General features: G+C 42.7%; 7 protein-coding genes and 2 pseudogenes across 9 annotated transcripts in view; 2 read left to right on the top strand and 7 right to left on the bottom strand.

The window, feature by feature from the left end:
• wwox (WW domain containing oxidoreductase) overlaps nt 1–28581 on the bottom strand; it is a gene marked incomplete at its 3' end in the record, with an annotated part of 100793 nt that extends 72212 nt beyond the window's left edge. Inside the window, exons 1-5 of the mRNA XM_084169255.1 lie at nt 28393–28581; nt 28077–28141; nt 27125–27182; nt 24114–24283; nt 9727–9833 (exon numbers count right to left, since the gene is read on the bottom strand). Of these exons, the coding sequence (XP_084025381.1) occupies nt 9727–9833; nt 24114–24283; nt 27125–27182; nt 28077–28141; nt 28393–28499 (507 nt within the window). The 5' untranslated portion in view covers nt 28500–28581. The remainder of the gene's footprint in view (nt 1–9726; nt 9834–24113; nt 24284–27124; nt 27183–28076; nt 28142–28392) is intronic.
• Nucleotides 28582–48584: 20003 nt separating this feature from the next.
• On the top strand, nt 48585–70587 carry nfat5a (nuclear factor of activated T cells 5a). Its single transcript, XM_084168410.1, has 12 exons — nt 48585–48827; nt 55134–55265; nt 57194–57863; nt 61900–62083; nt 62205–62395; nt 62510–62682; nt 62917–63051; nt 63171–63223; nt 63314–63446; nt 63572–63753; nt 63966–66042; nt 66170–70587. The coding sequence occupies exons 1-12, from the start codon at nt 48755–48757 to the stop codon at nt 66685–66687; spliced, it is 4521 nt and encodes a 1506-aa protein (XP_084024536.1). The 5' UTR covers nt 48585–48754; the 3' UTR covers nt 66688–70587.
• On the bottom strand, nt 69049–94948 carry LOC311135304 (NACHT, LRR and PYD domains-containing protein 12-like). The gene is given in 20 exon segments (XM_084169254.1): nt 69049–70922; nt 71777–71950; nt 72833–73006; nt 74538–74711; nt 74993–75149; nt 76820–76827; nt 77786–77956; nt 78301–78477; nt 78679–78852; nt 78998–79165; nt 79590–79794; nt 79969–80144; nt 81985–82158; nt 82533–82707; nt 82937–83081; nt 83324–84789; nt 84792–85037; nt 85216–85438; nt 85534–85618; nt 94780–94948. Coding segments are annotated over 18 exon segments (4020 nt in total). The 5' UTR covers nt 85253–85438; nt 85534–85618; nt 94780–94948; the 3' UTR covers nt 69049–70903.
• A 2465-nt stretch (nt 94949–97413) lies between these two features.
• Nucleotides 97414–101167, bottom strand: nudt7 (nudix (nucleoside diphosphate linked moiety X)-type motif 7). The gene is made up of 3 exons (XM_084168425.1): nt 100756–101167; nt 98367–98525; nt 97414–97942 (listed from the first exon to the last, which is right to left on the bottom strand). Exons 1-3 carry the CDS (start codon nt 100909–100911, stop codon nt 97592–97594), a joined length of 666 nt encoding a protein of 221 aa, XP_084024551.1. The 5' UTR covers nt 100912–101167; the 3' UTR covers nt 97414–97591.
• Nucleotides 101168–103322: 2155 nt separating this feature from the next.
• hprt1l (hypoxanthine phosphoribosyltransferase 1, like) lies at nt 103323–110300 on the bottom strand (the record flags this gene model as incomplete). The annotated part of the gene is made up of 9 exons (XM_084169253.1): nt 103323–103896; nt 104564–104640; nt 107233–107279; nt 107970–108052; nt 108351–108368; nt 108544–108609; nt 108973–109156; nt 109765–109871; nt 110286–110300. 9 exons carry the CDS (start codon nt 110298–110300, stop codon nt 103849–103851), a joined length of 645 nt encoding a protein of 214 aa, XP_084025379.1. The 3' UTR covers nt 103323–103848.
• A 1409-nt stretch (nt 110301–111709) lies between these two features.
• LOC311134673 (26S proteasome non-ATPase regulatory subunit 7-like) lies at nt 111710–116050 on the bottom strand. The gene is made up of 8 exons (XM_084168421.1): nt 115858–116050; nt 114181–114272; nt 113922–114014; nt 113712–113809; nt 113484–113564; nt 113086–113177; nt 112747–112945; nt 111710–112490 (listed from the first exon to the last, which is right to left on the bottom strand). Exons 1-8 carry the CDS (start codon nt 115929–115931, stop codon nt 112242–112244), a joined length of 978 nt encoding a protein of 325 aa, XP_084024547.1. The 5' UTR covers nt 115932–116050; the 3' UTR covers nt 111710–112241.
• Nucleotides 116051–119846: 3796 nt separating this feature from the next.
• On the top strand, nt 119847–121903 carry LOC311134682 (dynein light chain roadblock-type 2). Its single transcript, XM_084168435.1, has 4 exons — nt 119847–119951; nt 120993–121068; nt 121242–121409; nt 121633–121903. The coding sequence occupies exons 1-4, from the start codon at nt 119949–119951 to the stop codon at nt 121674–121676; spliced, it is 291 nt and encodes a 96-aa protein (XP_084024561.1). The 5' UTR covers nt 119847–119948; the 3' UTR covers nt 121677–121903.
• Nucleotides 121904–129024: 7121 nt separating this feature from the next.
• On the bottom strand, nt 129025–129795 carry LOC311135302 (stonustoxin subunit beta-like; annotated as a pseudogene). Its single transcript has 2 exons — nt 129786–129795; nt 129025–129549 (listed from the first exon to the last, which is right to left on the bottom strand). The product of its transcript is annotated as a stonustoxin subunit beta-like (transcript).
• A 2097-nt stretch (nt 129796–131892) lies between these two features.
• LOC311135300 (E3 ubiquitin-protein ligase TRIM47-like) lies at nt 131893–137178 on the bottom strand (annotated as a pseudogene). The gene is made up of 4 exons: nt 136599–137178; nt 132505–132600; nt 132161–132391; nt 131893–132046 (listed from the first exon to the last, which is right to left on the bottom strand). The product of its transcript is annotated as an E3 ubiquitin-protein ligase TRIM47-like (transcript).
• Nucleotides 137179–144179: the final 7001 nt, after the last annotated feature.

Genomic DNA, 144179 nt, shown 5'->3' with positions numbered 1-144179 from the left:
ATAAGCAGGGGCCAGCGCAGCAACGCTTTGGTTGTCAACCAGCAGCTTAACCTGCTTTACTGTGAGTGCAATATCAGATGTCTGTTTCAGGGGCACAGTGATATGGAGCTGTATACTGTATAGTTCACAGGAGATGGGTGGACAGTGCATCAACAAGTCAAGGTGCAGGGTGCAGACATAAATCACAGCTGCATTGCAGAATACTAAAGTGCAAAAACTGATTGACTGTTAGGCTATCGTGGCCTTCATCAGAATACTGTACGATCAAAACATCACAAAGAGAAAGAAAATTCCACAAATCCTGTCTTCCAGGAATCAGGGGTGTGTGTGTGTGTTTGTAGGCATAGCAGATAGGAGTGATTCCATTAGTAGGATATGACCCCTGACCTCTGACCTTGTTCTTCCTAACAGCCTGTCTGTCCTGACCCCTGGTATTATCCCTCCGTCACCTGACTATTATACCACTGTCAGGAGATAACCCCATAACCCAGCACTCATCATACAGCTACCACTACACTGGGCTTATGATCATGTAGCCCATTCTGAGTAGACAGAGAGAGAAAGGAAAAAATTGAAAGAAAGAGAGTTTGGGGAGGAAGAGAGAGAGAGAATGGGGAAAGAGAGGGAGAGAGGGAGAGAGAGAGAGAGAGAGAGAGAGAGAGAGAGAGAGAGAGAGAGACTCCTTTTGTAATCTGGATGGCAGGCCAGGTAGGCAGGTTGTGAGGGGTCAGGGGTCAGGTGCTATCAGGACAGCAACTCAGTGCCTGGCAGCTCTGACGGAACTCTGCCTGCTGCCACCAGGAAGTAGATACCATGACCTTTTCAATAGAAGACCCCAAAATTCATCCTCTTTATCACAACGACCTTAGCGTGGGAGCATGGGAAAATGAGGAGAAACATCAATCATTGGACAGATTAATCCTCCTCACCATTCTTCTGCTCCATCTATTAATAATGATGCCAGAGGGGAGAATTTGCTCCCAAGATTTATTCTGATATCGTGACTTTTATTAATTAACCTGCAATAGGGGCCTTCCTTTTAGAGAGAAAAATGGACGACGACAGCTTTTTTTTTTTTTATGCAAATTCTCAGCTCATTGACTGCTCGTTTAGCCTGCAAATTCAAGTACTCATTGACCTATTCTAAAAAGACGTTGTGAATGAGGGTTTACGTGCATATTAAATACAACATGTGATGGAATATGTCAACACTGTAGCACACTGGCAATGGTTCACCATGAATAAATGACTGTCCATTTACAGTGGGAAAAAAAGTATTTAGTCAGCCACCAATTGTGCAAGTTCTCCCACTTAAAAAGATGAGAGAGGCCTGTAATTTTCATCATAGGTACACATCAACTATGACAGACAAAATGAGAAAAAAAAATCCAGAAAATCACATTGTAGGATTTTTAATGAATTTATTTGCAAATTACGGTGGAAAATAAGTATTTGGTCAATAACAAAAGTTTCTTAATACTTTGATATATACCCTTTGTTGGCAATGACACAGGTCAAACATTTTCTGTAAGTCTTCACAAGGTTTTCACACACTGTTGCTGGTATTTTGGCCCATTCCTCCATGCAGATCTCCTCTAGAGCAGTGATGTTTTGGGGCTGTCGCTGGGCAACACAGACTTTCAACTCCCTCCAAAGATTTTCTATGGGGTTGAGATCTGGAGACTGGCTAGGCCACTCCAGGACCTTGAAATGCTTCTTACGAAGCCACTCCTTCGTTGCCCGGGTGGTGTGTTTGGGATCATTGTCATGCTGAAAGACCCAGCCACGTTTCATCTTCAATGCCCTTGCTGATGGAAGGAGGTTTTCACTCAAAATCTCACGATACATGGCCCCATTCATTCTTTCCTTTACACGGATCAGTCGTCCTGGTCCCTTTGCAGAAAAACAGCCCCAAAGCATGATGTTTCCACCCCCATGCTTCACAGTAGGTATGGTGTTCTTTGGATGCAACTCAGCATTCTTTGTCCTCCAAACACGACGAGTTGAGTTTTTACCAAAAAGTTCTATTTTGGTTTCATCTGACCATATGACATTCTCCCAATCCTCTTCTGGATCATCCAAATGCACTCTAGCAAACTTCAGACGGGCCTGGACATGTACTGGCTTAAGCAGGGGGACACATCTGGCACTGCAGGATTTGAGTCCTTGGCGGCGTAGTGTGTTACTGATGGTAGGCTTTGTTACTTTGGTCCCAGCTCTCTGCAGGTCATTCACTAGGTCCCCCCGTGTGGTTCTGGGATTTTTGCTCACCGTTCTTGTGATCATTTTGACCCCACGGGGTGAGATCTTGCATGGAGCCCCAGATCGAGGGAGATTATCAGTGGTCTTGTATGTCTTCCATTTCCTAATAATTGCTCCCACAGTTGATTTCTTCAAACCAAGCTGCTTACCTATTGCAGATTCAGTCTTCCCAGCCTGGTGCAGGTCTACAATTTTGTTTCTGGTGTCCTTTGACAGCTCTTTGGTCTTGGCCATAGTGGAGTTTGGAGTGTGACTGTTTGAGGTTGTGGACAGGTGTCTTTTAGACTGATAACAAGTTCAAACAGGTGCCATTAATACAGGTAACGAGTGGAGGACAGAGGAGCCTCTTAAAGAAGAAGTTACAGGTCTGTGAGAGCCAGAAATCTTGCTTGTTTGTAGGTGACCAAATACTTATTTTCCACCATAATTTGCAAATAAATTCATTAAAAATCCTACAATGTGATTTTCTGGAAAAAAAATTCTCAATTTGTCTGTCATAGTTGACGTGTACCTATGATGAAAAATACAGGCCTCTCTCATCTTTTTAAGTGGGAGAACTTGCACAGTTGGTGGCTGACTAAATACTTTTTTTCCCCACTGTACACTTACGATCTAATGACAATTAAACATTTAAAGGAATAATCCACCCAAAACCAATAATTCCTATGATTTACAGTGTTAAATAACTCTAATATATGAGAGAAACATTTTTTGGTAAACAAATGTTTCATTCTGTCGTTATATTAAGATTGTGAGCAACGTGTGAAAATGGTTGTGGAAATCTGTTGCAGTTAAATCAATTACAAAACCCGCAATCCAGTGTTCTCTCTGGTAAAGCTGTCTAGCTAGCTAGCAAACGTAGCTACACACAATAATACCAAAGTCAATATCAGCATGTGAAGTAGCTAGCTAGCTGTAAAATCAAAGAAACAAACTGCACTATTAATTTAGGAGTTACAATCTCACCACGTTCAACCTGGTAAAGATTTCTAGCGCAAAGCTGTATGAGTCAGGTTGCAAGGGCCATGCGAGCCTGCAAGCAGGGAGACGAGAGGAGAAACCGCTTTGCATCATGGTAGTTCAAGGAAGAAAGGATATTAATCTGATGGCTCACTGTGTACTTTGAGGACATTTGAACAAAATATATACTTTGTCATGGCGATATAGACGGAAGGATGTGGTGTAGACACGTACAGTTGAAGTCTGAAGTTTACATACACTTAGGTTGGAGTCATTAAACTCATTTTTTCAACCACTCCACAAATTTCTTGTTAACAAACTATAGTTTTGGCAAGTCGGACTTTGTACATGACACAAGTAATTTTTCCAACAATTATTTACAGACAGATTATTTCACTTATAATTCACTGTATCACAATTCCAGTGGGTCAGAAGTTTACATACACTAAGGTGACTCTGCCTTTAAACAGCTTGGAAAATTCCAGAAAATTATGTCATGGCTTTAGAAGCTTCTGATAGGCTAATTGAAATGATTTGAGTCAATTGGAGGTGTACCTGTGGATGTATTTCAAGGCCTACCTTCAAACGCAGTGCCTCTTTGCTTGACATCATAGGAAAATTAAAATAAATCAGCCAAGACCTCAGAATTTTTTTTTTAGACCTCCTCAAGTCTGATTCATCCTTGGGAGCAATTTCCAAATGCCTGAAGGTACCACGTTCATCTGTACAAACAATAGTACGCAAGTATAAACACCATGGGACCACGCAGCCATCATACCGCTCAGGAAGGAGACGCATTCTGTCTCTAGAGATGAACGTACATTGGTGTGAAAAGTGCAAATCAATCCCAGAACAACAGCAAATGACATTGTGAAGATGCTGAAGGAAACAGGTACAAAAGTATCTATATCCACAGTAAAAAGGAGTCCTATATCGACATAACCTGAAAGGCCGCTCAGCAAGGAAGAAGCCACTGCTCCAAAACCACCATAAAAAAGCCAGACTACGGTTTGCAACTGCACATGGGGACAAAGATCGTACTTTTTGGAGAAATGTCCTCTGGTCTGAAGAAACAAAAATAGAACTGTTTGGCCATAATGACCATCGTTATGTTTGGAGGAAAAAGGGGGTTGCTTGCAAGCCGAAGAACACCATCCCAACCGTGAAGCACAGGGGTGGCAGCATCATGCTGTGGGGGTGCTTTGCTGCAGGAGGGACTGGTGCACTTCACAAAATAGATGGCATCATGAGGAAGGAAAATTATGTGGATATATTGAAGCAACATCTCAAGACATCAGTCAGGAAGTTAAAGCTTGGTCGCAAATGGGTCTTCCAAATGTACAATGACCCCAAGCATACTTCCAAAGTTGTGACAAAATGGCTTAAGGACAACAAAGTCAAGACATTGGAGTGGCTATCATAAAGCCCTGACCTCAATCCTATAGAAAATTTGTGGGCAGAACTGAAAAAGCGTGTGGGAGCAAGGAGGCCTACAAACCTGACTCAGTTACACCAGCTGTGTCAGGAGGAATGGGCCAAAATTCACCCAACTCATTGTGGGAAGCTTGTGGAAGGCTACCCAAAACTTTTGACCCAAGTTAAACAATTTAAAGGCAATGCTACCAAATACTAATTGAGTGTATGTAAACTTCTGACCCACTGGGAATGTGATGAAACAAATAAAAGCTGAAATAAATCATTCTCTCTACTATTATTCTGACATTTCACATACTTAAAATAAAGTGGTGATCCTAACTCACCTAAAACAGGGAATTTTTACTTGGATTAAATGTCAGGAATTGTGAAAAACTGAGTTTAAATGTATTTGGCTAATACATTATTTGGCTAAACTTCCGACTTCAACTGTATGCCCATACCATCTATTGGATTATTTGGCAATCTCTAGTGCAGTTATTTGTTTTAAAACCGTTATGAAATGTGATAAATGTTTGTTTTGCGTCCCTCACGACGCCAGGACAGCGGAGTCACTCACCACCTTCCGGAGACATTTGAAACCCCACCTCTTTAAGGAATACCTGGGATAGGATAAAGTAATCCTTCTACCCCCCCGCCCCCCGCCTTAAAAAAAAAAAAAAATTGTAAAGCGGTTAACCCACTGGCTATAGGGTGAATGCACCAATTTGTAAGTCGCTCTGGATAAGAGCGTCTGCTAAATGACGTAAATGTAAAATGTAAATGTTATCCCCTATCTCCAGTGACAATGACATAGCACGTCACATTTAATTTCTAGGGTGGATTATCTCTTTAAAGAAATGTAGCACCTATTTCTCAATGCCAGAAACGCTATAATAGTAACTTAGAGTACCCAAAGAAAATATTCCCAAAATACACACTCTTAAATCAATTGTTATAATATTGTAATATTGCTCTACAAGTTGAGTTTGATGTTTTCTCCAAATCAGCACTAACTTCAGAAACAATCCCACAACACCCTGCGGTCAGGATCACAAACTTATTTTGTACTTATATTTGTATATTGGTTTTTGCGGAGTGTTTTTCATATAAGCCATTTTGGGTTTCCAACCTCACCTGCACACTGTTTTTAACAGCTTTTTATCTGTACCGTTTTGTCTTTCACTTGTTTTCTTTGGTGCGAATAAATAAAACCTAAAACCTATTAAATAACCTTGTAAAAAGTGGGATAAATTTGTAAGAATAAAGCGGGCGAATTGGGTGTCTACTCGTCAATATTCAGCAAGAAGTTGCTGTCCCTACCATCAACGTGGTTTCTAAAGCATCTCAACAGACCGCAGCACCAGTAGAGACTGAGCATTATCAAGGCTTCAGTGAGCATGGAAGTGAACCAGGTAAGTGAAAGAGCTAGCTTGCTACCTCTATGCTAATGTTAGCTAGCAATAGAGCTACCGCATTTAGCTCACGTCTTCCATCTAAATAATACTGATCAAACTAACCAAATGTAAACATATCACAGCCAATAAACTCTGTAACTGTTTTAAAATCACCATTGGCCTCATAGTAAAATTCCTGAGCGGTTTCCTTCCTCTCCGACAACTGAGTTAGGAAGGACGCCTGTATCTTTGTAGTGACTGGGTGTATTGATACACCATCTAAAGTGAAATTAATAACTTCAGCATGCTCAAAGGGATATTCAATGTCTGTTTTTTTGTGTGTTTTTTTTTACCCATCTACCAATAGGTGCCCTTCTTTGCGAGGCATAGGAAAACCTCCCTGGTCTTTGTGGTTGAATCTGTGTTTGAAATTCACTGCTCGACTGCTCGGTAGTCATTAAAAAATCATGTTAAACACTATTATTGCACAGTGAGTCCATGCAACTTATTTGACTTGTTAAGTCAATTTTTACTCCTGAACTTATTTAGGCTTGCCCTAACAAAGGGGTTGAATACTTATTGGCTCAAGAGATTTCAGCTTTTCATTTTGTATTAATTTGTAAAAATTGTGAAAAACATAATTCCACTTTGATATTATGGGTATTGTGTGTAGGCCAGTGACAAAATAATCTCAATTTAATCAATTTTCAATTCAGGCTTTAACACAACAAAATGTGGAAAAAGTCAAGGAGTGTGAATACTTTCTGAAGGCACTGTATCTTCGAGATGCCCTAGCCCATAGCAGATGTCAGAAAACAATTCTGCTGGAATTCCGAGGAGCCCTCCACACACACAGTTTTTGCCGCAGTCGTAAGTGACCTCCATCGCGGCCAAACCTACTCTTTCGCATAGGCTTGTACTATCTATAGTATGACAGCACCAGCAGTTAGCTACCAACAGCTGGCAGACATGAAAACTGAGGATGAATCAAAAACATTGTAGGTACTCCACAATACTAACCTAATTGACAGAGTGAAAATAAGTAATCCTGTAGAGAACAAATATATTCCAAAACATGCATCCTATTTGCAACAAGGCACTAATGTAATACTGCAAAAAATGTGGCAAAGTAATTCACTTTTATTCTGAATACAAAGTGTTATGTTTGGGGCAAATCCAAATCAACACATTAATGAGTACCACTCCTCATATTTGCAAACAAGTGGTGGCTGCATCATGTTATGGGTATGCTTGTAATCATTAAGGACAATCAAGTTGTGGAAAGCTCTTAGAGACTTACCCAGAAGGACTCACAGTTGTAATCGCTGCCAAAGGTGCTTCTACAAACTATTGATTCAGGGGTGTGAATACTTATGTAAATTAGATATTTCTGTATTTCATTATTATTTTTTATCTAAAAATTCTAAAAACATGTTTTCACTTTGTCATAATGGGGTATTGTGTTGAATTCAGGCTGTAACACAACAAAATGTGGAATAAGTCAAGGGGTATGAATACTTTCTGAAGGCACTGTATTCCCTACACTGGACTGAAGGCAGATTTTAGGAACGGAATATGGAATATGTTGGGCCTGTGCATTGTGGGGGCTGCACATTGCGGTAATTCAATCTGTGGCTCCGGGGGAGTTTTCTAAACGGCCTGTTGAGTGCAGGCTACACTGAAATGCAACGCTCCGGCCATGGATCCGATCGCGGATCTGGTGGCATTTCTGAGACTCCCCGGAGCCGGGCTAGATTTTGGATTTTGCTTAATGGGACAGTGTTTTAGTTTTTTTGTCTTTGGATCAATGTTGTCACAGTTGATTCTTGTTGAAGAGGCAGCAGCTAACGTTAGCTTGATATAGCTAGTTCTCTTCCTCCGTTTCTGAATGAATTTGTGGCAAAAAAATATATATCTGGCAAAATAAGTTAGATAGATTTTGTTTGTGTACTGCCATATGTCGATAACATTGCTAAGTTTGTCACTGGTATGGGCTAGTAAATATCCTAAACCTAGCCAGCTAGACAGTGATAGCCGCAAGCTAAAACCGGGGAGAGAGGGTGGAGAGAATTCACTTTCTGTTTAATTTGCTGCTCGTTCGCTAACTCAAATACCTTTTTTTCCACATGTAATTGATGAAATTAGATTTTTATTCTATTGTGTCAATATGTTGTGAATATTGTAGAAAAATCTCACAGCCGTTTCCATACAAAAAATGAAGTGCCACTTGAACACCAGCTTAGCATGTACACTAGGCTACAGGCAATGCGTTCCTCCACAGTGTAGTCATAGAAATGACGATCTTGCGTTCGGTAGTTTCCGGTAATCTTCGTGGTTTTTATATGTGGGGAGCATAAATTGTACAATTGTAAACTAACAAATAATTTTTCAAGTAAGAAAAAGTTCATATACAGCACCTACACAAATATCTGATATGGTCCATTATCTGCTACCTGGACTTTTACAACAAATTCATTTAAGAAAAAACAGTTTGTTCAATTAGAGATCTGGGTTGAGTTTAAAACTGCAGGTCTGTTATCATTCACATCCTGCTATCTATCAGTCTTTATCTCTCTCCACTCAGCACTCCCTCTCTTCTCAGTTTCTCCCACTACGCTCTCTCTCATTCCCTCTCTTACTCTGTCTATCTCACTTTCTGCAATGAGTTCTCTCTATCTCCCTCCCCTCTCTCCCTCCCCTCTCTCCCTGTAATCAACCCAGTACTAATGGCTTATTCTTTCTGCTCCAGCAGCCACATCCCACTTGTTTATTTTCCCCCATTCGTAAATCTGGGGGCACTAAAATATTACCGTTATAATCTCAGGTAATTATCACACTCTCTCTCTCCATTCCTCCCTCTCTCTCAATTAATTCCTCCCTCTCTCCTTCCCTCTCTTACCCTCACCTCTATATGAAACAGCCATCCCATTGCAGAGTTCTCTGTAAGTCTCACTGATGTGGGATTCAAGTGTTTCCAGTTTGTGTGTACAGTATAGGTTAAAGACATGCTCCGAAACTTTGGCAACTACTAAGTATTTTTAAACCTCCCACTTTGGGCTGGATATGTCAATACATAGTTCATACATGCATAATCTATGAGCAGAATTACTCTTTTACCTCAACTAGCCACTAAATCCCTAGTTTGAAAGCAACTATTTTTCTGGAAACTGGGCTGCGCCATTTTCCCTACATTCCCACCCGTGGGCCAGCCCCCTACCAATTCGAGTTCAACCAATGAGCTTCAGCCCCTTGCCATATGAGTGACAGCTAGCAAGAGGCATATCATGCACACACAGCAGAGCAAGAGAGAAATGAGGAGGTGCATATATCTGCACCAGTGGAGGCTGGTGGGAGGAGCTATAGGAGGGCGGGCTCATTGTAATGGCTGGAATGGAATAAATGGAACGGAGTCAAACATTTGGTTTCCATATGTTTGATGTGTTTGATACCGTTCCATGTATTCCATTGCAGCCATTACAATGAACCCCTCATCCTATAGCTCCTCCTCCCACCAGCCTCCATTGATTTGCACATATGAGACATAATAATTTTCAGGGCCACTTTTGGCTCAGGAGCGTTACTTTCAGAACTACTGGCTAAAAAGTATACAAAATTACCAAAGAATCTCTTTAATAAAGCTCCAGCAGTGTGTACTGTCTGTGTAGGTTAATAAAGCTCCAGCAGTGTGACTCACCCACTCCTGCTGTATGAGGCGGACAGCCTTGATGGCCTTGGAGAGATTCCTACAGGCCAGGATCACATGGGCCCCATGCAGGGCAAACGACTTGGCTGTCTCAAAACCTACACACAGAGAGGGGGAGAGAGACAGGGATGGGGAGAGAGGGGGAGAGAGACAGGGATGGGGAGAGAGAGAGAGAGAGAGAGAGAGAGAGAGAGAGAGAGAGAGAGAGAGAGAGAGAGAGAGAGAGAGAGGGCATGGAAGAGGGGAGCAACAGAGGGGGTGGAGGGAGAGAAGATAGAGACAGAGAGAGGAGGGAGACAGAAAGAGTAATGCTTTAAAGATGAGTTATTTTGGGAGATAATTTGGAGATACTCAGGGCAGTTGACTGTGAAGGGGAAGAAGATGAGTTAGAATCCATATCTATGTTTCATATAATTTCTATCACTGAGGAGGAAGCCAAAGGGTCTACTAGGGGAAGTTAATCATGTCTCTGTGAAGTGATGAAACTGATTGAATTAATGTGGTTCAAGACCTTACCCGCTAGTCTCTGATACAGTTATAGGAAACTAACCACAAGCCATTTTAGAAGGTATCACTATTCACTGACTCTACTGAGAGAAACATGGAGATTCATATTGGTTGGAGTGATAAAGCGGTACCAGTTATGATAGCAATAATAATAATGATGTTGATGATTAGGTTAACTATTGAAGTTGTAGAGAAGACAACTAGAAAATCTGAACCATTTGACTGACTTGAGAAAAACCTCCATATAAAACCTTGGTGTGATATTCTAGCACTTCAAAGACTGACTGATAAGGACATTTATTACATTAAAAGAGTGGTTCTGATAGGAACTGGATTTATCAGTACAAGACTACTTCACGATTCCATCCAAATCATGTAGTCACGATAAAATGGACCAAAAAAACAGATAGAGACGGAAGTTCATTTCCAAATTGCCAGTCTATGTGGGTCATTTCAACCCAGAGGTAGAATTCATTTATGAGATTAACTTTTCCTTAAATCATATTTTTATTTCCTGTTAAGATTGACCAACTTTCCCATCCGTGGACGTTGATATTAACAGCGTGCTATAAACCATTCAGTATCCACTCAGTGGTACACTATTTCCTTTGACGCTCATTTATACATCTTTAATCAACAGAAACAGACAGACACACACGGCGCACACGCACACACAGACAGACGTAGAGTGGTGAGTGACAGGCAGGTAGGGCAGGTTTATGAACACTAAGTGGTTGTGGCAGAGAGGAGCTGAGAGAAGGAGAGGCAGACAGCCAGTATCACAGCCAGCGTGGATTAAAACCAACCGGTAATTAGATTAGGTCTTAATCTGATTTTCATTAAGTGGAGAACTAGGAGGCCTAATTGTGAGTGGAGCGTTAAAGAGTAATATCTATTAAAACTGTAATTTGGTGTGGGATTGGAAGGTCTCGCTGACAACTGAAGCATGGAATTAAATCATATGACACCTTATTAGGTGTAATGGAAAGAGCGCTGCCACGCGTCCCCTCACAGGGAAAGGACAGGAAAATAATAACAAAATGAAAGAAGAGTGTTGCACCTTGACTCTGAAAAAATTATAAATAAACACTTTTCCAAATGTGTTTAACAGGCATCATCTTACATACCAACTATCACAGAGCCTTGACAGAAACATAAGCATTTTCTCGCTCTCTCAGACTAGTTTTATAGTTGTTCAAATACCCCTACCAGTTCAAATACACGAACTATATTATCACGTAAAATGTGAATGTTTCTCAAACAAAACATCTGATTTAGTCTACGTTATACAATGAACCGGATAGCAACAAACCCAAGGTTCTACTCAAACTTACAAATTATAAACAGCAATCAGAACAGGAGGGCAGACATGCCTGTTACAGCTTAAACAATGATTATTCCATCCTCTCTAAATTGGACAAGAACACTGGCAGCTGGGTAAACAATGCCACCCCACACTCACTTTTTGTGTGTACCAAGCATGAAAGTGAAATTAATCGACACCAGTGTTTTCCATAATGGAGTACAAATTAGAATATGGCAGCAACAACAACATGGGCGACAGAGCCGTGTTTTCTTCATGACAAATAACAAGGGCATGACATTAATTGTGAAATAACGAGAGTGGCGTTGGTTTACAAAGACTCCCCACCCTCAAGCCTGTGTTTCCTGTACGGGAGGTGGTGTGGAGATTAGTTCCTGGTCAGGTGAACAACAAGGGGAGGTTATTTAGCATTCCACCCAGACTGTAGAACATGACAGGAGGTCAGGCTGGGGTGTGTTCTACTCAGGGATAAAGAGAGGCCTACTCAACAGCAAGCGTTTAGATTAAGGAAACACACACACCACACTCATAGGGCTGGTTTCCTGGACCCAGATTAAGACTACTTCAGGATTAAAAAGCATTCTCAATGGAGAATCTGCATTAAAAGTGCTTATAATCCATACTAGACCACTAGCAAATGAGGTCCAGAGAGTTACAGCAATTTTGCTCACTTCGAAGGTTCACAGCATCCATAATTAAAATACTTTATTATTGTACAATCAGAGAGAAATCTCTATAAAGCAGTGGATGGATGTTCTGCATGGTACATTAGGATCCTGGCCATCCTGATATCCCCAATAATGAGTGTGATTTAGTGATTTCACGCTCTGTTTGTCCTGCGAGGCCCAACGCCCCTTTCCGTATTTCCTCCATACACAGGTGTATTGGCTCAGTCTAATGAGATCCTTACCAGTAAACCTGTTTATTTAGGAAATGGAAAAGCATTTTACTACAATGAGCTGTGTTGATTTGGGCAAATAGAGCTAAAATCAGATCATTACAACCCACAACGGTAAACATGTTTATTTGGCAAACAGATAACCTCCCTTCCGACTCTACCGTTATGCTTGTTTACACTGAGCTGCACTGAAGTCGGAAGCACTGGTGGACTTACCATTAGGCAGAAGAGGCAATTGCCTCAGGCCTCACACCAGAGGGGCCTCATGAGCTGGGCATAAAAAAAAATATATATATATATATTTGAAAATAAATCTCCGCTTGAGGTCTCCTCATGCAACGCTTGAAACAAAAAAATAAATAAAAAAATCTCCATCAAAATCTGTCTGTCTAAAATAGAGATATAATATTTTTGCATGGCTGCATCTCAATCTACCGCATCCGCTGATGTCGGCGGTGGAAGGTGGCCGAGCTACAGCAGTATTTGTCAGACCATGAGACATCCCAAAAATATGTCTTCTCACGAAAACATCTGTAGCGTCCGAACAGTTTGGGCTACAAAATAATATGACCCCTCTATGGAAAGATGAGACTTACGAACGATGGTGTTCTCCGTTTCTCTCTATGACCCCCACAAGTGTCACTAGACTCATCTGAAGGTACCGGGACGAGAAATGAATGGAAGTGAATAGGGCATTTCCACATTAAAAGGTATACGGGTAATTCCACGATAAATTATTATAAAAAGAATTATGAGCTTTCTTACAGTGAGGGAAAAAAGTATTTGATCCCCTGCTGATTTTGTAAATTTTCCCACTGACAAAGAAATGATTAGTCTATAATTTTAATGGTAGGTTTATTTGAACAGTGAGAGACAGAATAACAACAACAAAATCCAGAAAAACGCATGTCAAAAATGTTATAAGTTGATTTGCATTTTAATGAGGGAAATAAGTATTTGACCCCCTCTCAATCAGAAAGATTTCTGGCTCCCAGGTGTCTTTTATACAGGTAAAGAGCTGAGATTAGGAGCACACTGTTAAAGGGAGTGCTCCTAATCTCAGTTTGTTACCTGTATAAAAGACACCTGTCCACAGAAGCAATCAATCAATCAGATTCCAAACTCTCCACCATGGCCAAGACCAAAGAGCTCTCCAAGGATGTCAGGGACAAGATTGTAGACCTACACAAGACTGGAATGGACTACAAGACCATCGCCAAGCAGCTTGGTGAGAAGGTGACAACAGTTGGTGCAATTATTCGCAAATGGCAGAAACACAAAATAACTGTCAATTTCCCTCGGCCTGGGGCTCCATGCAAGATCTTACCTCGTGGAGTTGCAATGATCATGAGAACGGTGAGGAATCAGCCCAGAACTACACGGGAGGATCTTGTTAATGATCTCAAGGCAGCTGGGACCATAGTCACCAAGAAAACAATTGGTAACACACTACGCCGTGAAGGACTGAAATCCTGCAGCGCCCGCAAGGTCCCCCTGCTCAAGAAAGCACATATACAGGCCTGTCTGAAGTTTGCCAATGAACATCTGAATGATTCATAGGAGAACTGGGTGAAAGTGTTGTGGTCAGATGAGACCAAAATCGAGCTCTTTGGCATCAACTCAACTCACCGTGTTTGGTGGAGGAGGAATGCTGCCTATGACCCCAAGAACACCATCCCCACCGTCAAACATGGAGGTGGAAACATTATGCTTTGGGGGTGTTTTTCTGCTAAGGGGACAGGACAACTTTACTGCATCAAAGGGACGATGGACGGGGCCATGTACCGTCAAATCTTGGGTGAGAACCTCCTTCCCTCAGCCAGGGCATTGAAATGGATCGTGGATGGGTATTCCAGCATGACAACCCAAAACACACGGCCAACTCAACAAAGGAGTGGCTCAAGAAGAAGCACATTAAGGTCCTGGAGTGGCCTAGCCAGTCTCCAGACCTTAATCCCATAGAAAATCTGTGGAGGGAGCTGACGGTTCGAGTTGCCAAACGTCAGCCTCGAAACCTTAATGACTTGGAGAAGATCTGCAAAGAGGAGTGGGACAAAATCCCTCTTGAGATGTGTGCAAACCTTGTGGCCAACTACAAGAAACGTCTGACCTCTGTGATTGCCAACAAGGGTTTTGCCACCAAGTACTAAGTCATGTTTTGCAGAGGGGTCAAATACTTATTTCCCTCATTAAAATGCAAATCAATTGATAATGTTTTTGACATGCATTTTTCTGGATTTTTTTGTTGTTATTCTGTCTCTCACTGTTCAAATAAACCTACCATTAAAATTATAGACTGATCATGTCTTTGTCAGTGGGCAAACGTACACAATCAGCAGGGGATCAAATACTTTTTTCCCTCACTGTATATCTCTCACATATAGGACAAACACTTCAAAACGTACTTCCTTTTGATTAAATCTTTGACTATCTGTTTTTCTATGGGCTAATAGCGATAAGGCCAAATTCAATGTTTCATCAAATATATATATATATTGTTATACCTAAAATTCCAAATCAAATAGCTAAATTATCCTTGGTATGACCATCTTAAAACAATTCCATATGTTAGCTTAGTAGAAACCCGGCCCCGGACCCTTAGACTAGGGGCAGGCACAGACAGATAGAGCTCTACCTGTGGAGAGCACATGCCCCTTTCCTCTTCCAGTGTCCAAAGTGCCCTAAAATGGGGTTTTATACATTCTTTGTCATTGTTGTTCGGAATTCACTGCCAACAAGTTGTCATCAAGTTCACCACCCCCACCCCCACTCCCAACCCGTCCGTTGGTTGGTTGCGCCTGTTGATCTGCCCTGTACGGCGCTCACGCGCGCCCGGTATTCAAACATGTATGGCTTGAGAGATGCGCTCACCAGTCGAGTGTGTGTAGCTAGCTACCGAGTTAAAATATCCACAGTACTGCCACAGCAGCATAACATTTGATTAACACTTGATAACACATGATTTAGCCTACATCATCATCAATATTCGGTCTGGTTGGCTGATACGCGCAGCAGCGAGAGGCAGAAAGCCATAGAGGTAAATCAAATCAAATCAATCACAATCAGTAAAAGAAATCGAGATAGCAGATTTACATCAATCATTAACATCAATGATCAGCTGATCGCCCACCCTCTTTTCCCTATGTCAATCATTTCTTTAGGAGGCACTCTAACTAGCTTCCTCACAATTTATGATGATGATGAGTGTGTTGTTGCAGAAATAAATAGGCCTATGCTCAAAAATGTAAACATTATCTCTACAGAGGCATTTGGTTATGAATTCCGAGATATTAATTATGAAAGTATTTTATTATTTCAAGCAGGGGGTGGCCTTTTTTCATTTTGAGCACCTGCAGAAAGGTCTGTGCAAGGCCCTGACTAGGGGGATACAATACGCATTTCTTTGGTAAAAGTACAGGTGCTGCTGATAATACTGCCATCGTCGTCCAGGCAGAGGACATTTGTAGCCCATGTGTATGTGTAGTCCATGTACTGTGTCTGATGCTGTCTGGACAAAATGATTATGGCATGTCATACTCTTTTTGTCCAGACAGCATCAGATACATGGGCTACATACAGTAAGACATAGGGGCACTGTTTTGCTCGCTCTGATGCTTTCTCCGGTGAGATAGTTTCAGCCAAGTCTGCCCTTGGTCAGAATGGCAATCATGGTTACATTAAGACACCATGAAGCCGGAGCAAGATATGGGTCAGAAAACGTACCTCAATGCAAGGACGGGATATGCCACTGTACTTCAAATTTTACCTTTATCCAAAACTAGCAGTATCTCAAGCTTCTCGATGGAGCAGTGTGGATAAAGGTCAAATTTGGAAAACAGTGGCAAATCCTATCCCTGCATTGAGGTACATTTTCCAACCCATATCTCACGCCGGCTCCACGGTATCTTAATATAACCATGATTGTTTTCCGACCCCACCGCAGTGTAAACAAGCGTAATGGTATGGTCGGTATCTTCTGGTAAATACCCTCCAACTATCTCACGCTCACACTCTCAATCTCTCACTCTATAGAGAACTTCCACCTGATTTAATGAACACACAGCTCTCCCCAATGCCTAACTATTCTCACTGCAGTACCTCCTGTGTGTCTCAACGATGAATACACCTGTTCCTGCTCTATAATATTTTAAGCCCCAAAAAACAGGAGCCTACTCCACGCCTGCAATGAGGAGCACTCTAATTCTCCTCCATTCCAACTGCAGCCCTTCCATTAGTTCCAGGGAGGTGGTGTCACCCCAAAAGTGGGATGTATGGTTTGTAATTACAGCCCAGGGGTGAGTTGTTCCACCTGAGAGGCCTGGAGTGGTTCTATTACCCCTGGCCTGGCCCCTCTTAACCCCCACCTGGCCCACACAATCTCCTGTCCCCTTTCCCCTGTCCCCTTTCCCACTGTCCCCTTCCCCACTGTCCCCTTTCCCCCTGTCCCCTTTCCCACTGTCCCCTTTCCCCCTGTCCCCTTTCCCACTGTCCCCTTTCCCACTGTCCCCTTTCCCACTGTCCCCTTTCCCACTGTCCCCTTTCCCCTGTCCCCTTTCCCACTGTCCCCTGTCCCCTGTCCCCTTTCCCACTGTCCCCTGCCTCACGCTCCACACTGCCTGCCCTCTCCCTCTCTCTCTTACACACACACTGGTCACCTCAGCCTTCACCTTACGTTTACACGCACACGCACACACGCACACACACACACTTCATCATGGCCTCCAATAACAATGGCCACTCCTGTACCTATGGTAACAGGTTACACACACACACACACATATATCACTGGAGGAGGGCTATTTTCATCACTGTCATCCAAATCCACCCTCCCCTTCACGTAGCTTTATCTCCTCATCATCCCCAGACTGTAAACCCGATGAGTCTATAAACTACTTCACTACACACAATAACCCAGTCGCCTTTCATCTGATTCCACTGAGGGGCTTTAAGCACATATATGTATTCCATCCTCTCTCTCTAACCATTCCAGTTAAATTATATTAGAGCTGTAATCATTATCGAACCCTCTTGGCCTACGACGCAATTCCCTGGTATGTTACACCAGTTTGGGACAGCATTGTGAATTTGATCCAAGGTTAATAAAGTTGAATAATTTGACTAACCAACCATAACTGGTTCTCATTACGTAGCCAATAAACATCTTCCTCAGAGAGGACATGAAATTCCTGTTGTAAAACCCTTCCATTTCCTCAGTTAGAATAACACCAGCCACGTCCAAGGAGACAGGGGACTTTACACAAGAGATTGAGACAGGGGACTTTACACAAGAGATTGTCCCACAGTGAAGATGTACACATACACACTCAAGCATGTTTGCACACATACAGTGTATACACAGAGACACACAAGCCCGTTGCGCTGCATGCCACCCTCTCCAGGAGCATCTTCTTATCCTCTACTTCCTCCCAGTCAGTCCCAGTATGAATAATGAATCCCCTCCTTACCAGGCGGTGGGCTTAACACATGGCTGGGCCGCTCTGTAAGGGCTCCTTATTCACAAACACCAGTGGTGCAGTAAATACCAGGGCTTTGCTGCTAATTTAATGGCAGTTATGTTTAACAAATCTGCCTCAATCTAATGATCACTCACAAAGCCTGGCTATGGGCTTAATCTGCACACTGAGCCTCCCTCCTCTCCCCTCCCTCTCTCTCTCTCCGCGACTGGCTGCATCTTTTTAGTGATCTGTCCTTCCAGAGAGAGGAGAGAGCAGGCCTAGCTCATAATCCACACAACACAACACAGGGATCAACACAAACACTGAACAATGACACTGTTTCATGAATAACAAATAACATTCAAAGACCTAAAACACCAAGGGAATGATGTTTAGAGATAGAGATAGGATGATCATATTATACATATTTCAGTCCCTCTTGTTATTCACTAGCTGTCCCTCCTCCCAACTCCTCTCTGCTTCTTACTGTGACATTGATCCTCCACCAGCACAACAACACCATGTGGGATTCAAAGCATGCATTAGAGACAGGAGCATCCCCAGGTCTCTCTCTCTCACATACACACACACACGCTGGACTGGGGATTGGGGAAAGCTGTTTAGGTACAATTCTCTGCATGTTTAGATAAACCAGCAATCTAAAAATGTCCTCTATAAAGTCTTGCAATTTATCTCAAATAGAAATCAAACCATAAATCATGCACACAAAAAGCTATGTCGTCCCAGTGAAATGAAATGTTCTTGAAATCAACTTGATAGAAAATAATAAGAATCCTTTTACAGATGTCTTATTTGTGGAGCCAGTCCTGATGGATATGAATGGGTTGTTGTCTCTACATGCATGTAGTCCTGCTGTAGTGAGACAGAGGGTTGCTAGGTCCATAACTAACCATAACTCACCATACGTCATATTATCAAGTTAATAACATGACACCTCAGAGACCTACACCCCTCCACTGAACACACACAGGCTCTACAGAGTATCTAGTGTACACATGTAACACTGTATATGGATGTAGATATTCAGTACAAATATATGCTTTGCCTCATTCACATGTTCTATTCTCAGTATTGAATATATGGCAGAAAAAGAACCTTTCACGGTGTAGATATTGGATGAGAATAGCCTAAACAGGACATGTTCACAGGTGTGAACATGCAGAGGACAAAGTGTTGACAGTATGAAGAACTAAAAATACAAAGATACTGACGGGCTATCAAGTTTTTAACAGACAGAACCACACACCTCCCCTGGACCATGCAGCACCACTACAAGTATTGCTAACAATATTCTAATGAAGTTAAATAAGTTGTCCTTTGATGCGCCCAGTGACGGTAGCCCTTTAAGGACAAACAGTACAGTGAACCCTTGGCCAGTAAATGTACAGTAACTGTGTAGAGTTATTAGTTGGTTGAATGAAGGCTAGAACAGGAGCTATTAATGGGGATGGATGGTGGGCCTGAGGCAGGGTCACAGTCCCTACAGGATCAATGGTACACACATACAGGTGGACCTGAGGGCTAGAGGAGACTACCTTTACACACACACACAGACACAGAGAGAGAGAGAGAGAGAGAGAGAGCGAGAGAGAGAGAGAGAGAGAGAGAGAGAGAGAGAGAGAGAGAGAGAGAGAGAGAGAGAGAGAGAGAGAGTTTCCACAAAATTAGGTGGAAACTGAGCTGCACTTCCTAACCTCCTGCCAAATGTATGACCATATTAGAGACACATATTTCCCTCAGATTACACAGACCCACAACGAATTCGAAAACAAATCCAATTTTGATAAACACCCATATCTATTGGGTGAAATACCACAGTGTGCCATCACAGCAGCAAGATTTGTGACCTGTTGCCAAAAGAAAAGAGCAACCAATGAAGAACAAACACCATTGTAAATACAACCCATATTTATGTTTATTTCTTTTCCCTTTTGTACTTGAACTATTTGCACATCGTTACAACACTGTATATAGACAAATGTCTTTATTATTTTGGAACTTTTGTGAGTGTAATGTTTACTGTTCATTTTTGTATTGTTTATTTCACTTTTGTTTATTTTCTATTTCACTTGCTTTGGCAATGGAAACATAAGTTTCCCATACCAATAAAGCCCTTTGAATTGAATTGAGAGAGACCAAGGGAGAGAGAAAGAGAGAGACAGAAAGAGAGAGACAGAGAGAGAGAGAGCAAAAGACAGCGAGAAAGAGAAAGAGACTAGATCTTCTGCACAGATTCTGTCAGACTTGGGCCCAGACAGTGAATCTCAGTAAGACAAAAATAATGGAATTCCAAAAAAGGTTCAGTTGCCAGGACAAAAAATACAAATTCTATCTAGACACTGTTGCCCTAGAGCAAACAAAGAATTATACCTACCTCAGCCTAAACATCAACACCACAGGTAACTTCCACAAGGCTGTGAGCGATCTAAGAGAAAAGGCAAGAAGGGCCTTCCATGCCATCAAAAGGAACATAAAACTCGACATCCCAATTAGGATCTGGAAAAGCAACACTTCAATCAGTTATAGAACCCATTGCCTTCTATGGTTGTGAGGTCTAGGGTCCACTCACCAGCCAAGAATTCGCAAAATGGGACAAACACCCAATTGAGACTCTCTCTGCATGCAGAATTCTGCAAGAAAATACTATGTGTAAAACGCAAAACACCAAACAATGCATGCAGAGCAGAATTACAACTATACCCACTAGTTATCAAAATCCAGAAAAGAGCTGTTAAATTCCACACCCACCAAGGAAGCAATACCCACACATTCTACCACAAAGCACTTACCTACAGAGACATTAACCTAGAGAAGAGTCCCTTCAGCCAGCTGGAAAGAATCAACCGAAAAACTGAGCAAATTGGTATACTATCTGGCCCTAAACAGAGAGTGCACAGTGGCAGAATACCTGACCACTGTGACTGTCCCAAAATTAAGAAAATCCTTGACTACGTACAGACTCAGTGAGCATAGCCTTGCTATTGAGAGACGTCACCATAGGCAGACCTGGCTTTCAAGAGAAGACAGGATATGTGCCCACTGTCCACAAAATGAGGTGGAAACTAAGCTGCACTTCCTAACCTCCTGCTAAATGTATGACCACATTAGAGACACATATTTCCCACAGATCACACAGACCCACAAATAATTTTAAAACAAGTCAAACATTGATAAACTCCCATATCTGTTAGGCGAAATACCACAATGTGCAAATCACAGCAGCATGATTTGTGGGCCATTGCCATGACAAAAGGGCAACCAGTGGAGCACAAACAACATTGTAAAATACTACCAATATTTATCTGTTTATTTATCTTCCCCCACTATTCGTACTACAACTACAGTATTTGCACATTGCTAAAACACTGTACATAGCTGATAATATAATGCTTGAAATGTCTTTATCTTTTTGAAACCTTTTTGAGTGTTTAATGTTTACTGTTAATTTCTAAGTTTTTTTATATTGTTAAATTTGTTTCTTCTCACTTTTGTTGACTGTTTATTTCACTTGCTTTAGCAAAGTAAACATATGTTTCCCATGCCAATAAAGCCCCTTTTAAATGAATTGAGAGAGAGAGAGAGAGAGAGAGAGAGAGAGAGAGAGAGAGAGAGAGAGAGAGAGAGAGAGAGAGAGAGAGAGAGAGAGAGAGAGAGAGAGAGAGAGAGAGAGAGAGAGAGAGAGAAGGTGAGATCGGCTAACAGCGACCATTAATTTCCATTACCGCAATTAAAGACCAAATAGGAGTTCTTACTGGTTTTTAAATTACAAAGGAGAGAGGGAGAAAATAAGACTAATGCCGTAAGCTGAGACGCACCACATCCCTGTATCGCCTTCCAGCAATATTACTAGAACCTATTCAGGCCTGTTATCAAAACCATACCGCATTACATTTCATGCATAAATGGCCTCATATATCTCTATTCCCCATGCATTAAGAGCTAAATTAACACAATAAAATGGAAACATGTAATTTAAATAATAGCCAGCTATAGTTAAAAATAAATGTCCTCATATTTCCTGTTAAAACGATTCTGTTGAACAAATGAAAATAGTCTTGACGCTAGGATTGAGACACTATTGATGCAATTTAAATTCCCACTGTGTTTAGTCAATTGGCATAAGCACATTTCACACGTTGACCATGGGGATGTCAAGGGAGCTCGCTACTGGTGGCAATTACTATTGGCATACTGTTCATTATAGCAGGATAATTCATATTCAGTACACTGGGAGACAAGTGGAGGATAAAGGTTATGTAAATGTGTGTTCATTAGGCATTGACACTGCAAAACAAACTTTACACTTTAGACAATATTTGTAATAATATCAATGGGTTTTTTCGTTTATAATTGTGTCTGATACTTTTTGATAATTTTTACTGAAAAACAAGAACCCCATCACAGAGGAAAATACATTAGAAACAGGGTGCAATGCATCACGGTTAATCAGAATCAATAGACCAACAGCAAAACTTAGTTAAAATATCAAAGTGTGTTTTTGATATGTTAAATATTGTGTATCTTAAGAGAAACAAAGGGACTGATGTGCGTAAAGATCGGTGTATTATTCAGATTGCCACATTCCACCTGAAAGAGCTTCTGTGCCCTCTTTCTGAGGAATAGAAACCACCATCTCACTGACTAGAAGAGTGTCTCGGCAAGAGGACTATGTTACAGGTAATAAGCTACATCAGCTTTACCCTGTTGACTAAATATATTTTGTGACAGTAGGCCTATATGTTTTTGCATTTGACTAGTTAATTTTTACCTGTCAAAAGTTGTTTCTCTGGAATGACTTCAACATGATAGCCAGAGTTTTGCCCTTTATTCTATCCTTGTTGTTTTGTTCCTTCTTGAAAATAACCAGGCACAAACTTGACTGTGTTGCAGAACCTCTGGCCCAAAGGAACATATACTAAAAAGTCATTCATGGTGGGAAGCTCGAGTTCAGTCACGGTCTGAAGTCTTAACCATTATAAATCTGAAAACAACAACACTGTTTCACAACCATCTTTAGTGATATACTCACTCCATTTACAAAGCCATAACTTTAGGATAGAGGAATGATTTGAATATGAAGACAATTAACGATTTTATGTTTGTTTAATTTCCCTCGCGCTGTCGTTATCCCCCTGCGACTGTGGATAAATGGCTGCTACTTGTGCCAGAGAGGAAAAGGAAATGCATTTGTTTCCAGGGCCATTATACAGTGAGCCATGCATTTGCCCACCACAAATGGCCATCATTCATTACAGTTAACAATGACATCCAATTCAGCTCAGTTAACCCTTTACACTTGTGGGAATTGGCCTATATGGCTAGGGCTAAATTTAAATGTTTCTTACAGCAGAAAAGCTTATGCATAAGCATAGTAGTAATTGAACGGGAACTGTTTGGAGATTATGGGAAAATGAATAGACCAAAGTTGAGGACACAACAATTCACCTGACACAAGACTGAATCCAAATATTACAGAGTTGATTTTTATGTGCATTTTACATTTACTGTACTTTTCACCGTATTTGTGATAACAAAATCAGAAAATTCTCTGGATACATTCAGTAACATGATAAGAATATTCCTGGAAAATGTGGGATAGGTGCAACATAAGACAAAAAATGACAAGGGTTTGAGTGAGCGGACTAACTGGTGTCTCCAAGTGGCCACACACTTCTCCAAAGTGTGCACAGTTCCTAAGTAATTTCAATGTACTTTTACAACTCAAAGAAGTCTTCAACGATAAGGTGCTTTTTTTAGCTGTGCCATTGAGAAACTAGAGCAAGCACACTTGTAGTTTTCTGTTTGGAACACAGCCCTTCATCCCCACCATCACACAATTACAATTACTATCTGCCGTTTTCAACCCGTATATGGGTACGAGTGAAAAGGGCTCCTGACCTTCAATACAATCATGTTGGGTATTAGTGAATGATTTGTTCAGTCTAAGTGTATCATTTCATAATGTTGATGAATGCCCGGTTTTAAAGGCATACAGTGAGGCTTTGGCTTGCAGGGGGACGACAGAAAAGCACGGTCAGGACTGGACAAAAACAAACTAGGTACAACACCCCCACCCACTGGTGGAATAATGAAGGTGCACTTCTTAACTCTATTGAGGCATAAATAAGTGAATTACACACAGACACGTGCACACACACAGTCCTAAACTCACCGATGCCAGAGTTTCCCCCGGTGATGAGGACCACCCTGTCTGAGAGGTCACGACCCTGCAGGATCTCCAGGGCTGCAGTGTTCCCATCGTAACGCTTCGGCTTCACCAGAACGTCCTCCACAGTAAACGCCTGCCGCGGGTCAAAGTAGGTCTTCCTCTTGTTAATGTGACTGTTAGTGAAGGGGCAGGGAGAGAGGTATTTTTTACCAAATGAAATAAACAAGTTCAGATGAGACAAGAAGACACTAAGTTAGTCCTCTAACTGGGCGGCGGGTAGCTTAGTGGTTAAGAGCGTTGTGCCAGTAACCAAAAGGTCGCTGGTTCTAATCCCCGAGCCGACTAGGTGAAAAATCTGTCGATGCGCCCTTGAGCAAGGCACTTAACCCTAATTGCTCCTGTAAGTCGCTCTTGATAAGAGCATCTGCTAAATGACTAAAATGTAACTAAGCTAAGTGGTTGTGAGGATGCTCCAACATGGTCCCTCTCTACCAGAACAAGGCCTCATGAACAGGCAGCTGGGAATAGATAGGCTGCTCACAGCCATGGGTCTACTCTACAGCAGTGGGGAGAAGATTTCAAATTAAATGTTATTTGTCACCTGCGCCGAATACAACAGGCGTAGACCTTACTGTGAAATGCTTTCTTACAAGCCCTTAACCAACAATGCAGGATTTTTTAAAGAAAATATTTGCACAAAAAAATACAAAAATAAACTAAAGTAAGAAAATAAAAAAAGGTTACAAAATAAGAATAACGAGGCTACATACATGGGGTACCGGTACCGAGTCAATGTGCGGGGTACAGGTTAGTCAAGGTAATATCTACATGTACAGTAAGTTTGGACACACCTACTCATTCAAGGGTTTTTCTTTATTTTTACTATTTTCTACATTGTAGAATAATAGTGAAGACATCAAAACTATGAAATAACACATATGGAATCATGTAGTAACGAAAAAAGTGTTAAACAAATCAACATATATTTTATATTTGAGATTCTTCAAATAGCCACCCTTTGCCTTGATGACAGCTTTGCACACTCTTGGCATTGTCTCAACCAGCTTCATGAGGTAGTCACCTGGAATGCATTTCAATTAACATGTGTGCCTTCTTAAAAGTTAATTTGTGGAATTTCTTTCCTTCTTAATGTGTTTGAGCCAATCAGTTGTGTTGTGAAAAGGTAGGGGTGGTATACAGAAGATAGCCCTATTTGGTAAAAGACCAAGTCCATATTATGGCAAGAACAGCTCAAATAGGCAAAGAGAAACGACAGTCCTTCATTACTTTAAGACTTGAAGGTCAGTCAATACGGAACATTTCAAGAACTTTGAAAGTTTCTTCAAGTGCAGTCGCAAAAACCATCAAGCGCTATGGTGAAACTGGCTCTCATAAGGACCGCCACAGGAATGGAAGACCCAGAGCTACCTCTGCTGCAGAGGATAAGTTCATTAGAGTTACCAGCCTCAGAAATTGCAGCCCAAATAAATGCTTCACAGAGTTCAAGTAACAGACACATCTCAACATCAACTGTTCAGAGGGGACTGTGTGAGTCAGGCCTTCATGGTCGAATTACTGCAAAGAAACCATTACTAAAGGACACCTATAAGAAAAAGAGACCTGCTTGGGCCAAGAAACACGAGCAATGGACATTAGACAGGTGGAAATTTGTCCAAATTGGAGATTTGTGGCTCCAACAGCCGTGTCTTTGTGAGACGTGGTGTGTATGAATGGATGGATGATCTCCGCAGGTGTATTTCCCACAGCAAAGCATGGAGGAGGAGGTGTTTAGTCCCAGGGTCCTTAGTTTAGTGATGAGCTTTGAGGGCACTATGGTGTTGAACGCCGAGCTGTAGTCAACTAACAGCATTCTCACGTAGGGGTTCCTTTTGTCCAGGTGGGAAAGGGCAGTGTGGAGTGCAATGGAGATTGCGTCATCTGTGGATCTGTTGGGGTGGTATGTGAATTGTAGTGGGTCTATGGTTTCTGGGATGATGGTGTTGATGTGAGCCATGACCAGCCTTTCAAAGCACTTCATGGCTACAGACGTGAGTGCTATGGGGCAGTAGTCATTTAGGCAGGTTACCTTGGCATTCTTGGGCACAGGGACTATGGTGGTCTGCTTGAAACATGTAGGTATTACAGACTCAGTCAGGGAGAGGTTGAAAATGTCAGTGAATACACTTGCCAGTTGGTCAGTGCATGCTCTGAGTACGTGTCCTGGTAATCCTTCTGGCCCTGCGGCCTTGTAAATGTTGACCTGTTTAAAGGTCTTACTCACGTTGGCTACAGAGAGCGTGATCACACAGTCGTCCGGAACAGCTGGTGCTCTCATGCATGGATCAGTGTTGCTTGCCTCGAAGCGACCATAGAAGGCATTTAGCTCATCTGGTAGGCTCGCTTCCCTGGGCAGCTCGCAGCTGGGTTTCCCTTTGTAATCCGTAATAGTTTACAAGCCCTGCCACATCCGATGAGCATCAGAGCCGGTGCAGTAGGATTCAATCTAAGTCCTGTATTGATGCTTTGCCTGTTTGATGGTTCGTCGGAGGGCATAGCAGGATTTCTTAAAAGCATCTGGATTAGTGTCCCACTCATTGAAAGCGGCAGCTCTAGCCTTTAGCTCAGTGTGGATGTATTATGTAAAAAAAAAAGTTACAAACAACCCGAAAAAACACACAGCATAGCACAATTGGTTAGGAGCCCGTGAAATGGCAGCCATCCCGTCCTGCACCATTCAATTTCGGTAGCACTTTATGTTACGGAACAGTTTCCACTGCTATTTGCCTGGTATTAAATAGGACATGTAAGTGATATGAATATGTTGTTTATTTGAATGAATCCCAACAAAACAAACAAGTAATTAGTAGGTTATTACTGTGTATTTACTATACCTTGTAATGTTTTGGGAAAAGCCTGGTAAATTGATGTACCGTAAAAATAAAGTGCTACCAGTTTTTCTTTTTACTGCCACCCCTTAACTTGCTGATTCAGGATATCTAGAAAGGAGGACTTACTCCACATAGAAGATCTGTCCTTTGTCATCCATCTCCTGCTCCCATCCATATGGTAGATCTGTGGGGAACAAAACCCTCCAGTTAGACCCCTCAAGCCATATGGTCCTCTGTAGCTCAGCTGGTAGAGCACGGCGCTTGTAACGCCAAGGTAGTGGGTTCGACCCCGGGACCACCCATACACAAAAAAATGTATGCACGCATGACTGTAAGTCGCTTTGGATAAAAGCGTCTGCTAAATGGCATATTATTATTCAGAAACATGATACATACCATTAACTCAATATCTCTGAATGGTCTGGGGTGAATGCACCAATTTGTGAGTCGCTCTGGATAAGAGCGTCTGCTAAATGACGTAAATGTGCCCTTGAGCAAGGCACTTAACCCTAATTGCTCCTGTAAGTCGCTCTGGATAAGAGCGTCTGCTAAATGACCAAAATGTAAAATGTAAATGTCTGTTACTGAGTGCCATCCTAACATAAGGATACATCTACTATAGCAGAATGTGCATAAGTAATGACAATTACACACACAGTTGCAAAAAGGCATATTGAATGGTTGCCTGACGACTCAAACTGAATTATTCCGTTGCTCTATCCTTCACTACATACTCAAGTCTGAGACTGCCATCATTGAAGTTGTTTGTGATGACGTCAAAATGAGGGTGTTGTACAAAACAAAGTAATCAGCGATTGGATCATCTCTAACCAATCAGAGTATCAAAGCCAATGACGGATTTTCTCATCACGGCTCTGGCCCAACCTATCGGTTTCGGGGACCAATCAGACTGGGAGGTACTCAGACTCATTGCTGAGAAGAAACTAATGTCCGTGGGCGTAGCGTTTGGCCGGAGCAAGGAGTTTGGTTAGCCAGGCAAATTGAATGGGGGAAGGTGAGATGTAACGGGTGGGTGGGAAAAGGAGGGATTGGGGTCTGCCTGGAGAGTAACTCTAACCTCCAGCACAGCGTCTCTTCTTCCCCGTTTTGGGATGATCCCACTGAGTCTTCATTTCCTCATGACTGTGGAGAGGGAGAGATTGAGACAGAGAGAGATAACCCATCAAACTAACTTGCAATTACTGACAGCAGCTAGCTGCATTAAAACAAAGCAATGCTCTACACTGCTCTATTTTGTGGCCAATATTGAATAGATGTTATACAGCCAAGGGCTAGTATGTTCAATGACTGGTTTATGGGAAGCATAACACTGCCATAAAATCAAGCGGCAATGGTTGACTATGAGCAATGCGCAATAGTTCATTTTCGCTTACTTCGCATAGTAAACCCATCCATCCTTCGTAGATCTCTCTTCCCATCCTGGGGGCAGCTCATCCTCGCTGTCTGTATCATCCATACCAGCATACTTTAAAGCTGCCATATCCCGTGTTTCTTTATAATTCAGAGATATAACAAAACGACAATCTATATTTTGCAGAAGCGACGGAGCTGTGAAATCAGAAACTCTGTGATTATAATCCACTGAGCTATAGCTATAATCCTGCCTCAGCACTTCCGCAATAATACGGTGACGAGACTCATGTCTGCGAAGTGTTGTTTGGGTAATGAAGTCATGCAGGAGTAAAGTCATTCCGTTCCTCCGTTCAAAGAAGCTACTGTAACATTACGGTTACAAAAAGGGCAACACTCATGTAATTTGTACAATGAATCATGTACGCATACCGTAAATGAACACGTGTATCATACAGTTTAGGGGTAATAAAGTATCAAAATGTACTCATCCAGCACTGCGTCTGCGCACGAGAAGGGGGAGGGGTTTCGAGGGGGCTGAACGGCGTCAGCGTATTAGCAAGGGTCAGTATGCTATTCGGGTCCCTTGGGACGTCCCCACCCTAACCTTAACTCTTACCCTAACCTTAACCCTTACCGTAACTATTTTAAGCGTCAATTTCAATGGGATAGGGACGTCCCAAGGATCCAGGATAGCACGGACGTATTTGCAATTGCGAGTGGGCATCAGAAACAGATTACCGTTCTCCTGGCAGCAGGATGTTATGCTGGAAACACGATCGCGGATTTTCCCCCTTCAAATAAAGTCCCCATACAAAAACATGATACACTTTGGGAATATCGATTTTACACTCTAGTACAATACAACTGTTTATAACAGCATTGCAACCACCAAAAATATGGATAATGTTATGTGCTTTTATTTTTAATATTGTATTATTTATAGCAGCATTTCTTTAGAAAGTTTACACGAAAACTGGTATTTTGAAAGATACTGGTATGTTTAAGGATATATGTAAATAAATACACTTTTAATAAAATACAAATATACAGTACCAGTCAAAAGTTTGGACACACCTACTCTTTCAAGGTTTTTTCTTTATTTTGACTATTTTTTACATTGTAGAATAATAGTGAAGACATCAAAACTTTGAAATAACACATATGGAATCATGTAGAAACCAAAAAAGTGTTAAACAAATCAAAATATATGTCATATTTGAGATTCTTCAAATAGCCACCCTTTGCCTTGATGACAGCTTTGCACACTCTTGGCATTCTCTCAACCAGCTTCACCTGGAATACTTTTCCAACAGTCTTGAAGGAGTTCCCACATACGCTGAGCACTTGTTGGCTACTTTTCCTTCACTCTGCCTTCCGACTCATCCCAAACAATCTCAATTGGGTTGAGGTCGGGGGATTGTGGAGGCCAGGTCATCTGATGCACCACTCCATCACTCTCCTTGATCAAATAGCCCTAACACAGCCTGGAGGTGTGTTGGGTCATTGTCCTGTTGAAAAATAAATGATAGTCCCACTAAGCCCAAACCAGATGTGATGGCGTATCGCTGCCGAATGCTGTGGTAGCCATGCTGGTTAAGTGTGCCTTGAATTCTAAATAAATCACAGACAGTGTCACCAGAAAAGCACATCCACACCATAACACCTCCTCCTCAATGCTTTACAGTGGGAACTACACATGCAGAGATCATCCGTTCACCCATACTGCATCTCACAAAGACATGGCGGTTGGAACCAAAAATCTCAAATTTGGACTCCAGACCAAAGGACACATTTCCACCTGTCTAATGTCCATTGCTCGTGTTTCTTGGCCCAAGCAGGTCTCTTCTTCTTATTGGTGTCCTTTAGTAGTGGTTTCTTTGCAGCAATTCGACCATGAAGGCCTGATTCACACAGTCCCCTCTGAACAGTTGATGTTGAGATGTGTCTGTGACCTGAACTCCGTGAAGCATTTATTTGGGATGCAATTTCTGAGGCTGGTAACTCTAATGAACTTATCCTCTGCAGCAGAGGTAACTCTGGGTCTTCCATTCCTGTGGCGGTCCTCATGAGAGCCAGTTTCATCATAGCGCTTGATGGTTTTTGCGACTGCACTTGAAGAAACGTTAAAAGTTCTTGAAATGTTCCGTATTGACTGACCTTCATGTCTTAAAGTAATGATGGACTGTCGTTTCTCTTTGCTTATTTGAGCTGTTCTTGCCATAATATGGACTTGGTCTTTTACCAAATAGGGCTATCTTCTGTATACCCCCTCGATGTTCAGCGGGGGGCGGAGGGACCTCCTGCACCTCAGACACCAGGAGCGGACCAGCCACCACCGGCCTGAGGAGGGGTTAATATGGTAATCTGGAGGGAGTAGTAACCTATAGGTAACCTCGTTTATTCTCCTCAGGACTTTGAATGGCCCCACAAACCGCGGGCTCAGCTTCCGGCAGGGCAGGCGGAGGGGCAGATTCCAGGTCGAGAGCCAGACCTGATCACCCGGTACAAAGACCGGGGCCTCACTGCAGTGGCGTTCAGCATTGGCCTTCTGGCGACGCACGGCACGTTGGAGGTGGACGTGAGAGTGTTGTCTATGGGCCTCTCCTCTGTGTCGTACAGCCGTGACAGTGCGTCTGACTTCAAGTTCTTCGTAACTGGGATGTAAGATAGTGTAAAATCAAACCGGGTGAAGAATAGGGCCCACCTGGCCTGGCGAGGGTTCAGCCTCCTCGCTGCCCGGATGTACTCCAGGTTATGGACGAGGAAAGGGTGTTTCGCCCCCTCGAGCCAGTGCCTCCACACGGTCAGGGCATGGACAACAGCCAACAGCTCCTGATCACCAACGTCGTAGTTCTGCTCCGCCGGGCTGAGCTGAAGGCCCTGTCAGCCTCAGCAGACCAGCGGAGCTGGGACAGCCCACCCTTCAACAGAGATGTGATGGGAGCTGCAACCTTGCCAAAGCCCCAGATAAACCTCTGATAGTAGTTGGCAAAGCCAATAAAGCGCTGCACCTCCTTAACCGTGGTTGGAGTCGGCCAATTACGCACGGCAAAATGCGATGAAATGTGATCTTGCTCCATCTCCACACCTGAGGTGGTAATGCGGTATCCAAGGAAGGAGACGGACTGTTGGAAAAACAGACACTTTTTTTTTCATGTTCCAACAGTTGGGCCAGCACTTTGCGAACCAGGGACACATGCTCGGCATGTGTAGCAGAATACACCAGAATGTCATCGATGTAGACAACTACACCGTGACCAAGCATGTCCCGAAACACCTCATTCACAAAGGACTGGAAGACGGATGGAGCATTCATCAAACCGTAAGGCATCACCAGGTATTCGTAATGCCCCGTGGTTGTGCTGAATGCTGTCTTCCACTCGTCCCCCTCTCGGACACGTACCAGGTTGTATGCACTCCGGAGATCTAATTTTGTGAAGAAGCGCTCGATCACAGATGGAATGAGGGGTAGAGGATAACTATAACGTGTTGTCCCCTTGTTCAGTGCTCGGTAATCAATGCAAGGGTGCAGACCTCCATCTTTCTTCTTCACAAAAAGAAACTCGAGGAGGCGGGCGAAGTGGAGGGACGTATGAACGCCTGGCGCAGGGACTCGGAGACATATGTCTCCATAGCCTCTGTTTCAGCCTGCGACAGGGGATACAGATGACTCCTGGGAGGCACAGCGTCTACCCGGAGGTTTATCGCGCAATCCCCCGCCCGATGAGGTGTGAATTTGGTCGCCTGCGTTTTGGAAAACGTGTGTGCCAAATCAAGGTATTCGTGGGGGAATGCGCACGGTGGAGGTAGTGTCTGGATTTTCCACTGTGGTTGCACCAACGGAAACACCTAGACACCTACCCTGACACTCTCGCGACCACCCCTCTGCGGCCATGAAAAGGTGGGGTTGTGTAGTGCTAACCAGGGAAGACAGTGTGCAGCACAGGGCGCTGGTGGACCAGCCGATCGCCCACCTCTCTACCCTCGGGCGGGTGATCGGAGACGGCCCGAAAGAGGCGTGCGAACTCCCCGTAGTTGTCCAACGTGGCTCCTCCTTTACTCCAGACCGCGTTGGCCCACTCCAGGGCTTTCCCTGAGAGGCAGGAGACGAGGGCGGACACCTTCTCCCACTCTGATGGGGCTGGGCTGATGTTCGAATAATATAGCTCCAGTTGTAGGAGGAATCCCTGGCAGAGAGCAGCTGTCCCGTCGAAATCCCGTGGTCGGGATATATGGATCCCTCTGGGTGCTGGGGTGTGAGTGGCTGGATCCGGTTGCCCAGCTGGTCCCGACAGATCGGGTCCTCTCCTCTCCAGGCGTTGGACGACCTGGAGAACCCGATCCATCACTTCTCCCAAGCTGGCTCGCATCGTCGAATGCTCCCGGACCAGTGCCACGACTCCAGGCATTGCTCCTCTCCTGCTGTCTCCATGGCGGGTGTGTGATTCTGTGATGGGTGATTTGAAGGAGTCAGGCGCAGGAGGGTTACAGAGTTACGCAGTAAAGCGTCAAAACAGTCCAGTGTGCAAAACAGGCGCACTGGAACCAACAAGGCACACAGGGAAAATAACCTGGCGATACAAAATACAAGGAGCTCCACCGAGCTTCACTATCCTCACAATAAACAATCACACACAAAGACAATGTGGCAGAGGGAACTCTTATACAGGTACTGATGAGGGGATATGAACCAGGTGTGTGTAATAAACAAGACAAAACCAATGGAATGATGAGATGAGGAGCGATAGTGGCTAGAAGGCCGGTGATGACGAACGTCGAAGCCTGCCCAAACAAGGAGAGGAGGCAGCTTCGGAGGAAGTCGTGACAGGTGACTTTGTTCTCATCCATGCTGACCCCTCCAGGTGTCAGTACGAAACCGAGGAAGTTTACCGAGGTTACATGGAAGGTGCTCTTTTCAGTTTTCACATAAAGGTTATGGTCAAGGAGCCATTGAAGAACATTTTGTACATGCTGTATGTGTTCCTTCAGGGAGTGGGAGTAAATCAGGATATCATCAATGTAGACGATGAGAAAGCGGTTGATCATATCCTGGAAAACCTTGTTCATCAAGGATTGGAAGATGGCAGGGGCGTTAGGAAGGCCGTAGGGCATGACCAGGTATTCGTAGTGCCATTGTGCGGTGATAAAGGCTGTCTTCCATTCATCGCCTTCACGTATACGGACAAGGTTATATGCACTTCGCAGGTCGAGTCTTGTATAGATGTTGGCGTGGCCCACATGTTCAAGGGTCGCTGGGATCAGAGGAAGAGGGAAATGGTTCTTGACCGTGACATCATTCAGGGAACGGTAATCAATACATGGACGGAGACCACCGTCCTTTTTTTCAACGAAGAAGAAGCTGGACGCAGCCGGGGAAGAAGAAAGACGAATGAAACCGCTTTCAAGTGTTTCATCAATGTAGTTCTCCGTTGCCTCATTTTCCGGGATAGATAGGGGGTAAACACGGCCCTTTGGTGGGGACACTCCAGGGAGTAAGTCAATAGCACAGTCCCCTGGGCGATGTGGTGGCAGAGTGGAGGCCTTGATTTAGCTGAAGACATTGCTGTACTGGGCATATTCAGATGGTATGGTGGGTAGCACTGCAGAGGCAGAGTCCTCAATGGTGGTGGCTCTGCAGGGTAGGCTGAGACAACTGGTGAAGCAGGTAGACGACCAGGACAGTAGTTCACCTTGTCGCCACGAGATGGAAGGGTTGTGACAACAAAGCCAGGGGTGTCAGAGGATGAGTGGCTGTTTGGGAGATGAGAGTTCCATGAGTTGAATGGTTTCAGTGTGGAAGACTCCAATCTGGAGGGTGACGCTCTGTGTCAGGTGGGTAATGAAGCCTGTGCCCAATGGCTGCCCGTCCAGGGTGTTAATGCTTAAGGGAAGGGTGACAGGTGTTAGATCAATGTCAAGCTCTTGTACAAGCTGGTGATCGATAAAATTACCAGCTGCTCCCGAATCTATCAAGCCCTCTACGTACTTAGTAACCCCCTTCACGGTTATCAATACTGGGATGGAGAATTGCTTCTGGGAGACATTTAAAAATAAGGACACGCCTACCTGCATAGCAACAGAGGGACCCTTCTAATCTCTCCCTGGGGGGCGAACAGGGCAATGGCGGAGTAGATGATCTTTCCCTCCACAGTATAGGGAGCCCTTCACGGGAGAGATGCATGGCCCAACTGCATGGGCTCTGGAAGACTCGGACAGGATGACGGAATCATGGAAAGAGAAGGTTTCAGGTTCCTGGGTAGCAGAGTTCTTCGGTGGTAGGCGATGAGGTGGTCGATGGAGATGGACGAACAAATGTATTGATTTAAATCCTGAAGGTCACCTCTACAGGCCAGCTCCGCCTGAAGTTCCCTGTTGAGCCCTCTTCGGTAGACAGTAAGTAAAGCAGCCTCACTCCATCCACTCTCTGCAGCCATGGTGCGGAACTTGAGGGCATAGTCGGCAGCTGAATTGCGTCCTTGTTGAAGTTCTATGAGAAGGTCTCCTATAGGACGACCGGAAGGAGAGTGATCGAATACCTCTTTGAAGAGGGTGTGGAAATGGGTCTCGGATCCGAGTTCTGTGCTGTTGGCAGTCCATATGGCGGTGGCCCAATCCAGGGCTTTGCCTGTGAGTAGACACAACAAAATCCACTCTGCTCTTGTCGGTGGCGAAGTTAGTGGGGTTGTGCTCAATGTAATTGCTGCATTGCATCAGAAATCCCGGACATTTCCCAGATGAAACGTCATATTTTCCAGGCATGGATATGAATGAAGGAGGGCTATGGGTTACGATACCTGGCATCGGAGGAGTAGGGATAGGCTGGTGGAGAATATTGGCAGATTTCCTTGCTGGGTTAGGCGCCGCTGTAGCTCCGCTGAATCCATTCCGTTTATAGGTGACGTATTCTGTAATGAATACTCAGGGAGAAAAAGGTGTAGATTCACACGCAGAGCGCGCAGGTGTTTATTACGCCTTCGCAGAAGGCAGGAATCGCGGTCACAGGCAGGCAATGGTCATACACAGGTAGGCAAACGGGCAGGTGAATCATAACTAGGACTGAAGGCTATAACGGGTTCTCACAAACGAGCTAGGAAAAGACTTAGTAGAGTCAAAACGAACAATACCTCACAAGGCACAAACAGAATGAACTGAACTAAATAAGGAGCTGGTGAGACCAGGTGAGTAACTAACACAGGTGAAATCAATGAACAAAAAATGAAAGACAGGGCTACGTTCAAGAACACAAGGTGAACTAAGAAAATAAATACAGAACCTTACACACCTGTTAATTGAAATGCATCCCAGGTGACTACCTCATGAAGCTGGTTGAGAGAATGCCAAGAGTATGCAAATTTGACATCAAGGCAAAGGGTGGCGATTTGAAGAATCTCAAATATAAAATATATTTTGATTTGTTTAACACTTCTTTGGTTACTACATGATTCCATATGTGTTATTTCATAGCTCTGATGTCTTCACTATTATTCTACAATGTAAAACATAGTAAAAAATTAAGAAAAACCCTTGAATGAGTAGCTGTGTCCAAACTTTTGACTGGTACTGTATAACATTGGAATTACGGAATAGAGTCTACAAAACATAAATGTATCTAATAAGGACAAACCACCTGGTACCGACAACCTGGATGGTCAAGTGCTGAGGTTGGTATCGGAATACATTGTGTCTCATGTTTGCCACATCTTCAATTTAAGCATTGAAGACGGTGTGTGCCCTCAGACATGGAGGGAGACAAAGGTCATTTCGCTACCCAGGAATAGGAGAGCAGCCTTTAATGGTTCAAACAGGCGACCAATCAGCCTGTTACAAGTGCTTAGCAAACTTTTGGGAAAAAAATTGTTTGATCAAATACTAAGTTATTATTTTATTTTATTTTTTACCCCTTTTTCGTGATATCCAATTGGTAGTTACAATCTTGTCCCATCGCTGCAACTCCCGTACAGACTCGGGAGATGCGAAGGTCAAGAGCCATGCGTCCTCCGAAACACCACCCTGCCAAGCCGCACTGCTTCTTGACACACCGCTCGCTTAACCCGGAAGCCAGCCACACCAATGTGTCGGAGGAAACACTGTACAACTGGCGACCTTGTCAGCGTGCATGCGCCGGGCAGCCACGGGAGTCGCTAGAGCGTGATGGGACAAGGACATCCCGGCTGTCCAAACCCTCCCCTAACCCGGATGACGCTGGGCCAATTGTGTGCCACCTCATGGCGCTCCCGGTCGCAGCCGGCTGCGGCAAAGCCCGGGATCGAACCCGGATCTGTAGTGACACCTCTAGCATTGTGATGCAGTGCCTTTGACCGCTGCGCCACACGGGAGGCCAATACAACGTTTTTTTTACAGAAAACTAATTAACAACAGACTTTCAGCATGCTTATTTTGATTTTTGATTTCACCTTTATTTAACCAGGTAAGCCAGTTGAGAACAAGTTCTCATTTACAACTGCGACCTGGCCAAGATAAAGCAAAGCAGTGCGATAAAAACAACACAGAGTTACATATGGGGTAAACAAAACATAAAGTCAAAAATACAACAGAAAATATATATACAGTGTGTGCGAATGTAGTAAATTAAGGAGGTAAGGCAATAAATAGGCCATAGTGCAAAATAGTTACAATTTCGTATTAACACTGGAATGATGGATGTGCAAAAGATGATGTGCAAATAGAGATGCTGGGGTGCAAATTAGCAAAATAAATAACAATATGGGGATGAGGTAGTTGGGTGGGCTAATTTCAGAATGGCTGTGTACAGGTGCAGTGATCGGTAAGCTGCTCTGACAACTGACGCTTAAAGTTAGTGAGGGAGATAAGAGTCTCCAGCTTCAGAGATTTTTGCACTTCGTTCCAGTCATTGGCAGCAGAGAACTGGAAGGAATGGCGGCCAAAGGAGGTGTTGGCTTTGGGGATGACCAGTGAGATATACCTGCTGGAGCGCAGACTACGGGTGGGTGTTGCTATGGTGACCAGTGAGCAAAGATAAGACAGGGATTTGCCTAGCAGTGATTTGTAGATGACCTGGAGCCAGTGGGTTTGGCGACGAATATGTAGTGAGGGCCAGCCAACAAGAGCGTACAGGTCACAATGGTGGGTAGTATATGGGGCTTTGGTGACAAAACGGATGGCACTGTGATAGACTACATCCAATTTGCTGAGTAGAGTGTTGGAGGCTATTTTGTAAATGACATCACCGAAGTCAAGGATCGGTAGGATAGTCCGTTTTACGAGGGCATGTTTGGCAGCATGAGTGAAGGAGGCTTTGTTGCGAAATAGGAAGCCGATTCTAGATCTAACTTTTGATTGGAGATGCTTAATGTGAGTCTGGAAGGAGAGTTTACAGTCTAACCAGACACCTAGGTATTTGTAGTTGTCCACATACTCTAGGTCAGACCCGCCGAGAGTAGAGATTCTAGTCGGGTGGGCGGGTGCAAGCAGCGTTCGGTTGAAGAGCATGCATTTAGTTTTACTAGTGTTTAAGAGCAGTTGGAGGCTACGGAAGGAGTGTTGTATGGCGTTGAAGCTCGTTTGGAGGTTTGTTAACACAGTGTCCAATGAAGGGCCAGATGTATACAAAATGGTGTTGTCCGCATAGAGGTGGATCCGAGCGTTACCAGCAGCAAGAGCGACATCATTGATATACACAGAGAATAGAGTCGGCCCAAGAATTGAACCCTGTGGTACCCCATAGAGACTGCCAGAGGTCCAGACAACAGGCCCTCCGATTTGACACATTGAACTCTATCTCTAAAAAAAATACTTACTTACTTTTTTTTTTTTTTTATGCTTATAGGGAAGGGCACTCAACATGCTCGGCACTGACACAAATGACTGATGATTGGCTGAAAGAAATTGATAGTAAGAATATTGTGAGAGCTGTTTTGTTAGACTTCAGTGCAGCTTTTGATGTCATTGATCATAACCTATTGCTGAAAAAACGTAGGTGTTATGGATTTGCATCCTCTGCCTTATTATAGATTGAGAGTTACCTATCTAATAGAACATAGAGGGTTTTCGTTAATCAAAGCCTCTCTCATGCAAATTCAATTGAGTGTGGTGTACCGCAGGGCAGTCGGCTAGGGCCATTATTGTTTTCTGTTTTTACAAATGACCTTGAATAAAGCCTGTGTGTCTATGTACGCTGACGACTCAACAGTATACACATCAGCTGCAACAGTAAAATAAATAACTGAGATACTTAACATAGAGCTCCAGTCAGTTTCAGAATAGGTAACTAGCAAAAGGCTGAGTTAGGGTTCTAAAAAACTAAAAGCATAATTTTTGGGACAAATCACTCGCTGAACACTAAACCTCGTTTAGATCTATTATTGAATAATGTGGCTATTGGGCAAGGTGAGGAGACTAAACTGCTGGGTGTAACCCTCGATAGCAAGCTGTCATGGTCAAAACATATAGACTCAACGGTTGCTAAAATGGGAAGAGGTCTGTCCATGATAGGGCGTTGGTCTGCCTTCTTGACATCTTAGTTGACCAGATAGGTCCTAAAGGCCCTAGTTTTGTCGCACCTGGACTACTGCCCAGCTGTGTGGTCATGTGCTGCAAATAAGGACATGTATCGCACTTAGATATACACGGAGGGAAAGTGTAACATGCATGTCAGTCTTTCCTGGCTCAAAGTTCAGGAGAGATTGACTGCATCACTATTGGTCTTTGTGCAAGGTATTGATATGTTAAAGATACCGAACTGTCTGTTCAAGCAGTTGGCACACAGTTCGGACACTCATTGGTACAACACAAGACATGCAACCAGAGGTCTCTTCACAGTCCCCAGGTCCAGAACAGAGGCTGGGAAATGCACAGTATTAAATAGAGCCATGACTACATGGAACTCTCTGCTACCCCAGGTAACACAAGCTAGCAATAAAACCAGTTTCAAAAAACAGATAAAAGAACACCTTACTGCACAAAGGGGACTGTGAAGATACACAGCCATTTTATATATATTGTATTGTAATTTGCACGGTACTATGTATTAGACCTAGATATTGTGTGTATATACTAATATGTAGGCTATGTGTGACATTTTGAGTTGATGTATTTCAGTCCTTGTCTAATAATGTTCTGTACTATGTATCATGTCATGTTTCATGTGGATCCCAGGAAGAGTAGCTGATGCTTTTGCAGCGGTTAATGGGGATCCTAATAAATACCAATAACAAATATTGTGATGGGCAACGGGTTTAATAAAGAGTGCTGGTGATTCCTTATTCCATCCACTCCATTCACTGCAATGCAATACACTGCATATGAATTACATATTGCTTCATAGAGAAAATATTACTCTATGTGCCGATGTAAAAGTGGGGTTGGGACTACTCAGTAGGGTCTGTATAATCAATATATTGTGTCATTCCATGGGGCACTGAGTAATACTGGGTGTTGCTAGCCTTTTACTCCGCCCATTGCATTGGCCACAATCACCCATTAAATATTTGCTTACAGAGGGAAAAAAACTGTTTGATGTGCCGATGTAAAAGTGGGGTTGGGATTACTCAATAAGGTCTGTAGAATCCATTTATGGTGTTATTTCATGGGGGACTGAGGTCTAAATATCCAGTAGCACTGAACACACTCTCAAAAAACATACACATCAGGCAAACTTTTTAGTCAAAATGATAAAAATGAAAATAATGTGATTTATTTACAAGTTAAACGTAAAGAATATCATCCAGGCTATTAGTACACAACCTAACCACGCTTTCAGAACAGCAATGGAGACAATTATTTATAAGTAATAGGCCTATATGTGTTGCTTATCTAACAAAGTTAGCAGTATACAGTAAAAAAAAAAAGAGACAGAGACAAGATTATTTATCAGTTATATTGTGATGATTATATATCAAGGTCAGCAAAGGCATTTTCTGTACAGTTTAAAGTGCATTACAAGAGACAGTTTGCTGTATTGTTCAAGCGTAAAACCTTAACTTCTTTCAAATAAGTAATTTCCCCTCCGGTAACTCATGTAAAACATAGTCTTGGATGTCATTTTGAATAAGCATATTCACACTACACTCTAATAAGACTGCTTTGCAGAACTAGCACACATAAACACCACAACTACTACAATCTGACTGTTTTCTAGAATGGGGCCACCGATGAGAATGTAATGACACCATCTATGCGATGCATTCATAAAGTATTCAGACCCCTTGAGTTTTTCCACATTTTGTTACGTTACAGCCTTATTCTAAAATTGATTAAATTTTTATTTTTTTTCATCAATCTACACACAATACCTCATAATGACAAAGAAAAAACAGGTTTTTAGATTTTTTTAGCAAGTTTATAAAAAATTAAATATCAAATTTACATAAGTATTCAAACCCTTTACTCTGTACTTTGTTGAAGCACCTTTGGCAGCGATTACAGCCTCGAGTCTTCTTGGGTATGACGCTACAAGCTTGGCACACCTGTATTTGGGGAGTTTCTCCCATTCTTCTCTGCAGATCCTCTCAAGCTCTGTCAGGTTGGATGGGGAGCGTCGCTGCACAGTTATTTTCAGGTCTCTCCAGAGATGTTTGATCGGGTTCAAGTCCGGGCTCTGGCTGGGCCACTCAAGGACATTCAGAGACTCGTCCCGAAGCCACTCCTGCGTTGTCTTGGCTGTGTGCTTAGGGTCATTGTCCTGTTGGAAGGTGAACCTTCACCCCAGTCTGAGGTCCTGAGCGCTCTGGAGCAGGTTTTCATCAAGGATCTCTCAGTACTTTGCTCCGTTCATCTTTCCCTCGATCCCGACTAGTCTCCCAGTCCCTGGTGCTGAAAAACATCCCCACAGCATGTTGCTGCCACCACCATGCTTCACTGTAGGGATGGTGCCAGGTTTCCTCCAGACGTGACGCTTGACATTCAGGCCAAAGAGTTCAATCTTGGTTTCATCAGACCAGAGAATCTTGTTTCTCATGGTCTGAGGCCTTTAGGTGCCTTTTGGAAAACTCCAAGCGGGCTGTCATTTGCTTTTTACTGAGGAGTGGCTTCCATCTGGCCACTCTACCATAAAGGCCTGATTGGTGGAGTGCTGCAGAGATGGTTGTCCTTCTGGAAGGTTCTCCCATCTCCACAGAGGAACTCTGGAGCTCTGTCAGAGTGACCATCGGGTTCTTGGTCACCTCCCTGACCAAGGCCCTTCTCCCCCGATTGCTCAGTTTGGCCGGGTGGTCTTGGTGGTTCCAAACATCTTCCATTTAAGAATGATGGAGGCCACTGTGTTCTTGGGACCTTCAATGCTGCAGAAATGTTTTGGTACCCTTCCCCAGATCTGTGCCTCGACACAATCCTGTCTAGGAGCTCTACAGACAATTACTTTGACATCATGGATTGGTTTTTGCTCTGACATGCACTGTCAACTGTGTGACCTTATATAGACAAGTGTGTGCCTTTCCAAATCATGTCCAATCAATTGAATTTACCACAGGTGGACTCCAATCAGGTTAAAGAAACATCTCAAAGATGATCAATGGAAACAGGATGCACCTGAGCTCAATTTCGAGTCTCATAGCAAAGGGTCTGAATACTTATGTAAATAAGTTATTTCTAAAAACATTTCTAAAAACCTGTTTTCGCTTTGTCATTATGGGGTATTGTGTGTAGATTGATGAGGAAAAAATTTAATTTAATACATTTTAGAACAAGGCTGTAACGTAACAAAATATGGACAAAGGGAAGGGGTCTGAATACTTTCAGAATGCACTGTAGATTCTACAGACTCTACTGAGTACTCCTAACCCCACTTTTACATCTGCACAAGATATAGGTTTACTTAATTTGAATTCAAATTATTACTATACTATGCACTGTCTCCAGACAGCACCACTGAATAATTTCCCATTTTGAATCCACCAAAGTCCCGGCCATGACACATATCGCCCTGTCCCCGAGGGTATAATACGCACTGCCGTGCCGGAGAGTGTCACACTCGCTTTATTCAGCCACTGCTGTTTATTGACGCCACCATTCTTCTTATCTTTAAATTAATATTTACTTATTTATTGTCTAAATTGCTCAATTTTGGACGGCCTATGCCTTCAACCGAGCTGCAAAGAAGATACAGTATGTTTGATTTGATTTTAGATTCCATCGACGTCAGTCCGTTTAGTAGCCTGAGTCAGCCAGCTTGCTAGCCACTCTTTGCTAACGGTTCTTCTAGCTAGCTAGCTACCACATTGCGCCTGCAGGAGACCAAGGATTCTGAGGTAATTCTTTTATAATCGCCTTCCCAATCACACTCAAACTGTTTTCTTAAGCTTTGAGTGAGGGTACCAGACAGATTCCTTCTGGGTTTTTCTGGGTTTTAAGGATTTATTCTTCTCAGGCCGAGATGTCGTCCCCTGCTGGGATAAAACAGTGTGTCAAGTGCAAGGCGCACATGTCGGGGAGGGACGGTCACAGAGAATGCGCCTGATGCCTCGGACCAGAGCATGCTGAGGTGGCTCTTACGGACCCCTTCTTCTGTAATCACTGCTCCAGGCTTCCTCAGCCTCCCCTTCACCATCAAGTGGAGCTGGTTTCTATCTCTCCACTACCCAGCTCCTCCCGTATTAGCTCCCCAGGAGCATACGGACAATTGGGCGAGGTGCAGCTCTCCAATACTTGACAGAGCCTTTGCCTCCACCTCTGCCCTTCCCCAACCTGTTGTTTCTTTCGAGGATGCAGCACACCGGGAGCTGAGAGACTTCGATGCCAGCCAGTGGGATGGCTATGGAGATCCTGGCTCAGATGAAGGGGCTCAGAGTGAGGGTGACATAGAGGAGTGGGAGGAGACTCCGGCTGCCCCTCTGATCTCTGACAAGGACCATTACCACAAGGAGTTCATGGAGGTCATGGGCAGGGACGTGACTAAGCTAGGCCTGCCTTGGCCAGGTCCACAGCCAGCCCCTGAAACCATGATGGCAGGAGCTTACTTCTCCCCATCTGTCACTCAGCCACTGGCCCAGATCCCTCCCCCTGTTCCCAGATGTCAGGAATGAGGTAAAGCAATCCTGGGAGAAGCCACAACAGACACGCTCTCGCATTCAGAGCTTCAACTCAAGGTCCAGGATAGGCATGGAGCCCGAGCTGGGTTATCTGTCCATGCCCCCGCTTGAAGAAACAATAGCCTCACATCTCTCAGCAGTTTCCGCTGCAGAGAAGCCGCAGCTGTCATCCAGCCCATGCCGTATTAGCGCTTCCCTGATGGAGAAGTCTTACAAAGCAGCCGGCCAGTCAGCAGCCATGCTGAACGCCATGGCCCTCCTCCAGGCCTACCAGGCCCAGATCCTACAGGACATGGAAGGGCAGGCTACTACAGTGATGTACGTAGAGCTCAGGAAAGCGACAGACTTCAGTCTACACATGACGAGGTGTGCACTCCTGTGTCTCCCACCAGTTTTCCTGCCCCCTGTCCACGCGTTCCTATGAGCGTCATGACCTTAGAGAAAGATTCCATGAGCCCAAGGCCGAACATAAGGCTGGGACAGTTAGGTTTCCCCAAGACACACAATTTAATTCCAGTCATACAGCAGCCTCTGCCTGTGGCTTGACTAAACAGTCAAAATCAAATTTTTCAAACTGCACAGCAGCCTCTGCCTGTAGCCCAGTGACATATTCCCAATCAAATGACAGCCCTGCCCTCTCTAATAGAAAGAGCAGACCTGTCCAGCAGACTGAGTGCGTGGAAACACGCATGCGCAGCTCCCCCTTGGAAGCTGACTGCAATTTAGAAGTGTTACGCATTGCAGTTCGCTCGCAGTCCGCAGGGGTTTACTGGTGTCATGCCCACCAGAGTTTCAGCTCAAGGGGCCCCTATTCTAGAACAGGACATAATCTCCCTTCTAGGAAAAGGAGCTATTCGCTCAGTGAGGGAAGCAGCCAAAAATATGGGTAATTATCTGAAATATTTTCTAGTGCCAAAAAAAGACAGTGGCATGAGACCAATCTTAGATTTGAGGGTGCTGAATGAATCATTACGAAAATGACTTTTTCGCTTGTTAACACACTGCCGTCTATTCAAAGCAATCAGTCAGGCAGATTATTTCACCACCGTGGACCTGAAGGATGCGTTTTTTGGAAAGGCACAGTGTGTTAACAAGCGAAAAAGTCATTTTCGTAATGATTCATTCAATACGGGAGGAGCTGGGTAGTGGAGAGATAGAAACCAGCTCCACTTGATGGTGAAGGGGAGGCTGAGGAAGCCTGGAGCAGTGATTACAGAAGAAGGGGTCCGTAAGAGCCACCTCCGCATGCTCTGGTCCGAGGCATCAGGCGCATTCTCTGTGACCGTCCCTCCCCGACATGTGCGCCTTGCACTTGACACACTGTTTTATCCCAGCAGGGGACGACATCTCGGCCTGAGAAGAATAAATCCTTAAAACCCAGAAAAACCCAGAAGGAATCTGTCTGGTACCCTATTGTGGAAAGGCACAGGACATTTCTCAGGTTCTCATTTCAGAACAAAGAATACGAGTTTTGTGTCCTCCCGTTCAGCCTAAGCTTAAGCCCTCGCTTGGCCCGAGACACACACCTGGATAGTGATAAATCATTTCCTCAATCTAAGTTTTCTGATAAACTGGAAAAAGAGTCTCACTCCTCACCAACAGATGAGCTTCTTAGGCTTGGAACTGAACTCTGTCTATGCGTGAGCATCTAACAGTCACCAGACAGAGGTGCATTCTGACTACAGCCCGCGCATTCCACCGGAGCAGGACTGTCAGTGCTTGCCAGGTTATGGTTGCTGATGGCTGCAGCATCGGCAGTCTTACCACTCGGCCTATTAGGCATGAGACCTCTCCAATGATGGTTTATCAGCCAACGCATTCATCCGAACAGAGACCGTTATCGGCTGATAACCATTATGCAGCAATGTCGCCACACTCTATTCTTCTAGCAAACCCAAGCATGCTCTCAGTGGGGATCCAGCTCCGTCCAGTAGCCTTACGGGTTGTCATAAAGACCGACGCCTCCCTGGGGGGATGGGGCGCAGTTTACAACGGATGCATAACGAACGGTCTGAGGGAAGAACACGAAAATTGTAATATAAATGTTTTGGAGCTGAAAGCGATTCGCCTGGCTCTATTACATTTTGTCCCCAGGATAGAGGGACATCACGTTCTGAATTGTTCCGACAACTCAGCCTCGATCGCATACGTCAATCACCAGTGCAGAGTCCGCTCACTGTCCACACACCAAGTGGCATCACGGATACATCTGTGGGCACACACACACCTGCGCTCACTGTCAGCAGCGCACATTCCAGGCCGGTTGAATCTAGGTGCTGACCTATTGTCGCTGGGTGAGCCTCAGTCTGCGGACTGGCGTATCCACCCACAGGTGAGAGAGGCGATTTGGCGCCAGTTCGGACGAGCCCATGTAGATCTGTTTTCATCTCGAAGTGCAACACACTGCCCTCTTTGGTATTACATTCAGAACGACAACCCAACGTTGGGTCATGATGCCCTGGCCCACCAATGGCCCTGAGCTCATCTATGTACATTTCCTTCAATTCCCCTGCTACAACAAATCTTGGACAGAGTGAGGGAGCACAGGCTGGAGCTGATAGTGGTGTCCCCGTTTTGGCCCTCACAGACATGGTTTGCAGACCTGAGTTCAATGATGTCTGGTTTACAGACCTGAGTTCAATGGTGTCCGGAGCACAGTGGACACTCCCGTTACGCACTGACCTTCTGTCTCAGGCACAAATGGAAGCTGGTGAGGGGTTACCTCTGGCGGTTATAGAGACTATACAGAGTGCTAGGGCTCCTTCAACAAGTTTTCTTTTTACACATACAGGTGGCAAGTGTTTGCGCGCTGGTGTGAGGCGTATAGTGAAGACCCACTGCACTGCAGTATCAAAATCATACTGAGCTTCCTTCAGAGTATGTTTGATTAAGGCCTTTCTCCTTCGACATTGGTCTATTTAGCTGCACGCTGATATAGATGGGAAGCTTGTGGGAAGCTACATTTTGGCCTCTCCGTTTATGAAGGGCTCCTGTCGCCTGCGCCCGCCTACACGTTGTCTATTTCCCAGGTGGGATTTGATCACAGTTCTGGATGCTTTAACTAACCCTCCTTTCAAGCATATAGACACAATATAATTACTATTCCTCTCACGGCCCTACTATTAGCCCTAGCCTCTGCAAAACGGGTAGGTGACCTGGCGGCCCTCTCTGTGCACCAGTCATGCATGGTGTTCTCAGAGCACAAGCGGAGGGTTTCATTGACACTTAACCCTGCTTACTTGCCTAAGATCACTACATCTGGTTTCAAATCTAGGGTTATTGATCTTGCTACGTTCTTCACCCCTCCTTTCCATTCAGAGGAAGAGGAATGTGTTTATGCACTCTTTCCATTCAGAGGAAGAGGAACACCGCTCTGACCAGTTGTTTGTGTGCTTTGGTCTTGAGCACTACTTCGGGGCGTTACATTGGACGATGTATGTGCAGCAGCTTCTTGGGTTACACCTCACATCTGTCAGGTTCTATAGTCTCGACATGACTGCATCTTCGTTGTCACACAGTACTGACTGCAGCCAGATGTTCGTTCCCACAAAACATGTACTGTACACATCCCTTTAGGCCCTACATGCCCACACTATAATCCCTTCTACCAGAGCATAGCTGTAGGAGTAGGTTATTCTTTACAATTGTGTTACCTATTTGTTATTAATTGTATCACATAGCCTGCAGGCTTTGCCTGTCTTATCCCAGTCTTGAGTGTGTTATATATCAGGGGTATTCCCTTTCGACCACTTGACTGTGTCAGGCAGGCTGCGCAGTGGTGCCTGTCCTGGTGACCAGCAAGATTGGTTATATATACGATATAGTATAGTAAAAACTCGAGTTTGAATGAAGTAAAACGAATGGGTTGTACTACAACCCTGGTTTTACTAATAAAGAACAAGAGTTCTTACTAATGCAGCCTTGCTGGCACCCATTACGGGGCTGAATGGGTCATTAGAGTGACACTCTCTGGCAGGCCAGTGTGTATTATTCCCTCAGTATTGCTGTCTGGAGACAATTTATAGAATAGTAAGAACTCTCGTTCTTCATTTGTAAAACCAGGGTTGTAGTTTTTACTATAAGCTAATATGTATTTCATATACAGTTATTTGAGTTGTGGCCTATGCAATGGGTTTAGTAAAAGGCCAGCATCACTCTGTTTTATTCATAAAATAGCCTCTGCTGTCCATAGACTGTATAAAACATAGACGAGCCATTGATTACCTCACTCTCTTGTTTCCTATGAGTGTCAATTCAGCTTGGCACCATCTTGCTACATGGAGGAGTTTTTGGAAACATTGCATGCAGTTTGAGCTACTACTCTAGGAAGTGACGTTGCAGGCTAGCTCAGTGCTGCCCCCTCTCATTGAGTATCTGAAGTTGAAGGCCCACCGATGTACTGCAGGCTGCCATTAGCAACTAAATGATATTTTTTACTTCTGTATGTGATTTTAAAGTTGCACTATGCAGAAATGGCTCCGCCATTTCTTGGTTGTTAAAACTCTAATAGTTCGCCTAATTTCAGTTTATGTGACAAAATAAGCTAATATAGTGCAGATGATCATTGTACTATCTAAACCGCTGTGAAATATATTTTCCATAACCAAAAATAATGTTGTTTCCGCTGTTTGAAGCTGGTGTACAAACCAAAAGTAAAAGATGCAAAAACTAAACTTAATAACGGAAAGCATAGAAATAGTATACATGAATATTGACCATGAAGATCGCCATTTCGCCATTCAATATAATGGGAGATCCTGTTTTCTGGAAACAATGCCTGCAGTACCGCGGTCGGCCTTCAATTTGAAATTGTCAATGCGAGGGGGCAGTCATTCAGCCCTGGCCGAGTCCCCAACACAGTGGAAAGAGAGCCTGTGACATTACTTCCGCTTTTGGACCTTAACAAGGCGACACTCCATCTAAACTACTCCTCCACATTTACTGGATTGGTTGAACAGTGCAGAGGAGAACCTCCCCGACAGTTTTTGTTTTCTCGTCAAGACCAGTATGTTGTAGGATATCACATTTTTTCCCCGATTAATTCCTTATAAGCACAATCAAAATCAACATTGATTAAAATATAATATCTTTTGAATGAGTTATTCACCTTGCACTGTTTTGAAGTGCGGGCTTTTATTTAGAAGGTTTCCTCATTACCATAAGAACGTGACGTCATCGTTAGTGCTGCTGCTAGCAGAGTAGTTCGCGCTAATTAACGGTTGTCTGGGTCCATTAAACTTTTGTTTCTTATCACTTTATTTCCCACAGATGCAATATTTCTTGTTTATACTGTAGTCATATTTTGTTGGTTTATTGCTCTCTAATGTTAGTTGGCTGACTGGCTTCGTTCTGATCCAGGCGAAGATGAGGCGCTGCGATGCCCTCTGATTTTATATCCCTCCTCAGCTCAGATCTCGACCTTAATTCCCCCAAATCCCTTTACTCTAAAGGTAAGACTTCTTTCTATCACTGTTATGCCTTATGGCATCGATGCCTTTGAATCGTTTTTTCATTGTTTTGGACTATGACTGTTAAACGGAAAGATAGGTAGCTAAGTTAGCTAGATAAATAACGTTAGCTGGTTGGCTAGCTAGATAACGTTAGCTAGCTACTGTTAGTTGGCTAGCTAGTAAAGTAGATAGAGAGCTGATGCGTGATAGCTAGTTAGCTAATGTGTGCGTGATGGACAAACTAGTATAGGGACAAACTAGCATATAACGTTAGCTAGCAGCAGGAGGCGTGTTGTGTTATTGTTTTCCCTCGGGGCACTCGTTGTGGTTCGGTCCCATGACTGTGGGCGGCGTGATCTAAACGTTAGTTAATGTTATGTTGAAGTTGTATAGTAACAAACCCCTCCTCGATGTCTTGCTGCATTTGTCACGATGGTTTTGCTAGTTGGCTACATTAGCCAACATGCTCCATTGCCTTGGCTGGCTAAACCAAATACTGAGAATTTGACTAGACCATTTGGCAAGCATTTAGGCGCGTAGCAGGTTAAAAACAGGTCATCTGGTGTGGATAATTTTAAGATGCGTGCGTTGTGTGCTTACAACTGTGTGTGTTTCTGGTTTTACTATCCATTTGTGGACCAGAAGTCCTCACAAGGAGAGTAAAACAGGGGAAATTCGCTGGTCCCCACAAGGGAAAAGGCGACTTTAGGCTTAGGGGTTAGGTTTAGGGTTAGGGAAAATAGGATTTTGAATGGGAATCAATTGTTTTGTCCCCACAAGGATAGTAAAAAAAAAACTAGCGTGTGACAAGCTCACATCTTTTACAGTAAATGGCTAATTGGCAGGCCTTGTCAAAAGTGAAGTAGAAGTTTTAAGGTAGGTTCAGAAATCATACTCTATTCAGAATTATATGGGAAAGGGAAAGGGGGATACCTAGTCAGTTGTACAACTGATTGCATTCAACAGAAATGTGTCTTCCGCATTTAACCCAACCCCTCTGAATCAGAGATATGAAACATGATAGCTAGCTATATTATCGATATTATCTAGCTACCTCATTTTATTGGTTTAAATAACATATAAAATCAAATTTTATTGGCCACATACGCCGAATACAACAGGTGCAGACATTACAGTGAAATGCTTACTTACAGCCCTTAACCAACAGTGCATTTATTTTTAATAAAAAAAGTAAAATAAAACAACAACAAAAAAGTGTTAAGTAAAATAAAATAACAGTAGGGAGGCTATATATACAGGGGAGTACTGGTGCAGAGTCAATGTACGGGGGCACCAGCTAGTTGAGGTAGTTGAAGTAATATGTACATGTGGGTAGAGTTAAAGTGACTATGCATAAATAATTAACAGAGTAGCAGCAGCTTAAAAAGATGGGGTGGGGGGGCAGTGCAAATAGTCCGGGTAGCCATGAATAGCTGTTCAGGAGTCTTATGGCTTGGGGGTAGAAGCTGTTGAGAAGTATTTTGGACCTAGACTTGGCACTCCGGTACCGCTTGCAGTGCAGTAGCAGAGAGAACAGTCTATGACTAGGGTGGCTGGAGTCTTTGACAATTTTGAGGGCCTTCCTCTGACACCGCCTGGTATAGAGGTCCTGGATGGCAGGAAGCTTGGCCCCAGTGATGTACTGGGCCGTACGCACTACCCTCTGTAGTGCCTTGCGGTCGGAGGCCAAGCAGTTGCCATACCAGGTGGTGATGCAACCAGTCAGGATGCTCTCGATGGTGCAGCTGTATAATTTTTTTGAGGATCTGAGGACCCATGCCAAATCTTTTCAGTCTCCTGAGGGGGAATAGGCTTTGTCGTGCCCTCTTCACGACTGTCTTGGTGTGTTTGGACCATGATAGTTAGTTGGTGATGTGGACACCAAGGAACTTGAAGCTCTCAACCTGTTCCACTACAGCCCCGTCGATGAGAGTGGGGGCGTGCTCAGTCCTCTTTTTTTTCCTGTAGTCCACAATCATCTCCTTTGTCTTGGTCACGTTGAGGGAGAGGTTGTTATCCTGGCACCACACGGCCAGGTCTCTGACCTCCTCCCTATAGGCTGTCTCATTGTTGTCGGTGATCAGGCCTACCACTGTTGTGTCGTCGGCAAACTTAATGATAGTGTTGGAGTCGTGCCTGGCCATGCAGTCATGGGTGAACAGGGAGTACAGGAGGGGACTGAGCACGCACCCCTGAGGGGCCCCCGTGTTGAGGATCAGTGTGGCAGATGTGTTGTTACTTAGCCTTACCACCTGGGGGCGGCCCGTCATGAAGTCCAGGATCCAGTTGCAGAGGGAGGTGTTTAGTCCCAGGATCCTTAGCTTAGTGATGAGCTTTGAGGGCACTATGGTGTTGAATGCTGAGCTGTAGTCAATGAATAGCATTCTCACGTAGGTGTTCCTCTTGTCCAGGTGGGAAAGGGCAGTGTGGAGTGCAATAGAGATTGCATCATCTGTGGATCTGTTGGGGCGGTATGCAAATTGGAGTGGGTCTAGGGTTTCTGGGATAATGGTGTTGATGTGAGCCATGACCAGCCTTTCAAAGCACTTCATGGCTACAGACGTCAGTGCTACGGGTCGGTAGTCATTTAGGCAGGTTATCTTAGTGTCCTTGGGCACGGGGACTATGGCGGTCTGCTTGAAACATGTTGGTATTACAGACTCAGTCAGGGACATGTTGAAAATGTCAGTGAAGACACTTGCCAGTTGGTCAGCACATGCTCGGAGTACACGTCCTGGTAATCCGTCTGGCCCTGCGGCCTTGTGAATGTTGACCTGCTTAAAAGTCTTACTCACATCGGCTACGGAGAGCGTGATCACATAGTCATCCGGAACAGCTGGTGCTTTCATGCATGCTTCAGTGTTGCTTGCTTCGAAGCGAGCATAGAAGTGGTTTAGCTCGTCTGGTAGGCTTGTGTCACTGGGAGGCTCGCGGCTGTGCTTCCCTTTGTAGTCTGTAATAGTTTTCAAGCCCTGCCACATCCAACGAGCGTCAGAGCCGGTGTAGTACGATTCAATCTTAGTCCTGTATTGACTCTTTGCCTGTTTGATGGTTCGTCGGAGGGCATAGCGGGATTTCTTATAAGCGTCCGGGTTAGAGTCCCGCTCCTTGAAAGCGGCAGCTCTACCCTTTAGCTCAGTGCGGATGTTTCCTGTAATCCATGGCTTCTGGTTGGGGTATGTACGTACGGTCACTGTGGGGACGACATCATTGATGCACTTATTGATGAAGCCAGTGACTGATGTGGTGTACTCCTCAATGCTATCTGAAGAATCCCGGAACATGTTCCAGTCTGTGCTAGCAAAACAGTCCTGTAGCTCATATAGTCCCCATGTTGAAACAATGTAACCCCTTTCGGTCTGAATAACAAAAGTGAAGGGCATTTTGTTCTTGGTATAATAATAAGGTAAGGTAATAAGATCAATGTGAAGATTGACCTACAAGTCAGTGTCTTAGAAACGTCTAATGTCCAAGCCTAGCTGTATCTTTTGTATCTCTGATTAGGCTACTTGGCCAGCTGATGTGGTGGGTGCTGACTGATGCAAAGCTGCTCCTGTGATAACACTGTGCTATGAACAGGCTTCATTTTCATCTGTCACTGCTCAGCCCACTCCTCCTCTAGTCCAGCTGTGTCCGGAGTGATCAAAGCCTGGGGGGTTCCAGTCAAAATACCTTCTACAGGTGGAAGATATGACTGCCATGCGCTGATAGCGGTGTCAACTCCTCTGCATAACTTTCAAAATATATAATTTTAAAATGGCATTATAGACACTCCGCTGTCTTGGTGCATAAGGTTTGCTAGTGGTTTTGGACCTCTCTCTTATTCATTATTGACTAGTCATCTAGGCATAGATAGGGGCTTGCAGCGAAGCAATGCTACTGTTAGTTTTGAGTTCTGTTTTCTGATGTAGGCCTAACTCAACTCAATGTTTTTTCCCCACAGTCTACAGATGCTCTGTACATGGACTAGCCTACCTGCTGACACAATGGTTCAGACACATCTGTCCAGACCCTGTGTGTGGTACATTAATGAGCCATATTAGTGGCCCTGCCACGCTAACAGGAGCTAGCCATATGGTGCTGCTGTCTAATGTGATGAGGAGTGTGTAGTTTATTTATATGACAGTAATTGGCTAAGGATAATTCATAAATACTTCAAGTGGTTTACTGTAGGTAGATTGGTTACATCTTATATCAGGGCTCCCCAACTGGCGGCCCACCAGCCGACTTTGGCCCGGGGTGGTTTTATTTGACCCCCACAAAATATTATTATAATTATTCTTTATTTATTTTCATTGTTGGACATGACTGTAAAAACAACAGGAAATCAGCTCCGTGTGATTTTAATTTAGGAAATCTGTTCCCAAGTATTCCCACGCATAATAGACGTGATCGTATACAAATGTAAGCAAGGTTTGAAATGATTGTTTTTGTCATATTATATCTGTTTGGGCTTTTTGCGGTCAATTTGCAGTTTACTAATTATTTGTAATTATCCGCTCAAGAAGAAATCAGCCCGCGGCTGAATCTAGTTGAGAATCCCAGTCTTATGTCATCATTAAAAAAAAACACATTTTAGTCATTTAGCAGACGCTCTTATCCAGAGCGACTTACATGAGCAATTAGGGTTACGTGCCTTGCTCAAGGGCACATCGACAGAATTTTCACCTAGTCGGCTCGGGGATTAGAACCAGCGACCTTTCGGTTACTGGCACAACGCTCTTACCCACTAAGCTACCTGCCGCCCACATCATGTGGATAGGCTAGATCTAGGCTATGCTATCCATGACCTAGGCAGCCTATTGTATTTCAATGTCTGGCCTTGTCTTTGCTGTGTGAGTGCAGACTGCAGAGTGGATAGGATCTTTGTCTTTTACTCTGTTAATTTCATAGAACCAGACGTGTGTCTATAAATATTGCATACAAGCTGTAAAGTCTGGCGTGCATGATTACGTGTGAGTTAAATAAGCATGTTAGAAGACGGGGCGTTGCTGGAGGCTGGTGGATTTTTGGTGTCCAGCTTGTGGGCTGGCAGGTGTAACAAAAATATATTTCTGTGTCATCAAAGCAAAGGGCTAGCTTCGAAAAAAACAAAGTCTGACAGTTGGCTTGGCACAGCTTCAAAGCTAGTGTAATGTGAGCAGTGTGTAGCCAGCCGACAGCATAAGTATGTGGTGAGGTAATCGGATTGTAATAGGGGAAGTATGCAGGACTTGGCTGACTTGTAGGCCTAGGCTAATAAAATACAATTGTTACAATCTAGGCATATTGCCGTGCTTCCCCCCGCCCCCACGTTGGCCTATCGCTCTATCAAAATCCGCACAAATCACATTTTCTATATGTTGATTTCTTTCACTTTATGCAAACATAGTGGGGCTTTTGCAAATGTCTAATTTCCATAGCAAATTAGCAGACCCCAGCTAGTATGGAGAACTAGAGGGAGAGAAATACTGTGTTATGGGGGAGCGAGTGAGTTTAGTGCCGAGGCGATGAGTTTTACATCAAGTAGGTATCAGTCGATACTTGTAAAAATGTCCATTCTTTCATGCGTAACTTGTACCTATATTTGTCCTGTGTAGTTGCATTATTTTCTTTAGGTTCTGCAATCTGTAGTTTTTGATAAAATGTAATTCTATGTGACCTCTGTCAAATTGTGCCGTGCAATGACGGGGCTGCTCCTTCTGCGTTAACAAACAACGGCTCCCTTGACGGAGATTGCATAAAAAAAGAATGCAACTACACAGGACAAACATATAGGTACAAGTTACGCATGTACCGATTCAATGTAGTCGGAAGTAGGCTACACTCCGCCAAAACCCATTGCCTCGGCACTCAACTCCAGTTGAGAATTCTTGGCTAAGGTAGGACTAGCCTTTTGATCTGGTCCTACCATTGGTGAATGAAGCAGAACATAAGTGCTGTGCTGTAGGTTTCCCCCCTACAGTGGTTGTAATGACTGTGTGCACAGTGCAGCTCTTTGTGTGGGCTGGCTGTGATGACTTTGTGTGGACTGTCTGTGTGTGTCTCTCTCTAGCAGCAGGGCTGACATCGCAGAGCCAGAGATCTTGTGTCAGTTGGTCTCACGATGCTGCTGGGGTTGACTTATTACTGGCAGATCAGATGACTGCTTGCTAGGCTGCATATGCTGGATGGATACGCTGCATATCCACAGCAGATATCTGTCAGGGTGTCGATGAGCTGTGTTTCTTAGCAACCAGGCGACCTCTCACTCTTACATCAGTAGCGGTAGTTGGTGGGGGTGTTTGGTGCACTATTAAACCCCTTGATTTCTCTCCTCCTCTCCAGAGTCTGTGTATGACCTCCTCCCTAAGGAGCTCCAGCTGCAGCCGTCCTCCTCCTCCAAGACAGACACACCCACCATGAGCCAGAAGAGTGGGGGAGAGGCCAGACCACCCCCTTCTGCATCCCTGGCCTCAGGTAAGCCCCTCACTCTCAACCCACCAGCCTGACCTAGGATCAGATTACTCTCCTCATAACCTCACCTAGATCGTTAGTGGGCAGAACATTAGGCTGACCTTAGATCAGTGTCTAGGGAACAACTCTCCACCCTTCCTGCTGAGTGCCTGTGGGGCAGTGGGTGCTAGTGGTGCTGTATTCTGGGAAATTAAGTCACCTCTGTAGGGCAAATGTAGGCCATGGTTACTGTAGACGGGACAGGTGTGAGAGAGTGGGAATAAATATAGTTTTATGTTAAAATGAATAGTGAATGAGCATGGCCTTGGTCTATATATTCCTAAAGTCACATTAGGCTACAAACTACTGTTGCCTGTAATCTCTCTCTAGTCTATAATCAAAATATAACTGTTTTGTTTTCGTTCGTTTGATTGTTTTATGTTTTCATCTCTCTTACATAGAGAGAAGTAAATTAATTAAACCCATCACTAGAGACTGTATTTACCGTCAGTTTCTATTGCTAGTTTTTATTCTCAGATGGTGGGAAGAGGTGAAAACAGCTGGTTATAATTAGCAAAGCAATTATCATGTCCTTTTAGCACTTCTGAATTAGCACGCCTGTCTGGATCTGAACTGCCTGTCTGCTATAGCCTTTCTGTGATGAAGATAAGATGACACACACGAACACACTAAGTCATGTAGACTAGTATAAAGAAAATATCTCATATCTCAAGAGATCTTGTATTAGGCCTAGATAAGAAAAAAACTATATGTGGTAGTGTCACATCAGTGGTTGGGGTTTTAAAACAGAACGTGAAATGATTTTGAAAACATCAGAGTACTCATACACAAGACTAGTAGACCACTTCCCTTTAGCACAGGAAGCTGACTGAACTTGGTAGTCTAGTGGCTGCTGTCATTGTGCACAGTAAACCAGAAGTATGTATAAGTTGACCTTAACCACTGATACAGGCTCAGATATATTCTTAACCCCCTTATTGGTTAGTTAGGATTGGGGTGTAGGGTAGCCTGTCCCAGATCTATGTGTTTTAGTCAACTCCTCTGACTCGTTGTCATGCCATACATGTGCCAGGCTAGGGTAATCTGATCCTAGATCTGTGGTTAGGGGCAGCTTCTACCTCAAGCTCAGTTTTCCGAGTCTAGCTGGAATCACACTAAAACATCTGCCACAGCTGTACTCAAACACTAAAAATCTACTAAGAGACAACTTAAGTTATCCTCACAACAGTATTTCATTGATTCAATTTGCTGATTGCCAGGAAGTTGAGTCATGACTGATCAGCTCTTGTTGCTCATTGGCTGTCTCATTTGTATTGCAGGAAATTTCCTCCCTCTGAGGCATGGGGTGGCTGCATATAAAATGGCCTGCAGGTCACTGCTCCATAGGTCAGAGCCTTGTTTATTCTGTTGCCATGGCTACGCTCAGTCCTAATCAAATCCTCCAATTGGCATGTTCAGACCATTGTATAGGCCTAATACTGTATGCACAAACTGCTCTAGCCCCCCTCTACATTTAATTTGGCACCGCATCTTTAGTTTGCAAATTTGTCTGTTAAGAGGAAAGTCTGACTGACCAGATCTTGCTGTTTTTGTTTCTGGCAATGTGTATGTAACGATTTTAGAAGCTTGCTTTAGTTTTTTGTAAACAAAGCATGTCCATTTTGTCACGTTGATTTTTAAAGAGCAAGTTTTAGTAGGAATTAAACATTCCAATGGGGGAAACATGTGGCCTATTTGTACCATTCTCAACTTTAAGTTCAGAAAAGTTGACCGCCACCAGAGAGCTCTGGCATGCACAGTGAGGGCATGTAGCCACACAAAAAACATCCTCAAATGAATTTAGATCATGCACAAATTCAGCTGCTTGAATGGGACTGCTAGCCTGCTCTGTATTGACATCTGTACTAATAATGTGATCTTCTACACTCCAGATGCCACCTCCTCCACCTCCAGCCCTTCTCCATCCTCCTCTCAAGACATGGGAGACCCCTGCACCACCAGCCCCAGACCCAGCACAGCCCCCTCTACCTCATCTATGAAACAGCCCCAGTCCCCCCTCCTCCTCCACCATCCCAGCAGTGCCCCTGGAGAGGGTTCAGGAGCCCCAGGGGGATCACAGATGCAGGGTGTGGAGGGAGCTCTGTCTGCCCTTGGAGGTGGAAGCTGCAGTGGGACCAGCTCTGGAACAGGAGACCCAGGAGCAGCAGGGGGGGTGGGAGCCCAGCAGCAGCCCCAGAACACCCCCTCTAAGAGGAGGCCAGTGCTGAGCATCTCCCCCCCTCCGGAGGACCTATTTGATGACAGCAATATGTCCTGCCAGGAGGATCCAGCCCCGGCCGGGCCAGCAGGGCCAGACTCAGAATACAGCAGCAGCATCTGGGCCGACGACTCAGCCTCCAACTTCAGCCTGCTCAGCTCCAGCTCCTACAATGACAACACAGAGGTCCCCCGCAAATCCCGTAAACGCACCCCCCGCCAGCGGCCCGGGCCCAAGCCTTCACCCCCAGAGGACAGCATGGACATGTTTGATGCAGACAGTGCCAAGGCCCCACACTTTGTCCTGTCTCAGCTGGGCCCAGACAAGGCCAGTCCCAAGCCCAAGTAGGTTGAATAGAATGCAAGTCCCAATAGAATGGCAAAAGTCTTACCAGACTTGATACATATCAATCAAACAGGGTTTATTAAACATAGACACAAACAAATACAAGAACATGTTTCAGTTTAATACAATATGCAAGAAAACAAGAAAGATAGATAGATACATACAATACCAGTCAAAAGTTTGGACACCTACTCATTCAAGGGTTTTTCTTTATTTTTACTATTTTCTACATTGTAGAATAATAGTGAAGACATCAAAACTATGAAATAACACATATGGAATCAGGTAGTAACCAAAAAAGTGTTAAACAAATCAAAATATATTTTATATTTCAGATTCTTCAAATAGCCACGCTTTGCCTTGATGAAAAATGTATGCACACATGACTGTAAGTCGCTTTGGATAAAAGCGTCTGCTAAATGGCATTATTATTATGACAGCTTTGCACACTCTTGGCATTCTCTCAACCAGCTTCATTAGGTAGTCACCTGGAATGCATTTCAATTAACAGGTGTGCCTTCTTAAAAGGTAATTTGTGGAATTTATTTCCTTAATGCGTTTGAGCCAATCAGTTGTATTATGACAAGGTAGGAGGGGTATACAGAAGATAGCCCCATTTGGTAAGAGACCTAGTCCATATTATGGCAAGAACAGCTCATATAGGCAAAGAGAAACGACAGTCCATCATTACTTTAAGACATGAAGGTCAGTCAATACAGAAAATGTCAAGAACTTTGAAAGTTTCTTCAAGTGCAGTCGCAAAAACCATCAAGCGCTATGATGAAACTGGCTCTCATGAGGACCGCCACAGGAATGGAAGACACAGAGTTACCTCTGCTGCAGAGGATAAGTTCACTAGAGTTACCAGCCTCTGAAATTGCAGCCCAAATAAATGCTTCAGAGTTCAAGTAACAGACACATCTCAACATCAACTGTTCAGAGGGGACTGTGTGAATCAGGCCTTCATGGTCGAATTGCTGCAAAGAAACCACTACTAAAGGACACCAATAAGAAGAAGAGACCTTCTTGGACCAAGAAACACAAGCAATGGATATTAGACCGGTGGAAATTTGTCCTTTGGTCTGGAGTCCAAATTGGACATTTTTTTATTCAAACTGCTGTGTCTTTGTGAGACGTGGTGTGGGTGAACGGATGATCTCCGCTTGTGTAGTTCCCACCGTAAAGCATGGAGGAGGAAGTGTTATGGTGTGGGGGTGCTTTGGTGGTGACACTGTCTGATTTATTACGAATTCATGGCACACTTAACCAGCATAGCTACCACAGCATTCTGCAGCGATACACCATCTCATCTGGTTTGGGCTTAGTGGGGCTAAAAAAAATGTCAACAGGACAATGACCCAACACACCTCCAAGCTGTGTAAGGGCTATTTTACCAAGAAGGAGAGTAATGGAGTGCTGCATCAGATGACCTGGCCTCCACAAAACTCCGACCTCAACCCAATTGAGATTGTTTGGGATGATTCGGACGGCAGAGTGACGGAAAAGCAGCCATCAAGTGCTCAGCATATGTGGGAACTCCTTCAAGACTGTTGGAAAAGCATTCCAGGTGAAGCTGGTTGAGAGAATGCCATGAGTGTGCAAAGCTGTCATCAAGGCAAAGGGTGGCTATTTGAAGAATCTCAAATAAAATATATTTTGATTTGTTTAACACTTTTTGCGTTACTACTTGATTCCATATGTGTTATTTCATAGTTTAGATGTCTTCACTATTATTCTACAATGTAAAAATAAAGAAAAACCCTTGAATGAGTAGGTGTCCAAACTTTTGACCGGTAGTGTGTATACAAAACAAATATGGGAGATTGGAAATGATGCAGACAATTACATTGATGGAAGCTACAATCTATCTGAAATATTGAAGCTGATCTGCACCCAAAAAAAATTTCATCAATAAATAAGATATAGATTCATCAATAATGGCTGTTGAAGCCGAAAAGGCCTAATAATTGACAACAAATATATAAAGATAACTTTATTCCATTACTCAACAATATGAAAGATCAAATTAAATTGAAAAATCTTCTCATAAATCTTACAGGTAGAATAAACCTCTTTTAGAATGGCATGTCTGCCGAAGTTTTTGAATTAATTTTCGATAATACCAATTATCCCACTGAAGACATTCTTTAAAAAAGTACACTCAGTCATAAGACTTTATATGGGCAAATAAAATTCATAGAATAAAAGGGAAAGTTTTACATCTTCCTAAGTCTGAGGGTGGTTTTAACCTTCCAGACATGGAAATGTATTAACTCGCTACCCAAGGCTTTTACTTGCGACATATAGTTAAAAGAGGAACAATGGGTACATATTGAAGATGTGCATGCTCATCCCCAGAATATTTTTACGTATCTATTTTCAAAGGATAAAGTTAAGAACATTAACAACTTCATAGTTAAGAACAATATAACAATATGGAAGAAAATGTAACTTATTCTACAAGAACCGATATCACTCGCTAAAAACACAACTTTATGGAACAATCCTTGGATAGCTTTTCAGAATTCACCGATTTTAAATTGGTCCACATGGAAAACAAAAGGCATAAAAACCGTAAATGACTTGGCCATTTATTTCCATGACAGAATGTAAAGTAATTTTGGACTGAACAAAAATATAAACGCAACATGTAAAGTGTTGGTCCCATGTTTCATAAGGTGAAATAAAATATCCCAGAAATGTTCCATACTCATAAAGTGTTTCTCATAAACTCATAAAGAAGTTTTTTTTATATACCTGTTAGTGAGTATTTCTCCTTTGCCAAGATAATCCAACCACCAGACAGGGGTGGCATATCAAGAAGCTGATTAAACAGCATGATCATTACACAGGTGTACCTTGTGCTGGGGACAATAAAAGGCCACTAAAATGTGCAGTTTTGTAACACAACACAATGCCACAGATGTTTTGAGGGAGTGTGCAATTGGTATGTTGACTGCAGGAATGTCCACCAGAGTTGTTGCCAGAGAATTGAACGTTCATTTCTTTACCATAAGCTGCCTCCAAGATCATTTTAGAGAGTTTGGCAGTACCTCCAACCAGCCTCACAACCGCAGACCACGTGTAACCACGCCAGCCCAGGACCTCCACATCCGGCTTCTTCACCTGCGGGATCGTCTGAGACCAGCCACCCCGGAGGAGAGCTGATGAAACTGTGGGTTTGCACAAACTGTCAGAAACCATCTCCGAGAAGCTCATCTGCGTGCTCGTCGTCCTCACCAGGGTCTTGACCGGACTGCAGTTCGGCGTCATAGCCGACTTCAGCGGGCAAATGCTCACCTTCGGTGGCCACTGGCATGCTGGAAAAGTGTGCTCTTCACAGATAAATCCTGGTTTATACTGTACCGGGCAGATGGCAGACAGTGTATGGCGTCATGTGGGTGAGTGGTTTGCTGATGTCAACGTTGTGAACAGAGTGCCCCATGGTGGGGTTATGGTATGGGCAGGCATAAGCTACGGACAACGAACGCAATTGCATTTTATCAATGGCAATTTGAATGCACAGAGATACTGTGACGAGATCCTGAGGCCCATTGTCGTGCCATTCATCCACCACCATCACGTCATGTTTCAGCATGATAATGCATGGCTCCATGTCGCATGGATCTGTACACAATAACTGAAAGCTGAAAATGTCCCAGTTCTTTCATGGCCTGCATACTCACCAGACATGTCACCCGTTGAGCATGTTTGGGATGCTCTGGATCGACATGTACGACAGCGTGTTCCAGTTCCCGCCGATATCCAGCAACTTTGCACAGCCATTGAAGAGTGGGACAACATTCCACAGGCCACAATCAACAGCCTGATCAACTCTATGCGAAGGAGATGTGTCGCGCTGCATGAGGCCAATGGTGGTCACACCAGATACCGACTGGTTTTCTGATCCATGCCCCTACTTTTTTTTTTTTTTTTAAAGGTATCTGTGACCAACAGATGTATATCTATATTCCCAGTCATGTGACAGCCATTGATTAGGGTCTAATGAATTTATTTGTGTCGTGTGTTCTCCAGTTCTCTGGAGGCTGGGTGCCTGCTGAAGGGATGTATTCTGTCAGGTCAGTACCCCCAGAAGAGTGAGGGCAAGGAGCTGAAGATCCTGTTGCAGCCAGAGACCCAGCACCGGGCACGCTACCTGACCGAGGGCAGCCGCGGCTCTGTCAAAGACCGCACCCAACAGGGCTTCCCCACGGTCAAGGTGAGACACTTTATTTTTACAACCATTAAATAAGATAGATTAGTCATTAGGTTGATTTGTGTGTGTTAAGCTATGTTGCACTCTCAGCTCTACTCACCATCTTCTCTCCTTCTCTCTCCAGTTGGAGGGCGTCAGTGAGCCGGTGGTGCTGCAGGTGTTTGTGGCCAGTGACACAGGCAGAGTGAAGCCTCATGGGTTCTACCAGGCCTGCAGGGTGACGGGCCGCAACACCAAAGCCTGCAAGGAAGTGGACATCGAGGGAACCACTGTCATAGAGATCCCTCTGGAGCCCAGCAACGCCATGTCACTAGCGTAAGGGACTCATTCATTTAGTTAATGAAAATTGAAGCATTGTTGAAATATCAGTGTGTTACTGTGTGTTTGTGTTTCATCATCTGAACATTTTGTAATGTTGAATCTTGACAGGGTTGACTGTGTGGGGATCCTGAAGCTGCGTAACGCGGACGTGGAGGCTCGTATTGGGGTTGCCGGGTCCAAGAAGAAGAGCACCCGGGCCAGGCTGGCCTTTAGGGTGAACATCCCCCAGCCTGATGGGTCTGTCCTCACCCTGCAGACCACCTCCTCACCCATCCTCTGCAGTGCGTCAACTACCACCCTATTCATACAAACACAAATAACTATTGGGTATCGAGAGTAAAAAGTAAATTTGGATGTATATGTGCTTGTTTGATGTTCATTCAATTCAGTGTGTTCGTGTCGGGCTGGAACAAAAGCTGGCACACCACGTAGCTCCTTAACTGACTTGCCTAGTTAAATAAAGGTAAAATAAAATACAAATACAAATACTCTGCTGTGTTTGTGTCCTTCCCCAGCCCAGCCAGCGGGGGTGCCAGAGATCCTGAAGAAGAGTCTCCACAGCTGTTCAGTGAGAGGAGGAGAGGAGCTCTTCATCATAGGGAAGAACTTTCTCAAAGGAACCAAGGTCATCTTCCAGGAGAACACAGCAGGTACCAGCACTAACATGCCTGTCTTCTTCCTCTCTTTGTGATGTCTGTGATATCTCCTCATTGAGTGGCTTTTGTAAATAAAAAAAGATTGATAAAACATTGATTCCTTTTCTTTCCAGATGATAACTCGTGGCAGGCCGAGGCAGAGATTGACATGGAGCTGTTCCATCAGGTAGCCCATTGATATCAATGTATGAGTAATGCATACGGATCATGAGCTGACTTTGTCCTAATCCTAATGATGTTGCTGTGTTTCCTCTAGAACCATGTGATAGTGAAGGTTCCTCCCTACCACAACCTGTCTGTCTCCTCTCCTGTCTCTGTGGGCGTCTACATCATGACCAACGCCGGGAGGTCACATGACGTACAGCCCTTCACATATACCCCAGACTCAGGTGTGTGCACTGCTAAGAAAGGAGTGATGAACGGCATAGAAGGGTTCACTAAGGCTCCATCTATGGTATACAATGCGTGTGTTTCTCTCTTGTTCAACCTGCGTTTCTGTTCTGTCCCAAACCAGAGCACTCCCTGGACATGTCTGTGAAGACAGAGGGGTCTTCTCTGGCTAAGGCCTGCACCTTCCAGGACCAGATCAAGTCTCTGGCCTCTGACCCTGCCCAGTCTGCTGGTGAACTGGTCAAACGACAGGAGGTCACCCCTATGGAGGTCTCCAGTAATACCCCATCCACAGCACTCTTCAAGGTAGGAGCAATATACCAATCATATTTTACCGATCATATTTAACCAAGGATCCTTGTATGTACATTTATGATCAGATGGTTTTGCTGGGACATCACTCTTTAGTTGTATCAATAAAATAAGACATCTGGATCCAGAGTCATTGGCCAAATTGTAGGGAAGTGTGTAGATTCTACAAAATATTTAATTCCACTCTTTTTGTCTCCTTCCTTTAGCCGTCGTCTGACGCCCTCGTCTCGGTCCAGCAAACCCTGGCGCTGAGCTCCAGCACCCCGCCTAGTGCTGAGTCCTTCCCCAGCCCCATGCCTCTCCAGCATGGGGACGTGGACTTCCCCCAGTCCCCGGTCTTCCCCTCCCTGGAGCCCCTCTGCACCATCCAGAAGCAGGACATCGCCCCCACCACCTCCTTCCCTGTCTCCAGCGACAACACCACCCTCCCCCCCGTCCCCCCAGAGTTACCCCAGCAGTTCCTCCGGGACCCCCAGGAGAGCCTGCCTCAAGATGCCTCCAACCCCAGCAGCGAGGTGGTGTTAGTGGGCATGTCCCAGATGGCGCCCCACTCCCAGCCTCAGCTCCCCCTGTTCCCCCAGGACGGGGTGGCCCAGCTGGAGAGGGCAGTAAGGGAGCTCCAGGCGGGGGGCAGCGACCTGGTACAACAGGTCATGGAGGCAGCAGTGGCTCAGCAGCAGCTCAACTCAGTGTTGTACAGCCCCACGGCCTCCACTGACTCACTGCAGCAACACGTACAGGACACCATGAACAGCCTGAGACTGGGGGGAGCTGAGGGCTCTCTGGCCACACAACAACACATACAGATACAACAACAGCAGCAGCAGATACAACAGCAGTTGCAACAACAGCAGATCCTTGGCAACATGCAGCAACAGCAGTTACAGCAACAGCAAGTCCTTGGCAACATACAGCTACAACAAGAATTATTACTACAGCCACAGGATCAACAACAACTGCAGCAACAGCAGCAACAGATACTGGGTAACCTACAACATCAACAGTTTCAACAGCAGCAGCAGGTACTTGGCAACATACAGCTACAGGATCATCAACAACTTCAGCAGCAACAACAACAAAACCAAGCACTAGGCAACCTACAACAGCACCAGCTACAACAACAGTTACAACAGCAGCTCCAGGCTGAGTTCCTCCAGCCACAGATCCACTCTTCATCTCATCCCCAGCAGCAGCCTGTGTCTCTCCTCCAGCAGGCTGGGGAGCTGCTCACCATCCAGACCTCCAGCTTCCCCCAGCAGCCCCCCTCCCACTCCTCTCCCCCCCAGCAGCTCTTCCAGTCCCCAAGGCCTCTGTCGGAGACCCCCAGCCCCCAGCACCAGGTCCAAGCCGCCCTGCTGCAGAACACTCTGACTGTGCTGACCAGTGGTAGCCTTAGTCAGGAGCAGCAGGCCACAGGGTCCACACTGTTCCTTTCTCCCAACACTCTCTCTAACCAGGGTAGTCAACAGCAGCTAGCATTCCTTTCCTCCATGGAGACTTCTGCCTGTGAGCCCCAGACTGTGTCAGTGTTCCAGCCTCAGACCCAGCAGCAGCAGCAGAGCACCCCCATGGACCAGCAGCAGTCCCCCCAGCAGACACAACTACAGCAAACCCAGCAGCTTCCCATGGCTCAGCAGGGCTCCTTGTTCCAGACTAGCACTCTGCCCCCCAGCCAGCACCCTCAGCCCCAGCCCACCGGCCTCCTTCTCTGCACCGCCTCCCTCAAACCCCAGGCTCTGCCCCCAGCCCTCCTCTTTAGTACCCAGGCCCAGGGCCCCTCCATGGGCAGCAACAGCACCCCTCGCCCCCAGGACGCCCCTGCGTCCCTCTTGTTCTCTCAGCCCACCATGGTGGGGGTCAGGGTAGGGGTGGCCCAGACGGACCCAGCGGAGCCCATGTTCTTCCAGGATCAGAGCTCCTCTGTAGGGGGGACCCCTGCCTCCAGCAATCCCCCTCCGCAGGGTCTGTTCCAGGGGCAGCAGCCCATGCAGGTGGGCTCCAGCTCAGTCAGTGGCCCTCCCAGCCAGCAGGTGGAGCTGTTCCTGCCACAGGGTTCTCTGTCTGGTCTGCAGGGTAGCATGGCCACACAGGAACTAGGAAACCAGGCTGCAGCAGGGGCAACTATCTTTGTAATGCAGAGTGGGTTGGGGGTGGTGGGGCTGCAGAGTACCACATCCTCCCCTGGTAAGAGACCCCCAGAGCAGCTGTTCCAGACGGGAGTGAGCGGGAACGTTGGCCAGCCAGGAGGACAACCCAACCTGTTTGTGTTCGGCCTCCAGAACGGTGAGACTGCTTTACCTGACAGGATCAGTACTCCGCATGGACAATAGTAGAGGAATATTGATTTACTTGATATAATACTGCATTGATACATTTTAAGAGTCTTTGTGTGACATCCTTTTCTCCTCAGATTCCTCCCAGCTGATGACGTCCTCTGGTCCTACAATGTCTGCCCAGAGCCAGTCCCAGAACCCCAACCCTTTGCAGGCCAGCCACATCCAGCCTCTTCTGGACCCAAACATGGCCCAGACCGCCACACCCATGCATACTAATCTTCAGACACCCATGCAAACTGGTTTACAAAACGCCATGAGTAGCTTAGAAAATGCCTTGCAGGCCAACCTACAGACCCCAATGCAGACGAACATACAGACTGCAATGCAGACCAATATACAGACTGCCATAGAAACAACCCCTATGCAGACCAACCTCCAGACCCCCATGCAGACCAACCTCCAGACCCCCATGCAGACCAACCTCCAGACCCCCATGCAAACCAACCTCCAGACCCCCATGCAGACCAACTTCCAGACCCCCATGCAGACCAGTTTACAGACCCCCATGCAGTCCAACATGCAGACGTCCATGAGCACCTCCCAGAACATGGAGAAGATAGAGGACCTGCTGGAGAGCCTACAGGAGCAGTGATCTTTCCTGGGACCACAGATACACTGATGGAGGTTCTAGTGACTTTTGCCCACTCTGGGGCAGGCTGTGTGTTCTGCTTACAATACAACCCCTCTAAGCAACACCGATATGGAGAAAGGGGGTAGAGTGGTGTCTGAGCATGCTATGAACACCCTAAGAACATGAAGACGTTTTAAAGATGTTATCAGATGTACTCGTGTACCCCAGCTCATATTTTTGATGAATGTCAGTACATGCATTCATAGACAGACGGACGGCTGGACAGACGCCGTTATGATGAATTGGTTGAGTGAGTACTCCTCTTGCTGGGTCAGTGGAGAGTAACTCATGTATCCATCAGTCTCACATATGCAGTGGTTATTCTATTTCATACTGTGCTATGTTATTAATGGCCTAACAGGGGTGGGAGGAAGGAGAAAGTGCAGGAGAGGGATACAGAAAGTTAAAGCAAGAGAGAAAGACGGATGGCGGATAGATTGAGATTTAAACGCGAGCGTGAAAGAGAAGGGCAGCCAGATGAAGGCATCTTAACGTGTTCTTGTTTGTGAGTGCACAACTTCAGTCAGATCATACAGCAGTCGGTGTATCTGTCCAACATATCTCATCATATCTCTTCCTTTGGCACTTCCCATTGTCTGCATTTAGTTGCGTATTATTACACAATAGTACACACAGGCTTTCTCCATTGTAATGCTTATAAAGAATTTGCGTATGTTCAACTTGTGTTTGGTGGGGGATTTTAGAATTGGATTTGGAAGCATTTCCAGTATATTGTGAATAGAAGGATGCTTTCTACTGGGGAAAGTGAAGCGTTGTGTGGTTTTATAAACATTAAGCACTTTAAACTGTCTTGTGTGACCAGCCAATCCTTATATCCATCCAGAGGCTCTGGGGTTAGAGCAAACGTGTACTTGTTGACTTACATTTAAAAAATAATTTGTAATGTTTTTTTGGCAAGGTATATACATTAACACATTGTCCATGCATTTATACATTTTCACTATATTTTTGGAGTAATAATTGAGATTTTTCTAAAGATGTTGTGTCTGTTAAGTGTTGAATTCATCGGATGCCTATTTATACTGAGTGAACCAGTCAGTCAATTCAGTCGGATTTCCCATAGTGAGTATACAGTCTTCGTTTTGATGTCTCTTGAGTGTAACTAGCTCCTGTTCGTAGGCTTGCATATCTCTGCCTACACCCCCACAAAACATTTGTATTTTAAGTCGATACATTGTGTGTACACATACATGAGTGGTGTGTGTCATTTTTATGAAGGATTTACAGCATATTGCTATCTGTAGCCTACGATTCTGTGTACTGTAACAATCTGCGTAAGTTAACAGACTGTGTTTTACCTTGTCTTGTGTGTGGTGTGGTTGTAGTTTTTGGTTGGTTTCTGGTTCATGTACTGACAGATGTTGAACTACTACTGTCAGTGTTCAGGGCAGAGCTGTGTGAAATAGACACGCAGTACCTCTCCCATGCAACATCACTAAGGACTCACTGCAACACAAAGGCTCTGTTCCAATAGCCGCACTAGCATACCACTTCCTATGAACCAATGTATTGGGCATGTACGATAGTCTATTGGTATGCTATGCTAGTATGGGCATTGGAACGTGCTTAAAATCTCTTCCTTTGGTTGTGTTTAGACAGGCAGTTCAAATCTGATATTTTTTCCACTAATTGGTCTTTTGACATCAGATATTTTTCAGAGCTGATCTGATTGGTCAAAAGACCAATTAGTGAAAAATCTAAATTGGGCTGCCTGTAAACACAGCCATAGAGCGAGCCATTCTCATGTTATCTATGGTGCTATGTGCAGATGTGATGGACACTTCTAATGCGATGTTTATACTCATATTAACCTTGTGGTTCAGTCTTAATTGTGTTTCTATAGTGTGATGGCTGTGAGCAGGCAGCGTGAGGAGTATCTCTTGTCATATGTTCCGTTCAAAACATCCTAAATGTTTTACTCATTTGTACATTTTTTACTCATTTTAAATCATGCAGCTTTCATGGATATTAACATTGTTTTTGTACAAATATTTTGTAAATTACATTAAGGTACTCTCCCAACAGTTTTCCTCTTCTGTCATTTCCATCCAAATGAATATGCATTTTAAACCATGTTGCTCTACTCTGCTTTAGATGAAAGGTGATACTACTGTTATTCCATATCTAATAAACAGTAGTCTGTTTGACATATTGACATAAACAGATGGAATGAGAACTTTTCAGTTGTTGCACAGATCCCTATATGCTCATGTAAGCATTTTTCATATTTTATCATTCTGTCTTGAGAAAGTAGGACTACTCCATTTTAAAATGTCATTTAGAAAGTTTATTACCCATGAGTCAGATTACATGTTTTTTTTAATAACGAATGTTTGGTTTACATGTATGCAGTACAGTATATAATTGTTAAAACATTGGACGGAACTCCAGTGTACAGTTAGGTGTGTGTGTGTGTGTATACTACCAGATCTCTAACAGTCTACTAGACTCATTCTAGGCTAACCATAAATGGAATACATGAAATGGACACCGTTCCAGCATAGAATTAGTTATATTTATTCCCACAGAAAATGGATACTATTTTGAAAACCACATTTGGTTTCACCTATCCAAAATGTCAGTTTGGCCTAAACACAATAGATGATCACATCTCTGAATACTGATGTCCAAGCCTCTTCTATTTCTATGGGGGACTTTCAAGAGCACATGATATTGTGAAATAGTAATGCCATACAAATAGAGAAAGCCAACCTCCAAGTTTCTCCTCTCTGTGTGATGAAGTAGCTTGACCTCAGAGTGGAGAATATCTGTTGGTACTGCATCTGCCACTGGACCAATTATACTGTTTTTAGAGAAAATATTTGAGGCATATTGACCCTTTAGTACATTGGACTTGTGGAAATACATTATTTTGTGGTTCTAATGTCTGGTTATGTTCCAAGCACTCATTTCGATGTATCTATTGCTTAACTGTTTGAATTCATCACATTCATCTGAAAATACTAGCTGAAATGTTTCACTTTGAGTTGGAAAAATAGCACACACATGGTCTCCATCCACAAATCAGTTGTCATTATCTCATGTGAATATGAATATCCATGTTGTAATGTGAGACAGGGGTTATCAGTTGTAAAGTTCAGTGTGCCTTGACAAACCATCAGTGTAGTACGTTTACCAGATTCCCTTTGTGTCATGAGTCAAGACTGTACATCTCCCTTGTCTAATGTTCTGTCTCTAGATGAACTCTTGACTAATCATTCTTCAGTCTAGACAGTGTCAGTGATCTGCTTTTAGTTCCATGACCACCTAAACCAATGCAGTGTGATTTAATGTTTTAATGTCATCCATCCCTGGTTGCAGTTATGTTGCAATACAAAAAATGTGATCACTTTCACTGTTGAACTGCTGTGCAGCTTAACCCCTAAACTGTATACATGTTTATGTTTGTCCTTATTTCAGGCCTGTTGAGATTCATAGTTTTGAGGTAAAAAAGGGAAACTGTAGGTGGAGATTGTTCTGATCAGATGTTGCAGAAAGCTCTTGTTGGTGTGTGCTTGTCAACATTACTGTTGCTGTGAAGAGCTTGACATGAGATCAAAGGGAGAAGTGATAAGAGACTTCTATTGCCAACAGAGTGAGCTGTGTTTTGGGTTGTCAGTCAGTTTGCTGACGAGTTTCACCTCTGTTTTTCACCTATCAACTGTTCTTTGTTGAGCTTTCGTATCTAAGGCACTGCGTCAGAGAAGTCACCCTCCTTGTTTTGTCATACATATGAAATAATGTATTTTTGTCTCTGGACATTTGTTTATTCTTGTGATTATATTTCTGTAATTCTGCTGCTACATAATGAGTAAATAAAGATTAAGGTCTTTGCTTCAACTGTGTTTTCTTCTGGGTCAATGGTGACTAGATATAAAAATTGTAATCAATGTTTACAAAACTTCAGTTTCTTTTTTAAAATAAAATCCAAGATGTAAGGACATACGTAGGTCTAATAGTTATACATGTTAATGAATTATCTGCACAGCTATACAAAACATTGACAAAATCTTACAAAATAGATACATCAGAAATATATATTTGAACTTTTGAGGGGAATTTCAGTCATATAATTTCCATTGATTCCAACAGGTTCATTTGAGGTTGATCACTGCTGAGGCTCCTGGGTCGTTGTAGCAGAGTTCTAGCGAAGGGTTTAACCCAAGCCAGTGACTCTGCAAAGAGAAAAAGAAATGGTCTGACTTGCTTTTTTATTAGGCTAGTTATTGATAATACATTTTCTTTTTGGGTGACTGATTTTAAAATAGTTATTTTGAACTGCATACAATGTAGAACCTTTTGCAACAAACTGAGCCAACAGACTTAAATATCGTATTTCATAATTTTGTTAGTAGAAAATGTCATGTTGAGGGTTCTTGATCCCTTTTTTATATCTTACAATTGAACGTTTTCTATATTAAGGATTTTATGTAGTTGTAAACAAGTCAGTGGCTTTGTGGTTAGTGTCCACCCTGAGATTGGAGGGTTGGGAGTTTGACCCAGTGCATCTCTGCTTGGCAGTGAGGGGAACGGCACCTCCGTACCTTCAGGCTCTGATCAGTCCCTACACCCAAACGAGGGCATTGCGTTCATCCACCTCTGGCCTGCTGGCTCCCCTTCCTCTGCGGAAGCATAGTTCCCGCTCAGCCCAAAAATTTGGAAAGTGATGATCCCACTGGCTATAGAGTGAATGCACCAATTTGTAAGTCGCTCTGGATAAGAGCGTCTGCTAAATGACGTAAATGTGCCCTTGAGCAAGGCACTTAACCCTAATTGCTCCTGTAAGTCGCTCTGGATAAGAGCGTCTGCTAAATGACTAAAATGTAAATGTAAAAATGAGATAGATTGGGGGTAAGGCCCTGCAATAGACTTGTGTCCTGTCCAGGGGGTGTACTTGTACATCAAACTGCCTCAAGCTAGAGAAACAGGAGATAGGCTCCTGCTCCTATGAGCAGTTCCGGCTCACACAAGCATGTTTTATTTTCACCCAAAAAATTAACTTGGTTGATTAATTAATTACTTTTCTTACGTCTGTTTGGGCAGTCTACATTGTCGATCCTTCAGTAGAGCTGAGAACAATTTCACTCCTGACTCTCCTGGATCATTCCCACTCAGTTCCAGCTGCCACATGCGTGAGGGGGTTGACTTCAGAGCTGAAGCCAGAGAGGCAAAGCCTTCCTCCGTGATTGCACAGTGCCAAAGCCTGTAGAGGAAAAGAGAGAAGCACTTCACTATCACAACTCAATGCAGTTGGAGATTTGTTTAGCTTGGGTGGAGAATAGTCAAGAGTATGCAGCAAATATGATGCATGTTGTTACACAAATTGCTTATGTCAAAACACCACGTTGTTTTACATTCCTAGAGATCTAATTTAAAACACAAAGCATGATATTTAGTGACTGATTAGTCTGCTGTACAAAAGATGATACGGCATCACCCACAACAGAATCAGACTATGTTCATCACCTATTCATAACCATCCTGTTGATAACAGGCTGATGCATACGGAACAGCCTGATATGGCCCTTACAAAAAAAGATTGCAGTTTTGAAACTGCAGTAACTGCAGTCAACTGTGGTATTTTGGACGCAGTAATTGCAGAATAACTGCAGTTATACTGCACTGTAACTGCAGTAAAAAAATATATATTTTGGACGCAGTATTTGCAGCATACTGCAGTTATACTGCACTCTGACTGCAATCTTTTTTCGTAAGGGGGGCTGTGTGTGAAACACTTCATTAAGTAGTTTAATGTTAAGTTGCGACAGTACATTTCTAGAGATACAACTTATAACTGCTTAACTACTGTAAGTATCTCATTTAAAACACAAGGCATGATATTTAGTGACTCAGATAATGTATTTCTTATTTAGTGAGGTAATGAATGTAGATTAGTGATTAATCTGCTATACAAAATATTCTACATGACTCACAACAGGATCAGACTATGTTCATATTGATAAACTGATGTATACAGAACAGCTTGATATAGTTATACAGCTGTATTTGTGTGAAAGTTCAGCAGGTGGTAATAGCACTTCATTAAGCAGATTAACATTATTGATGTTTAGTTGATAATATTCACTTTAGTATCTCCAGCTGACAGAGTGGATCCTCCAGTACAGCAGAGAGCAGCTCCACTCCTGAGTCTCCTGGGTTATTGTAGCTCAGATCCAGCTCTCTCAGGTGGGAGGGGTTAGACCTCAGAGCTGAAGCCAAAGCAGCACAACCTTCCTCCTTAATTTGACAAGAATACAAGCTGTGTATAGAGAGAATGAATATGATATATCAACACAGTATGATTACAATTATGTAGTATATTAGAACTTTAGGGTTATTTCAATTCATATGATCTTGGTTACATTTAATAATGATTATCAACTATGTAATTATCATATTTACATGTACAGTTGAAGTCAAGAGGTTTACATACACCTTAGCCAAATACATTTAAACTCAGTTTTTCACAATTCCTGACATTTAATCCTAGTAAAAAGTCCCTGTCTTAGGTCAGTTAGGATCACCACTTTATTTTAAGAATGTGAAATGTCAGAATAATAGTAGAGAGAATTATTTATTTAAGCTTTTATTTCTTTCATCACATTCCCAGTGGGTCAGAAGTTTACATACACTCAATTAGTATTTGGTAGCATTGCCTTTAAATTGTTTAACTTGGGTCAAACGTTTCGGGTAGCCTTCCACAAGCTTCCCACAATAAGTTTGGTGAATTTTGGCCCATTCCTCCTGACTGAGCTTATGTAACCGAGTCAGGTTTGTAGGCCTCCTTGCTTGCACACGCCTTTTCAGTTCTGCCCACACATTTTCTATAGGATTGAGGTCAGGGCTTTGTGATGACCACTCCAATACCTTGACTTTGTTGTCCTTAAGCCATTTTGCCACAACTTTGGAAGTATGCTTGGGGTCATTGTCCATTTGGAAGACCCATTTGCGACCAAGCTTTAACTTCCTGACTGATGTCTTGAGATGTTGCTTCAATATATCCACATAATTTTCCTTCCTCATGATGCCATCTATTTTGTGAAGTGCACAAGTCCCTCCTGCAGCAAAACACCCCCACAGCATGATGCTGCCACCCCCGTGCTTCACGGTTGGGATGGTGTTCTTCGGCTTGCAAGCCACCCCAGTTTGTACAGATGAACGTGGTACCTTCAGGCATTTGGAAATTGCTCCCAAGGATGAACCAGACTTGTGGAGGTCTACAATTATTTTTCTGAGGTCTTGGCTGATTTCTTTTGATTTTCCCATGATGTCAAGCAAAGAGGAATTGAGTTTGAAGGTAGGCCTTGAAATGCATCCACAGGTACACCTCCAATTGACTCAAATCATTTCAATTAGCCTATCAGAAGCTTCTAAAGCCATGACATAATTTTCTGGAATTTTCCAAGCTGTTTAAAGGCACAGTCAACTTAGTGTATGTAAACTTCTGACCCACTGGAATTGTGATACAGTGAATTATAAGTGAAATAATCTGTCTGTAAACAATTGTTGGAAAAATTACTTGTGTCATGCACAAAGTAGATGTCCTAACCGACTTGCCAAAACTATAGTTTGTTAACAAGAAATTTGTGGAGTGGTTGAAAAACGAGTTTTAATGACTCCAACCTAAGTGTATGTAAACTTCTGACTTCAACTGTAATAAACTGTGAATAACAGTATTCAGTTGTAACGCTTAATTCAGTGCACAAGTCAGTCTATAAAAATCCCCAACAATAATGTTTGCTGTAGAGAAACTGGATCAAAGGTTTATATCTAGTCATCTTAACAGTCACCTTAATTTCTCCAGTTTGCAGCGTGGATCCTCTAGTACAGCAGAGAGCAGCTTCACTCCTGAGTCTATTGGTGTATTCTGGCTGAGGTCTAGCACTTTTATGTGTGAGGGGTTTGACCTCAGAGCTAAAGGCAAAGATGTAGATCCTTCCTCTGTAAGACCACAGTCTGCCAGTCTGCAGATATAAAGAGATGGTATTCTATTTATCAGCTTGAGTCATTGTAGAACACATACTGTACATATTTCATTAATTAATTTGGGGGTGGCATGAGCAGGCAGTGAACACCAAATTATTTTACACATAGTAAATATCAAAACAGGCTTTTACATTAAAAAGAAAAAATGTGCAAAATATCTTTATTATGTAAAGTATGATATCTAGTGAAAAAACATTACTGAGTTTTTGTTTAGACAATATTCAAAACTGAAATGTTTACAATTAGTTTCCATGCTCACTTCAGCGTTGCCAGTTTACAGCATGGATCATCCAGTAGAGCAGAGAGCTGCATCACTCCTGAGTCTCCTGGGTTATTGTTGCTGAGGTCCAGCTCTCTCAGGTGGGAGCCGGGGTTTGACCTCACAGCCTTTCTCTTCAATAGGACATCCTGATAGCCTGTAGATAGAGGAGAAAACCTGTTAACTGACACTGATCATATATTACTAATCAGGTGATATTTTGTTTAAATACAGATTCCAAAATGCTATACACTCAGTGGCCAGTTTATTAGGTCTGGCCCATCTAGTACCGGGGTCGGACACCCCTTTGCCTCCAGAACAGCCTAAATTCTTCTGGGCATGGAAAAGTTGCTTAATTGGTATCAAGGGACATAATGTGTGCCAGGCAAACATTCCCCACACCATTACACCACTGCCACCAGCCTGTACCCTTGCCACCAGGCAGGATGGGGCCATGGACTCATGCTGCTTACGCCAAATCCTGACTCTGCCATCAGCATGACGCAACAGGAACCGTGATTCGTCGGACAAGGTAATGTTTTTCCACCTTTTAGCTGATAGGAGTGGAACCCGGTGTAGTCGTTTGCTCCAATAGCCCATCTGTGACAAAGACCAACGAGTTGTGCGTTCCGAGATGCCGTTCTGCACACCACTGTTGTCCCGGCCCGTTATTTGCCTGTTTGAGGCCCAACTGATAGCTTGCACAATTCTTGCCATTCTCCTTCGACCGCTCATCAACGAGCTGCTTTCGCCCACAGGACTGCCGCTGACTGGATGTTTTCTGTTTGTTGCACCATTCTTGGTAAACCCTAGACACTGTCGTGCGTGAAAAACCGAGGAGGCTGGCCGTTTGAGATACTGGAACCGGCGCGCCTGGCACCGACGATCATACCACGCTCAAAGACGCTTAGGTCAATCGTTTTGCCCATTCTAACGTTCAATCGAACAGTAACTGAATGCCTCGATGCCTGTCTGCCTGCTTTATATAGCAAGCCATGGCCACGTGACTCACTGTCTGTAGGAGCGAACCATTTTCGTGAACGGGGTGGTGTACCTACTGAGTATCTATCCATTTTCAGAAATGTTGGTAAATAGCTTTTATTGTTTGAAGAACTTATGAAAGAGATGCGTGTTATTTCACTATCTAATCATGACATGGGTTTGTTCAATTACAATTATTTGTTTGAAATCCCTTGATGGTTTCATTTCAGAGAGACAAATAATAATGTTTATTTGCAAAACGCTATATATGCGCCTCACTCTCAGAGAAATATAATATAATATGCCATTTAGCAGACGCTTTTATCCAAAGCGACTTACAGTCATGCGTGCATACATTTTTTTGTGTACGTGTGGTCCCGGGGATCGAACCCACTACCTTGGCGTTACAAGCGCCGTGCTCTACCAGCTGAGCTACAGAGGACCACCAAATAAGTAGTACTGTTAGGTTTCACACAGTCAAATTTAACAAATAACTACATTTTTTAAAATAAAGAACTGTAGATGTTATACATTTGTGACATCAACATTTTAAAACATGAATTAATACAGTAACATGAGCTCTGTATGTAAAACATTTACATTTTACATTTAGTCATTTAGCAGATACTCTTATCCAGAGCAACTTACTTTTAGTGTATTCATCTTAAGATACAGTAGCTCGGTGAGACAACCACATATCAGTCAAATATACAGAGTACGAACATTCCATTCCAGCTAAACAATGGATATATAGCATGCTCCCAAAAAAAAACATTTTAATACACACCTCAAATCTATGAATAAAAAATCTGAGAACAGTAATATTTTACACACACTTTATGGTACCCATATTGCTGGAGAAAAAACACAAATGTGAAAAATTGGTGGATATAGCGTTTTGGAAATACACTCTTCAGATGCTAATATCTTAATAGTTATCATCTAATGGTTATTTGATAACTCGACCAAGGGCTCAACATAAAACCCACATGCTTCAATTACCCGTATTGTTCACTCTAAAGATAATTCCTCAGTAGCTGTACAACATAACAATAAAACTATACATATAACAGTAAAACTTTTATTAACTAAACCATATATGGTTCTTGCTGAGCCCATTTAGAATGATGAGAGTAATTAGTATGTTTCATTCAGTGAGTCACGTCATCTATTATTTCATTTGTTGATCTTGAGTTATTTCCACACACTCACCTTAGTTTCTCCAGTTTAAAGAGTGGATCATTTAGTACAGAAAGGAGAGGCTTCAAATCTGAGTCTTCTGGGAATTCCAACTCCAGGTCCAGTTCTCTCAGGTGTGAAGGGTTTGATCAAAGAGCTGAACCCAGATAAGCTAAGTCTTGCTCTGGGACACTACAGCTGCAGATAGAGAAATAAAATATCTTAATTAATTCTGTTTACATTGATCTGCATTATAACATGTATGGGATATAATACCTCACTCTTAGAAAAAAAGGTGCTATCTAGATCCTAAAACAGTTATTCGCTGTCCCCATAGGAGAACCCTTTGAAGAACCCTTGTTGGTTCCAAGTAGAACCGTTTTGGGTTCCGTGTAGAACCCTGTTTCTACCTGGAACCAATAACGGTTTCACCTGGAACCAAAAAGGGTTCTCCTATGACAGCCAAATAACCCTTTTTTCTAAGTGTAGTTATTCTGACAATCTCTGGAAAATAGAACATTGTGTTTAATTTATTTCATTTCTAAGATGTGAGCCTGGCCTTGGTTGCGTTTCAAATAGTCAAAATAGTGTGCTACTACCAATCATTATCATTTAGATAACTTATCACCTCACATCAGTTTCTCCAGTTTACAGTGTGGATCCTCCAGTGCAGCAGAGAGCAGCTTCACTCCAGAGTCTCCTGGGGAACCAATCACATTCAACTCTCTCAGGTGTGAGGGGTTTGACCTCAGAGCTGAGGCCAGATAAGAAAAGGCTTCCCCTTGGTAATCAGAGTAATGGAGTCTGCAGATAAAGAGAGAAGCTCTTCATTCACTACTATAGTAAGATATAACATAATACAGTAACATATAATATCATATAATACATACAATGCCACAACTATTATGCTTGTACTATTACTGCTACATATACTTTTACATTTTTGTCCTTTAGCAGAATGAAAATGTAAAAAATAATAATATGTACCAGTAAAAGCAGAGTACAAGTGTAATAGTTTTGGTGTTGTACAGTATGTTCTACATAGCTGCATGTACTTCTCAAATAAATTCTCTCTCATACGATAGCATTAGTAACAAATGTTTACAATACCATCTGAGGAACAATATGGTCAATATGTCAAAATTCACCTCAGTATCTCCAATTTACAGCGTGGATCTTCTAGTACAGCAGAGAGCTGACTCACTGCTGATGAAGTCATTTCATAATTGTAGCTCAGGTCCAGCTCTCTCAGGTGTGAGGGGTTTGACTTTAGAGCTGAAGCCAGAGAAACACAACCTTCCTCTGTGATACTACAACCTGACAGCCTGCGGAGAGAGAAGCTCTTCTTTACCTCACTGTAAACTGACATACTGGAATTGACCCCAAACCTGATGCACTCACTGTACGGTAAGTCAATCTGGATAAAGCACCTGCTAAAGTGGTGTATATTATTCATCATTAACAACTGCAACTAAAACAAAGGTGGTCCTGGAAATATTCCAAATGTTTATCATATCCACACTCACCTCAGTGTTTCCAACTGACAGAGTGGATCATCCAGCACCACAGAGAGCTCCTTCAATCCTAATTTTACTACTGGATTCCAGTCTAGATCCAGCTCTCTCAGGTGTGAGGGGTTTGACCTCAGAGCTGAAGCCAGAAAAGCACAGTCTTCCTCTGTGACACTACAGTGTGACAGCCTGCAGAGAAAGAGGGATTTCTTTACTATACGTTTAAAATAATGCAGGAATAATTGTCAAAATATCTCAACATGAAAACATCTAAAAGCCTAATATAACGTGACACCGGAACAATGATTATTGTTTTAGTTGTGACAGTATTTACCTAAGTCTCTCCAATTTACAGTCCTCCAGTACAACAGAGAGCAGCTCCACTGTTGAGTCTCCTAAGGTGTTTTTGCTCAGGTCCAGCTCTCTCAGATGTGAGGGGTTTGATCTCAGAGCTGAAGCCAGAAAACCAAAGCCTTCTTCTTTGACAACACACCATGATAGACTGCGGAATAAGACAAAAGTACATATATGAATACAGTAGACTGCTGTATTATTTTACCTATAAATTCAAGTAAGGGACTCATTTTAAAATGTACTGTGTCATAACAATTATCATTATAAAACATAACATTGTGTTTATTTCGACACGTACATATCTTATATTTCAAATGGTGAAAGATGTGACTATTTCATATACATTTTACACAATTTCATGCAGTGTCACATGATCTTTGAAAATTATCACAAACCAATGTCATGATTATAAAATATTGGTTAAGAAAATATTCAGTTATACATATTCAGTTATCCCCAGGTGAAATCTGTCAAATACTGTCAAATAATTGTTTAAAGTATTTAAAGTGCACTTGGTTTATCTTGGAGTTAAGTATTTAAAAGTACAGACCCCTGGCTATCGCCATTCTCACCTTAGTGTCTGCAGTTCACAGTGTGGATCCTCCAGTACAGCAGAGAGCAGCTCCACTCCTGAGTCTCCTGGTTCATTGTCAGTCAGGTCCAGCTCTCTCAGGTGAGAAGGGTTTGACCTTAGAGCTGAAGCTAGAGAAGCACAGCTGTCCTCTGAGATTCTACAGCACGATAGCCTTGAGACAAAATAATATTTCAGTCCAAAACCTTTCAACATAAAATAAGTTTCTAATTTCATTCATATTCAAAAGGCTATTCAATTAACTACGGTACTACAAAAAAGCAAATGTAACAATTTTTCGGACCAAATAAACAGTGGATTAAAAAAACAGAAAGAAAGAAATGTTAGGGGAAAATGTCCCCTTTAAATTCCACATTCACCTAGGAGTGTCTGCAGTTCACAGTGTGGATCCTCCAGTACAGCAGAGAGCTGCATCACTCCTGAGTCTCCTGGGTTATTGTAGCTCAGATCCAGCTCTCTCAGGTGGGAGGGGTTTGATCTCAGAGCTGAGGCCAGAGAAGCACAACCTTTGTCTGTGACATCACAGTTTGACAGCCTACACAGAGAGAACAGATCAATCACTCTCTCACTGTAAACTGAGATGTATAAATGTATTAAATTACCGCAGCAAATTATTCAATATTGTATATTATATTAATAGGTTAGACCATGACAGTAACCAATGTATCATACAGTGTGTCATGTAATCTATTGAAATTATAAATTAAATATATGATCAGCATAAAAACGATGGTTTGAGAATGATATACAGTGGGGAAAAAAAGTATTTAGTCAGCCACCAATTGTGCAAGTTCTCCCACTTAAAAAGATGAGAGAGGCCTGTAATTTTCATCATAGGTACACGTCAACTATGACAGACAAATTGAGAAAGAAAAATGCAGAAAATCACATTGTAGGATTTTTAATGAATTTATTTGCAAATTATGGTGGAAAATAAGTATTTGGTCACCTACAAACAAGCAAGATTTCTGGCTCTCACAGACCTGTAACTTCTTCTTTAAGATGCTCCTCTGTCCTCCACTCGTTACCTGTATTAATGGCACCTGTTTGAACTTGTTATCAGTATAAAAGACACCTGTCCACAACCTCAAACAGTCACACTCCAAACTCCACTATGGCCAAGACCAAAGAGCTGTCAAAGGACACCAGAAACAAAATTGTAGACCTGCACCAGGCTGGGAAGACTGAATCTGCAATAGATAAGCAGCTTGGTTTGAAGAAATAAACTGTGGGAGCAATTATTAGGAAATGGAAGACATACAAGACCACTGATAATCTCGATCTGGGGCTCCACGCAAGATCTCACCCCGTGGGGTCAAAATGATCACAAGAACGGTGAGCAAAAATCCCAGAACCACACGGGGGGACCTAGTGAATGACCTGCAGAGAGCTGGGACCAAAGTAACAAAGCCTACCATCAGTAACACACTACGCCGCCAGGGACTCAAATCCTGCAGTGCCAGACGTGTCCCCCTGCTTAAGCCAGTACATGTCCAGGCCCGTCTGAAGTTTGCTAGAGTGCATTTGGATGATCCAGAAGAGGATTGGGAGAATGTCATATGGTCAGATGAAACCAAAATATAACTTTTTGGTAAAAACTCAACTCGTCGTGTTTGGAGGACAAAGAATGCTGAGTTGCATCCAAAGAACACCATACCTACTGTGAAGCATGGGGGTGGAAACATCATGCTTTGGGGCTGTTTTTCTGCAAAGGGACCAGGACGACTGATCCGTGTAAAGGAAAGAATGAATGGGGCCATGTATCGTGAGATTTTGAGTGAAAACCTCCTTCCATCAGCAAGGGCATTGAAGATGAAACGTGGCTGGGTCTTTCAGCATGACAATGATCCCAAACACACCGCCCGGGCAACGAAGGAGTGGCTTCGTAAGAAGCATTTCAAGGTCCTGGAGTGGCCTAGCCAGTCTCCAGATCTCAACCCCATAGAAAATCTTTGGAGGGAGTTGAAAGTCCGTGTTGCCCAGCGACAGCCCCAAAACATCACTGCTCTAGAGGAGATCTGCATGGAGGAATGGGCCAAAATACCAGCAACAGTGTGTGAAAACCTTGTGAAGACTTACAGAAAACGTTTGACCTGTGTCATTGCCAACAAAGGGTATATAACAAAGTATTGAGAAACTTTTGTTATTGACCAAATACTTATTTTCCACCATAATTTGCAAATAAATTCATTAAAAATCCTACAATTTGATTTTCTGTATATTTTTTTCTCATTTTGTCTGTCATAGTTGACATGTACCTATGATGAAAATTACAGGCCTCTCTCATCTTTTTAAGTGGGAGAACTTGCACAATTGGTGGCTGACTAAATACTTTTTTCCCCCACTGTATATATATTTTTAATATCCACACTGACCTCAGTGTCTCCAGTTCATAGTGTGGATCCTCCAGTACAGCAGAGAGCAGCTCCACTCCTGAGTCTCCTGGGTTATTGTAGCTCAGATCCAGCTCTCTCAGGTGGGAGGGGTTAGACCTCAGAGCTGAGGCCAGAGAAGTGCAGCCTTCCTCTCTGACTCGACAGGCTGACAGGCTACAGAGAGAGAACATATTTTAATTATTTACACTCAATACAATGCCACACACATTAGGTTGTTTGTTTTATTTTTCCATGGCAAATGAGGCCAGTAAAGAGGACTCCTAATTTGTATAGATTCCTTTTGAATAATCTTGACATATTGCAGGTTTATTAAATCTCATGGTTTTCAGAACTTACTATCAGGTGAATTATTACACTTAAGATAAGGTAATGATCATTGTAAGATTTTCATACATACAAAAAACCATTGGAGAATCATTCTTAGTGAAAATAGATTTTGTGAATGCAGGCCCAGAGTTATTTACAAACATGAAGACTATACAGTCCTATGGCCAAGCCATATATAACTCTCAGAGAAATGACCCCACCTTATTGTCTCCAGTTTACAACTTGGATTCTCTAGGACAATAGAGAGCATCTTAACTCCTGAGTCTCCTTGGTTATTGTAGCTCAGATCCAGCTCTCTCAGGTGTGAAGGGTTTGACCTCAGAGCTGAGGCCAGAGAAGCGCAGCCTTCCTCTGTGACTCCACAGACTGACAGGCCTCAAAGAGAGAATCTCTTCCCTCTTTACACTCAATACATTGCCACACTAATTTGATTCCTCTATGGCAAAAGTGGCCAGTGAAAATAACTCCTAACTTGTTTAGATTCCTTTTGAATAACAAATCAGATTTATCACAGACAAAAAAAACAATCATTCTTAGAGGTTTTGTAAATACAGGCCAAGACATCTCTCAGGGAAATGAGCCTACCTCAATGTCTCCAGTTTACATAGTGGATTATCCAGGCCTGTAAAGAGCAGCACCACTCCGGAATCCTGGAGGCCATTGGCACTCAGGTCCAACTTTATCAGACTAGAGGTGCTTGAGCTGAGAGCTGAGGCAAGGGCTCCACATGACGTCACTGTGAGGCTACACTTATTTAACCTGGAAGAATTATTACAAATAGAACTTAAATGGAATACTCAACTCCTTATCTAGTCATTAATCCCCACTAGCTTTGCTATCTCATGAAACTGTGAAATGTTGGTAGAGATGAGTCATTTGAATGAAGGAGCATGACTGGCTTATGTCTGCCTGCGTTACACAGAGACAGTACTTCCAGAGCTGTTTTGGATGCCTTAACCACTGGCAGCAGCCTCAGAAGAGCCTAATCTGCTCCACTAAATTGCTTCAAGTCCAATACACCCAGCTCCTCTGCTGAAGTCAGCAACACAAAGGCCAGAGCTGACCAGTGTGCAGGTGAGAGTTTGGCTCCTGAGACACTTCCTGAGCTCAGGTAGCTCTGAATCTCCTGCACTAGGGATTGGTCATTCATCTCATTTAGACAGTGAAACAGATTGATGCACTTCTCTGAAGAGGCATTCTCTTGGATCTTCTCCTTGATGTAATCAACTGTTTCCTTGTTGACCTCAACTGTTTCCTTGTCAATCTTTGAGCTACCTCCTGTCCATTTCAGTAGGCCTCGAAAGATGGTCTGATTTGATGGCAGTGAGAGGCCAAGAAGGAAGCGGAGGAAAAGATCCAGGTGTCCATTCTCACTCTGTAGGGCCTTATTCACTGCATCCTGGTAGAAGTGAATTGCAGGCATTATTTTGACTCGCCTCTTCAGGTTCTTGGGGATGGACTGCTGATAATGTTTTGTTGTGTTGAAGTCATTGTTGAAAGAGAGAAAACTATAAAAAGCAGCAAGACATTCCTGGATGCTCAGATGCACGAAGCAATAAACCTTCCCTTGATGCAGCCCAAACTCCTCCCTGAAGATCTCGGTGCACACTCCAGAATACACAGATGCCTCTCTGACATCAATGCCACACTCTGTCAGGTCCTCTTCATAGAAGATCAGGTTGCCTGTTTCCAGCTGCTTATACGCCAGTTTTCCCAGTGACAGAATGATCTCTTTATCCCAGTAGGGATCAATGACATTGTCGCCATGATATTTCTGATTCTTCTGTTTTATCTGGAACATTATGAAGTGCATGTAGATTTCTGACAGAGTTTTGGGGATCTCTCCACTCTCTGCTTCAGCCAACAATCTTTGTAGAACAGTGGCTGAAATCCAACAGAACACTGGTATGTGGCACATGATGTGGAGGCTCCTTGATGACTTCAAGTGTGTGATGATTTTGTTGGCCAGGGTCTCATCGCTGATTCTTTTCCTGAAGTACTCCTCCTTCTGTGGGTCATTGAACCCTCGTACCTCTGTCACCTTGTCCACATACTCAGGAGGTATCTGATTGGCTGCCGCTGGTCGGGAGGTTATCCAGAGGAGAGCAGACGGAAGCAGATTCCCCTTGATGAGGTTTGTTAGAAGCACGTCCACTGAGGTTGACTCTGTGACATCAAAACAGCTCTCATTGTTCTGGAAGTCTAGAGGGAGTCGACACTCATCCAAACCGTCAAAGACAAACAAAGCTTTATACTTGTCAGAGCTGGACATTCCTGATTCTTTTGTCTCCATGAAAAAATGATTGAGGAGGTCCATCAAACTGTGTTTTTCTCCCTTCATCAAATTCAGCTCCCGGAAACTAAGAGGAAATATGAAGTGGGTGTCCTGATTTGCTTTTCCTTCAGCCCAGTCCAGAATACATTTTTGCACAGAGACCGTTTTTCCAATGCCAGCACAGTTCTGATAGGTTTGTCTTGTCCAGGTAAGGGTTTGAAGATGTCATTGCATTTGATTGGTATCTCTTGCTCTACTGGTCTCCTGGATGCTGTCTCAATCTGTCTCACCTCATGTTCTTTGTTGACTTCTCCACTTCCACCCTCTGTGATGTAGAGCTCTGTGTAGATCTTATTCAAGAGAGTAGGATTCCCCTGTTTAGCAATTCCTTCAAAGACACACTCATGTTGGCACCTATCATCACGCTCATCTGAATGGAAATGCAAAGATGTTTAAATCACATACTATTGCGGAAGACACACTTCAGTTGAATGCATTCAGTTGTACAACTGACTAGGTATCCCCCTTTCCCTTATTTGTAAATACTGATTGATACGAAAAACCAATAGGACTGTGATCAACAATTGAGTGATTGGCAGAGCTCTTACATTTCTCAAGTGTGTCAGCAAGTTCCTTCTGGTTCATGTTCCTCAGGATATGCAGTGTGATATTCAGAGTCCCTGCTCTGGTACTGCTCTCCTGATGTTCAGTATCCACCACTTCCTGATCTTCCTCCTGACTGTCAAAGCATTCTGGGTAATCTGGAGTCAGAAGCCTCTTCAACCTCTTCAGCTCACTCTTCACAAAAGTGATGATATGTTGCTCAAGCAACTGGAATGAAAGGAATAAAGTTAAAACCTTGAATAAGGTGCAATCTGCAATAGTGTATGTGTAGATCTTCAATGGCAATATCAATTGCAGTATACCTTGAATATAGAGGCGAGATCTGTTAGCTGACTCTGGGTAGACTGATCATTGAGGGTCTCTGACTCTGATCTATCCTGTTGGTCTCTGTGGACATAATGTGAGATAGATGGAGAATAGATGGATCCAGCTCACACCTAAACAGTCTAAAACAGGGTTCCCCAACTGTTCCCAAGTTTTCCACAAAAAAAAAAAAATAAAGTTGAATAAAAGACTAAAAACACCAGAAAAGCAGCTCCAATTGATTTTAATTTTGGAAATCTATTCCAAAGTATTCCCATGCATAATAGAGGAATATGTGATTGTATAAAAATGTAAGCAAGGTTTGAAATGATTATGTTTTAGTCAAATATTATATTGGTTTGGGCTTCTTGCGGTCAATTTGCAGTGTACAAATTATTTGTAATTATCTTCTGGCCCCCTGACCATCCGCTCAAGAAAAGAAAATCGGCCTGCGGCTGAATGTAGTTGATAATCCCTGGTCTAAAATGAATACATTACAATGCAAAAATATTGAAGACTGTAATGAGCTTTTAAAACCAAAAGAGTGCATGTTAATGAGATAAGTTAATATTTTAGTATAGCTAGAGTCTCCTTCTCTGAAGTGTATTGGTCATCCCATGGACCCATCACTCTTCATAGACACACAGCTGGGCAGAGGTGAGTATGGTTTCTCCTGCTGGACCCTGTCAAAATGCACGTTGCTATTTTCTACTCATGTTGAGAACTACAGGGGGGGGAAAACAGGGACCACTAGTTGCTTTACCTTTGTTCTGTAGAGAGGACATCCTCTGAAGTTGATTGGTTGTCCCATGGACCCATCACTCTTCATAGACTCAACAACGTGGTCTCATGGCAATTCATATTATTCTGTACGTAAATCTGTGACACTCCATTTAGTATGATATACTACGTTACATTATGAATGGAATAGCGGTCGTACAATATCATACGAATTATAAGACATATAGTATCATACGTCCAGGCCCGGTCCTGGCTGTTCTGCCGCCCTAAGCAAGACAATAAAATTACCGCCCTCCTCACGGCAGGTGGCCTAGCGGTTAAGAGCATTGGGCCAGTAACTGAAAGGTCGCTGGTTCGAATCCCAGAGCAGGCAATGTGGAAAGATCTGCCCTTGAGCAAGGCAGTTAACCCCCAACAACAACTGCTCCCGGGGCGCCGATGACGTGGACATTGATTAAGGCAGCCCCCCACACCACTCTGATTCAGAAAGGTTGATTTAAATGCGGAAGACACATTTCGGTTGAATGCATTCAGTTGTGCAACTGACTAGATATCCCCTTTCCTATACCCCCGCAAACTAGAATAGTTTCGCGGGGGTATAGAATTATCCCAGTAAGCAAAATAACATGTTTTTCCAGACTTTGAAGTTATTTTCATTTTCAGTTCTGAATGGAAGTTGAAAATACATTTTGAGTAGGGTACATTAGAGTAAAGTAGGGTACAATACAATACTATACTCTACTCTACTGTTGTACTCTACTGTACTGAACTATACTTTACTCTACTGTATTGTCCTGTACTCTGCTGTACTGTGATGTCCAAACTTGTGAAACAGATGTCTATGATTGGTTCAGATTTGGTCCGGTCCGTGAATGTTGAAATCAAGGCCAGTCCAGACCGCAAAAAAAAAAAAAAAAAAAGATGTCAGGACCATAAAAAGACATCCAAAATAGACATCAGCGTCGGTCCGTGCGTTGGGGTGTAGCCTACAGTGTCGGCCCACAATGGAATTTAATTCATGCCCATCCATGTGTTAGGCCTACCGTTTGGAAAACGGCTCTATTTAAGCTCTGAACATCAGCTACCCAACTTTATCAGGGGTTATCCTGAGCCTTTTTGCAATTAGAATCAATGTGTTTACACAGCGGGAAATGCAGAAGTATTTTATTTTTCACTAATCTCGTAAAAAATGTACAGATACAAAATTGAAACCACTGATTATCATGACAATTGAGCCCACGGGGTGAAACTCCTGGACAGCAGTTGTGAGTAACCTGATTTTCCATTCCATATTGTCTATTTTACTTTGACCTGTCCTGTTTGTTAACATGCCATATTCACATCGAAACACATTTTTTATTTGCTTGGGTACCATTTAGGTTAGGCTATTTGATCAGAGAAACGTGCATGATGTAAAAAAGTCTGTCTCATGACATTGTCATAAATTTGATCTCTAGCCTGTGTGCTAGAGAAAAGGCCATATGCTACATTTTTTACATTTTAATCATTTAGCAGACGCTCTTATCCAGAGCGACTTACAGTTAGTGAGTGCATACATTTTCATACTTTTTTCATACTGGCCCCCCGTGGGAAACGAACCCACAACCCTGGCATTGCAAGCGCCATGCTCTACCAACTGAGCTACACAGGGCCCATAGTTGACAGTGTCTATATACAGTGGGGAAAAAAAGTATTTAGTCAGCCACCAATTGTGCAAGTTCTCCCACTTAAAAAGATGAGAGAGGCCTGTAATTTCCATCATAGGTACACGTCAACTATGACAGACAAAATGAGGAAAAGAAATCCAGAAAATCACATTGTTGGATTTTTAATGAATTTATTTGCAAATTATGGTGGAAAATAAGTATTTGGTCAATAACAAAAGTTTCTCAATACTTTGTTATACACCCTTTGTTGGCAATGACACAGGTCAAACGTTTTCTGTAAGTCTTCACAAGGTTTTCACACACTGTTGCTGGTATTTTAGCCCATTCCTCCATGCAGATCTCCTCTAGAGCAGTGATGTTTTGGGGCTGTCGCTGGGCAACACGGACTTTCAACTCCCTCCAAAGATTTTCTATGGGGTTGAGATCTGGAGACTGGCTAGGCCACTCCAGGACCTTGAAATGCTTCTTACGAAGCCACTCTTTCGTTGCCCGGGCGGTGTGTTTGGGATCATTGTCATGCTGAAAGACCCAGCCACGTTTCTTCAATGCCCTTGCTGATGGAAGGAGGTTTTCACTCAAAATCTCACGATACATGGCCCCATTCATTCTTTCCTTTAAACGGATCAGTCGTCCTGGTCCCTTTGCAGAAAAACAGCCCCAAAGCATGATGTTTCCACCCCAATGCTTCACAGTAGGTATGGTGTTCTTTGGATGTAACTCAGCATTCTTTGTCCTCCAAACACGACGAGTTGAGTTTTTACCAAAACGTTCTATTTTGGTTTCATCTGACCATATGACATTCTCCCAATCCTCTTCTGGATCATCCAAATGCACTCTAGCAAACTTCAGACGGGCCTGGACATGTACTGGCTTCAGCAGGGGAACACGTCTGGCACTGCAGGATTTGAGTCCCTGGCGGCATAGTGTGTTACTGATGGTAGGCTTTGTTACTTTGGTCCCAGCTCTCTGCAGGTCATTCACTAGGTCCCCCCGTGTGGTTCTGGGATTTTTGCTCACCGTTCTTGTGATCATTTTGACCCCACGGGGTGAGATCTTGCATGGAGCCCCAGATCGAGGGAGATTATCAGTGGTCTTGTATGTCTTCCATTTCCTAATAATTGCTCCCACAGTTGATTTCTTCAAACCAAGCTGCTTACCTATTCCAGATTCAGTCTTCCCAGCCTGGTGCAGGTCTACAATTTTGTTTCTGGTGTCCTTTGACAGCTCTTTGGTCTTGGCCATAGTGGAGTTTGGAGTGTGACTGTTTGAGGTTGTGGACAGGTGTCTTTTATACTGATAACAAGTTCAAACAGGTGCCATTAATACAGGTAACGAGTGGAGGACAGAGGAGCCTCTTAAAGAAGAAGTTACAGGTCTGTGAGTGCCAGAAATCTTGCTTGTTTGTAGGTGACCAAATACTTATTTTCCACCATAATTTGCAAATAAATTCATTAAAAATCCTACAATGTGATTTTCTGGATTTTTTTTTCTCAATTTGTCTGTCATAGTTGACGTGTACCTTTGATGAAAATTACAGGTCTCTCTCATCTTTTTAAGTGGGAGAACTTGCACAATTGGTGGCTGACTAAATACTTTTTTCCCCCACTGTACATGCGCCCTGGTTCTACTGATTCAGCTAGTTAGAATTAGTCACCAGGAACCAAGGATTAAACAGATGTAGGAGGAGTTTTAACAAGGAGAATAGCCCTATTTAGATGGATGCGATTGGGATACCAAGGGGGGTATCGGATGGATACCGAGCTATGAAACAATTAGGGGAAGGGTTTACTACCGCGTTCTTTTGGTGGGTGACAATAAACAAAATTGTGAATTGGATTAATTATATATATTACGACCAACAACTATTTATTGGCTAGACTAGGGATGCAACAGAAGGGATCTTTGAACAATTATCCGCCATCTCACTCTTATGACTTAGTAAAAAGTGGTTGGCTCTAGATCAGGCAGAAAGGGGTGGTGTCTATAGAATGGTAAGCCATTGTTGTACGTTTATCCCTAACAATACCAGTCCTGACGGGAGTATCTCTAAAGCCCTAGTTGGTTTAGATAAACTATCAGCTGTAATGAAGAGCATGGCTGGAATGGAGGGAAACGGACTGTTCTCCTGGTTGGGGGAGTGGTTTGGTAAGTTCGCGTCATTGGTGGTTACTGGATTTCTGACCCTAGTAGTTGTGTTTCTAATATTAATGTGCTGTGCTGCCTGTGTAATTCCTTGTTTGAGAAAGTCTGTTACAGATGTTGTGCATACGGCTGGTATGATGCCCCTCCTAGGGGCTCAAGAAGGAGATGCAGACACTGAGATGGGGTTGACAAAGGATGAACCTTGGTTTGCTATTGGTGAGGTGGTGGAGTGACACCCTAGTGGGTGTCTAAAGGGGGAATCAAAATTCCCTGTTTGTGTTTTTATGTTTTATAAATCCATTTTAACTATTGTGAATGTTTGTCTTTCCTTATGTGAAGGTTTGAAGTTCCTGGGTGGCTGGTAGCCAACCTAGCAGGGGCGGTGTGTTCATTAGGGCGATATGGGCGACGCACTGCCAAACGGGAAAAGGAAGGGATTTTTTTCTAATCAATTATATCACGGCAACAGTAGTTATCAGTGTTCTAATCTAGACGTCTGATCTGCCACTAAATGTCCAATCAGGCTAAAGTCGTGCTTCAAATGCCCCCCCCCCCCCCCCCCCCTTTTGGGGCGATTTCAGTCAGGTTGAAAATCGCCCCAGAAGTCTCTCATAGACTCTCATGTAAAAAAATTTTTTTTTCAAATATCAGAGCTTTCAATACAATCTCTATGAGTTTCTGAGGGCTTGCACTTACGCGCTTTCGTCATACGTAACATAACCATGAACGTAACTAAGAAAAGAGCGGGTAGCAGCGTCAATCAATTCACGTACTACTATCAAGATGGCTAACGTTCAGTGCAACTCGATTGTCTCTTTGAAAGAAGTTCACATCAAAGACCATTCAAAACGAGCTACTGGAGTGTATGCTAGCGGTCATGAGGGAACATATTGTGGAGGAGGTGAAGTCGGCGAACTTCGTAGCTATCCAAGCTGACGAGACCACGGACGTTTCTACACAGACACAGCTGGTGCTTGTGCTGAGGTACATAGATAGCAACCACAAAGTGCAGGAGCGCTTTTTTGAGTTCCTTCCCATCTCGGAATCAACCTCAGTCTCAATCGCCAGTGTGCTTTTGGAGAGACTGAACGGTATTTTTGCCGACGACGAGAAAGTCAAACTGTGGTGCACTGGCACTGTACCAGGTTCTCATGAGCTACAACCTCCAGGAGACGTTCTCTGAGACTGTGACTCTGTTGAACATCCTCATAACTACTCCAATGACAACAGCTGAAGCTGAGAGATGTTTCTCAACTTTGACACGAGTTAAGACATTCCTGCTAAATTCAATGGGCCAGGAACGTCTGAATGCACTGGCCATGCTTTCCATGGAGAGGGAACTAGTCCTCAACATGCCTGATTTCAATGAGAAAGTCATTGACCACTTTGCTGCATTGAAAGAGAGAAGAGAACAGTTTCAGTACAAGTAATGTAGCCTCTCTCTCTCTTTGTCCCTCCCTGTCTGTCTCTTTAACACACACACGCCCAAATCAGTTCACAGTTGATGTTGTTTAAAATAGTTATTTTTCATTTTAAAAAAAGTAAAAAAAAAAAAAATAATCTGTTCATGTTCATTTTTACAAATCTATACAATTGGCCAGAATATGGTTGTTCATATTTACAAATCTATACAATTGGCCAGAATATGGTTGTTCATTTTTACAAAGCCATACAGATAGCTGTGTTTACCTTTTCTATAAATTATTTTCAAATTCTGTTTTCAGGCAAAATGTCTATCACTGTTCATTTTCACAAATATATACAAGAGGGCAGAATATGGAAGTCTATAAAAATTTCTTATTACCAATAACTTGCATCAATGTTTTCAGTAGCCTCTATCAAAAGCTCCTGCTTGCTTGTTGTGAATTATGCTCAGGTGCACATATTTCCAATTCAACCATGAGGCAAAAAATGTGGTAAAAGCTCTTGTTGATCCTGCAATCTGAACAAATACCAAGATGCTGTATTTTCAGCTGATATTTCATTTGTTTATGGAAATGCATATTGTTTATGCAGTGTTGAGGAATGTGAAAGAACACCCTTGATTATTTTTACTGTGATAACTTATTTTGCTTTTGTAAGCCAACACTTTTGAGATCAGTCAATAAATGCTTCTGGCATTGACTTATATGCTGCCCCTGTCTTCATGTTGTTGCTGGACATATCTTTTTGAAAATGTGTGTAGGTCACCTAAATCATCAGAAAAATTGCCCCCCCTGAGAATTTTTTCAGGAGCCGCCACTGCAACCTAGTACAAGTTAGGTGTAGATGGAAGGACTGAAGGCCTTTTTATTATCATTATTGCCTATTAATAAAAGTGTGATTATTTTTGTTTGTATTGTATTTTAATGAGTGACACGCTAGTGGGTGTCAAAAGGGGGAATCCTAAATTTCCCTGAAATTTCTTATTTTGGGTTCACACCCAGCGGGTGTGAAAAGGGGGATTGTGGGGATCTATTTTCTTATAACTAGATGTGATGCCTAGCTTAGAAAGAATACATTAATGATTAAACATAATAGGTTTGTGCTGTACTGATATAGATTGTTTAACATAACAAGCTGTGATTAATGTGAGGAACCGTTAGGGGGTAGGCTGAGACAGGCTCAAGGACATGTGTTCTGCTACAAAGAAGGACAAACTATGTCTGAGGTTGCTGACTCGAGACAAGTTGTAAAGAAAACAACTAATGCCTGGCAACAGTGAAGTGCCAAGGGGCTGGGACCAGCCTGTGCGCCATCGATAGGTTGGGTAAGTTTAAACCACACCCAGCCTCTACTCTGACAGGCCCAGTAGGGAGTATTTAAAGTAGAACTTATAACAAAAGCTCAGTTCTCTGACTGCCCTGCGTGGTTTTTCAGTGGGCCTGTATATACGAACATCATATTTACCATTCAAGTGTTTGCATTAATTAAAATACTAGTCTATTTTAGAAGACGTGTATTGACCTCTTTTTGTTCCTATACCAGATTTGAATTGACGCAACATAACAAGCGTCAACATCATAGCGCATCAAATTAGAACGCAAGTCTATTTTTCTCGGTCTATGTGGATAAATGTTGGTAAAATAAGCAGATAAATTGCGTGGGTTGTTTGTAGAAAATTAATTAGAGTAATTGTTTTGATCTTCCTTATGCTAAGTAGACTAAAGATAGTTTAAAATGTATTGGGCTGTAAGCTAAGGTTTATCAGTCAAATAGGCTACATATTTTAAAACCATTGCAGCCTATCTGTGGTGATTTCGATCGTAGGCATATAGCCTAGACAGGCTACGGCTGGGAAACTCGAGGAACACCGATTTCAAGAGAGAAAACTGTTATGTAGACGAACAAGACTAACTACATTCTTTATGAACTTCTCAGGTGTGCTAGTTACAACTATCCTCAGTTCGTGAGCTAAAACGTAACTGTTTAGTGCAGGCATGTATGGTGGCTCCCATTACAGGTTGCCAACTCCTCAGTAAGGAAAGTAGCTATTGGCTGTCCTAGAAGTCGCTAAATGACGTCAACGCCTAATTTGCATAATTGGCCATGCGCATGTAATTGGACGCTGTTGGAGAGAGGAATAACGTCGTGGGAGAGACAAAAGTGACATTTACATCCCGCTCTGAATGTAAGCCAGGGCGGGATCAGGCAGCGGCGGCTTCCCGCATGTGCTATTCATTTGCAGTCTGGACGCGGAGGGGTGAACATCTCCTGCTCTGACTGCAGCTGGGAGGGACTGCTGCGAGGACTGGGCCGCCTGTGAGTGCTTTGGGACGGGGCCCACGGCAGCACCTGCTGCTCGTTGAGAAGAGTAAGAACGATATGTGCTTTCACATCAGAGTCTCCAATAACACCAGAAAAAGTCGCTAGATTTGTCGCTAGTCACTTTTTTGAAAATGTGTCGCTAGAGGGGTCTGAAAAGTCGCTAAGTTGGCAACACTACTCACATAGGACATATAAATTGAACAATAATTCAATAGGGCTAACATAACAAATACAACTGTTTTATGGATTATCATGGCAATTAAGTTGCCATATACTACGCAGTGTATGTGAATTGACGCGCTCTACTCTGCAAAATGTAAATGTGATTTCGGCTTGCTACAGGTTAAATAAATTATGAACTTCACAGGGTGGTGAAAGTGCAGGGTGATGAACTTGATGCTCCTTTCCAATAAATATCGAGGGTCTTATTCTGGAGACATGATGATCGATACTTGACTGTTCTTTGACAAATACAAATATTCTCGCTCTTATCCATCATGTCTGCGAGTTTTTGGCTAGAGCGCACTTGCCAAAACCAGAGTAGGCAAATTGTATATTTAACGCAACAGTTTGTGACAAAACTCATGTGATGGAAACACATCGAACTTTTGATTTTTATTCGGTACATGAAAACTTAAGCGAAAAAGTACATTTTGTGTGCACTGTCATCACGCGCTGATTTCTATCCACAAGTCATTTTGGTGGAACCACCACCTGGTGGTATTTTAGAATATTCGCATGAAGTCTGTAGCAAATTGGATGGAAACCTAGCTATAGGGGCACCTTAGAGATAGATCGATCTGTTGTCATTCTATTTGAGTAACATTCGGTTTCGTTGTCATGCCAGCTGGTGAGTTGTAGTAGCTGCTATCTAACATTATGAATTACATTGACAATAGCTCTTCTGTCTCTGTTATTATAAACATATTATACATCTAATCCACTTACTTTAATTAGTCCACTCAAATGTTTTGATCATGTTCATTTTAATTTCCTCAATGGATCCTGGCATAGTTGTAGAAGATCCTGCCACCAACACCTGACTCTGTAGGAGGTGGAGCTGAAGTCATAGCTGGTATTGGACAGCTTCTTCTTCTTCTGTGGGTTTTATGGCGAACTACAACCCAAAATGTGTATTTCCGCCACCAACTGGACGGGTTGAAAACCAAAACAAGGTAAAAAGAAAATCCATGTGATAAGGAAAATAACTTAATCCACCCAAATAAAAATAGTACATTGACAAAAACAAAACTCACTTCTTCCTTCTTTCAAATCTCAATATCTCCCTTCTCAGGCTCTAGGGCCTGAGGGTGGTACGGCTCTTTCAGTCCCAGGAACCGCTCCGCCGCATCCACAATGATATCTATCTTCCTGGACCTTCTCTCCACCTTGGCAGTGCCATTAATCACCATAGCTGTAGTTGCGGACTTGGTGGACTGTATATTCTGTAGGGTTAGGTTTTTGGTTCCCACCACAATTGCAACATGTCACATTTTCCCCCTTTTAATCCACAACTTGGATATCTCAGCTTCTCCCTTCTGCAAACACTTGAAACATGACCAAAAGCTTTACAATGATCACACTGCATTGGTCTCGGGATAAATGCTCTGACTCTGTAGTTAATATACCCTAACTGCACTTGAGTAGGGAGAGATTCCATATAAAAAAACTAAAGAACAGATACTTTTCACCATTCACCACACGATTCATCCGACGTGCATCAATCACTTCAGGAATATTTTTCATCACTTCAAAATCAACTTCCCACGAGACGCCAGATATAACCCCCTTAAGGGGTGCACTGTTCCGAAGATAAACACACGACACTTCAAATTGATCAAATCGGGTGAGACGCAACGCACGTTCCTTCTGATCCGCAGAAGCACAACAAATCAAAACAAGCCCGCCTCGTGATCCTCACAGCCTTCACTTTACCCAGCACTCTCTCCACCAGTTTGGATATCTCAAATGGTTTCTTCAAGATTGGTAATCTGCTCAGCATTAACAAACCGTACTCCTACTAGATACAAAGGGACATTCTCATCACGTTACACTACTTTGCTGTTTTCCATTATTTTGGACAATGCTCCAATTGTCCTTGATTCTACCGCCATTGGATTCAGAATCCACTTCATCGTCCTCTTCCGCCTCCAAACAAACCCCTGGATTGGATATCTATGAAAAAGGTGTGGTCATGTGCAACAGTAGAGGAATTATTCTACCCGTAGTATGCGCTCCAGCAGGTATATCTCACTGGTCATCCCCAAAGCCAACGCCTCCTTTGGCCGCCATTCCTTCCAGTTCTCTGCTGCCAATGACTGGAACGAATTGCAAAAATCTCTGAAGCTGGAGACTCTTATCTCCCTCACTAACTTTAAGCATCAGTTGTCAGAGCACCTTACTGATCACTGCACCTGTACACAGCCCATCTTAAATTAGCCCACCCAACTACCTCATCCCCATATTGTTATTTATTTTGCTCATTTGCACCCCAGTATCTCTATTTGCACATAATATCTTGCACATCTAGCATTCCAGTGTTAATACTAATTGTAATTATTTTGCACTATAGCCTATTTATTGCCTTACTTGCTACATTTGCACACACTGTATATATATTTTCTGTTGTATTTTTGACTTTGTTTTGGTTTACCCCATATGTAACTCTGTGTTGTTTTTATCGCACTGCTTTACTTTATCTTGGCCAGGTCGCAGTTGTAAATGAGAACTTGTTCTCAACTGGCTTACCTGGTTAAATAAAGGTTAAATATAATAAAATAAAATTGTAGATATCGTTTCAGGGCATTTAAAACTATTTTCACTGAACTCTGATATTGCATAAACAGCGGTGTATTATTTATACATTGGTCTGCTTCAGTTGGATCCACCGCTTGGTCATAGAAAATTACAATAGACATTAATTTGGAAAAAAGCTCCTGTCCTGCATGTCCTCTGCTTTAGGTTAGAACCAATTATGAATATAAACCCTGGATTGCTGATGTTATGTATTGGCCATCGAGAGATCTACAGTATTTCAATTGCAAATGTTTCAAGGACTGAATGAAATGTATTTTAAGTATTTTTTGTTGTTGAGTAGGGAGAGTAACATTAGTAACCTAAAAAAAATTATACTTTAAGGAAAATGTTTTAATATTTTTTGTGTGTTTTTGGCTCACATAATATAATTTAAAAGTATGCATTAAGGTGTCTAATAGAATAAATCTAGCAAAAAACGAATATAGACAATAATAAATGTATTTCTATAGCTTCCAAAATGTGTGCCAAGATGGGGCATGGTGGCTTCAACACAGCGCCCCCTATCAGTCGTCTAGTCCAATATTATTCATTATGATCTGAGAGGCTAAACTGATTATATTTCAGCACTCCTACTCTGAGATTATTTGAATACAGGCCCTGATCCAGGTATCAACTCAGTCTTGTCCTTCCACATTGCTCTAAACAGGCCTCTGCCCACTCCTCCTCTCACACGTTACATTCATGAACTCAACAGGATGCATTTATCTATTCAAACTTTAAAAGTATACTTTTTGTCATCAATATACAATTTTCACACAAGTTACATTTACATTCAAAGTATTTATTTTTTTCGTTCGATTTTTGTAAAGACTGTAGGTATTGCACATAATTCCACATTTACAGTTGGCAGAACAATTACATTTACAACATTTTAGGGAAAAATATGCTCTCACTATCATTACATTATATAATGATCTGGTTAAAATGTCAAAACATTTATCTGTCATAGTTTACTGATCCTCTTGTTTAGATTGTGTTGGAAGAAAGATACCGGGTCATCAGAGTCAAAACCAGTCTCAAACTCTGGCTTTTTCCTGAGGGCTAGGACAGAGACCAGTATAGCCAAAATGGCAGTCAGGCCCCATATCTGATAGTGGCTGCCTGATTCAGAGTCCGGAAACTGGAAACTGTGGAGCAGGCCAGCAATTCCAGGGGTGCTGTAGGATGAGTGGTCTATCTCTCTAGTGAAGAACTCCAGGGGGACAGTGAACACAGCGCTGACCTCGGCTGGGTTTGGGCGAGGAGAGAATGAGGCCTCAATGAATCCCACCACTGGAGTCACCAACAGACCACTCTACAGAGCGAGAGAGAGGAGGGAGAGAGAAGAGAATAGAGAGGGGCGAGGGGAATTAAGGGGAGAAAAGAGAGAAAATAAAATATGTGGAAGAGAGGGGAGAGGACAAAGTATGAATATCTCTGACTAGAAGTATGGCCTATAATCTATTGACAATATCTAATACCAAAATATACTGTACTATACTGGGCAGGGTTCTCCAACTTCGGTCATTGAGTTACTTGGTGTACAGGATTTTTCTCCAACTTGATTCAATAAAACACCTGATTCAGCTAATTATGGTCTAATTATGCTATTAGCAGTTTTTTTTTTTATAGTTCTCCAGGACTTGAATCCTGTTACACCATGATAGTGGGGCAGTTGAGAAATCATCAGCGTCCATTTTGAAACATTTCATGTAAAAGCAACCTCTCCCCATGTGTACCTTGTTCATAACGGGGAAGAGTGTGCAGACCACGTCCACCTGGTCAGGAGGAAGGCCTATCTCCTCCTCTGCCTCTCTCAGAGCCGTGTCCACATCATCCCTGTCCCTCGGATCCCTCTTCCCACCTGGGAAACACACCTCGCCTGCGTTGGTCCTCAGCTGCAGCACAGAGAGAGAGAGAGACAAAGAGCGAGTTGTACACCATTCCATTTTGTTTGCTTGTGTAAAGGACATCATGCTGCTTGCTTAGCGAGTACCACTTCCTCCCGATTCGGCCCATACCTGGCACAAACCCAGGACGTCTGCCTTGCTAGCACACGTCAGTGCCCTCCTGAAGCGTCAGGCCCCAATTTGCATACCTCCCCAACATATCCACAGATGACGCAATCTCTATTGCAATCCACACAGCCCTTTCCCACCTGGATAAGAGGAACACCTATATGAGAATGCTGTTCATTGACTACAGCTCAGCATTCAACACCATAGTGCCCTCCAAGCTCATCACTAAGCTAAGGACCCCTCCCTCTGCAACTGGATCCTGGACTTCATGATGGGCTGTCCCCAAGTTGTGAGGGTAGGCAACAACACATCCGCCATGCTGACCCTCAACACGGGGGCAGCTCAGGGGTGCATGCTTAGTCACCTCCTGTACTTCTTGTTCACCCATGACTGCGTGGCCATGCACGACTCCAACACCATCATTAGGTTTGCAGACGACACGATGGTGGTAGTAGGACTGATCACTGATGACGATGAGACAGCCTATAGGGAGGAGGTTAGAGACCTCCCTCAACTTTAGCATGACAATGGAGCTGATTGTGGACAACAGGAAACGGAGAGCCAAGCACACCCCCATTCACATCAAGGGGGCTGTAGTGGAGTGGGTCGAGAGCTTCAATCTCCTCGGTTTCCACATCACTAAGGATCTATCATGGTCCACACACACCAACAAAGTTGTTAAGAGGGCACGACAATGCCTCTACCCCCTCAGGAGGCTGAAAATATTTCCTAAAAAAGTTCTACAGCTGCACCATTGAGAGCATCTTGACTGGCTGCATCACCACTTGGTATGGCAACTGCTTGGCATCCGACCGCAAGGCGCAACAGAGGGTAGTGCGTACGGCCATGTACAACACTGGGGCCGAGCTCCCTGCCGTCCAGGACCTCTACATCAGGCAGTGTCAGAGGAAGGCCCTAAACATTTTCTAACTTCAGCCACCCAAGTCATAGACAGTTCTCTCTGCTACTGCATGGCAAGCAGTACCGATGCACCAAGTCTGGAACCAACAGGACCCTGAACAGCTTCTACCCCCAAGCCATAAGACTGCTAAATAGTTTGTCCGGGTAGCTATTTGGTTAACTATCTGCATTGACCCCCTTTGCACTAACTTTTTTTACTCATCACATACACTGCTGCTACTGTTTATTATCTGACACTTTATTCCTAGTTATATGTACACATCTACCTCGTCCTCCTGCACATCGACTAGGTACTGGTACCCTGTGTATATAGCCAAGTTATCGTTACTCATTGTGTATTTATTATTACCTGTTTTACTTTTCTATTATTGATCTACTTTCTTTCTCTGCATTGTTGGAAAGGGCCGTAAGTAAGCATTTCAATGTCAGTCTACACCTGTTGTTTACGAAGCATGTGGCAAATAACATTTGATTTGAAGTTTACCAGTCAGCGACACACTCACACGACGGCTCATTTGGCTCCCAAACAAATCTTTGTTCAAAATACTTAAATAGACCTAGAACCATGAAAATGTTGCTAATCTACAATGTAAAGCCCAAAAGTTTGGCTTCCATTGTGTCAGATCGTGAAATACACGTTCAAATAATTGTTTTAGATGGCCTGCACTGAAAAAATCAGCGTGGACCAGATTGACTCGCTCTCCCCACTATTTATTGTTTCTGCAGTGAGGATTGACGCTCTTTAGCTAATTATTTTGTAACTTATCTGCCGAAAAACGTTGTTTTGAGCTCAAAAAGCAGTACCAGCAGTATGCAAATCAGGGAGCCAAATAAACGGCTCTTTCACCGATGCAATTCGGTTCCCGACGTTCACCAAAAAGATCCGTTCAAAAAGAGCCGTTCGTTCGCGAACGACCCATCACTACTGAGGAGTAAATTTCACACATCCCAATGTTGTGCGTTAACACTCGCGTGTTAACGCACAAAGATCAAAGGCTATGTTTATAAATACAGTGGACAATTTCACACTTTTGGATGTAACACTGTCATGTCTTTTGTATTAATGGTTTCAATGTTCATAACACAATTTTGTATGTTCAATGGCAAAACTGTAGGCCTGAGAATTCATTACAGAATAGTTAAGGTAAAGTGGTTAAACTAGGGAGTTAGGGAGAGCCATATTACTGACCTCTTGGGAGCGTAGAGTCATCAGCATGTGTACCTCTCCGTCCCTCACAAACAGCGGTATCAACACGGAGGCTTTGGGCAGGACAGGCAAGTAGGAGAATCTGCTCCCGACTTCATACTGCTTCAATATGGCAGCTGTCTTTTCTTTTAGGTCCATCCTGAATGTCAACAATATCCCCAAACAGAGGCAAAGACCTCACAGAGAAACATACCAGTAGCCTACCTTGTTTTTGTTATAAAATATACCTCGAGTTTGTTATTGCTGTACAGGAGAAACGCTTCCGAATGCTATAACCCTGCTGCCGACCTATGTCAATACTATCCCAATATTAAATATTTTCTTCGGACAGGCACCTGCTGTGCAAAAACTATCGTTGTTGTCGCTACAATGCTTCCACTTGACATTAGGCTACAGTATTTGCATGCGGAAGCGAGTCTTCTTCGTCTTCGGTGGGGTTTATCGGCGGTTGGCATCCAACGTTATGGTGCATTACTGCCACCTACTGTACTGGAGTGTGGGCCAGAGACGGATAAACTAAATCCTACCTGCCAGCCCCGTTGCTCTTAAAAAAGATAACAAAATATGTGAGACTATATCTAATGACGTTCTACTCAATATACTCTTTAAACTAATTTCCTGTATCCCCTTCTCCCTCATACTAGATCTCATCCTCTCTCTTTCCCTCTGATACTGCCCACACTGTAGCAATACATGCTCCATGGTCTCTGTTTCCTGACAATAATCACACTTTCCTGTTGGATGCTTTCCTATCACATTTAATGTCTTATTCAACTGGCTGTGTCCCACCCATAATCTTGTAAAAATAGCCTTCTCTCTTCTGTCCCTTCCTGCCGTCCTCCCCTCCCCTTTCCTCTGTACTTGAAAAAAATGCCTTCCCTTATTATCTATATTCCACGGCTCCTGCCATCTCTGCACCATCACTGTATATATGTATTTTTGCCTCTGCCTTGCTCATTGTAACTTCAACATCCCCACTACTAAGTGCTTGTTTAGCCTGTTCATCTACTGCCTCGTTCCCCTCCACCCCACATGGGCTGGACCCAAGTATGGGGTGGGGTTTGTAGCACCTCATAAAGCAGGTCTTGTCTGCTACGTGAGCTAAAGGACTTGAGACTCATTAACACTGCACATGAATCAGAGCAAATAACTACTGTCTTGTTTGACTTCCTCCACCCAATGAAAGGCCAACAGTATGGCCATCAGCTCCGCCATATATACAGCCAGATGATCTGTAATACGTTTCCTGACTTCCACCCCACATTCCTGCACTACAAATGCTGACCCAGTACGTCCTGTCCTTGGATCTTTTGAACCATCTGTGTAAATGGCCACAAAATCCCGATACACAGTATCCAGACGTCTCTTAAACAAATCAGATGGATCAACACCCTCCCTATCTTTCTGTAGTCTCTCCAACACTTCTAGATCAACTACTGGAGGCGGGAGTAGCCACGGAAGCGAGTCCCTTCAGGATAAAGAACATGTACGGCAACTCCACCTAGTGGGGAACTAGAGACCAACATCTTGGAAAATGATAAGCTCTATGTTTTGCACGGACATGTTGCGCAGTTGTGCCTCAAATGAAGACCTAAAATAACTGCCCTGAAATGAATCACAATCTAGCAACCCTTTTTAAAGTCAATCCATAATTCAAAGGCACTCGCACATCTGAGTTATCGTGTTGCAGGTGCATGGTAACAATAAGAATTTAAGAAAATAGAAACCTACACACTGATCTTGCTAAAGGCACTGTTTTTTATGCAGTTTATGCGCCGCGGGAAGTAGTTTGGGGGTGGGGGTCCAGCGATCCGGAAAAATGCCTGTGCTGAAGATGTCTATATTGGTCCTCTAATACAGGACGAGTAAAGGCCCAGTGCACTACTTTTGTGAAAACATTTAAACTACATGTATTTGAGTGTTTACCAGCATTTGTAACTTGAGTCTGATAGTTGTCTGTTCAAAACAGTTAATCTGATAATCCTTGTGGAATATAAAAAAGTACTTGCTTGATATGTTTTCCAGTTTATTGAAATACTTTGCAAATGCAACTTATTTCTAAGTGTAACCTGAAATGGTCTATTAATTCCTTTTACATTTTAGTAGAGCAATTTACAGTAGTGAGTGCATACATTTTCATACTGGTCCCCCGTGGGAATCGAACCCTCAACTCTAGTAGTGCAAGTGCCATGCTCTACCAACTGAGCCACATCATCACAAACCACTAGATGTCTCAATGTTTTTGCCCATACTACAGAAGTCTATATCGGTCAGTTAATACTAGTGCACTACTTTAGTGATTTTTTTTCAAAATGTGAATCATATTATATCAGCACCCCTGCTTCCCGCGGCTATGTATGTCTGCTTCTTCGCCTTAAAAGCTTCAATAAAAAAAACAAGAGCAGTGTGCTGATTTCTCTTTTCTTTAAAGTCAATCCATGAAAGGCATCTCTCTCCACACACACACGAATAAACAAGTTTAACATTAACAACAATACTATTTTAATGTTGATGTCAATGTCCTTGGTGAATGAAAACATTGCCATTATTAAAGAAAATTGTTACATTACATTCCAGGCCTGTCTTTGCATGGGATATGAGCTAAACAGCATAATTGGTTTGTACGATGCAGTAAAACTGTCTGATACATGCAGTACATGGCTTGACTCACATAGATTTTACTGTGGATATGTAGTCGCCTGAGACCCTGTGGATTGTATTAAGCAACATAATGAAATCAATATTCACCATTACTAACATAAATCAGAGGCATCCAAAGCCCCAATTTAATATATAATAACAAATCTAAATAAAATAAGTTCTCCCATAACTATCTTTACATGAGTCCTCTACTTAAAAAGATATCTCATCCCATTCCTTCCAGGGGAACAAAAATATGAATTCAATACATTTTTGTTTTCTCGAAGAGCATCTTGCAAACTGAATTCACAATCCATGTGTTCACATTAAGTAGGTTTCATACATAGAAAAATAAATAAGGTTCAGAACCCTAAAAAGCTCAGGATCATCACAGTGGTCCTAGTCTCCCTTCATTTATCTGTCCATTGCCTCAGCTCACACTTTGTACTTCTCCTTTGCGTTCTCGTTCAGTATACAGATGTGCTGCACAGAGCAAAAACACATGGTAAAGTGTGTGTGTGTGTAGAAAGAATACACCAACAACATACTTTATTAAACTGACTCCTCATAAGTACACTGGGTGTACAAAACAACTGCTCTTTCCATGTCAGACTGACCAGGTGAAAGCTATGATCCCTTATTGATGTCACATGTTCTACTTCAATCAGAGTAGATGAAGGGGAAAAGACAGGTTAAATAAGGATTTTCAAGCCTTGAGACAATTGAGACATGGATTGTGTATGTGTGCCATTCAGACGGTGAATGGGCAAGACAAAAGTAGGTGTCAGGCGCACCGGTTTGAGTGTGTCAAGACCTGCAACGCTGCTGGGTTTTTCACACTCAACAGTTTCCCGTGTATATCAAGAATGGTCCACCACCTAAAGGACATCCAGCCAACTTGACAACTGTGGGAAGCATTGGCGTCAACATGGGCCAGCATCCGTGTTGAACACTTTCGACACCTTGTAGAGTCCATTCCCTGACCAATTGAGGCTGTTCTGAGGGCAAAAGGGGGTCCAACTCAATATTAGGAAGGTGTTCCTAATGTTTTGTACACTCAGTGTATGTCTTTCACTAGGTTTTGACATGCTGAATCTCAGATCGAGAATATAACAGAATATCAGGATCATCTCCAATGCAGCCAACTTACACTGAGATCTCTGAAGTACTCATTGTAGTCCAGGGCATATCCCACCAGGAACGAATCAGGCACCTCAAACCCGATGTCTGACAAAATACAGAGACGGACATAATTCACTGCACAATACAATACTAAGCTACATGTAACAGTTATACATCTTGCTGTGTAGTATTAAGTTAGCAGTATCAAAAGATCTTATGGGATGAGTTTTGCATTAGCATTACATAACATTAACACAGATATAAAGTATGTTGCTCTTTTCCATCTCTGGAGGTTAGCTGGTTGACTCCTGTTGTCTGTGACTGGGGTTGACCCTTTAGCTGCAAGGGTCACAGAGCAGGTCAAAGGTAAACAACAGCTGTCCTTGCAAAACCATCTTAAAAAGCTTATCCAACTGACTTAAAAGCATGACATAAATCACTAACCATGTGTGTGTGTAGAATACTAGTACTAGAGTACCATGTTGACCTACACATTCAAAGTAGATTTTTAGATACGCATATTAATCTCATGCGAAAAATATAACTATTATACAGTGGAGGGAAAAAAGTATTTAGTCAGCCACCAATTGTGCAAGTTCTCCCACTTAAAAAGATGAGAGGCCTGTAATTTTCATCATAGGTACACGTCAACTATGACAGACAAATGGAGAATTTTTTCTCCAGAAAATCACATTGTAGGATTTTTTTATGAATTTATTTGCAAATTATGGTGGAAAATAAGTATTTGGTCACCTACAAACAAGCAAGATTTCTGGCTCTCACACACCTGTAACTTCTTCTTTAAGAGGCTCCTCTGTCCTCCACTCGTTACCTGTATTAATGGCACCTGTTTGAACTTGTTATCAGTATAAAAGACACCTGTCCACAACCTCAAACAGTCACACTCCAAACTCCACTATGGCCAAGACCAAAGAGCTGTCAAAGGACACCAGAAACAAAATTGTAGACCTGCACCAGGCTGGGAAGACTGAATCTGCAATAGGTAAGCAGCTTGGTTTGAAGAAATCAACTGTGGGAGCAATTATTAGGAAATGGAAGACATACAAGACCACTGATAATCTCCCTCGATCTGGGGCTCCACGCAAGATCTCACCCTGTGGGGTCAAAATGATCACAAGAACGGTGAGCAAAAATCCCAGAACCACACGGGGGGACCTAGTGAATGACCTGCAGAGAGCAGGGACCAAAGTAACAAAGCCTACCATCAGTAACACACTATGCCGCCAGGGACTCAAATCCTGCAGTGCGAGACGTGTCCCCCTGCTTAAGCCAGTACATGTCCAGGCCTGTCTGAAGTTTGCTAGAGTGCATTTGGATGATCCAGAAGAGGATTGGGAGAATGTCATATGGTCAGATGAAACCAAAATAGAACTTTTTGGTAAAAACTCAACTCGTCGTGTTTGGAGGACAAAGAATGCTGAGTTGCATCCAAAGAACACCATACCTACTGTGAAGCATGGGGGTGGAAACATCATGCTTTGGGGCTGTTTTTCTGCAAAGGGACCAGGACGACTGATCCGTGTAAAGGAAAGAATGGGGCCATGTATCGTGAGATTTTGAGTGAAAACCTCCTTCCATCAGCAAGGGCATTGAAGATGAAACGTGGCTGGGTCTTTCAGCATGACAATGATCCCAAACACACCGCCCGGGCAACGAAGGAGTGGCTTCGTAAGAAGCATTTCAAGGTCCTGGAGTGGCCTAGCCAGTCTCCAGATCTCAACCCCATAGAAAATCTTTGGAGGGAGTTGAAAGTCTGTGTTGCCCAGCGACAGCCCCAAAACATCACTGCTCTAGAGGAGATCTGCATGGAGGAATGGGCCAAAATTTTACATTTACATCATTTAGCAGACGCTCTTATCCAGAGCGACTTACAAATTGGTGCATTCACCTTATAGCCAATGGGATAACCACTTTACAATTATTATTTTTTTTTTGGTGGGGTGGGGTTAGAAGGATTACTTTATCCTATCCCAGGTGTTCCTTAAAGAGGTGGGGTTTCAAATGTCTCCGGAAGGTGGTGGGTGACTCCGCTGTCCTGGCGTCGTGAGGGAGCTTGTTCCACCATTGGGGTGCCAGAGCAGCGAACAGTTTTGACTGGGCTGAGCGGGAACTGTGCTTCAGCAGAGGTAGGGGAGCCAGCAGGCCAGAGGTGGATGAACGCAATGCCCCTCGTCTTCACAGTGTGTGAAAACCTTGTGAAGACTTACAGAAAACGTTTGACCTGTGTCATTGCAAACAAAGGGTATATAAAAGTATTGAGAAACTTTTGTTATTGACCAAATACTTATTTTCCACCATAATTATCAAATAAATTCATAAAAAATCCTACAATGTGATTTTCTGGATTTCTCTCATTTTGTCTGTCATAGTTGACGTGTACCTATGATGAAAATTACAGGCCTCATCTTTTTAAGTGGGAGAACTTGCACAATTGGTGGCTGACTAAATACTTTTTTCCCCCCACTGTATAATATACCATTTAGCAGACGCTTTTATCCAAAGCGACTTACAGTCATGCGTGCATACATTTTTGTGTATGGGTGGTCCCGGGGATTGAACCCACTACCTTGGCGTTACAAGCGCCGTGCTCTATCAGCTGAGGCTCTTTCTAGTACAGTAGTGTATCAACGGTGGGAAGGCACGCATGACACACACACAAAACACGGCAGAACTCACAGTCTGGTCTGTATCCTGAGCTCCTTGGTGTTCTCTTGACTAGAAGGCTGAAATGACAATGCATACAAGCACAGAAATGAATAGGATCTCTATGCAAACCATGCTCTTAATGGCATGGCATGCAATGCTCTCAATGACATGGTCTTCAGCAATCTCAATGACACAGCAAACAATACAATCCACTCAATGGCCTTGCATTGTTCTCAATAACATAGCATAGCTACAATGCACTCAAGAACACAGCCGTCTACAACCTAAACTAGAGTCAAATAGTCCCTTCCATAGCAGAGGAATATCCCGTCCCTCCACAGTTCAGTTAACAGTATGGTACATAGATGAACGCTTAATCTGCTCCAGTCACATAACATCTCTAAATCAGTGCTTAAGGGGAGAGTGCATTACGGTAGATGGAGAGTGCGGTCATTAATAGTGCTGTCTAGATCGACAAAGGCTGCGTTTACACAGGCAGCCCTATTCTGATATTTTTTTTCCACTAATTGGTCTTTTGACCAATCACACCAGATATTTTCATATTAGATTTTTGTATTTTTTTTAGAGCTGATCCAATTGGTCAAAATACCAATTAGTGAAAAAATTATCAGAATTGGGCCGCCTGTGTAAATGCAGTCAAAGAGACTGACATTCTGAGCTGAACCACTTCTCTGTCTAAATCAGGGCTACACAGCACTTCTATATGGGAGAAAAGAGTACTGTGTGCTTAATACATTGGTTCTCACCTGACCACTTTGACCATCTTTGGATTGCATTCACTCAGCAGTGATAGCAGTGTCTCCATAGTCCTCCCCGTCTCCACAATGTCCTAAACACATCAGCAGGACAGATACCGCTGCATAAGGGGTTTCAATTTAAGGGGTGCAAGGAAGTCCAACAACAATTCAAGGCAAGCAATAAAATATTAATGTGGACAACCATAGCGATGGTCCAGCCCACTACTTTTAGGGTACACCCATTAGTGAATGTGATTTGCACCCTGGTCATATAGCTATGGTTCATGTGAGAGCTAGTGTGCTCCACACATTTATGTACAGCAGTTTTAACATTTAGAGAGATTGAATATTCAGAGTAAGTCCTAGAAAGACACAGGGAAATGGTCTTACCTCAACTATCAAAACATTCTGCAAAGGAAATTAGAAAACAATTGATCACAAATATACTGTAGATCAATATGTCCATAACAAAAAATCGAATAATTAAACAAAAATACAGAGCCTCATTGGTAAAAAGATTACAACTTCACTCCTAAGATCTACAATATTTTATCAGTGGTTATGGCAAGCAATCAAATCTCACCTTCCCTGTTAGAGTAGAAAGCTCGTCCCCTCCGATAACTTTGACAATGTTTGTAGACTGGTCATTCTGTGGACAATACACACACACACACACATCAGTAAAACTACACATCTCACCCAGGAAGAGGGTGATGGTCAAATAATCATAAGGTGATCTAGTAATACATTAAAATAACAGTGTTGTCCAATTGCAGTGTTATTTGCTCATGCATCAGATCAGAGTCTAGTAGCAGATCACATTGTGATTAAGCCAACCCTTGTGGCATGACAACAGATAATACAGGGGTTGGCTAAACACACAAACTTCTCCAGCAACAATACACCCAGAATAAGCAACGGCTGCATTGCTTACATACAAAGATTGTCATCTTTCTTACAGCATTGGAGGCTATTGAAGGAGAGTGAGAGAAACGTGGAGTGGTTCACTTACACAATAGCTCTTTAGCCTAATGAAATCCACAGTCAACGGGACAGACTTCTCGCTGTTCTGATTTAGGGCCTTGATGTAGTGCAGCAGGTCGGCAAAGAATGTATAACCTCCTTTGAGAACACACAGTGCTACTATATGGTGTCCCCCCATGTCACGGACTATATTACGAGCCAGGCGCTCAGTCCTAGAGAGCGAGAGAAGGAACAGATAGAGGAGGATAAAAATGACAGGAGAGAGGGAGATACAATGGCATGGGACCTGTCATTTCTGTGCAGGCTCATCAATCAATCTTCAGTTGGTTTGTGATCTGGTCAGTCAGAACATCATGGTTTAAGGCTAGTATTGGCCATGTGTGGAAAACTGGCTGAAAAGTTGCTGACTGGGTCAAATCAAATGATCTGGTTGGAGTCCTACTATTCATAACAGGGTTTAACATGGGATTCTACAACAGGGTATCCGACTGCCAGTGTGTTTCATTCATAAAGCTGCTGCTTGCCTTCTCCATGTCTGCAATGCAAATTGATGATGGCTATACACTAGTACAATACATCACTGCTGGTCTAGATGCCTAACACTGATTTGTCTAACAAATGTTGGTGAGTGCTATCCAACAAAATACCTTAGCAACCATGGGTAAATTAAGAAAACAATGGAGGCATAGAGGAATTGGTACAAACGTAAAGTTCTGATTTACTCCACAAGGGAATAGGAAAGTGTGTAATGATGATGCTATAGTACAGTAGCCTACCCAGGTCCAAAGAGTGCCAGTCCAGTGGTGATGGTTTGACTTACCTGTCCATGATCAGTCCATGAGGGATGATGACCCGGTCTAAATCCTCCTCATAGTGTTTGGGGACACAGAAGAGGTCCAACTCATACCCTTTCTCATCATCAGGTATCTGAAGGAGCAAAGAGATCAAACACATTTAGGAAATGATGGTACAGAAACGTGCAATTGAGGTGACCAAACGTCGTTGCAAACTGAAACACGCACACATAGGAGCCAGGCGCCCTGGCAACGTTTAAGCTTCCTTTAAACCACGTGTTTGTGGGTGAGACGTGCGATCTGCTTTTAGGACTCCATAGCCTACTAGGTCTGACAGACTGCCGAATTATGAAATAATGTAAACTACCAACTAAGTAACACGCCAGTGATGTATTCACACATGTCCCGCAATACCGATGTCGTTATGAAACCACACTCCGACACGTAACTCAGAAACGTTCATTCTGCAGATTACCATTCTGCCCAGAGCAAGACGAGGGATCTGACTGACATTACAAATATAGCATAGGGACAGGGTACACCTTACCTGGATATAGGCCATATCACCGCTCTTGCTGTTCACTCCTCACTAGGATGATATTTGAGGAGTCATACCCTGATCAATAGGGAAAAAGAATGTTGGTGGGTGGTGCGTCTCTCGTGCTCGCTCTTCCTCGCCTACTTTACCATGCGATGCTCTCCCTCCCCTGGGGTTTTAAACCCTGACGTCACAATAAATTTTACCACCGACCAAAATCTGATTTACCTGACGCACCCTGAGTTGCTGCACATTTTATAATAGCCTACCGCCGTATTCCTCGTTGCATACCATAGATTGCATGGTACAATTTTCGAATTAGCTACTAGTGTGAAAGTAATTGCGCAGTTTGTCGTACAATAAACCATACCTACCGTTATTTTACTGTATGTTAGAATATAAATCTACACATCCAAATCTATGTAGAAACGCTTCTTCGCCATACTAGCCTAGTGCTGCGTCATGACAAGGATGATCATAATAAACGCAGAGGCGTCAACCACATTGTAGTTACTCCACAATACTAACCTAAATAACAGCGAAAAGGAAGCTTGTACAGAATAAAAAATATTCAAAAACATGCGTCCTGTTTGCAAAAAGGCACTAAAGTAAAACTGCAAAAAATCTGGCAAAGAAATGAACTTTTTGTCCTGAATACAAAGCGTTATGTTTGGGGCAAATCCAATAAAAAAATCACTGAGTACCACTCTTCATATTTTCAAGCATGGTGGTGACTGCATCATGTTATGGGTATGCTTGTCATCTGCAAGGAGTTTTTTAGGATAAAAAGAAACAGAATAGAGCTAAGCACAGGCTAAATCATAGAGGAAAACCTGGTTCAGTCTGCTTTCCAACAAACACTGGGAGACAAATTCATATTTCAGCAGGACAATAACCTAAAACACAAGGCCAAACCTACATTGGAGTTGCTTACCAAGACGACATTGAATGTTCCTGAGTGGCCTAGTGACATAAATCAGCTTGAAAAACCATGGCAAGACTTGAAAATGGCTGTCTAGCAAAGATCAATAACCAACTTGACAGAGCTTGAAGAATTCTTAAATGAATAATGTGCAAATATTGTAGGGCACTTCAGAAACTATTAGTTCATTGGCTGTAAAGGTTGTGTCATCAAGTAACCCAGTATAGGTCCTTTGTCAATAATCTTTGTCTACAGTTAATCCGAATGGAAAAATAAACATCAAACCACTCTTAACTTGGTATAGCCTGTGTTGTGTGAGAGATTCATAATATACAGTCCATCACCAGACTTGAATGCATCTTCCCCACAAATGACAGGCAAGACTGCAGGCGAGGCTGCATAACCTCACAATTCTCCTCCCTGTGTTTCTATGACATGAAATATCATACAGTACAACAAAACACACCCAAACAAAGGCAAGGGACAAAAGAAAACAAGATTTGCAAATTGGAAACGTAACAAAAACTATTTAATATGACCCTACTTTAATGAGTGATACATAAACTGAAGGTTCCTTTCAGCATACAAAAGATAACAGCTCCCAGGCAACCATGTATATATATATACACACACAACACCAGGGTCACATTCAGGAGGGGGCAATTTACTGAACGTTGTAGATAGAAATACCAGAATGGAGCTGACCTGATTCCTCACATGTCAGAGAGGCATGTCTGTTCTACAATATGGATTTCTATCTGAGGTTCCGTAACGTTGTGCCCTACTGAACACAGCCCAGACGGTGCAGAACAAACATGTTCTCATTGTAGAGAACATCCAACACACAACCACCCTGTCACCCTCAGCACTATAGTTATTCAGATCCAGTTATGACAAAGGGCAAGTCTCAAATGACACCATACCCCCATATAGAGCACTACTTTTAGCTAGACCCATACACAGACGCATGTGGCTCAGGCCAAAAGTAGTGCACTATCCAGGGGAATAGGGTACGACTTAAGACGCACACAAATAGTGCACACTCATTTCTTCTTCTTCTCATCTTTCTTGGACGAGGCGTCACCTTTCTCCTTCTCTTCCTTCTTCTCCTTGTCCTCTTTCTTCTCCTTCTTGCCCTCTTCCTTCTCCTGTCCCTCCTTCCTCTCAGCATCACGGTTGGAGATCTTGTTGTTGATGAGGTTGTGGAGAGCCACCACTGAGCGGATGAGGGACGCCAGGTAGACGACCAGCATCTGGTCGTTGGTCTTCAGGTAGAAGGCCTTTGTGAACTCCTTCAGGGAGAAGTGGCAGGATTAGGGCATTGTGTATTATGATTAACTAAACAGGGAAAATCTGGTGGAAAAAGCCAGACTATCTGTTCATTGTAATGAAGTAGTAGATCATACCCACGTGAATTTGTTTGATTTGAGAACTAAAATGTGTCTGTGTACTCTTTCAAAATAAAAAAGCTAATATTGATTACCAAGCCTGCCACCCCCGGCTCCCTTGCTCCCACACAAACCACCCCCATACTACACCCCAGCTTACCAGAAGGTTGACATCAGGAAGCAGGTTGAATATGTCCTGTAGGTGGTAGATGATTTGGTGGTTGATGGGCAACTTTCCTGCAGCCACTCTCTCCAGGTAAGACCTGATGTCCAGTAGCTTGGAGTTGAGCCCCTTTAGGCCATGTACCTGGTTAGTGATGCGCTGTGACAGAGTACCCACTGTCGTGTCCTTGATGTCTCTGTAGATGGGGTAGAATATATCAAGTTTAGAGTCCACATTAGTGCAAGTCTGTTCGGTGTGGTGTTAAGCATGAAACTGTAATTGAAAATCCATTAAATGTGTTGTGTCTGCAAAGTCCAGTTAAAAAATAATGTGTACCTGAGAAGGTGCTCCACGCCTACCTCCTCTGCCTCCTCGGCTCCAATCTCACTGGTCACATGTTCAAATGTTTTGGAGGTCGGGGTGCCGTCCTGGAAGAGTGAAGAAACAAGAACCCTTTTAGAGTAAACGTCTTCCTTTCTTTCACAGTGATCACTTGTATGCCCAGTCCAAAATCAGCACAGATCCCCCAGGGTTGGCTGGTCCAGGGTTTGACTTATTTTGTAATTTAGTCTCAAACAAGTCTATGCTCCACTTACGTCATGTATTATGCTCCACTTACGTCATGTATTATGCTCCACTTACGTCATGTATTATGCTCCACTTACGTCATGTATTATGCTCCACTTACGTCATGTATTATGCTCCACTTACATCATGTATTATGCTCCACTTACGTCATGTATTTCCTCCACAGAGAAGTAGGCTTCTGTAGGCAGGCCCAGGTCCTTAGGCTTTACATCAATGATCACTAATACCTGAGGGGGAAAGTGCCATACAAACAGTCAATGTTCAATTAATTATCTGCTGCATTATCAATACAATTTAATCATTTCAACAGGAGATGAGACAAATATTTCTTACCGGTATTAATGTGGAATATTTACTGGGTGGAAAGCACTTACTGAATTGGTGCAGTATTGCTTGATGAGTTCATTGATGGCAATATCATTCTTATGTAGTTTAGGACCTGTGTGATACCAGCCCACTATCCTCTCTCTGGCTGGAGAGAAGAGAAGGAAAAGGTTTAAGAATCTCATAGCCAGACTATGTAGAAGTTGATGAGACTGAATTTATATAGTTAAACTGTAATAATGTATAGTGTGTGGTCTCACCATTGACTTTCTTGAACATGTTGTACATATTCTCCAAGTAGTCATGATCCAGGAACCACACTGAATCATCCTTGTCATCCTCATCAAAAGGCACTGGAGAAAAAAACACAATCAATATTGGATCCAACAACAGGCATAGCTATATAGCTAAATGTTCAGTGATCATAATTATTATTTTAGTTCTATCACAAATATAATAAGGATGTTATAAACGAGCAACAAACACGTTATATTAGTACATGAAAAGAGAAGAACTCACCTGCAAAGCTGTTGGACACATCAAGGATTTTCTTATGCCAAGAGCCGAGGAGGACACCCACTACTCGCTTTTGGTTGCCTACTTTCCCTATTCTGTCAAAACAGCACATTTACACAATCAATATCATAGGATGTCTTAGTGGAACTAACTTAAAGATGCACTCCAGGATCTTAAGCACAACAAAATCGTAACATATAGTATGAATTGGATTCGTAACATATATGAATTGCAAAATAAACAAACATTTTAAAAATCTAAATATATATATATATATATATATATATATATATATATATATATATATATATATATATATATATATATATATATATATATATATATATATATATTTAGATTTTTAAAATGTGCAGGACATAACATAAGAAATGGATGTACGCAATATGATGATGTAGTACACAAAACTGGGACCACTTTTGGCTCATGAGTACCACTTTCAAAATTACTGGCTGAAATTATACAAACACTTGAGAGAGCATCTTTAAGAAAGTTAACATAACTAGCTACCTAGTTAACTAGCTCAGTGATTCCCAAACGCAGGGGGGACTCAGTCCGGCTTTCCACTTACTCTTGAAAGTTGTAATAGTAGAATGCACAAGGTGCAATTTCGAAATTGGGAAGTGCATCATCAGTTTTCAGAGAGCTATTTATAACTTGTCAGAAATGTCCAGATCAACTAGCCCATGTCAGCTAACGCTCTTTGGCTAGGTTTTTTAGCCCATAGATTTTGTTGTAATGTTTGAGTCACTCATATCACATGAATACACATCTTGGCCAGGTCGCAGTTGTAAATGAGAACTTGTTCTCAACTGGCTTACCTGGTTAAATAAAGGTGAAATAAATACAATAAAAAGACATGGCAAAATGTATAGAATTGCAAGAAAATGAGCTATGCAACTGCAAAATGTTCTCTGCATCCCATGACAAAATGTGTAGAATTGCAGGAAATAAACTTTAAACATGCAAAACCTTCTCTCCGACAACAAGAGGGGTGTAAACAGTTTGTGTCCTCTGTAGCTCAGCTGGTAGAGCACGGCGCTTGTAACGCCAAGGTAGTGGGTTCGATCCCCGGGACCACCCATACACACAAAAAAAAAATGTATGCACGCATGACTGTAAGTCGCTTTGGATAAAAGCGTCTGCTAAATGGCATATTATTATATTATATTATTATAAACAGTGCTTGTCCCCATAAAAATAAACGTAGGGGGCGCGGGATGTTACCCAATGCTGGAAGGGGGGCCTGAGTGGAGAAAGTTTGGGAACACCTGAACAAGCTAACTACAGTACTTTATCCCTGGCTAAGTTAGCTAGCTAACTAATCTGATCCATAATGATATTGTGGCTTGTGCTCTATGGATATGACTAAACAGATGTTTTTCAATTCAATTTTTTTCAAATTTTTTTTATCAGTTAATGTTGCTTGCTATTTGCCTGTTACTACAATTGACTAGCCAAAATAAACTAGCTAGCTATGCTACTGTCATTGCTAACAAATACAAAGCTTCAAATGGGTTTCTGACTCAGCAGGTTAGCTGGCCAGCTAACGAGCAAGCTAAGCCTGGCTGCAACATCATCATCTCGTACAAAAAGTGGCAACCTAGCAAAGAGGTAGCGAATGGATGTGATTTCCAAACAGATATATTATTAATTACATACCTATTAAAATGATCCACCACGCTGAGCAACACAAGTGGATGGACAACCACATTTTCTACCGCTAACTCCGGCATTTTTTATGTGAAGTGTTTGAGGATGCTAGCTAGCTAGCTACTTCTTTTCGAATTGCTAGTTACTTCCGTTTCTACGTAGCTAGTAGCAGAACCACTGAGACCTCCGTTCCGCCAGCAAGAATAAGCAAGACCTACCAAGAAGAAGGCCGTGACCTCGGCGATTTCCCTTAAAAATAAAAGTCCCGCAATGAAGATATAAATATAAAAATAATACAAATGGTCCATATTCGTAACATTTTATGAGGAAATTTTAGCAGACTTAGAATTTTGTTCAATAATAGGAAAATATATATATGTCTGACCCTATCCTATGTATGTGGCAATAAAACATCTAATTATTATTATTTGTTATTTTAAAAAAATCCTGTACAGTACATTGTGTCGCAGTAAAAGGGGGGTCGATTCTACTCAGGAGCACCTCTAGTTTTCCAAATCCACAGAGTTTACAACCCAAGGACCGTCGCTGCTCATTCTGCGGCCCTTAAAGAGTGGCTTATCAGCTTAAATCACGCAGTACCCGCAAGCGGTCATATGCTCTAATGACTGCCTCGCTTGGTTCACCAACTACTTCTCAGATAGAGTTCAATGTGTCAAATCGGAGGGCCTGTTGTCTGGACCTCTGGCCGTCTCTATGGGGGTGCCACAGGGTTCAATTCTCAGGCCGACTCTATTCTCTGTGTATATCAATGATGTCGCTCTTGCTGCTGGTGACGCTCGGATCTACCTCTATGCGGACGACACCATTTTGTATACATCTGGCCCTTCATTGGACACTGTTTTAACAAACCTCCAAACGAGCTTCAACGCCATACAACACTCCTTCCGTAGCCTCCAACTGCTCTTAAACACTAGTAAAACTAAATGCATGCTCTTCAACCGAACGCTGCTTGCACCCGCCCACCCCACTAGAATCACTACTGTCGGCGGGTCTGACCTAGAGTATGTGGACAACTACAAATACCTAGGTGTCTGGTTAGACTGTAAACTCTCCTTCCAGACTCACATTAAGCATCTCCAATCAAAAGTTAAATCTAGAATCGGCTTCCTATTTCGCAACAAAGCCTCCTTCACTCATGCTGCCAAACATGCCCTCGTAAAACTGACTATCCTACCGATCCTTGACTTCAGCGATGTCATTTACAAAATAGCATCCAACACTCTACTCTGCAAATTGGATGTAGTCTATCACAGTGCCATCCGTTTTGTCACCAAAGCCCCATATACTACCCACCATTGTGACCTGTACGCTCTTGTTGGCTGGCCCTCACTACATATTCGTCGCCAAACCCACTGGCTCCAGGTCATCTATAAATCACTGCTAGGCAAATCCCCGTCTTATCTTAGCTCACTGGTCACCATAGCAACACCCACCCGTAGTCTGCGCTCCAGCAGGTATATCTCACTGGTCATCCCCAAAGCCAACACCTCCTTTGGCCGCCATTCCTTCCAGTTCTCTGCTGCCAATGACTGGAACGAAGTGCAAAAATCTCTGAAGCTGGAGACTCTTATCTCCCTCACTAACTTTAAGCGTCAGTTGTCATAGCAGCTTACCGATAACTGCACCTGTACACAGCCTTTCTGAAATTAGCCCACCCAACTACCTCATCCCCATATTGTTATTTATTTTGCTAATTTGCACCCCAGTATCTCTATTTGCACATCATCTTTTGCACATCTATCATTCCAGTGTTAATATGAAATTGTAACTATTTTGCACTATGGCTATTTATTGCCTTACCTCCATAACTTACTACATTCGCACACACTGTATATATATTTTCTGTTGTATTTTTGACTTTATGTTTTGTTTACCCCATATGTAACTGTGTTGTTTTTATCGCACTGCTTTGCTTTATCTTGGCCAGGTCGCAGGTAACTGGCTTACCTGGTTAAATAAAGGTTAAATAAAAATAAATAAAGCTATTTATAACTTGTCAGAAATGTCTAGATCAACTAGCCAATGTCAGCTAACGTTTTTTAGCTAGGTATTTTTAGCCCATAGAGTTTGTTGTAAGAGGTTAAGCAGAGAGGGTTAAAGCTTATTTCCCGCAATTCTACACCTTTTGTCATGGGGTGTAGAGAACATTTTGCCATTTTAAGCCCATTTTCTTGCAATTCTACACATTTTGCTATGTCTAATGTGTATTCATGTGATACTTGAGTCAGGTCCGGTCCTTACCATTCTGCCGCCCTAGGCAAGACCAAAAGATGCCTATGATTGGTTCAGATTTGTTCCGGATCAGACCAACAATCAATGTCCGTGGACGCGTGGACGTTGAAATCAAGGCCATTTTTTGGTCTCGCCTATGGCGGCAGAACGGTAAGGACCAGGCTCTGATCAGTCCCTACACCTAAACGAGGACATTGCGTTCTTCCACCTCTGGCCTGCTGGTCCCCCTACCTCTGCGGAATCACAGTTCCCACTCAGCCCAGTCAAAACTGTTCGCTGCTCTGGCACCCCAATGATGGAACAAGCTCCCTCACGACGCCAGGACAGTGGAGTCACTGACCACCTTCCAGAGACACTTGAAACCCTACCTCTTGTTAGAAATTGCGTAATTCAAATCTGGTATTGGAATAAGAGAAAACACAATCAAGAGATATTCAATCCAAGCTAAATTTATTATATGCAAAATGTATGTATGATAAGTATGTTGGTTCGTATACGGGCTCACTGAAATACCACGCAGGGCAGACAGAGAACTAATCCATTGTTACAGGTTCTTCTTCAAATACTCTGACAGAGATAGTTCCCACTCTCTGCTGGCCAATCAGAGTAGAGACTGAGCGTGGTTTAGACTTACTCAGCCAATCCGTTGGCGCACGGGCTGGTCCCATTCCCTTGGCGCGCCACCGTTCCCAGGCATAAGTTGCTATCATAATAACCTGTGGAGTTAGCACCCAAAAGACACCATTCCACTGTACTACGTTCAAGGACGGTTCACAGACAACAAAGAGGCAGTGTTCGTATCTGTGAGAAATACAAGTCTTATCTATAAGAAATACAAGTTTTATCTCATCCTAGCCCCTAACGTTCCTCACATGAATCACAGCCTGTTATGTGAAACAATTCATATCAGTACAGTACAGACCTTTTATGCTTTAATCATTAATGAATTCTTTCTAAGTTAGTCATCCCATCCAGTTATGAGAAAATAGAACCCCACACTCTTTAAGGGAATGTATAAAAGTAAAAGTAATCCTTCTACTCTTATCAAGAGCGACTTACAGTTAGTGAGTGCATACATTTTCATACATAAACAATGGAAACAATGTGATCAGTGTTAACTGACTGGCATACCTGTAAATGACCTACATTATCCTAATAATGAGAAGGCTGCAGACTTTACACATTTAAATCACCCAACCGGATTGGATTTAGGCTGATATGCCACTCTTTAAGGGCCACATAATGAGCAGTGATGCTCCTTGGGATGTAAACTCTGTGGATTTGGAAACTATAAGTGCTTCTGAGTAGAATACTGTGACACAACCCACAGAAAATTGTGTGTGGTGCAATAAATGATAGGCATACACCAGTGGAGGCTGCTGAGGGGAGGACGGCTCATAATAATGCCTGGAAAGGCGTGTTGATACCTTTCCACCTATACCGCTCCAGGCATTACCACATGCCTGTCCTCCCCAATTAAGGTGCCACCAACCTCCTGTACCATACACACAAAAAACATTGTTGACCATTTAGGTTTGAAATAAATAAAAAAATCAACAAATACATCACATAATATTTCATAGAAATACGTTTAATTAGTTTTTGTATGAAAAATATATAGATAATTGTGCACATTTTCCTTAATATTCGCCCTAATTATTCACTTACAAAGTATACAGGACGGGACTTCTATTCTGAAGGATTCCAAAAATCCGTGACCCAGAAGTACTTAGTTATTCTTGCCTACGTCACAGTGGTACCACTGAGGAAGAAAAAACAGAACAGGAGTGAAGGAAGCCGCTTGCTAGTCTACGACAACAACAACAACATTGACAGCACCTGCAAATATGGTGAAAAATATATCATGAATATTTTCATAAAAATTACATGTTTTGCCTCATGTAGCCAGTTCAATAATAGTTATGTAAAAGCTTAGCTACGTGACGGCAACAGCAAATACCCATCCCACTTTAACGTAAGCTTGCTAGCTAACGTTATGCTAGTTCTCGAAAACCCTTCTTTTCAGTAATGGGTTTTCAGCGGTTACATTCGCCCGCATTTGGCTCCATGTGAACTACAATTCCGACGCTGTGTTTTAATGTTTAGAAAAGGCGATCGTCGCTTTCAAACCTATTTTCGAAACATATGCTGATATCCCCCCTTGTCTTTCATATGAGCGAGAAAGAGTCTTTCAGATAAAAAATGATAGCTACAATTACTGTAGCAGTTTTGCACAGATCCACAATCTGTGTGCCTCCAGTTGATGAACTAAATTTCCTACACTTACACACAGGTGTTCGGAGCACGCTAGATAGCTCCTCTGTAGCTCAGCTGGTAGAGCACGGCGCTTGTAACGCCAAGGTAGTGGGTTCGATCCCCGGGACCACCCATACACAAAAATGTATGCACGCATGACTGTAAGTCGCTTTGGATAAAAGCGTCTGCTAAATGGCATATTATTATATTATTATACAGTAGCTAATTAGCACAGGTGGCCGCCTATGTCTTCCGTCTGTCTTCCATAAACCAGCGATGGTACATTTAGAAATGGCCGTGTGGGAACACTAACCCTATAAAACTGTGTAGTAATTTAACCTTTTGTTTTGGGGAAATTATTTCTCGCTGATGTGAAAGATGCATTACTTATGTCTCCAAAAACGTACCGCAAACGATGCGTGTTAATGTTTAGAGCAAGCTTCGGGGCTATTAACAAAACTTCCCCAGTCAGAAGATACTATTATCAATAGGCGCTAAAGGGGTTAGCGTCTATGAATGCGGTAACATTATGCTAGCTGTTGACTGTCTTGAGGGTCTTGGTCAGATGAGCGTGCTAAAGCTGCTTGCTATAGCATAAAGATTTAGTGACATGCTTCATTTTCCCCCCTAAACAGGCAGAAGTTGAGGAGACACTAAAGAGAATTCAAACTCACAAAGGTGTAATTGGAACAATAGTTGTTAATGCCGAGGGTAAGCAATACAATGTCTACATTCTCTTATAGGAGCTGTACCTATAGCCACAATATGTCAAGACATTTTTACACTTTAGACATACCATTTGAATTTATCTAGCAGGCTAACTAATCAGTACTACCCTCATCACATTTCTACTAAAGTTGATGCTATGTATTGGTCTTTCTCAGGGATCCCAATAAGAACTACCTTAGACAACTCCACTACGGTGCAGTATGCTGGTCTGCTGCACCAGCTCACAATGAAAGCGAGGAGCACAGTCCGAGACATCGACCCTCAGAATGACCTGACCTTCCTCCGCATCCGCTCCAAGAAGCATGAGATCATGGTGGCACCTGGTGAGTGAAGCAGAGGTGGTTCAGGTACTCGAGGCAGGCCCAGACACGTGAAGATCATCAATATATCTGACATATCGATAATGTGCATTTCATTTATTAACTATTTGATTAATTGTTTAACATAAAGGTAATGAAACATTTTAAATGTAATTAAACACATTCAGTGAAATGTAATTAAACACATTCAGTGGTTCTACAGTTTGTTTGCTCCTCTCTCTTCCAGACAAGGAGTATCTATTGATAGTCATCCAGAACCCCAGTGAATAGCCCCAGGATGTTCCTGTGAGAGTCGGGCTGTAGCTCCTCACACATTGATCTTTCTCTGTCAACAATATGTTTTATTTAGCTGGACCACACTTGTTGCTTTCTTTGTATTTTCTTTTTTGTCTACTTTTTAAACTCTGCAATATGTTGCCGTACTCTATATACTCATTATCTTCCTTAGCCATTGTCGTCAATTCAAAAAAATAAACAAGGATGTCGTAACAATTGTATTTCTGGATGTCCTATTTTTCCTGTTTCCCATGTCCACCCCTGTATGATATGAATATAGAGTATGTTAGGAAGGTAGATATTATGGGCTGAATCTGATTTCCTTTAATCTGTGTTAATGTGGAGGAAGGACGGTGTGTCGGAGACAGAGCTGTAATGTTTGGTCAGAGTTATCACTGAGCAGCCATATCGGACATACGTTTCATTTTATATTCAACTGTTCCAGAATGCTGGATCAATGAGTTAGCCAGCTAACTGTCCAAAATTGCTTGAAATAAGTTCCTATTTTTTAGAAATATAGACTTACAGTTGACAAGGTATAATTGACTCAACAATAACCCATATACAAATGTAGCTTTCTTAATCAACCAGAAAATCATGTCATGTGGCTGTTTTATCAATGTTAGCTGGCTAATTTAATAATCCTGCTTCCTGGAATACCCCACTGGTATACAATTATGCTATGGCGTGAACTCAAATCAAATACCAGGTCAGGCCAGTAGAGGGAATACGTGGGCTGTCACAGTGCATTCTCAGTGCTGTGATATTCACATATTCAAAACAAATGTTCAGAATTTTGCCTGTATGTGGGTGTGCTCATGTATAGAACATTGGGTGAGTTCGTTTGGCATGGCACGGTGCCCCATTGGTCCTTAAGTGGAATCTCCACCCACCCGGGGCACCGGACCATTCAAAATGCACTTGCCCAATGATGGAAATGTTACTAGTGACCATAACAAGTGCATATCCACCACAGCCATTACTGCTGGAGGTGGGGCATGTGGTCTACATGTGCCTCTCCTCAGGTTACAGGTTTTTGAATGGAACTACAACACAAACTCACAAATCATTGGCTCACTTTAATTAGACATTACATTTTTTTTCTTCCCATTTTACAATGTGTCCCTAATACCTACCTATTTATTTACATGGTAGTTCATTAAATAGGATATGTTGGTCATCAGTTAAACAAGCACAGTATTAATGTGCAGATTTTGTTCTTTGGATTATTGAGTATCTTGTATTGTGATAATGATATTGATAAACTAACAACAATTGAACATAGAAATTAACAAAAATATGACACTGAATATGAACCAAAGTACCTCAATTTCAAGGTTCTTCTACCTCATTGAACACAAACATGATATAATACAATCAAGCAGTTATCTTCATGAAGGCACATAATCAACATACATTATTAGTTTCATTACAAAGATTTTATAATGTCCCAAATACACAGATTTCAGTTATAGTGCAACAGCCAAGCGACTTAATAATCAAGTACGTATAATTGACTACTACCCTTGAATAGTTCAGCAATGCTGTGCTCTCAGACATTGAATAAACAAAATTCAATGAGGGCTTTTACTTCACAATCATTCCCTCCACATTGAAGCGCACGTATGACTAATATGTTTATACTTATCTGTTGATTGAACAATCTGTTTTGTTTACATATAATCTTTTGTGGTTTTCATATACATCGTTTTTTTGTGTGGTTTTCATATAAGCCCTCTTGGGTTTCCAACCTCACCTGCACTGTATGTATGTCTTTCACTAGTTTTTTTGTGTGTGTGAATAAATAAACTAAACTGTATATGTTTTTCACTAAATAGGTGTCAGTATCCTCACATATGAGTCATCATAATAAAACCCAAATGCAGGATAGAGGGGCTGAGTGAATGTGGTCTGGACTCTGTGGAGGAGGGTCATTGTGTCAGAGACACTGTAAAAGGACAGAGTTCCTGCCCAGTGGTCCATGTACACTCCTACTCTGGAGGGGCAGGGGACAGGGATATCCGTCATGTTATTATTGTGCCAGAAAGTGCAGATGGACGTGTTGCAGTTCAAACACCAGGACTGATCATTCCATTGAAAATCACTCCCATATTCCTCTCCATCCCTGCTGATGCTTTTGTATGAGACAGCTACTTCAACTCTCTCCCTGCTCCACCCTATTTCCCAGAAGCAGGCTTCAGACAGACCCTCTCTACACAACACCTGGTCAATGTTGATAAATCTGTCTGGATGGTAAGGATAGGACTAAGACTCTTTTCTACATGTCCCCTTTCTGTTCCCCTCAGACAGCCAGAGGTACTCATTGGCTGTGTCTGGATCCAAAGTGAGCTGGCAGGAGTGAATAAAACATAGAAAATAAAAAGTTAGGTGTGTGTGTTTCTGTGATTGCTAGTAAATGGTCATGAGTATGCATACTTGTGGGGTACATACAGTGAGGGAAATAAGTATTTGACCCCTCTCAATCAGAAAGATTTCTGGCTCCCAGGTGTCTTTTATACAGGTAACGAGCTGAGATTAGGAGCACATTCTTAAAGGGAGTGCTCCTAATCTCAGCTTGTTACCTGTATAAAAGACACCTGTCCACAGAAGCAATCAATCAATCAGATTCCAAACTCTCCACCATGGCCAAGACCAAAGAGCTCTCCAAGGATGTCAGGGACAAGATTGTAGACCTACACAAGGCTGGAATGGGCTACAAGACCATCACCAAGCAGCTTGGTGAGAAGGTGACAACAGTTGGTGCGATTATTCGCAAATGGAAGAAACACAAAATAACTGTCAATCTCCCTCGGCCTGGGGCTCCATGCAAGATCTCACCTCGTGGAGTTGCAATGATCATGAGAACGGTGAGGAATCAGTCCAGAACTACACGGGAGGATCTTGTAAATGATCTCAAGGCAGCTGGGACCATAGTCACCAAGAAAACAATTGGAAACACATTACGCCGTGAAGGACTGAAATCCTGCAGCGCCCGCAAGGTCCCCCTGCTCAATAAAGCACATATACAGGGCCGTCTGAAGTTTGCCAATGAACATCTGAATGATTCAGAGGAGAACTGGGTGAAAGTGTTGTGGTCAGATGAGACCAAAATCGAGCTCTTTAGCATCAACTCAACTCGGCGTGTTTGGAGGAGGAGGAATGCTGCCTATGACCTCAAGAACACCATCCCCACCGTCAAACATGGAGGTGGAAACATTATGCTTTGGGGGTGTTTTTCTGCTAAGGGGACAGGACAACTTCACCGCATCAAAGGGACGATGGACGGGGCCATGTACCGTCAAATCTTGGGTGAGAACCTACTTCCCTCAGCCAGAGCATTGAAAATGGGTCGTGGATGGGTATTCCAGCATGACAATGACCCAAAACACACCGCCAAGGCAGCAAAGGAGTGGCTCAAGAAGAAGCACATTAAGGTCCTGGAGTGGCCTAGCCAGTCTCCATACCTTAATCCCATAGAACATCTGTGGAGGGAGCTGAAGGTTCGAGTTGCCAAACGTCAGCCTCGAAACCTTAATGACTTGGAGAAGATCTGCAAAGAGGAGTGGAACAAAATCCCTCCTGAGATGTGTGCAAACCTAGTGGCCAACTACAAGAAACGTCTGACCTCTGTGATTGCCAACAAGGGTTTTGCCACCAAGTACTAAGTCATGTTTTGCAGAGGGGTCAAATACTTATTTCCCTCATTAAAATGCAAATCAATTTATAACATTTTTGACAAGCGTTTTTCTGGATTTTTTTGTTGTTATTTTGTCTCTCACTGTTCAAATAAACCTACCATTAAAATGATACACTGATAATTTCTTTGTCAGTGGGCAAACGTACAAAATCAGCAGGGGATCAAATACTTTTTTCCCTCACTGTATGTATATCTTGTAGTATTGCTTACATTTCAAGAACTCCTCTCTGGTCTTGGGATCAGTAAGTGGAACAATGTAAACCTTTTTACATTTTTAGCAGACACTCTTATCCAGAGCAACTTACAATTAGTGAGTGCATACATTTTCATACTGGCCCCCCGTGGGAAACGAACCCACAACCCTGGCGTTGCAAGCGCCATGCTCTACCAACTGAGCTACAGGAGTCTGATGAAGAAAGAATAATAGTCATATTAATGGTCATTGGTCAACAAGTATCACTTGGTAACAACATACAATTGTTACTGTACTAGAGAACATAGTGTACAGTGGGGAAAAAAGTATTTAGTCAGCCACCAATTGTGCAAGTTCTCCCACTTAAAAAGATGAGAGAGGCCTGTAATTTTCATCATAGGTACACGTCAACTATGACAGACAAATTGAGAAAAAAAAAATCCAGAAAATCACATTGTAGGATTTTTAATGAATTTATTTGCAAATTATGGTGGAAAATAAGTATTTGGTCACCTACAAACAAGCAAGATTTCTGGCTCTCACACACCTGTAACTTCTTCTTTAAGAGGCTCCTCTGTCCTCCACTCGTTACCTGTATTAATGGCACCTGTTTGAACTTGTTATCAGTATAAAAGACACCTGTCCACAACCTCAAACAGTCACACTCCAAACTCCACTATGGCCAAGACCAAAGAGCTGTCAAAGGACACCAGAAACAAAATTGTAGACCTGCACCAGGCTGGGAAGACTGAATCTGCAATAGGTAAGCAGCTTGGTTTGAAGAAATCAACTGTGGGAGCAATTATTAGGAAATGGAAGACATACAAGACCACTGATAATCTCCCTCGATCTGGGGCTCCACGCAAGATCTCACCCCGTGGGGTCAAAATGATCACAAGAACGGTGAGCAAAAATCCCAGAACCACACGGGGGGACCTAGTGAATGACCTGCAGAGAGCTGGGACCAAAGTAACAAAGCCTACCATCAGTAACACACTACGCCGCCAGGGACTCAAATCCTGCAGTGCCAGACGTGTCCCCCTGCTTAAGCCAGTACATGTCCAGGCCCGTCTGAAGTTTGCTAGAGTGCATTTGGATGATCCAGAAGAGGATTGGGAGAATGTCATATGGTCAGATGAAACCAAAATAGAACTTTTTGGTAAAAACTCAACTCGTCGTGTTTGGAGGACAAAGAATACTGAGTTGCATCCAAAGAACACCATACCTACTGTGAAGCATGGGGGTGGAAACATCATGCTTTGGGGCTGTTTTTCTGCAAAGGGACCAGGACGACTGATCCGTGTAAAGGAAAGAATGAATGGGGCCATGTATCGTGAGATTTTGAGTGAAAACCTCCTTCCATCAGCAAGACCATTGAAGATGAAACGTGGCTGGGTCTTTCAGCATGACAATGATCCCAAACACACCGCCCGGGCAACGAAGGAGTGGCTTCGTAAGAAGCATTTCAAGGTCCTGGAATGGCCTAGCCAGTCTCCAGATCTCAACCCCATAGAAAATCTTTGGAGGGAGTTGAAAGTCTGTGTTGCCTAGCGACAGCCCCAAAACATCACTGCTCTAGAGGAGATCTGCATGGAGGAATGGGCCAAAATACCAGCAACAGTGTGTGAAAACCTTGTGAAGACTTACAGAAAACGTTTGACCTGTGTCATTGCCAACAAAGGGTATATAACAAAGTATTGAGAAACTTTTGTTATTGACCAAATACTTATTTTCGACCATAATTTGCAAATAAATTCATAAAAAATCCTACAATGTGATTTTCTGGATTTTTTTTCTCTCATTTTGTCTGTCATAGTTGACGTGTACCTATGATGAAAATTACAGGCCTCTCTCATCTTTTTAAGTGGGAGAACTTGCACAATTGGTGGCTGACTAAATACTTTTTTCCTCCACTGTATATTCTTGTAGAAATATTCAATTTCCCAGATTTATTTCTGTCAATATGTGTTCTTCATTACCTGCTCCAGATTTCTTCACCATGTTCTTTTTCATCAAGTTTTCTAGTAGTTTTTTCAGGTCTGAGACACATTTCTTCACACAAGCTAAAGATTTGTGTGAGTTGACAGAGATGCTGGGTAAGGCCACAGATCCAGGAAGGACACAGAGAGACTGGAAACTACAGAGAGAAAAAATAAAGAAAGAAATAGATTGAGAAGCAAAGTAATTTACAATCTAACACTTTTTGAGATCTGGGAGAATTGGATAGATGTCCCATAAAATGGCAACAATTCCACATGGTCTTTCAGAGGACAAGATGGACAAACACCACATTGCCTTATCTATCCAATCCTCTCTGATCTACTCAAGCGCCTATGTATGGGTTAATTTGGTATTCAGGAATCATGTGAGACTGCTCAGGCCTGTACAGAACTAGTGATGTAACCTAGGTTTTTACCTGGAAGAAATGGATGTGATCCTCTGTGTGTGAGAGCTGCTCCAGTGCAGCATGTTTCCTCCTCAGCTTAGCCACCTCCTGCTCAAGTTGCTCCACAAGTCCTTCAGCCCGACTCACTTCAGCCTTCTCCTGGGCTCTGATCAACTCCTTCACCTCAGAGCGCCTTCCCTCAATGGACCGGATCAGCTCAGAAAATATCCTCACACTGTCCTCCACTGCTGCCTGTGCAGAGTGCTGTTAGGACACACACAGAGAGGAGGGGGATCCATTTGAACCAGCCTATTCACCCAGATCTCACCAGGATCCTAGACAGCCTGTAATATATATATATATATATATATATATATATATATATATATATATATATATGGTCCAACGCTCACATTCAGATAGTCCACAGCCGGTCTCAGCTCCTGTATCTCCTCCTCTCTCTCCTGGATTATCTAGTTGAATTTCTGATGATTCTTCCCAAAGTGTTTCTGCAGAGAAATAAATCATACCACACTGAAACAAATGTAGTGTCTAATACATCTAACAGCCGAATGTGAACTTAATGAGAGTCCATGTATAAATATAGTTTAGGCTGAATTTAAATAGCGTGTGGTGGCTTTTATTAGACTCATAGCAGGATACTTCATGCATACCTGACATGATTACAATTAAGATACGACAATATGATAAAGCAGAATAAAGTTTTTTTTGCGGCAAAAGGTGACCGTGGCCAGATTATGGTAGCCTACCCTACTTACAGTCTAAACACATTGTCCTATGGTTGGCATTGAGTACGTTGTACAGCAACTGAATTTTTCCTTTGCTGTACATATTGCCGGTGTAGAGAGGATGATTGATGTGCAGGATTTTTCAGTGAGGACACAGGAAGGTGGTCAAGTCCACATCCTTGTAGAGGAATCTCATTACCAAGTCAGCAGGGCATTTATCAAAGTACAAAAAGAATGGCCCCACTTTACAATATGTCCATAATACTTATCTATTTACATAGTAGTTACATAGTACAGTGTAATCACAGTGTAGGTAATTACCACTCAATAGGTGTCAGTATCCTTACAGATGAATCAAACCCAAACCCAGGATAGAGGGGCTGAGTGAATGTGGTCTGAACTCTGTGGAGGAGGGTCATTGTGTCAGAGACACTGTAAAATAACAGAGTTTCTGCCCTGTGGTCCAGGTACATTCCTACTCTGGAGCAACGAATGGCAGGTGTATCACTCTCTACTATTGTGGTAGAAACAGCATCTGAATGCAGAGCAGTCCAACCTCCAGGACAGATCATTACCTCCAAACCAGCACTCTTTACCACTTCCTCTCCTGCTGATCCCTTTATATGAGACAGCTACATCAACACCCACCCCACTCCACTCTACCTCCCAGTAGCAGGCTCCAGACAGACCCTCTCTACACAACACCTATTTCCAGTGGCTAAATCTAGGTTGATGGTAAGGATAAGGCTGGACCTTATCACTCCTGGTCACCTTTCTGTTCACCTGAGACAGACACAGGAGTTGATTTTCTGTGCTGGGATCCAATGTCAGCTGGCAGCAGTCTAGGAAGAGGATAAAATAAAGTGTTTCAAAAAGGCCATATGATGGCCAATCACCTCCCGGCGCCCTTTCCTTCCTGAGTGAGGTGAGTTTCCAAAAGAGAGTGGGAAATAATGGGCATAGTCTTCGGTAGCAGAGATGGCCTAGTCAAGTTGATGAGTGATGTGTGCGTCCATTCAACCATGAGTAGTGTTTGTATAATGTTTGCTATGCTTTTATGCCTCTGTTTGGTGTTGACCTTCTTGCATGCCTCTCCAGATGTAGGATCTTAATTTGAGGCAGTTTGCTACAGCAGGAAAATAATCCTGCAACAACAGGAAATGTGAATTATTATGTGGTTGATCGATTTTCCGTTAAGGCAAATCAAGTCTGACATTTGAAAGTGGAAATTACAAACTTTAGAAGCCTTTTTAAACCTGGAATACACTACAAGTTTGCATTTCCTGCTGTGCAGGAAGATTCTCAGCAACAAAAACGTGATCAAATTAAGATACTACATCTGTATACCTTTAGATATGGACCATACATCCTGGTGTTGTCTCACGCTATAGGTGACTTTGTTTAGCATTGTTCGTAGAGCCAGCATGTAACAATGTAGCTTCGGGACCACATCTATGGAGTCTGTTGGGACATGTCAGTCCAATGTCGCAACAGACTCCCATAGTTGCGGTCCCGAAGCTAGAGAATATGCTAACGTCCCACTGGGAACAGATGTCATTTTAACGTCTAGTTTTGATTTACATTTGGTTGAGTTGTCAAGAATTCAACGTGAAATCAACAAAAAAATTTCACCATGTCATTGGATTTAGGTTCAAAGTTAGGTGAAAAAATACTAAATTCCCTTATGTTGATGACTTTTTGCAAATCCAATCAGTTTTCCACGTTGATTCAACGTCATCACATTTAATTATTTGTTGAAATGATGTGGAAACAACGTTGATTCAACCAGTTTTTGTGCAGTGGGATGTGCATGCACATTTTATACCAAACTTATGGTGTTTTTTACCTAAGCTTTTTAGTTTGACTTACTTAGAATAATTAGGGGTTCACAGCGAAGGTATATATTCTGTATTCTTTTTTTATTTTATTGACATGGTCAAATAACTCAAGCATATATTGGTAACTTTTATTCTAATTTGGCACACAGAAACTAGAGGCCATGAGTATCTTGGTCAAAAAGAATGGCTCCTATTGGCCAATAGGTGGCGCTTTTATAAGCGGTCCCACATAAACCCTCACATCTGCTGCCCAATTTGACCTAGAGACTTGAAACTTTGTATGTAGGTGTCTTTCCTAATGCTGAACAAATTTGCCTCAAGAATCCATAAAGTCCATCAGGATAGATCTTCCACCATCATGGACATTTTTTGAAACTTTGAAAAACGTATTCTCCTGAACCATAACACCATAGCACTCTTAACTTAGTTTGAGAAAAGGATTGGTTAAGAGATGGCTGAGTTATCGATAAATCTGGAAATCTGATTTTACATGTCTATTTAAACCACTGTAAATCCACAGTGGCCTATCAACTTGAAACTTGTCATTGCTATCATGGATGTCCCTAAGATGAACTACATTGAATTTGGTATTTCCTACATGATAGAGTGCTTGCTTTGTAAACCAACTGATCTTGTGTCCTTTTTGTCATCCTGTGAAACCTGTTCATTGCAGCTCGCAGCTATATTATTTGATGAGTTTCTGCATTGGGTTAGCTTCTGAATGTGGTCCATCCATTATGTTTTCTTCCAGATATTATCAGTAGGCAGACCTACACATTTGCCTTTACTGGCCTCTATAGGCCTATAACATTTGCATATCCCCAGTTGTAACGTTATTCCTTTTACAATTAGCATGTGTAGCCTGCATTTATCTGGGTTTATATTTCTCTGCTATTATTTACATTTTCATATGCATGTTTCTAAAATAGATTTTTCACTGAGTGTATGGAATGCGTTGGTTGGTTAGTAGTGACAAAAAATGTATACAACTGCCTGGTTCCTATTGAACTCTCTGTAGTGGGTCAGATCCTTAGCATTCAGCATATAGCAGGTGAAGGCTCAGAAGCTGACCACTCAGAACGGTTCCAGCTAGCCTTTTTTTACAGTCGGTGAACATGAAGTGTGTGTGTGTGCATGCATGTGCGCACTTTACTCACATTCTCTCTGGTCTTTTGCTCAGAAGGGCAAATAGTTGGAACTTTAGCCACAGACACTCATCATCAGTAGGCTACACAACAACTTTTAGGAGGGCAACATCACTGAGTGATGGTAACTTAGCCATCAAATAGCACAATAGATTTAATCTCTAGCAAAAACGAATTTACAAAAAGAACACTTAAGAGCTTTTTACCGCCTTTTCCCAGATATCCTGTCCATTTCCTCCTTGCAGATGTCTTGTAGTCGCTCTTTCAGTTCAGAGACAAATTTCTTCGCATGCTTAAATGAGACAATGATGCTGGGTATGGCCTCAGATCCAGGAGGGACAGAGAGACTGTAAACTCTACGATATTGACAAAGACAAAGGTTATTTTTTAAGAACATTTCACTGGGAAAGAAGTATAGAGATAGTCATTGGAAAGTAATTTGTGAGGGACATCTAGGATAGAGAAGTCACCTTGAGGAAATTGATGTGATTTGTGTGTGAAAGCTGCACCAGTTCAGCATCTCTCCTCCTCAGCTCAGCCACCTCCTACTCCAGTTGCTTCAGTCGCATTTTAGCCCGTCTTAAATCAGCCTTCTCCTGGGCTCTGATCAGCTCCTTCACCTCAGAGCGCCTTCCATTAATGGAGCGGATCAGCTCAGTAAAGGTCCTCTCACTGTCTTCCAATTACGCCTGTGCAGAGCACTGTTACGACACAGAGAGGATGGGGTCCATTTCAACCACCCTATTCACTCAGCTCTCGCCAGGACCCCAGACAGCCTGACTGTAATTTCACTATATATGGACCCAACATTCACCTTCAGAGAGAACACAGCTTGTCTCAGCTCCTGCATCTCCTTCTCTCTATCCTGGATTTTCAGCTCAGATTTCTGCTGATTCTCCTCCAACTGCTTCTGCAGAGAATTGTATCATATCCATAAGAAGATTAAATTGCTATCAGACAGGTTGCTGTACATCTGACAAGGTAGTATCTGAATGTTTTCACTTTTTCATCTTGCTCCATCTTCTCCCTTTGCCTTGCCATTGGAGTTCCTCTCCTGACCAAATATGGTAAAAGAGGAAGTCCCCTAGCAGCGGGACAGTTTCTTCTTTATGTGAGAAATCTGGCTTTTCTTTACAATTTGTGATATTACTGAACAGTCAGGAAACCCTCCATTCTCAGCTCAAATGGGTTGGGCTTTACACTGATTGGATGACCTATTTTCAAATTGAACCTATCATTCTCTGTTTTATATGTGAACCTAATAATAATAATGTAAATGTAATATTAACCAGATGGAACATGAGGTATCAAAAAGTTTGCAACAGGTTATGTAAACAAAATGTGAACCTGTTCTACGTTTTAAAAAATTGCAATATCAGACTGTAATACTCTTCATATTACACTATTCTCAGTCACTTGTCTCAATACCAGACTAAAAGAGCTGAACAAATGTTTAAATGTAGATGTGTGATATTTGACTGTTTCGATCCTACTAGTCCAGGAACCCCTATTATATCTATTAAGCTGGCTTTACTTAATATCAGATCTCTCGCCAACAAATCATTCTTGGTAAATTACATTATAATATCCTACAACCTAGATTTTATGTTTCTCACTGAAACGTGGCTAACAGAAGACTGTAGTGCTGCCATTCTTAACGAGACAGCACCTGAAAAATGTGGCTATATGAATACGTGTCGAAATGGTAGGAAAGGAGGAGGAGTGGCTGCCCTATTCAAAGATACATTCCAGAGCAAAGAAAATACACTAGGTAATTTTATTTATTTTGAATACCTCTGTTTTACATTGAAGGGTACCCCCAAAATTTTGTTTTTAACCATGTGGTGTCGAGACAACGATGCTGCTATGCTGTGTTGACAAGGAATCCACTGACACTGTACTTTGATTATAAAGGTTTATTATATCAAAAGATTTCAGCGTCAATTTACAGATTTCTGCAGAATCTGGAGAACAACTAACCCAATCTCAAATATGATTATTCTCCCCGTCCTTTGTTCAAAACCTGGTATATATCCTATGTAACATAAGATGGGTGTTTTGGATAGACCAATCCCTGGCCTCCACATATCCAAGTGTCCTCTGTTTCAGGGGGGCCCTATAGTAATGCTTTCCAGATGTTTCAGCAAAGCAGAGTAAAGTTAATCTAACACACCATTTGCAAATGTCAGCCAAAATTATAAACTGTTCAGATACTACAACCATTTACAGACCTCCACAATATTCTGCAAATGTTATTGATGATTTTGCTGAACTACTCTCTGTTATATCAGTTGATTATAACTTGTTTATTATTACAGGGGATTTTAACATCCACATAGATAATAGTACAGACAATAATGCCAAATAACCTTTTGCACTACTTGACACTTTTGATCTCATTCAACATGTGAAAGAGCGCACACACACTCAAGGCCACATTTTAGATCTGGTGATCCCTAAAGGTCTTGATATTTCCTCTGTCATGGTTAAAGACATGGCCCTGTCTGATCATTTCTGTGTCTTTTTTGAATCACTTATCACCCCGAATGTTCCAGTAAACTCAGTTTCTGTTAAGAAAAGGTACATTAATGAGAGTACCAATGCTCAGTTTATGGAAGCCATAGCTATCTCTCCAATAATAAGTGCTGAGTCAGTTGATGTACTCCTGGATAATTTTAATGCCAAAATATTGAATGTCATGGATCGTGTTGCACCGGTAAAGGTAAAGAAAACTATGAGCAAACAGAAAACACCATGGAGAACCACCATGATGGTAAGCGCCCTGAAAAGAGAATGTAGGAAAGCGGAACGTAAGTGGAGGAAAACTAAACTTCAAATTCACTATGACATCTATAAACAAAGCCTTGGTAGCTTCAACAATGAGTTACGCAGGGCCAGACAGCAACATTTATCGGGAATGATCAACAAGAATATCAACAATACCCGCACTCTATTTGTCATGGTCGACAAGCTTACAAACCCAATAAAGCAGATACCATCAGAACTCATGTCCACTGTGAAATGTAATGAATTTGCGTGTTTCTTTAGTGAAAAAATTATAAGTACAAGACGGACCATCAAAACTGCTCAGTCTAAAAAGGACTCTGTACCGTCACCACGACCACCAAGACATAACTTGGTTATTATGTCGCATTTTAATACAATTGATCAAAAATCCCTAGAAGAAACAGTTCGACATCTTAAAGCTTCCATTTGCTGTCTCGACACACTGCCATCAGACTTTTTTTAAACAATTTTTAACTCTATAACAATGGACTTACAGCAAATAGTTAATAGCTCTCTGCAATCAGGCATTTTCCCAACGTCTCTAAAAACAGCTGCCATTAAGCCTCTATTAAAAAAGAGAACACTGGATGCATCTATAATGAACAACTATAGACCTGTATCAAATCTCCCTTTTATAGCCAAGATCATTGAGAAGGTTGTCTTCAATCAACTCAGCAATTTTGTGACCTCATACGGTCTCTTAGACAAATTTCAGTCAGGTTTTCGACCTCACCACAGTACTGAAACAGCCCTGATTAAAGTTTTAAATGATATACGGCTGAATACTGATTCTGATAAAGTAACAGTTCTGGTTCTATTAGATCTCAGTGCATCATTTGACACTGTCGATCATGGAACACTTATAGATAGGCTGGAAAAGTGGGTAGGACTCTCTGGGACAGTCCTTGATTGGTTCAGATCTTATCTAGATGGCCGGAGTTACTTTGTCACCATTGGTAATCATGAATCTGATAGGGTTGCTATGACATGCGGAGTTCCACAGGGATCAGTTCTCGGACCGATTCTGTTTAATCTCTATATGCTACCTCTGGGCCAAATTTTACAGAACAACAACATTAACTACCACAGCTATGCTGATGATACTCAAATATATATGGCTCTCGAACCGTATGACAACAGCTCAATATACTCTCTGTGTCACTGTATAGAGCACATAAATACCTGGATGAATCAAAATTGTCTATAATTAAACCAAGATAAAACTGAGATTATTGTGTTTGGCAACAAAAATAAAAGAACAAGTATTAGTAAAGAGCTGGATTCTCGGGTCCTTAAAACCAGCGATCAAGTGCGTAATCTTGGTGTTCTGATAGACTCAGACCTCACATTTAACAGTCATATCAAAGCGGTCACCAAAATAGTATTCTATCATCTAAAAAATATAGCCAGAATCAAAGGCTTGGTGTCCCAAAAAGATCAAGAGAAGCTCATCCATGCTTTTATCTCTAGTAGGGTTGATTACTGTAATGGCCTCTTAAAAGGACTCCTGAAAAAGACTGTAAAAAAGCTGCAGCTCATTCAGAATGCAGCTGCTAGAATGTTAACCAGGACCAAGAGAACGGAGCACATCACTCCGGTTCTTAAATCTTTACATTGGCTTCCAGTCAGTTACAGAATTGATTTCAAAGTGGTGCTTTTAGTTTATACATCTTTGAATGGTTTAGGACCCGAGTACATGTCTGATATGTTTGAAGAATATAAACCGAGCAGGGCTCTTAGATCCATGAACACAGGTCAGCTAGTAGAGCCCAGAGCCCAAACTAAACATGGAGAAGCTGCGTTTAGCACTGATGCTGTACACAACTGGAATAAACTACCAGAAGATCTTAGATGTGCCCCAAACGTATCCATTTTAAAATCCAGGTTAAAAACACTTCTCTTTTCACGTGCCTACGACTGAGCACTTAAACTTAACCACACTGTTTAGCCTTATAGCTTCCTATGTTTTTATCCCATTTTTAATTTTTTATCTTTATATGTTTTTTTTATTGTATTTTTATTATTATGATGTTTTCATTCTTTTTGATAAACATCTTTGTAAAGCACATTGAATTGCTTCGATGTATGAATTGTGCTATATAAATAAACTTGCTTGCTTACCTGTTTCTCAGTCCTTTCAGCTACAACTGACACTGTATCATGGCCTTTATGTTCATCCAGCACACAGTTGATCGGTACAGCAGTAAACCTCCAGCAATTTATTGTGATGAGAGCAGATCTTCTGTAGTTGTCCAGTGGCATCAATCAAGTTGTTGTCCAGTGGCTTCATGTTTTTTTCCTGGGTTGAGGTCATTATGAAGTTTCAGGTGAGACTCACAGTAAGAGGCCAGACACACCAGACAGGGCTTGACTGCTTTGAGTTTTCTCCCAGTGCAGAAGTCACACTCCACATCTCCAGGTCCAGCATAACAACGAGCAGGAGGAGCAGGTTTGAGTCCTGTCTTCTTCTGTTTCTTCACTAATTCAGTAGAGTATTTTTCATCAGAACAGGTCTTGGGGTGAAGGTCTGTCTGCACTGGGGGCAGCTGTAGACACCTTTCAGATCATCCTGATACCAGCAGTCCTTAATACAGCCCATACAGTAGCTGAGTCCACAGGAAGTAGTCACTGGATCCTTCAGTAGATCCAGACAGATTGAACAGGTAATCAAATCCTTATCTTCTAAAATTGCTTCTGCCATGGTGATACACAGACTAACAGACTGAGCAGCAGAGTCGCAGAAATATGTTTAGTTTCCCTGTTTGTTCTGAGCAGTAGGAATGGCTTCCACTGAACTTGAAACTTGGCTTTCTGCCTGGTTCAGTGTGAACTGAGATATTAGACAGTGTCTGGCTAGCAGAAGGCACATGTGGTCCGTCACAACCAGAGAAAAACGGTTTATTGATACTGAAACATTTCAAGTTTTATGAGTCTTATGTACACACAACGAAAAGCTTACTTGCAGGTTCCTTCTCGACAATGCAACAAAAATTTGAAATAAAAAAAGATAAGAATATGAACAAGTAAATGGCTCATTAGAATAGAATAAACATTTTAGCATAAGTATAATACAGGAAGGCACAATTTATAGATACACAATTTACAATATTTACACGTGTTTTGGGGAAGGGGTGATTGGGGGGCAAGTGTTTAAATTGTGCAATATTTAGCAATCATAATAAGAGTCTGGTAGCAGCAGTTGTAATGTGTGTGTAGCATGAATGTATGTGTGTGTGTGTGTTTGTGTGTGTGCGAGTGTGTGTGCGTGCGTGTGTGTGTGTGTGTGTGTGTATGTCTGTGTGGGTGTTTGCGTGAGTGAGTGCATGTGTGATAAGGTGCGGAGAATCAGAGCAGGTGGTCGGTCCAGTTCAAGTATTCAGCAGTCTGATGGCTTGTAGATAGAAACTATCTCTGAGCCTGTTGGTATCAGACCTCATACTCTGATACCGTCTACCTGATGGTAAGAGAGTGAACAGCTCGGGGCTGGGGAGTGTCTTCACCACCTGCTGGAGGGCCTTGTGTTCATGGACGGAGCAATTCCACTACCAGGCCGTAATGCAATCAGTCAGGATTCTTTCGATGGTGCAGCGGTAGTATTTGGAGAGGACCCGGGATGGCATGCCAAATTTCTTCAGCCACCTTAGGATTTGGAGACGCTGTTGCGCTCTCTTGACAAGAGTGGTGGTGTTGTTGGTCCATGTCAAGACCTCGGTGATGTGGACGCCCGAGGAACTTAAAACTGTTGACTCTCTCTACTGCAGTCCTGTTGATGTGGATTGGGGCATGTTCCCTCCTCTGCTTCCTGAAGTCACTTCTTAAAAAAAAAGAAAGAAGAAAAAAAAAAAGAAAGGTGGTTGTCCCACTGGCTATCATAAGTTGAATGCATCAATTTGTAAGTCGCTCTGGATAAGAGTGTCTGCTAAATGATGTAAATGTAAATGTAATGCTGATGTTGAGGTAGAGGTTGTTGTCCTGGCACCACAATGCCAGTTCACTTACCTCCTCCCTATAGGCTGACTCGTCATTGCTAGTTATCAGGCCTACAACCGTGGTGTCGTCAGCAAACTTGATGATAGAATTGGTGTCGTGCAAACATTGGTATAAGATCCATTAAATCTGAGGAGATCATCAGAGTACTGGAGTTTAAAATCATGTTCTCAGAATCATCACTTGTGGCTGCTAATTTACTGGATTCTAAAACGAGAGCGAGAGAGAGAGAGAGAGAGAGAGAGAGAGAGAGAGAGAGAGAGAGAGAGAGAACGGAAGAGGGAGAGCGAGAGAGAGAGAGAGAGAGAGAGAGAGAGAGAGAATGGAAGAGGGAGAGAGGGAGTGATAGCAGGAGAGTGAGAAGGAGAGGAGACCAGGGAGGACAACAATATAGACAGAAAGAGAGAGAATAGAGAGTGTGAGAGAGACAGATAGAGAGAGGGAAAGAGAGTGTGAGTCTCCCCTGTGGCTGTACTGGTCTCTACCAACGACTCAGGTCTGCTGGCTATCAGACAGGTGTGGAATTAACACCAATTGCCCCACTATGACCAGACAGCTCAACACACACACACACACACACACACACACACACACACACATACACATACACGCACACGCATGTTATGTACTTCGATAATCCCTAAACCTCATCTAAATCTTGTAATGAATAATGTAGCAATTTAACAAGTTTAAAAGCACCAAACTGTCTGTTCAAACACACAGCTCAGACACCCAAACATACCACACAATACATGCCACCAGGGGTTTCTTCACAGTTCCCAAGTCCAGAACAGACTATGGAAACGCACAGTACTACTTAGAGCCATGACTACATGGAACTCTTCCACATCAAGTAACTCGCGTGAGCAGTAAAAAAAATAATTAAAAGATAAAACAACACCTCACGGCACAACGTGGACTGTGAAGAGACACGCACACACTAACACACGCACGCACGCACGCACGCACACACACACACACACACACACACACACACACACACACACACACACACACACACACACACACACACACACACACACACACACAAACACACCACACACACGTTGTACTATTGTTGTATTGTGGATTTTATATAGTAAATTTGTAATATTAGAGTAATCATTTAATAATGTATTGTATGATGTATATTTTTATTTATGATGTAGGCTGTTGTAGGTTGTTGTAGGCTGTTGTTCTGCTTTAACCCTGTTTGGACCCCAGGACATAGACTGACCAGGTGAATCGAGGTGAAAGCTATGATCCCTTATTGATGTCACTTGTTAAATCCACTTCAATCAGTGTAGATGAAGGGGAGGAGACAGGATAAAAAATGATTTTTAAGCCAAGAGACAATCGAGACATGGATTGTGTATGTGTGCCATTCAGTGAATGGGCAAAACAAAATATTTAAGTGCCTTTGAAAGAGGTATGGTAGTAGGTGCCAGGTGCACTGGTTTGTGTCAAGAACTGCAACGCTTCTGGGTTTTTCACACTCAACAATTTCCCGTGTGTATCAAGAATGGTCCACCAACCAAAGGAAATCCAGCCAACTTACCCTGATGAAGACGTCGAAACATTGGTTATTAGGTTATTAAATTATTGCATCTGAGCTCCTAGAGTGTGCGGCTCTCCTTTTCTTTTTCAAGCATCCAGCCAACTTGACACAACTGTGGGAAGCATTGGAGTCAACATGGGACAGCATTCCTGTGGAACGCTTTCGACACTTTGCAGAGTCCATGCCCCGACAAATTGAGGCTGTTCTGAGGGCAAAAGGGGGGTATTGGGAAGGTGATCTTCTGTTCTTAATGTTTTGTAAACTCACTGTATATGGACAGCATGTTATGTACTTTATGGTCTAGATAGAAAGCAGCCCAGCCCACAAGCTGCACTGAGACTACACATTGGAACAGCATAGAAGCAAACAAGACTTAGTTTGTTAATAATAATAATATGCCATTTAGCAGACGCTTTTATCCAAAGCGACTTACAGTCATGCGTGCATACATTTTTGTGTATGGGTGGTCCCGGGGATCGAACCCACTACCTTGGCGTTACAAGCGCCGTGCTCTACCAGCTGAGCTACAGAGGACCACATTGTTGTCAGACTTCATTAGGGCGGCAGGTACCGTCGCGGTTAAGAGCTTTGGGCCAGTAACTAAAAGGTTGCTGGTTCTAATCCCTAAGTGGACTAGGTGGAAAATCAGTTGATGTGCACTTGAGCAAGGAACTTAATTGCTCTGGATAAGAGCTTCTGCTAAATGACTAAAATATATATTTTTAAATGTGCCTGTGTGTTTCCTATAGCCTTAAAGCACACATGTTTAGTGTTCATCATTATTACATGAGTGTTTGTTGCTGAATGTGTATCTTGCTGGGGATAAACAGATCCTTTGAGAGGCAGACTGATGAACATGTTTTATACCATTTACAGTTTTTCCATCCCCCATATGTGTCCATCCTCCCTCTTCTATTTCCTTTCCTCTCTTCTTCTCCCTCCCTCCTCCTCTCTCTTTGTACAAGTATGTGCGACATTCCAAACCTATGAAATGCGTACGTCTGCTGTACTTACAGTTTTTCTCGATTGTTTACACACATTTTCTGAAAGCATGCCTCATATTCTCAGAACTATACACACTAATCAAAAAACACACACACAATGGGCAAAACCCCTCAATTCTCCAGCAAAATGAAACTTTACATTCAAAACAATGTTATTTCTTATCAAAATTGTATTTTGTTTTCAAATGACACACACAAACCATCATATGAATAGACATTTATAAGAACCAGTTGAACACTGATGTGCTCAATGTAATACACTATGATGAATGGAAAACACTTCTTCTCCATTCATCATAATGACTTAGGCCTTTTTTTGGTTCAGTGTTGCCATTACTGCAGACAGTACATACGTAAGTGTGTTGTAAAATATTTGAGAATATTGTTTTTTTACTCAGAACAAACAAATACACGGTAACAAATATATTTCATTTTTCCCACAAAAACAATGTACACAGTGTACATCCCATTCCCAACCAACACAAAGTTGCACATACAGTGGTCTACATACAAAACAGAAGAATTTAATGTATACAGTTACAGTAAAGCAAAGAAAAAAAGAAAAAAAAAATGCTGCATCCTCTCTTCTGTTGCGGTCTGGCCACAGCACCTCATCCACATCACAAGCAATGTTTTCCCTGGCCAAGCAGCGGGGGAAATATCGCCTAACATGGCGATTCCAGCCATGAAAAGCATCAGCTGCTATATCGCCACATGCGTCTTCCATAGCTTGGAGAAGAGGTATACGCGTTTGTGGATTTCGGTCATACACTTTCCGTCTCCAGGCAGAAAAAAATTATTCAATAGGATTGAGGAATGGAGAATATGGAGGGAGATAAACAACTAAAAAGCGTGGGTGGGCAGTGAACCAGTTACGAACCAGAGCAGCCCTGTGGAAACTTACGTTGTCCCAAATGACAACGTACCTGAGCTGCTCTGGGCCATCTACCTGATCTGGTGGAATGAGTGTGTTGTGTAGGGTGTCCAGGAATGTGATCAGATGGGCGGTGTTGTAGGGGCCAAGGGTAGCATGGTGATGGATGACGCCGTGGTGGGTAATCGCTGCACACATTGTGATGTTCCCTCCGCGCTGGCCAGGGACTTGAACAATGGCACGCTGGCCGATGATATTCCTTCCCCTCTTTCGTCTTTTTGTGAGGTTGAATCCAACCTCATCAATGAAGATGAACTGGTGCTCCACTGCAGCCACCTCTAGCTCAAGGACTCTCTCAAACACACATGACAATTTCAGAAATAGACATGGAGTAGTCACTATTGTGAAGCACAATCATTATGATTACAATACTGAAATATGTATAATTTATACAGTGTTGAGAGTATGCATCAATTGTGGGATTGTATAGGACTCACTTGCACATAGTTATATCGCAATTCTTTGACTCTTTCTGAATTGCGTTCAAATGGCACCCTGTAGACCTGCTTCATCCTGAGATTATTTCTGCGCAAGACACGGTCCAGTGTTGATAAGCTTACCCTATCAATATTTTGAAATATCTCATTGTTTTCTATTATTTTTCTTTGTATTTGCCGTAATGTTATGGCGTTATTTTCTAGGACCATGTTCATGATTTCAGTTTCCTGTTCAGGAGACAGAACACGTTCCCGACCACCTTGTGTTGGTAATCTTTCAGTTCTGCCAAACAAATAGTAAAATGCTGTAAATACAAAGTAGAAATACATTTCCCAAATACTTGAAACATACTTTATTTTTACAGTCCTACAGAACAGTCCACAGGCAATACTGTACTACTGTACTCATTGAGTACTGTATTGATATGCAGTACTGCAATTTTCTAGTGAGAGTAGATTTCTTACCTATTCTCATTTAGTAATGTCCGGATGATGGATGCTACAGTGTACCTGCTCAAATTTGGCTGTATTCTTTGCCCAGCCTCCCTCATTGTTAGACCGTGGTTGACCACATGATCAACCAAAGTGGCTCGGATCTCATCAGAGATTACGGTCCTTGGCCTTCCTCGTCCTCGTCCTCCCCGTCCTCCTCCTCTTACTCTCACTCCTCTGGCTTTGCCTCTGTTTCCAATGTTGGCATCCATTGCTCCAAAACAGAAGAGCTCACCTGTTGCCCTTTTATGCTTAAGCTCTGATTGCTAATTGTAAAACTGTGTGACGGGTGTTTGCCCATGTGATGAGTCAGTGTGCATATTTGAATGGCAGTGTGTTCATTGTGAAAACAAGAGATTTTCTGCATGAAAATTGTGCCAAATGCAAAGATTTGTGTGTAGTGTTTTGAAAAAAGTGTGTTGTAGAACTGCAATTTGAGTGTAAAGCAGGAATTGTGCTTGTAGTTTAGCAGAATTGGTTCAGGGGGTTGGTGCATGAGTTACATGTTGTGGTCATTGTGTCTCAAGTACCAGTATTTGTGTGTAAACAATTGAGAAAAACTGTAAGACATGATTCTCTCTCAGCAGAAAGCTGTCAAGAATGCTATTTATCTGTTTGACACTATCACAGTTCGTCTTGGCAGGTTTTCAATCCTCTCCCTTCGGTGTAGCAAAGAAACATTTTTTACTGTTTGTTTTCCACACACACTAACACACAGCTGTAGCAGGTGTGGAGCAGCAGAAGAGATAAGCCATTTCATTATAGTACACTGTAGGGCTCAGACCATGTTTATGGAGCATGGTGTAGTGGATTTCTCTCAATCGCATACAAGCAATTTTTTGATCCGTGTTGAAACGTATCTACAGCAGAACAGCAATGATCAAATGCTCAAATACATTCACAGAACTTCTGATCATGTTCTTGCCTTTGTACCTGACTAGCATATCTTACAGTTTTTTCCAACTGCTTACACACGTTTTCAAAACTGTCTCCTTTTTTCAAAAAATTTAACACTGCATTCAAAATGCCATAAACACATGTCTGAATGAAGCATTTGCATCAAATGGCAAACACTTTCATAATAATAAATTTTTGGATATACCATGTAAACACTGTTGTTCTAAATCTAAAGCTCTTTGGTCTTTCATAGGCTTATATCTACATTTCATTACAATGTTCTACAGTGAAAGTAATCTGCTGAGAGGGGTAACAAGTACACAAACATCGAGGGAAGTATCTCCTAGCATGGCGTATCCAACCTTGGACAGAGGCAACCTCTATGTCCCCACA

The sequence above is a fragment of the Coregonus lavaretus genome, assembly GCF_964263955.1.
Source record: "Coregonus lavaretus genome assembly, chromosome: 9".
NCBI classification, from domain to species: domain Eukaryota; kingdom Metazoa; phylum Chordata; class Actinopteri; order Salmoniformes; family Salmonidae; genus Coregonus; species Coregonus lavaretus.
The sequence above is the reverse complement of the archived record's forward strand: the minus strand, read 5'-3'. Positions and strand labels throughout refer to the sequence as shown.

Excerpts from the sequence above, each read along its gene's own strand:
- nfat5a (XM_084168410.1), top strand. The coding sequence starts at position 48,755 with ATGCCCTCTGATTTTATATCCCTCCTCAGCTCAGATCTCGACCTTAAT. Across the intron at positions 62,683-62,916 it reads CTCCTCACCCATCCTCTGCA|CCCAGCCAGCGGGGGTGCCA; the intron begins GTGCGTCAACTA and ends GTCCTTCCCCAG. Across the intron at positions 63,052-63,170 it reads CTTCCAGGAGAACACAGCAG|ATGATAACTCGTGGCAGGCC; the intron begins GTACCAGCACTA and ends TTTTCTTTCCAG.
- nudt7 (XM_084168425.1), bottom strand. The coding sequence starts at position 100,911 with ATGGACCTAAAAGAAAAGACAGCTGCCATATTGAAGCAGTATGAAGTC. Across the intron at positions 98,526-100,755 it reads TGACTCTACGCTCCCAAGAG|CTGAGGACCAACGCAGGCGA; the intron begins GTCAGTAATATG and ends TCTGTGCTGCAG. Across the intron at positions 97,943-98,366 it reads TCTTCCCCGTTATGAACAAG|AGTGGTCTGTTGGTGACTCC; the intron begins GTACACATGGGG and ends CTCGCTCTGTAG.
- LOC311134673 (XM_084168421.1), bottom strand. The coding sequence starts at position 115,931 with ATGCCGGAGTTAGCGGTAGAAAATGTGGTTGTCCATCCACTTGTGTTG. Across the intron at positions 113,810-113,921 it reads CATGTTCAAGAAAGTCAATG|CCAGAGAGAGGATAGTGGGC; the intron begins GTGAGACCACAC and ends TCTTCTCTCCAG. Across the intron at positions 113,565-113,711 it reads AGCAATACTGCACCAATTCA|GTATTAGTGATCATTGATGT; the intron begins GTAAGTGCTTTC and ends TTTCCCCCTCAG.
- LOC311134682 (XM_084168435.1), top strand. Across the intron at positions 121,069-121,241 it reads AATAGTTGTTAATGCCGAGG|GGATCCCAATAAGAACTACC; the intron begins GTAAGCAATACA and ends GGTCTTTCTCAG. Across the intron at positions 121,410-121,632 it reads TGAGATCATGGTGGCACCTG|ACAAGGAGTATCTATTGATA; the intron begins GTGAGTGAAGCA and ends TCTCTCTTCCAG.